Raw genomic sequence first — 142731 nt, 5'->3', positions numbered from 1 at the left:
TATGGTAATGGGTGAGCTGAAGAATTTTGGGGAAATCCATGTAAGCAACGAGAGAAGATGCAAAATCCGCCACAATTTAAACCCAAAACTTCATAACTCTTAGGCCTATGTTCCAAACACTAATGGGCTTCATCTTGGGTCCATGCGGCACAAACGTGAGCGTATTTAACTCCGTTGCCATGCTGTGCTGTTGGCCAACTTGGATGTATTCTCATAAAAATCCACATTTAGGCTGTTTTATCATCATCGAAATGTGGACAGCTCTTCCCATTCAAAATTTGAATGAAGACAAGACACCATATACTGTAGTTGTTCCATTCAGAATTGTCTAGTACAGTAGTGCCCCTCATAGGGAATTAGGCTCTCTATATCGAGGGGGAAAAAAAATCTGTGGTCACTAGTTTTGGGTTAAAAAAAGATCCACGTTTTGAAGGGAACTAACAAAATTGTGTGGTTGTCAAATCAAGGGTCAAAAGCTAACTTTTTTTTTTAATCAGCAATTTAACCACTGTATGATAAAACTCAAAAGCAATAAATTGTGTAGTATACACCTTTGATGACCTAAAATTCAGGATTTCCTGCATGTGACTCCACTGATGTGGTTCCTGATTGTGTGCACCTAATATTTTTATCAGTCACACAACGGTAAAAATAAGTTATTAAGGAAATAAAAACACACAAACAATGTGTCACCCATAGTTTGGATGCCCTGTAATCTAAGCAGCCAGAACAAAACCATTATACCAAGATGGCGCCAGCATTACTTCTATAATTTTTAATCATTTCATAAGATCGATGAGGCTTGCAGAATATATTTAAGATTATAAAATGAAATGTGGACACATCGGTACACTTGTATGTGGTCGTGATTATGAAAACAGTGAAGAAAGCTGAATTCTGGGTGGGATCGGCAGAAAAACAATCTCATGTTTGTCTTGAAATTGTCAGTGTTAAGTTTGCAGACAAGAGTGTGCTGATGTGTTCACAATGCCATGAAACTTGATGATCCATAAGATGCAAAACAATCTTATTCGAGTTGCCCCTGAGATGGGTTTGACAAATCTTTACAACATGGACATAATATGTGATGACAGTGTGACAGGAGGGAGTAACTGAGTAAAATGCCTGCTGGCCTCAGGCTTGTATTTATATCTCGGGATGAGCGCGCCAATTAGCTAGTACAAGGACATGAACACATGTCCAAACAGATACACGCCGATGTTCGGGGATACAACCAGACATCTCCCAGCAAGGATAAAGACTCGTCTGTTTACCAGACGTCACACTTACCATCTCACGTCTGCACTGTGTCTTTACTCTTTTTCACGTATTTGTCACGGTATGGCCTCGAACAGGCTTGGACATAGGCATCACGTGTGGCCTTGTGATGACGGAGCAGAGTTGTTATCTGTGCATTCATCATCGTGCCTGTGGGAATAAAGTGATGCTTTGTGCGAGAGGGAAAAAAAGCAATCCCGCTGATCACCATTGCCCTCCTGACAGCAAGTCTGAGATGGAGAAACTACAATATTGACATGGAAACTGGACACTAGTCCCTAAGCATTTGTCACAATCTCAACACCCTCCAGCCTTGCTGCAAATGTACATTGCCATGGCTTTATTACATTGGTGCCTTGAAGTGTTAGTGACCACACCTGAGTTGTTTTAGATGCCGTTGTTGGAAGAGCAAAATTTTTGGTGTGTAAGTTCTTTGCATTCTACTGAATTACTGCATGTTTCTATTACTTACAATGTAATAGAATGCTATTTTTCTTGTTAAAAATCCCCTTACAAAAAAATGTACTTTTCGTGGAGGCTGGAATCTATCAATGGCATTTCGATTCATTGTATTGCGGAAATATGATTTGAGATACATGTGTTTTGAGTTGCAAATATTGTTTGGAGGAAGAACCAATTGTACCTGATGGCATTTTATTGTTGAATTGGATTGAATTGAATTGAATACAACCTTATTGTCAAATGTGCTACAGCACAGATGACATTTCTTCTGTCTCAACATAAAAAAAGAGGAGCCGCTGCGGGAGTCCGCGCCGCCATCAAAAGAAACGTTAATAAAAAATGACAAAATAATACAAGACAACACATGAGACACAGACAATCGTATTGTCTGTATCATTCAATTGTCTGTTTACAAATGTTCGTTTCGGGGTTTTTCTTAGTTTTATGCACAGCCTACTAGGGGTTGTGCAAATTAAGGTGTTTTCTTCATTGTGATGTTTTTGGTTTGTTAAGATGAGTATAACTCTCTGGAGGTGCGTTACCTGATACGAATCCAAGTTACTGTTGATTGGTATTGTTGGAGATTAGTATGGGAAAATATTCAAAGGTTTCTTGCCGCTATGAACATTACATGAGGATAAAAATTCTGTAAAACCGTCTATGGATGCATTCCTCTTACAGTTTCGTCAAGTTTTGACCACACACCATTTCATGGCCATAACAACGGGTATTCCTGCACATTATAATGATATCCGATCCAAAAAAAGCTTCAAAAGAAAACGAAAGCTCCATTTTGATGGACACTGTCACCGTTGTATCATGTGCAACTCCAGCCACAATAATGAGCACATTGTATAATTAATACCAACATTAGTATCTTTGCAAAAGATGGATTCTGAATAGCTCTTTTTTAAATTGGAGTTTTCACATTTCACCGCACCCAAGTAAAATGCCAACTCATCGCTTTGAGAATGGACCCCGCTGTCGGCTTTGTCAAATCCTTGGCCAGCGATCTTTCACAATCAGCTGATGAAGACACAGTGTCCATGCCACGACAACATGACATACTGTTCAACTCCCTCAGGACCCTCCACATCTGCCGAACATCCAATTTGAAATTCAGAGCTGTTCTGGGCAATGAGTAGCACTCACCCAAATTTAGAATAAATGTGCTGCTTGAATGACATTTTCCACATTCTCCTGTGCATCTCACAATGTGCATTGAAAATGTGCGTACTGCTGGTGCACTATTTCAAGTACAACAAAAAAAAAAAAAGGATACTGTTGCATGTTGTGATTTTACAGCCTCATTACACTTTATATTAATATGCAGATTATGTGAGATAATACAGTGCACATATTCCTGTCCATACCACTGCACCATTAATTATTATTTTTTTCCCACGCTCAAAGCAGGGCTCTGAAATTAATACTAGCTCCACAAACCTTGTTGTAAACATGTTTACCGTTTTGTTACTGTATACAATTTTTGCTACTGTATGTAGTTTTACTTTCTGATATGCTGTAAACAAAAATATTGTTTTAACCACGACTGCTATACAGTATTCGAATCTACTTCATACTGTATTATAATGTTCTACAAGTTAGATGTACTGTACCAATATATATTTACCTCCAACAACTTTATCTTCTATTGGTTGCAAGCAGATCTAAAAGCGGTATTTCAAAATAAAATATAATAGAACTCAAGTTTGAGACTTGCTGTGATAAATTCTGCCTTTTGGTCATGGTGAAACTCAGCATGTATTTTGAACACATAGTGTAGCTGATTCGTCTGGAAATCTAAATGAGATGAAGGAAAGGGGAGGAAACCTATTGGAGACTGTCAGCATGATGAATGCATTGGACCATGGTAGTTTTCCTTCACTGTACAACTGAAAGCCTCAGCGGGCTAAGTGAGTCGAAGCTTATAGGAACTCTTCTCACAACTTTAGGATTCTATAGGTTCCAATTGATTTTTGTTTTCCCAGGGGCAATTCCCCGTTCTGATGAAGAAGGGAGAGAGAAACAAAACTCACTGGTGACAAAACGAGATAGTACAATCTCCTTAGATCCAATACAAGAGCTATGGTAAAAATATACCTTTATCCCTAAATAACCAGATATGGAATCGTATTCATACGAAAACTCGGAATGGCATATTGTCAAAGCTAAAGCTAAATAAGGTAACCCAAATCTGGGAAACAGCTCTCTGTGATGAATCCCACTAGATGTGCAGGTGTACCCAGCAGTTTCCATGCAGTACACCACTGCCTCATCCAATAATGGTTGCTAATACAAAAGCTTAGTATTAAACGTGTAGGCAAATAAAGACCCAGTGGAGAGCAGCACTGTTGTGTCTGTGCAAAGTGCCACTTAAAATTACATGACGGAGACATTTGCTGCTTCAGGACAATCACAGCATCCACCGGTGCAGCCCCGTAATTGTGAACTTGTCCCATCAGCTTTTTTCCTGAAATGAGAAGAATTACCGAATACATCCTCACCCTACTTGACTTCTCTGCTTTTATTTTAATATGCAGAGTGGCTCAGGTGCTCATCAAAGTAAAACTGAGTTCCAAAAACAAAACAGAAATAGAATGAAATGTTTGTTGAATCGAAAAGGAACTAAATCGCTTATCCATTGTCTATAACTCATCTTGTATATCTGTTATAGCTTTTGAAAGTGATGCTGAAATTCCCCTCAGACATTTATAGGTCTGCTTACCTCCTCGCTTGTTGGGAAGTCAAGAAATGTTTTGTTTTGTATTTGCTCTCCACTGGCTACCCTTGGGAGCTGTAGAAAAGGTGGGTGGAGGAACGATGTAACACTGCAGCAAACCTTCCAATGTCCACCTCCATGTTTTCTTTGGACTCTGGTCGCACAGTGTGTCATCAAGGGACGCTGAACGCAGAACTGTACGACAGACACACATAGATTCATGACTAACTCAATATAAATGCTAAATTTTGCTTACTTGGCAGAATTGGCACACACTGGGGAACGTTCATTTAATTTTCCCTGATGGGTGAGAAGCTCCAGGAGGAGACCATGCAGTCACACATTCTTAGCTCCTTCGCGCTGATGAATCACTGTTGCCACTTGAGGAAAAAAGTGTTACTACTCCACAAAACAGGACAGGCTGTTAGATTGTTTTTTCCTCTGCCATTAAAAGCCCTACATTTAAAAGTTAGTGAAAAGAATGTACCCACAATGAGTGATAGGTGGCCTTATTGCTTCATTATTAATTTCATTATTGACTTTTATGTTTTCTGTACTTTCTTAAAACTGCGGTTGTTGTTAAAGTGCTCTTGTTAAAGTGCTCTAGATGTAAAGTTGAGTTGAGTTGAGTAACATGCATGTTTATGAAATGTGGGAGGAGTGGCATACACAAGCGTGCAAAGAACATGCAACTTCCACTCAGAAAGGCTGAAACTAAAACCTCAACCCAGACCCCAAAACTGTGAAGTAGATGTTGCAAATAAAAGTCCAACATCTGAATAAATTAATTTGGGATGATGTGAAAAGCGCATTTTAGTGACATGAACATGGGTTCCTAATTTACACTGCACCAGAACCATTTTTCTGAACACAGTTTTTAGATTTATTAACCAGTTTAAATTCACATTAGGAATGCACAGGATTTTTTTTCTTTTTTACCTTTTACTCGATTTAACATTTTACTTCGAACCTCTGGAACAAATTACTTTCCTGAGACTCAGAGGATTGCGCTGACTTAATTGGCTTTGTCAAGCCAGATCTAAACGAATAAACCCCAATTTATTTTAATGTGACTAGGCAAGGGCTTTGTCCTAGCCTTCCATTGGAGAACTTCATGGGACTCATCACATCCTATTGGACCATTGAACCGTCCTGTCTCCCTGGTGTTCCGAGCATGACAAAGGATCGGTTCGACATGATGGCAAGGCTACGCTCGCTCAGCCGAGCAAAAGGAAATGCCTCACTCATTCTCCTGCTTAATTTCTCCGTGTAGATGCTTGTTCGTCCTCCTTTTCTTCTTTTCTCATCATTATTCAGTGGAGGAACTGCTCTCACTGCTGCGTTTTGAAGGATAGGTTCTCCTCTGTCTAGCCCACGTGTCCTCTGTACAGTGGCGGATGCTGGTCTGTCAAGGAGGGGAAGCTCAATTTCGGGCTACATCATAAAATGCGTCCTTTGATTTATACGTGAATTCTACTCTCAGTTCCTTTTCAAGAAAATGATCTGTGACCCTGTCATACCAACAAGGCGTCTTTTCCAGGGTCTTAACTGGGGTGATATAAGTCAGTCTGCGAACACAAGCAACTACAATAAAACACACCAGAAATAAAAGATTAATCTGTCGCTAGTCGTTTTTAACAAAGAGAGTGTCGCTAAGATGATTAAAAGAAGTCTCCAGTTCAACTCAGAACAGAATGAGATTTGAAAAATGCTCCCACGGATGCCTACACCAAAAGATCGGTGATTGGCTCATTTCGCTGTCAATCAAAAAGAGATTTAGCCTCAGACAGATCATACAATCATCATGCAGAAAAGCTGAGCGTCCGGGCCAGCCCATAAACTCCCACTGTCCATAGACTCCCAGAGACGCTGAGCGTCCGATGTGCGGGATAAAACCAGCATTTACCCAATGACTCGTCTCATTTCAATGCATTGGAACTACTCTCGAGACGCCCAGCGTCTGTGCTGTAGACGTAAAGCACAGTGAAGCTGCGGGAATGAATGAGAACAGAGTCGCGTCGTAACCAGTAGTAAGAAGCTGTGATTCGGGACAGAAGTTGAGCGCCTTGTAGCGCATATTTAGTCAATGACATGTACACACAATTGTATGTACAGTACACAAATATATGTGATCACTTATTTTTGGTCATTTTAGGGAAAGCTGAGCTTCCTTTGCAGTCTTAAAGCAATCACCTCTGCCTCTGAATCTCCTATAATCAGAAGGTTACGGTGTGCATTTATGGCCCGGGTGCATGTGCTGTTTACATCAGTGAAACAGCTTCCTGCTCAGCAGTTGCTGAACGATAGGACTTGCAAGTGGGCCCTTCTTGACGAATATTGATATATGTGTCAAAGCTCAAAGCAGAGATTAGTCAGTTATGTGGTTTAAGCAAATTCTAATTCAATACCAGTTCACTTTGATGGACACTGTGCTGTGTCAAAACAAATTTTGATATGCTGGAAGAATAAACAGCAATACATTAATTGAATTTAATGGTTACACCGTCAGGGCGGCACGGCGGTCGGCTGGTTAGCATGCCCACCTCATAGTCCAGATTCCGGCCTTCCTGTGTGGAGGTTGCATGTTCTCACAGTGCCTACATTGGTTTGCAAAAACACACCTTGTAAAATTTCAAAGTGGAAAAAAACCCATTTTTTTCTTCAAATAAATGTCACTCCAATTTTTTAGCATCACACCAGTACTATTCGTCAGCGATTTGAATTGATAGAGACAGTGGAGGTAACCAGCCAAACAAGACAAGTGTGTCACTCATGCTTTACATTTTGCTTTGATTTTTGCAAACCAATGCATTCGATTAAAAAATGCAATCATTCCAGCCACCTATTATGTATTCCAATTAAGCACTCATGTCCTCTCCTTATAAAAGAGACTCATGTAACATCAAAAGAAGAGTTTGCATGCAGGTTGTAATTTTCTACAATGCTCTAAATTCTTCCCAGTCATACAACTCTAAACTGCATAGTTGATCACCTTCTTCCTTTAAGTGTCCAAGAGACAATTTCTTGGAAGTGATACACCCACTTACACTTTTGAAAGCTATAGTCAGTACTTTCATAGCCATCTGATCTGCAACTTGAGGTCACCATTGATTTTATCAGGCCTCGACGCACACATAAATTGTTGTTTCAGTCGACACCAATTGAGGTGCTGTAAATGCAAATCAAGCTGTAAAACTAGAGATGTACAAGTACCTTCCAAATGTATTGGAGCAGCAAGGCGTGTTTTTGTTGGATGCTGAATACATTTGCATTTCAGATCAAAAGAGGAAAATGAGACAAAAATGTAAGAATTTCAGCTTTTATTTCATGGTATTTACAGTGCACCTAGATATGTCAAACAACGACACAGTAACTTTTATTGAAGCCAGCCACCATTCAAGTGAGCAAAAGCAATGGACTCGCTGGTGTTTATTTATGATATAACTCACAATTGTAGCAGCAGCATTAAGTCACACCCAAACTTAGTGGGAGAACCTTCATCATGCAATGAGACAATGACCCAAAACGTGTATTGGAACTCAATCAGGCGCCGTTGTTCCCACTTAATCTAACATCTGCATCACATCTTGTGTGTAAATTTGACACGTTTGCTCACTGCCCTTGAATATTTTCTGTTATTAATGATCATGTACAACTTGTAGCGTTGAGCTTTCAGGAAAAAAAAAAAAAAACAACAACTTTGAAACTGCTTATTGAATTACTTACCGCTCCCGCCGGTGTCCCCCCTGCCTTGGCTAAAAGGGTGGTCTGCGCTCACACCTCCTTGCAACAAAGCAGTCGAGTAAAACGACGATTGGTGGCTACCGTTCTTCTAGCGGAGAGATAGTAACGTCGAGTAAGCTCGCCATTTGCGCGCCAGCGTGCAGTCTGCAGCTCCTGTCTTACATGAGACCGTGTGAACGATTTTTTTTTTGGGCAAAGGAGACGCAGAGGAAAGCTCGACTATATTCATCCTAAGTTGATTTGATTGTTTAACTCGTTTGTTGAATTTGGGCAACCATTGCGTGCGGGGATCAAGCATGACACAATGCGCCGGTGTCTTTTCACCTTAACTCTTGCTCCTCGTCGGGTCCGTGCAAAGTGGTGGATTTCCCCCAAAGCTCTGTGATGCTTACTTCACCATGGGACGGGGTGCAGTGATTCTCAAAGGAGAGGCATCCCGAGAAAGTGAAGTGACGGCGGTGCAGTGAGCGCCCACCCGCTGCTTTTGATGCCTCCTCCGACGTGGAGCTTGTCGCTGTCCGACGCGCGTCCGGTGCTGAAATTTGGATGATGCCTGGCCAGCGTCTGCAAGGCTGCCGCTCCCTGCACTTGAACGAGGACAACGGCCGCTTCGTGCTGCTCGCGCTCCTCATCATCCTTTACCTGCTGTGCGGCGCTGCGGTCTTCTCGGCCATCGAGCGGCCCTCCGAGCTGCGGGTTCACGGCCGCTGGAACGGGACGCTCCGCAACTTCAGCGAGACCTTCAACATCAGCCTGGGGGAGCTTAACTCTTTCCTGCGGCAGTACGAAGCGGCCATCGCCGTTGGGATCAGAGCTGATGCTCTCAGACCACGATGGGATTTTACAGGGGCTTTTTACTTTGTTGGAACTGTGGTGTCAACAATAGGTGGGTGTTTTATGGTCTATGATTTATAATGTAGCAGCATGAAGTCATTTCCTTGACCCTTGCACCCCTAACGGTATCCTCGACATATTAATTTTTGAACTTCCTTACAAACAGACTTCGGTAACAAACCCGTGTTTATTATTGAGCACTTCAAGCCAATGTTTCCCAAACGACATTTAGCCAATGCACATATAGTTTACATTAAAAAAATAAATTAAAAATCTCATGGCATGCCACCAAACAAAAATGTTACGAAAAGTTACAAGCAGGTTAAATCCACAATTTGATTTGTGCCCTCTAGCGGAAGAGCATGTAATCCTTCTGCCATTGCTGGCCTAGATACATTTGTAGTAAATAAATACTTTTGCCACCGAAGTGAAATGGACAATTTCCCATAGATGATTTCTCTTTTACTTTAAAACGAATCAGTGTGAACCGGCCTCCATGATAGCACCACAGTGCATGTATGTAAATTTATAACTATAACATATCACCATTCACCGCTAGTTGTCAGGCATACAGTTGTGCTCATGTTTACAAGTGTACATTTATGAGCACAACTCTATGTATTTTGTAAGACCTACATCTCTCTCTCTCTCTCTCTCTCTCTCTCTCTCTCCATGCTGCAGTCAAGTGGGTCCTATTGGACAGCGTTGTGATTTTCTCATGAACACATGAATGATGAAAATACAAGTATGAAGTCTGTCAACTACAATTTCAGCAACTTCTCCTAACTGAACCTGCATTTTGCAAACGAAATCCCTCATGGCATAAATTAATATATTCAATGTATCAAGACAATAACAATAATTTGACAGTTCTGTGCTTCTGTCCCATAGGCTCCTTTCCACTGGCGTATATGCAGAATGTTGCATCTGTTGCAAGCATTGCTGTCGCCCCCCCCCCCCCAAGTCATGTGATACATTTTGGCTGCGAGGGGCTTTTGGCAAGGGGTTGACATCTGACTCTGCCTGCCATTTGGAACAGCACACTCATTTCTAGCTATAGGACAGCACCCATGGGTGCAGCCACATTTCCATTCAAACCAACTGGAATGCCATCTAGTGCCCCCTTCTGCATCCCCTCCCAAACCACCCCCTGTAACATTTACTCACGCAATAGGTCAGAAAAGAGCAAGTGTCCCTCCCAGGATATCCCGCAGGCCAATGCTGCGGTGATGGCCTGCATATATGATGGCCATTACTCTGCCACCCGGAGCATAAAGTTAAATGATGGAGGAGGTGAGATCAGGTGATGATGTTAGGAAGACAGTCAGTGTCCGACCTTGCCCTCTACACTAGGGGTTGACACAGGATTTTCTCTCCATCCCATCCGACTCTGTCCCAGTCCAGGACCATCGTTAAAAAAAAAAAAAAAAAAAAAAAGAAAGGAAAAAAATCCTGTCCAGCTCTCTCCCAGTGAAAGTAACTCCCGCCCCTTCCCCTCCTCCAATTCAGAATGGCTCGCACTCCCATACTGCTCACAGTTTGGAGGTTGGCTCCATAAAAAAAAATGGCTGCGCCCCTGTCCGAGGTTATTTTTGTTTCCTAGTGGATGATCCCACTCTTGACTTGTGAACTTTTTTTTTCCTGTAACACCGCAATCCCATGATTAAAAGTAAAGATGACTTCCAACACAAGGGAATCCCGTGGGATTCATTTGACCTAAAAATGTCACCTTCTAGTCTACATACATCCATACTGTATAGAGAGTATATACGCAACGATGTTCTTTAGACGAGGATCCTGTCCACATAAAATAAGGTAACTTGTAAGACGTATTTACTTTGAACTGATCTCCTTGTGCGCCTTCCACTTTTCTTACATAAAACCCACCAACAGAAAGCTCCAGGGCAGTACGTGCACTCAGCTCACTCGCTGAGAAGGAAGCTGTAGTTGTGTGTTTGTCTGCCTCAAATCCTTTGTGCTTCATTTGTCGCACACTCTTCCCCCCTGAAAAACACAACCCATAAACTGAGTCAGTCGTCTCTGTCTGGTTGGGGGAAGGGGTGATTCGGAGGTTCTCTCCAAAGTGTTTCATGCGCTTGCATGGGTTTCTGTTTGGATTTCCATCTCGCTTTGATCTGCATACCACCCCCTCCCCTTTGGCTCGTGTGCGGCATGAGATGCTGATATGAAAGAGATATGGGGCCTCCCCACACAAGGTGTTATCACAGTGGCATTCCCCTGTAGCTCTAGACAATCCTCCCAAGCACTTACCGCTCCCACTGTGGTCGGTCCCAGAGTGATTCTCACCTCCATGTGGCACCACAGTATGGCTGTAAAGGATGAAAAGGTTGCCTACATTTGGTCAGCCTACACTCGAGCTGCACTCGGTGTGTTTGCCAAGTTGGGGGAATACTGCAGAGCGCAATCATAGAAGAAAGGCCATTCCTGCTAAAGCTGTCACAAATGGGCAAAAACATTGTGGGGACTATTTTTCAGTAAGCAAAAATTTAAAAAAAATCCCACTTTCGTTCATGAAATAAAACAAAAACTAAAAACTATCTGAAATTGCATGTTACTTTTATAAAACTATCCCAAAAAAACCCATCACTAATGAAAATGGCCATCATTTTCATCTTGGTCAAATTAATATCATACATGAGCTTTGGGATTCATTTTAAACATTTATTTCGGTATTGCTGTACCCTCATACAGAAGACGAAGGGTCAAACAGTCATGAATTATAATTTAACCTTTTTTTTTATCTTGCACAAGGCAAACAAACAAACTAATACTAAATCTAACAACAACTAACAAACCTGCTCGAAAAACAAAATGACACAAACTGAATTTTAAAAAAAGTCACATCAAAGTCAAAATAAACTATAACGCAAAATCCAAAAGTATTATAACCCTATCTTGCCTGCATTCGCATTTGATTTGATGGCTAAAACACAAACACAAGTGACGCATACAACACACTCCAAAAATGGCCGACATGATGCCACAAACATCTGCAGTGAAAACACATGATATTCCTGTTCTGATGCACGTTGGTATTGCTTACTCTCACCAGACTATATTTTACGATGGTAATTATGAAAGAAATATCAATTTTTATATTCAGCTCTATTTTTGTATACATAAGACAACTGTTCCAATCAGGTTTTGTAGTGCATTGTAGTTTGCTACCAATATATCCACTATCACATAGTTCCAGCGTTGTGATATTGTGATCATTATTGGCAAACAATTAGGATAATATCATAACCATGGCCAGAGTGCACTTCTGCAATCATCGCCCCTAGAAAACACAGTATTTGTCCATAATTCTAAAGGAATATTTTGAAAATTCCATAAAAGAGGTTTTTAAAGTAACCCCACAGATTTAGTCGTATTTTTTGTACACTTGCAAAACAGACTTCAGAGCATCACTCCAAAGTAGATGTAAACTTATCACCAATCACTTCACTTTTGATATTGCTATTTTTTGGAGGGGGGGGGGCAATTTGAATTAAAATAAGAATTGGTTAAACTGAAATAGTTCATGATAGGTTTCCAGCAAACGATTCAATCTACTAGATACATTATAGAATTAAGGACATATTGATGGTAACCAGAGGAGTCAATATTCTGTGCAGAGTCAACTATTAGCTGTATCGGCAGTGAAGCTGGTTTTTTCCCCTTTGGATGTATTAAATAAAACATGGCATTCTCTCATTCTCTTGTGGCAAACACATATTTTCCATTTCAAAAAAAAAAATCAGCTAAGGCATCCACCAGGGTCCCAAACAGTAACTAATGTTCACACCTCGCATGTTCTGCAAAAATAATGATGATGGTGACATAGTGGGATTCGGCTTTGACAGAAAACCTATGAGAATTACCTGTTACATCATGAAGGTAATTCTATACAAACAAGTTCACCCATCCGTTTTTGTCTCTTGACAAAAATAGAGTTTTATTTGAATGACACTAGCGATATGATGAATTCAGCCGCAGCTCACAGTAAATTACAGATGATGCATGAGTAGCACACGGGAAAAAAGCATATACAGTGCATATATTACAATCAGACAAATACTTATTACTCTTATGTTCCTGTAGAAGTCCAAGAGACTTTTTATTCTCCATCCAACGCATTTGTGTCACCCCACCTTGAATGTGCTCAAAGAGAATTCACTGCTCATTAAAGGGGGCACTTGAACGTGTTTGGTAAACAGACATTTCTATGAATGCATCATCTGCTATTTATAACCTTTGAGACTGATTGATAGCTGATGGCTGCCAATTAGAACAGCTCTCCAAATCCATTTATGGGGCTCAAGATCTAATTTCGGCTAATTTTCATGCTTCAGCGGCATCCTAGAGATGTTCTTTGTTGTTCGGAAGTACTCATGGTAGGAATCAGGTGTGCTCGGTGATGAAGAGGGTCAAACCAATTAGAGTAGCTTTCCATGTCATATTCAGCTGCAGGTTTGTATACTGGGTTATTGCCCTTCCTCTTTTTGCCCTGGCAGGCTAACGCTCCAGGCTCCCTCACACTTGTAGACACCCACACATAGAATTTACAAGTGCAGACAAGGAACGGAATCTCAATTCAAAAATTCTAGAAAGACTCGCTGCTTTGATGTACACTTTCATACAAAAGTAGAAACAAACTTCTCCCTTTTGACTGACACTGTCAGAAAGATATTACAAAGTCTCTCACTATTGCATTGCTAAAGGAACAAAATTAACAGTGGCCAAAGAATTTTGCCGAGTCCTGCGTTGTAACTGCTGTGGTTGTAGTTTGCAATCTAATAGAATCATACGAAAAGGTCTTTCTAGCAACATCAATGCTACGGTAACGGCGTCGGCAACAAGCAGCATTATTCACTGGTCTCAAAACAGCAGTTCAGACACACTCTCTCAGTCTCATACCACAACAAACTACAACCCCGATCATCGGTTCATGTTAAAGCAATACCTCTTCGACAGGGAACATTAAAACTCCAAATCCTTTCAGTGGAAGGTAAGATCCTGTAAAACAAGCACTTGTTTGGGGATGTGATGCAGCATCATAACGGAGCCTTTCTACCATCCAGGTGCGCGGCATGTCAGTCAGCTGAATCCAGGTGGATCCTATTATAAAGTAATTAAGGTGGTCTCATCGGGCTAATGACGCTCACCTCAACGTGCCCTTTATGTTCATGCGGCGTGTGCAGGGTGCTATAAGTGCAATATATCGCATTTTGTATAATGATGTATAAGTGTATGGAGCGTTTTAATGACACCGACATTGGAAGGCGAAATCATGGAAGTATCTATTTAACTGGGGCATACGATGACAGACAGATAAATCTAGCTTTTCATTTCTCGTGTTTCTTGGGCTACAATGAGTCGCGTGTATAGCATCTATACATTTAAAGAGGGATATTAAACCAACTTGATACAGTTTAACGAAATGAGTTTCTGTCATCGTTTGACAGTGCAATATATAGTGCATATATTGTGCATATACAGTGCAGATATTAGAATAAATTCACAGTACCAATAAAAAAATAACTGGCGAAATAAAATGTGATATCGTCCTGGACATAATATATTGAGTGACACTATAAATACACTATTATGCCAAAATCCCCATAAAAGTTGAGGAATAGTGCCAAAATAAAATGGTTACTCAGCAATATTTATATTCTATCATACTTTATTTAGTAGCAACATCACAGTGAGCTAATACTATGTAAATTACCTAAGCAATGTAATACACATTCATTCAAAAGCAATGAATTGGCTTACTCAGGCATGGGGTGATTATGACACACTTGCATGAACCAGGTCCCCCCCCAAAAAAATAATAATAAGAAGAAGAATTTTTTAGAAACGTGAAGAGGTTCTATGTTGTGTGCTCTGAGGTCAAAAGACAATGTGACCTCAGACTAACAAAATGGGCATTTTGGCATGCAAGCAATTTAATAGGTCAAATGACTCGGGTTCTTATGACCATTTAATGGTTCGGTGCTTCCTCGCTGACATTAAACCAACTGTGCGGTTATTACTGTTGGTGCTTGTGATCAATGAGGTAATGTCATATAATGTGGTTTGTGAAGGGTAAAAACAGTCATCTGCAATCCCAAACGCCATTTCCAGAACTAGAATTGGTCCTGATGCAAGTACATCTGCTCCTTCCTGAGTCTTGCTGAACAACTGTTCTCACAAAAGACATCACTACTTCTTTGTTTAAAATCAATCCATGATCATCGATTTTCTATTGCACTTTTCCATAATAGGGTTGCGGATTGGCCAGAGCCGACCCAAGCTAATTTGGGGCAAGAGGTGTTGTATATACTGTACATGCTGGACTTGTCACTAGCAGACAAACAATCAGTCACATTCTCTGAATAATTTAATCTTCAAAGAGCCTAATATGCATGTTTTTTGGAATAAGAAATGAAGCCAAAGTAACCGGAGAAAACACACACAAGCACACAGGGAGAACATGCAAACTCCATACAGGAAGGCCCAGAACCTTAGAATAGTGAGGGGAAAGTGGTAATCACTCAAAAACTGTGCTGCCTGTTAACAATCCTAACAGTAACAGGGGCAACACAAAGTTCAAGCACAAACCATCTGGGATGCTGGGAAACTTGCAATTTTGGGAGGATTTGGGAATGTTTTTTTTCCATTCGTAAAAATGAAAACAGATATAATCAATTCCAAGGTCAACTTCTCGGCACCATAAAACTAATTAATGAGGGTAACTGTACAGGTAATGTTGTAAGAGAAGTCTTAAAAAATAAGTACAATAGCATTCCGCCACACTCAGTCTTGTCAATGACAAAGCCATAATGTGAAGGAGATTCATATCTTACTTTTTAAATCGTCACCTTGTTTTTAAGGAAAGTTAATATTTTAAAACGTATGCATCGTTCCCTAACAAATCAAGAAAAGACGCTGGGGGAAGCAAGAAAAAAGTACCAGTAACTTAAAAAAATGGTCTGTTGAATTTACTCAGTTGTCAAATGTACACACACAATCGAATTATTTGGATTTAGATCCATTTATAGGTGGATTTACAGTCTACTTTAAAACATTTATCTCGATACAGGTGATTTTATTTCATGCAACCACTTGATGAAATTAAATTGACTAAATTCAACACACCATTTTGTCAGTCTATGGGGAGGCCACTGGAATATTACTGCTTTCTTCAAGGGGAAGTCAAGTCAAAAATGTTCTTTACAATAATAGGCTGTATCTGGCCCCACTAGTCTAAACATGATATTCCGATGAATATTGCGTTTGTGGAATATGAATTAAGCAGCAAAATCCACCCGTTTTTCGCCATCTAAGGTGGCGGCCATTTTGCCACTTTCTCGTCGACTGAAAATGACATCACAGTTGCTCAGCGCTCATGGAATGACAATTACAGCTCACCTGTTTTTGGAGTTTGGTCAAGTGACGTTCAATATTTCATACATAATAACAATACACAACAGAACACATAACATAAAATATTGACAATAATCCAATCGTAACAACTATTCCTACTGTACATACGCTTGATAACTTCATAGTGGTCCATAAAGTGCTATAATAATCCAGAGGCAAAAGACATGACTTGAGTTAACCCATTCTCTGAACAACTGGCACCTTACATGACTACAAAATTCCAAGTTTTATACATCCCTATATGAGGTATTTTTTTCCACCAGAAAATTCTGAATGGTTGGGCTGTAGCTACATTTGACTGTAGAAAAATTACTGCAATTCAAATAGAAATAAATCATGCCTTTATTTTAACCTAAATCATTCATGTTTGTGGAACACAGTTGCAATTCAACCAAATACACCCCATCGCACAATACAGTGGCTTTTACAGTTCCTTTTAACAAGCTTCAATATGACCTACCTTTTTTGGGGCCGGGGGGTCTCGCATCATTCTGTCCTCCGGTTTCTTTAGATGTGCCATGCTGCTCTGTGAAATGACCGACTCAGACGAAATGTCACTGTTAAAAATGGACAACAGAGGACCTGCAGTGGCGGCAACAACAGTGGGGTCTCTTCGGATAGTGTGTAGCCCTGAGCTCTGCATAAAATAGTTTGGGCGTAGAGCATGCAATGAAGAAGAACAGCAATTAAGTTCAAGGGGAACTAACTCATCAGAGTTCAGTATAATCCATGTTGGCTTTAAAGCAGACTTATCTGAATTGAATTTCAAAACAAGATAGAGAAATGGAGAACACATTTATTATGCGCTCTTTCAAGAATGTCCTATTTCCTACAAAAAGCAACAAGATGTAACTATCCAAGATGATCATTTGTTTGGTTAACTGAAAATACGGCAGCTTTGTAATATTATGAAATGTTACCTTCCTGTCTATAATAAGGCCATTCAGATATCCATTTGATCCAACAAATAAATGTCTGTTACTTTGTATAGTGGATCTCGTTTTGTTTGACTAACAAGTCGGACGACCCATGAGTCAGCTACAAAGCAAGGGATGCACATGGGAGGTTGAAGGGAAGATATCTGCTGAAATTAACAAAACATTTATTAGATTAAAATCCCGGGCGCCACCTTAAAGGCCCTAATGATGCCTGTGTGTTTTCGACATTAAAGCCCTATAAGTATCTGTGCACACCTTTGCAGGATCACTGCGGGACATAAATCTATGCTGACTAGCGAAGGCGTCCACCCACCCACATACTGTAAGTCATAGACTCAAATCACGGCAGTGAAGTGATCCCAAGAACAGTTTCGAGGACACAGCAGATTTTTCTGAACTTCTTCCTCTTCAAAATGATTAGCGTTTCACTGATTCTGCTGTCAGCATCAGCAGAACGAAGAGACCATTTTCTCCGCGTGTCCTTTGCAACCTGCGGTCACATGACCTTTTTCCTCATCCATTCTAATCTGGACAGCAGGGTAAATTGTTTTTCTGCTGTTTAAGCTGAATCTATCCTGGGAATTACAAACAATGTAGATGGCACAGTCCACATAATAAAGCTGAGTTACACACATCATCTTTTGTCTGCAAAGCAAAAATTTAAAAAAAAATTCTCTCTATACTTGAGGACAATTTGGGAGGTTGAGATGCAAGCCGATTTCTGTGTTAACAGCTTATCTGCACTCACATGGCAGAATACAAAAAATACCTTTGTCTGACACTTTCTTCAATTGAAATATATATTTTTTAAATGCCTTTACAAAAAACAGCCATGCCCAGTGAGTACGACTGCCTCCTCGGGTAACCCGTAATTGGTATCAGTAGTAAGCCGGCAGCACTATTTGGCAGTCATCCATTTGCACTAAAATGAGAAAGACTGAGTCCCTGTGTCAATGATTCTAAAAGCTACCAGTTGATGAAAACAATGGTGACAGTGTAGTTTAACAGAAAATAGCTGAGGAAATGATCTGAAATGAACCAAATAATTACATAGACAAGTAATTTCCTCCTGGCAAGAAGAGTAAAGAGAGCAATCATTGCAATGTAACTGCAGTTCAATGCAATACAGTGCTCAAATACATCTGCTGGTGATACTTCACATGTCATCATTGATAAATCTGTGGTCAAAATGTGTATCGGGTCCATTTTCTTGTCATACACCTTTGCCTGAGTGATCTGGGGTGATCAGTTCCCAGCTTGTGTAAAGTGGCACGTAGCTTCACGGACTTCCCCACTATGGATTCACAACCACCATGAGACCCCTTCTGTGGCCTCCAACAGTTCAGTCCGATGAAGTGATGCCTTATCTTTCAGTGAGCTCCCAACCGGTCGCTGCTCTTTGCTTGGCCATGACTATCTTGCTGTTGTGTTCTTCCACCTCTTCTGCTCGGATCTCATCCTCAATAGTTGACACCTCTCTTTTTCCTGAGCGTACTGACGGTACAGATCTTTACAGGAATGTTGTATTTTGACAAGACAGTTATGGCCAGCTTGTGGGTCACAGATCCATTGGCGTTTGTTATGTTGACCCAGAGAGCTGCCGGTTCACCTTTGCTCTCTTGCCTCCCAGCTCAGTTGGAAGCACAACTTTCATGTGTTCCAGACAACCAAGTATACTTGGAACTCGTAACTATGGACAGCGGCATCAGCTTACTATTTTTTCAGATCTTGAAAAAGAAAAGAACTTGCTCTCCAGTCATCTTTTGAATCCGTGATTGCATTAAACAGCTGCAGTAGCAGCACATTTAAAGCATCCTCCCAACACAACAAACCCAATTAATGAAACTCTTTAACACTCTGCATTTGACCATAAATGGCTTCACGGTGAAGGCATTTTAATTTTTGTAATGAAGTCACCCGGCTCCCGTGAGAAATTTCCCTCATGTCAGGTGACACGTTATTAGGACGCCTTGAAGAAGCTTTCATGTTGTATTGATGGATATTATAAACTAATTGCTTTTATAGAATGATGAATAATAGCATTGACAGTGGAACGTCTTTGTCTATAGTGTGTTCCTGCTGTTCTTTCTGGAAGAACATACACATGGGAGGTGCAGTGACGCTCATGTTAAGACTTCTTCAGAGTCGCGGATGAACTGGCGTTCTCTCAACTCACTTTGGGTGAGAGGCAAGGTCCTCCCAGGATTATGCAACCATTCACACTCACATATGCCCTTAGTGACAATTTAAAGACATCAGTGAACCTAACATGCATGTTTTTAGAATGGGAATATCGGGGAAAGCATGGGGGTATGCTGGAGTTTATCCCAGCTGTTTTCGGGCAGTAGACGGGGTACACCCTGAACTGGTTGCCAGCCAATAGCAGGGCACAGATAGACATCATTACAGAATTGTCAAAAAGAAAAACATGGAATGAAAGAAACGGTCTCTAAAACCCTCAATAAATAAATGGATGAAAACAAATATATAGATTACTAAAGCACAAGACTCTACACAATACATATCAGAATACTTTAGACAAATTGGATCACATAAAACGCAAAGACAATTTTTGACTTGACTTCCTGCAGTTTAAATAAACAAACAGCCCTGAAATAGCTCATAAAAAAATTGGCATTTTTGATACAGTTTTTTTGTATTGGTTCTTCTTAGATTGTGTCATTGAATGTAATGTTGTGGCCAGGAAATCTGTTTTTGGAGCAGTTCTGCCTTGTGGACTGCGAATAAAACAAAGTGAGTGATGAGAGCGTGAAAAATCAATTTACTGGTGATTGAGCATTGTCTTATCATTTAACCGAGCCAGCTTGTTGTGTTTCACTGTTACAGCACAAAGTCACTTTTAATGGTGTTTTGAAGTTCCTTTGCAGTCGTCTATTATTTACATGAGCGAGATTTAATAGTCCTATTTTTCATATCGTTCAAGAGAGTACTGTGACTCTTTACATTCTACGTAGCATCACTGAGATCCTGTGTGAGCAACTTTTCTGCTGAATATGGTCTCCGAGCACCAGTGTTTCAAAAGCTCCATCAGGACAGGTGTGTTTACTCTATGGGGATAATAGCAGATGGCTTTATGACACTCCGCTTATATTCAAACATGGAGGGCACCTACAGTGTCATGAAAAAGCCAAGGACAAGGCCATCGGATCTATCAGAGGGAAGCTATTAATCTGAAGGCGGAATGGCTGGCTCTTCAGTGCCATAAAAGGACACAATCATGTCACAGTTTGCAGTCGGGCATATCTTCATTGTCGAATTCTTGAATAATCATTTTATGCAAAAAGTTACAGCTCTTTTTTTCCCATCTTTTAAGATTAGTTTAGAAATGAATTTCAAAATAATGAAATGGTTTCAGCGACCAGTCTGTGGTCCAATGGACAGGTTTGTAGTTGATACTACATATTTTAATATTACAAATACATTGCATGCTAGTGACCATTAAATAGTTCCAAATGCATGTGATTTGTATTTAAGGAAATAATAGAAATGCACTTGACATGGATGTGAAGTTTATTGTCTGGCATAAAAGAAATTTGGTCATGTTTGTTTGTTTGTTTGTGTCATGATTCGGTTTGGGACCAGCAGGTGGCACTGTAGGGCTCTCCCTGCAGCTGCACACCTGTTGGTCGTTATGTAATTATTCGTGCTTTAAAAGGACTCCCAGCCCAAATACTCAGTGTCGGGTCATTGTTTGCTCTTGGCTTCTGTCATGTTTGTTTCAGTCATGTTTAGTTCATTGTTATGTTTTAGCTTCAGTCATGATTTTTGTTTGATACTTTGGACTTTGTTTGTTTAGGATTTAGTTTTCTCTGTTTTAATACAATTCGTCAAGTACACCCTGCTCCTCTCTCCTGCCTGCTTTTTGGGGTCCACCACCACCACCACCATGCAACGTGACCGTTTGGAGATGGGCATTGGGTGCTGTAATGAAAAAGTCAGCCACCTTTACCTTTGTAAATATATTTTATATTCTATCAAGCAAAGGGTTTCAACATAAAAATTAACCGTTATAGTTTAAGCTGGTTTGTTTGACTGCAATTTTGAGGGTTATTCATATGTGTGTTTGTCTGATTGTGACCGGGTGTACTCTTGTTATTAATGGTAGATAGCACAAAGAATTTCACCAAACAAGAAGTGGCTGCTTTAACTTGTGGCGTAACCAGAATATGAACAATACAATATGAACAATGTGCTGTGACTTCCAGAAATCTTTAGGAAAAATTGAATGTTTTTTTTGTTCAATCTTGTATGGATTTACAAAAATATAGAAGAGATACACTGGTGTACAACACTAAAATCACAAGCACAAACTCGTCGGACAATGGATTAGTGGATAAGTGGTTAGATCACTCCCAGTTAAAGTGGAATAGTAACCAAACCTTTCTTGGAAAATATGAATGCGATAATAACCGAAGTACTGTACCAGAAATAGAGCTTACTCTGACATTGGAAAGGATCTGGCTGTTATTATTTTGTTTCATGATACAGTGTGTTTGAAATAATCCAGCATCATGGAACTCATCGTGATTGATTTTGGCAGTTTCCTTGTATTTTCATTTTTTTAAAAAATACCACATCGCCCTATATGTGACCTATTGCACAATATGCTTGCATAGTGTGAATGTTCCTCTTATTAAATAGAGTGGCCTACAGTGCCAGGAATCTTGGCAGCTCCTCAGCAGATGGCCTGGTAATAATGTCTCTTGTCATCTCTTCCTCGGCCACTCTGTCCTGCCCCCCCCCCCCAATGGACCCCCACCATGCTGCCCCATGACTAATGATTTCCTGTTTGTCATCGAAACACAATCATCAGAGCAGCGGGCACGCCTGCCGTATTCTGCTCCTTCTTTCTTCGGAACAATTTAGGACCATTCCCACCGGTGGGAGCAGCCAGGACTGAGCGCTTGTTGATAAAACACTTTAATTAAAGACACAGGGCGCCAATGGAAGGCACAGTTTGGACTGTTAGTTGCATAACCTTTGGATGAAGACTCTTTGGGTTCTCAGTTTGGAGATGGACCTTAAGATTCAATACTAGCTCAAATGATGTGAATGTCTCGTTATGAAAGATGTTCGTATAGCTTTATGTTTGATTTTTTTTTTTTTTTTGGTCATGTCTGAAACACAGTCAGCTCAATGCTCGGCTCAGTTGCCCTAGAGAGGCTATTTTTCATCCAGTCGAATCAATGCAGGATTTTTTTAGCTCACATTACCCCTGTTTGTTGTTTGTAAAAGTGATCTTAGACCCAATTTTCAACACGTTATTAGCATTGATTAAAAGGGGAAGTCAACACCAAATTTGTTCTATGAGAATATGTTCCCTGCAGCCCCAATCGACTAAACACGGATTAATATTGCGAATGAGGAATATGATGTAAAATCCACCCGTTTTTGTCCATCTCATTTTGCCACTGATTGCCAATTGGAAATGACATCATAGGTGCTCAGGGCTCAGGAAATGACCAGTCACGGTTCAGCTTCAGAAAACAGGTGGCGTAAAATTCCAAGTTAATGATTATTTGCTTAATCAGTAAAGTTTACCAGTTTGATCATTAAACATCTTATATTTGTAGTGCAATGAATTATACAAAGCTTGATCAAGATTTTCAAGCATTGTATTCTGATTTTATTTATTTATTTATTTGTATGCGTTTAAGACACTTGTTGTCGTTTTACAGACATTTTTGTCCTGACTAAATTTAAACTACAATGTTGACAGTTCTTGTTGTAAAGATGGCCAAAGAGATCATAGATCTGTGAAGTGGGCACCTGGGGCCTTCTACTCGTATCACGCGTGTCCGTCTGTGTCCGTCAGTCATGGGCCCTTGGAATCAGTTGTTTTTCCTCCAGTTCCCCCTGTCATTGTAATGCAATAATTTGGGATAAAGCTAGCATGTTTTTATTTCAAGGATGATGCGTGATGACCACAAGGAATATGGGATGTAAAATACAGTATGCCAACCAAAATAATTTTAACTGGGAATAGACCTTAGCTAATTTATAGTTTTCATGCTTTTAATAGCCAATTCCCTTTCTACAAAAAAAAAAAAACATGCTCAGATGACTTTCCTATAAATACTGTATAATGTAAAAATGTTTTTATTCTTCAGGGAATGAACACCATATTCTGGTATACACGAGGGGGGAAAAATTCAGAATTTTTTTACCTTCTAAGTACTCCACCACCAGTTGTTTTGCACTTTGTTTCTCTATTTGGTGCATTAAGACACAGCAGGTTCTGCGGCAGCATTTTTCCACTAAAGAGCTCCCTGCTGGTTCTGAGAGTAAACATAAATGAAAGAAAAGGGGAACTAAGACACTTAAGTAGCAGGCTCAAAACATCCAAATGAGAAATTAGTTACATTATCAATTATTTCCTTGCTTGACAGAGCTCGATGTGGAACGGTTCTTCTCATCAGACTTGGGCACAAATACACGTCACGGTTGTCATAGCCTTGCCAGTCCATTAGTTCCCTTCATTCATCAAAATGCACACCCGGTATGAACATACCGTAGGTGCTTCTATTGCAGCCAATTGAAAAAAAAAAAAAAAAAAAAAAACATCTTTATTCACGTCACATAATTATACTTTCCTACTGGTACGACATTGTACAATCATACTAAAATCCCCAATGCTACAGATAATTGTTATGGATATTGAAAAACTTAATTCAATATGTGTGTATCAACCAGGGCATTTGTTTTGGACTAAGAGTTATTGTTTGTGTTGTCCCACTAATTGCTGCTGGGCATGTATGATGACCAAATGACTACAGTCCAGAAACATGCTTTATTTTTCCACACCACATTTTCACCACCCCGTGCCTGATAACCAATTCAGCATCTTCTTTCGCTCTTGAATCTGTCAAGCGGTTAATTATTTGATAAAAGTACCGGTAATCCAGTCTGTCTTGCTTGAATCTCTGGTCTGTAATGACATTTGCAATAACCATTAGCTATTAGCATTCTCATGTGGAGATGAGCATAGTTAATGGTGATGAATAAATATGCTTCTGTGGGCACTGGTGGAATTAGCACACACGTGTTTTTCTTATCGGGGTCTGCTGAGTTAGATGGTTCCTCTTGGCTGGCGCAGAGAGTATGTTATCACCGAGGTCGGCAGGATCATTAGTCTCCGCTGTTGACTTCCACATCTAATCAGGAATCTTTGTGAATAAAGTCATCCTCAAGCATCCAGGTGTAGTTGCAGTGCGCCTGTCCTTTGCGTTCTGTTCTTGTTCTGTCGTGACTAATCTGTTTTGACACTGCTCGAGAGTAACAGCCCTGTAATGCTACGCTCAATCGATGCCTGGTGACTTTGCCTCTCTTAGGTCATTTGCTTGGTAATGAGAGACGGTGCGCAAAATGGTCTCTGCTCGCTCAGAAGACGTTAAGTTTTCACTTGGGCTGCAAGAGAATTGGGCTGGTAATTAATTAAATATGAAACTCAAAGATTTTCATCTCAGAGGTTAATATGGGGAATAGCAAGCAAGCCATCACCTTAACTTTGATGTCAGTTATTGCACTTTCCCACGAACATAATGCTGACCGGTGCACAGCTGCTGCTTTTGTGCAAAACCTGTGTATTCTGTCATGTGTGAGGTTTTATTCTCTGTTGTATCTTTGAAGCAATCTGTGTCAATCAGTGCGTGATCTACAATAAATGGCCCAGCATGTCAACAGCCCGCATGAGAGTGCTTGTCAGTGAGCAAGATAAGGTCGATTAAACCATTTTGGGTACAATAAAGGAAGTGCTGTCTCGATATTGATGACATTTATGACTGGCCAGGGGTAGTTATAAAGGTGCTCAATACCAAAAGGAAAAAATGACTTCCTGAGAGGAGACTCAAATCAGGGATGAACATTATGAAATAAAAAAAAATACTTGACTTTGGCCCGGAAATGATAAAGACCAAGATAATGTATATACATATTTATATATTTGTATGTATTTTATGTATCCAATCCTAATGTGTCTCTCGTCAACACCTAATTCGGCCGAGAACTGGGCTCAGTGATTGTGACATGAACTTCAGCAATAGCCAATCAAGTAGCACCTTGTATCGTGCTTAACACAGGGTGTTTGGTTGCGTGGAGTGTCTGCATAACATGTCTCACAAGTTATTTGCCAAAATAAAAATGACAAGGAATAAAGTCGGCAGCCGCAATGTAGTTACTCGATAAGCACACCTTGTCCTATTTTTTTCTTCTGCGACTACTCTTTCTTCTTTGCAGTCTCGTTACCCTACAGCACCGTTCTGCCTCTCAGCGGTGTACTACATCTTACACCGGTAACTACAATAAGCGCAGTAACGTATGAAAAATCGTTTTCTATGAATACCCCTTAACATGTAGACAAATTAGCAATGTACTGGATTTTTAGATGACAAGGACCATTTCTGCATTCAAACATCTGTCACATAGAGGTTAACCTGAGAGCCGGACCTGTGACACTTGGGAATGACAAGCACACCTCTGCTTGAACACTTAAAGTAATTGACTAGGAAATCAGACGATAGTAGGGAGCCATACTTTAAAACTGGGGGAAAATAAGCTTAGCTAAGACATTTAACAGGCGTTATTGTCTCCTCATTTTGACCCTCTGTCCTTGAATTTTGCCTTTCCACCAACAGTAAAAGCATGCATTAGGTAGCCTAAGCATTACGTACCGAGTCATTTGTCATAAATTGAAGAAGAGCTGAAAAGGACTAAGAAGTGACATCGGATGAACAGGAAAAACATGAATATAAATCTAAATTTGGGGGGGACTCAGAAATTGAATGTCGAATAAATTAGCACATGAATGTATAGTGTATATACATGCCAAATGAACCATGAAAATAATGCAGATTTGAACATGAATTGTCTTCGAAAAACCTGTGCACTTACCCCAATACCAAAAAGCCAAATATTGTTTACAATTTGTACAGAACAACAACCTTGGTGACAACATAGTCCGACATACTAACTTCTCCTTGTACAAACGGGGCCATGTCCTACATAGGTGCCTCATTACAATCCTATGTCTCATAATGTGGATTTTTCTCTTCTGTCTCAACAGGTTTTGGAATGACAACACCTGTGACAGTTGCAGGCAAAGTGTTCTTGATCTTCTATGGGCTCCTGGGCTGCGCTGCCACCATCCTCTTCTTTAATCTCTTTTTGGAGCGTATCATCACACTGCTCGCCGTTGTCATGAAAGCTGTGAGGGAAAGACGAATCAGAAACAGCGGCCTCCTCCCACCGGGGGTTCAGCGGGACTTCTCGGCTTTCTGTCTCCCCGGGTGGAAACCCTCGGTTTACCATGTCATGCTGATTCTAGGCCTATCAGCTATCACCATCTCCTGCTGTGCTTCGGCAATGTATACCCCCGTGGAGGGCTGGACCTACTTAGATTCACTGTACTTCTGCTTCGTGACCTTCAGCACCATCGGCTTTGGGGACTTTGTTAGCAGTCAAACAGTAGCTTATGAATACCAAGGCCTCTACCGGGTGGCCAACTTCCTCTTCATGTTAACAGGAGTGTGCTGCATCTACTCGCTCTTCAATGTCATCTCCATTGTTATCAAGCAGGTGCTCAACTGGATGCTGGAGAAGATGAGCTGCTTGTTTTGCCAGCGTTGCAATAAGGCCAACACCTTCCTGGGCAGACGTAATGCCATCCGGCCGGGTTCCAAGGGTCGCTATCCGCCATACATGGAAGGACCGTGTGACAGTGACACTGAGGGGCGTAGAATGTCTGGGGAGATGATATCGATGAAAGACTTGGCTGCTTCCAACAAGGTATCGCTGGCCATCATGCAGAAGCAGCTTTCTGAGTCAGCCAACGGGTATCCCAGGACGGTGTGCGGCACCTCACGCCACAACGGTTTCTCTGGGGGAGTGGGTGCCTTGGGCATCATGAACAACAGACTGGCAGAAACCAGTAACTCCAGGTAGAGGATTACCAAGACACTGTGAGAGCACATGCGGTTGAAGAAACCCTAATTGGAAGTCAACAGGTTAAAACCCAAACCCACTGGACTGTTTGGATTAATGTGGTTTGAATTTCCACTGTGACGACAGGGATCCTTGACTAGTAAATGTTGACGCCATAAAGCAAGCAAGCAGCAGGGTAAATTACTCCGGACAAGTGATAACCACCAAACACGCAAAATGGGATCTGCACGCTCTGTCCATGGGAATGACACATAATAGGGCCAAGGGAAGCATATGGAGCAATGTCAGATGTCTGTTTGTATGTATATACGAATGCCCATAATCAGCGATGACGCTAACATTTAAGACACAGTATAATAACTGGATGTTACGGCCCATACCAATCTATGCATTATACATCTCATGCATAATTTTTTGCACCATGTCTATACTTTCTCTTGACTTTACGTGTTATCTTGATGTAAGAGTGGCAGAAAAGGAATTTATAAGCATGATGTAGCAGATTTGTTGGAGCTGCACTGGGAGGAGTTTCCACCAAAAGGCATCAAATAGACATCGAGCTTTTCTCTCTTGCTCGCAGTGGAGAAAAGACCGCGGTTTACAGAACGAAAGTCCATTTCTCGAGAGAGTCACCGGCCTTCTTATCAGCTCTAAACACGCTTCTGTGGCCAAAGACTTTGACTTCAAGGGTAAGAGAGGTACCTTCCAACGTTCCCTCTCTTCGCTAACAGCTGTGTGTGGAAAGGAAAACAAATGTTCAAGACTTGCAATGTATGAAACACTCTTGTACCGAGGAAATGTACAGTACACGTGAAAAAAACAAAACAAAAAAATAACCCAATAAATGAGATGTAAGTTTTTGTTTGTCGGAAGGCAATGTGAAGGAGGCAAGTGGGTTTCGACTGCAGGCACATTATATGCTGAATGATGCACATTGAAGGATGCTAGGCCAGTCTAAAGTGGGAAACAAAACCCTGAAGGATTCACTCAGTCGCATTGATTTCTCCTTTTCTGGGTATTTGCTGCTTTCGTCAAGGGAGGTATCATTGCAGATTCATGTATCTCTATCGCTCTCTCTCTCTCTCTCTCTGTCTCTCTTTCTGTCTCTCTCTCTCTCTCTCTCTCTCTCTCTCTCTCTCTCTCTCTCTCTCTCTCTCTCTCTCCTCGAAAACAAATGTGACCCAAAAGCCTGAAGAGCTTGATCTTCTGGCTGCTTTCAGTCTTAATGTGCTGGCAAGGATTAATGGCTCAGGATGTTTGGAGAGTATATTGTGCCACCTTGTCAGACTTCCCGATCAATGTCCTTATTGCCGGCGAGTGTCTTCTCCAAGGCATCTGTGATTTAAAGCTGCACGATTATGTTTGATGTCCGCATACAGACACAAAGGAGGTTTACAGAAAAGGGGTGGCGGGCAGTGGCAGCAGGGGCAATAAAAGATTCCTGTCAGGTCCAGATTCATGCCACTGCAAATCAATAGCCACAGGCTCGGTCTTTCCTGGCAGATTTGAGTTCTGTAAAATCCCGAGCCACATGGATCACACATAGCACCATAGCTTCATGTTTCCTTGGCTTACCTTTCCGCTCATGATCATCTGCCTGATTGTCAACACAAGAGAAAATAAGCGCATTGCACAACCTCATCAGATTAACATAGATATCAGCGTCTGAATATATATATTTTTTTACATTTGTGCCGGATGTACAGTCTCACACTATGATATTACAGCATAAACACAGGTAGAAAATTGGGTCCAAATTTATGTTTTGACAGAAATATGCAACGTGGAACCGAAATATTTCAAATTGAATTGAATTGAACGTGATCAAAGTTCAAACTGTCACCATTAAAAGAAACAAAACAAAACAAAACATATAATATCATTTACATCTTGTAACATGGGCTTCCACAGAGGTGCAGGGTTTCATTCCAATTCCGGCCTTCCTGTGTTGAGTTTGCATGTCCCCGTGCCTGTCTGGGTTTTCTCCATCTCTTCCGGTTTCCTCCCACATTCCCAACATGCATGGCAGGTTGATTGGGCACTCCAAATTGTTGAATGATTGTTCGTCTATGTGTGCCCTGCGATCGGCTGGCAACCGGTTCAGAGTGTACCCCGCCTCGTGCCCAGAGATAGCTGGGATAGGCTCCAGCACACCCGTGCCCCTTGTGAGGCTAAGCGGATTTGAAAATGGATGGATGGATGGATAGGGTAACATGCCATATTTCTCGGGAAGCTTTTCGCATTCTTATAGTTCAAGTATAAGCCAGCTACTATGAACAAAACAAGCGCAAAATAAATAACTCTTTCACGCTTTACTTTGTTGATGAGTGACAGATGTGGTCATGAAGTGCATATGGAGCATATGGAAAGGTGGTGAGTCTCTTCATATGAATTCTCAACACGCCTTCCTCTCCGGTCCATATAAAGATCCTCCTCTTATATTTTTGATTTCAACTTAATATTCGTCGTAACCAGGCCAGATATGAGTGTAGGCTGCTGCTTTCCCAATACATCTCATTTCTAGTTCATCGCGTTTTTTTCTCCTCTTTGCTATCGCTGGTTCCATATTTTGGTTATTTGAGAGGCTTCACTGTGCACAGACTTTGACTTTATTAGTCATTATTAAATGGAAGAATTTCAGCAAATGACTCAGGTGGTAAAATCTTCATGCTGTCATGATAAGGCCAAACAATACGTGCGGTATAAATGAGAAAGACTCTTTAGAGAGAGTATTTTTATACTTGTCCCATTTAACAAAAACAAAATGCCTTGCCATGGGGTGTTCTTTACATTCAGCGCACAGACAAGACGCAGCTTTATGAATACAGGATATACTACAACCTCTAGCCCTAAAAGCCTTTGTCATTTACATGGCAAACAAAAATAACTTTGCTTGAATTGTGATTTTTAGAATTGAATCACCCAAACTGAGGCTGAATGTAAGATAACTATCTACAGACACAAGTTTAGATTTGGTCATCATCCCCATAGAAAGCAAATTCTACAAAATGTTCGGATTTCCAAACAACCCTCATATGCTGTGGCATGCGCTGTATGTTTTGAGGATACGTGCTGTTGGGGATGCTGGCTGTCATATTTGTATTGATGCACCTCTGACAGCTGTGACCTTGCAGATAGAAAAATAGTGTACCCTGGAGGCATTTAAGCAGGAATATTGGCACCGTGTAGCTACCGTGTTCTCCTTCATAGTCCTGAAAGAGTCCCTGTTATATTCTGTAAGGCAACTTTGTTTCTCCCAATGAGGCTGAAGCCTGCAGGGCCATAGGTGTGGGGATTACAAGGTCTCTGCAGAGCTTCCGAATTCAGCCTGTCATTAACCTTCAGCAAGACGCATGAGTGCAAATATGGCTGGAAGGGAGAATTGAAGTACAGTGCTGTGAAACAATGGAATTCTTTCCCCAACCTCAGTCTCCAACATGTCATTTGATTCAATAAACCACATGACGCTTTTTAGACGCTTTTTCTACACTTTTTATGTCACAATAGTGATAATTTTTCAGCTCATATAAAGATGCATGCATGCATGTAGTGTAATCAACTGCCTTAGTCCATGCATAAAAAAAGGTATTCAGCTTACACATGTGTTGCAATATACACCATTTTGTATTTTGCAAAATGCATCCCGGGTTGATTTACAGGCCCAGTTGTCCTCTATCTGTGGGAGGAGACAGATCGAGCTAATTTGTGAGATGTTGCTAAAATGCAACTTTTTGTTTACTCGATGCGAACAATTACCCCTCACCTTGCCCAAAATTCACCTTAAAGGACGCAATGACAAGTTCCACTGTTTGCATTGCTGCACTGTTTGATTCCTCTGTCTCTTTTTACCATAAATTGTTCGGATCAAGCCCCTCTTTCTCTTCTACTCAAGATGTACGACAGAAGTCTTCTCACAAGGAAAACAGCACTTTAACATATTAGAAATAAAGCCAACCCCAAATCAGAAAGGAGTCGAATCTGCAGTAAAGTACTCGTCTTGAACGTGGTCTACATTTTGATTAATTCAATAAAAATGTCATTTCTTGATGATCACAGTATGATGCATGGCCTTGTGCAAAGACTCTTGCATGTTCTTGTTTCAGGATTCATTGAAGCACTTTGAAAGCAGCAGCCAGGGAAACATCTCAGTAACAGAATGACGTATTGCGTGCTTGCTTGGTTGCCTCTGACGTGTGACTGTGATTTCAGCATTAGCTTTTGACCCGGAATTTGATTTCCAGCTGAAAGCAAGAACTTCTCTATTTTGACTAATGGTACGAGGCCAATGAAAAAATCCTGTAGAGAATCTTCCGGTTAAATGTGTGTGTGGTCCATCGATTTGTTGACACCTCATCTCATGTCATTTGCAATGTGGCGCAACATCCAGTTTATGTATGAAAATGAAATATGTTTGTAAATTGCACATTTATACCAATGATTGTAATTTTATATTTATGCAATTAAAAGTAAGACCTATGCTCTTGGGTTTCATCAAGCATTGCTACCCAGTGAGGTTTCTTTGATTTTCCATTTACCGGTAATTGGGGATCTTGAGCAACACATCCGTAAAACAATTTATGGGATGCCCCAAAAAAAAAAAAGTAAAAATAAAATCTAACCTCTAAAAAGTACACATGAATGGCCAATCATCATTATTTTATATGAACAGAATGTCTTGCAAGGCACACAGTGAGCATTCATCATATTTTGGCTTAATAGCACCAAACAATGGAGTTTGGCTGCAGCTTCACAGTGCTTGCTCTTCTGCCAACTCTATTTGCATCATATACTTTGAAATTCAGTGATGTCATTATGCCAGGCGTGTAATTTATGGTTTAACGGTATCACACTGTGGTGCAATGTGCCTAAATTTGCTGTAGAGCAGTACAACAGCTACTCGCCATATGTTGTCTTATAGTTTTTAATTTACATTGAGAACAAAAAGTATGCTGGAGGTGAAACAGCTTTGGGTCGATTCTTCAGTAATGGGCCAGTTAGAATTTTAGTCATAAAGAAGAGATCTGTAGTTGCATTTATTAAGAAAATCAGTCGAATCTGAGCAAATAATGTGGACAAGCATACATTATCATAATGCTGGGGGGTGTTAAAAGGAGTCTGCATATGAAGCGTCCCACAATGTCACTGTGGTCATCCAAGCGGATATTTTCAAAGAATAAGCGAATTGTTGCTCCCTGACGTTTTCCTGTAATATCATATTCCAGAACCTGATTATGAAGATTTTTTTTTCTGCACTACCAACAATGGTTCTTGGTTAAAGAGATGAGCTACGAAGAAAAATTATATATATATATATATATATATATATATATAAATTATATATATATATATATATATATATATATATAGATAGATATAAGTAGTTTCTGTGATGATCTTATCCCAAAGCAGGCAAAAGTATTTCGTTTGTGCTCGCGCTCATGTAAGAGCAATATGACCTACACCATTACTCTTCGCACTGCGTTGCTCCATTGCCACTGCTGGTTTTGCTCCACTGCTCGTATTGCTTCTTGGATGCAGAGGAGTTAGTTTGCCAAATTGTCCTGAATTGTACCACACATTCATGGGTAGTCTGTAATACATCTTCATTTTAAGATTGTCGCAAGTGATTAGGACACCAAGCTGTTAAGAATCATCTTCTCTTAATAAAAGCTTGTCAAGCTGAACAGATCGGTCCAAGCATTACAGAACTTAAATTGGCTTTGGGGTCTCTGGAAGAGTCATTATGAAAACGCCTTTTGCAGAGCAATGTTGGCTCCATTTTTTACACATTAATTTGATGTCTGATTTGGACCAACAGAGAAGAGCGGACAAAGTAGCCTTTTCAATTTTCCTCCGACAGAAGTCCTAGCAGAGGAAGGGTGGTGGTGTCAGTGTTGTTGTAGCCCCTTTCATCCTGCTATACAATGTACAGTAATACAATACATATTTATATGGCACTTTCACAAAAGCTGCAACAGTAACAAAATGCTTTACAGAACATTTAATGTACAACATAATACACAACGCTACAGAACATGTTGACAATAATACAATTGTAACATCTATTCCTACATATGCCTGATGAGTTCATAGTGGTCTGTGGAAAGTGTTCTGTGGTCTGATGAATCCACAAATCGACCATGCATATTGCTATCAGTGCAACGCTCAAAATCCAGCATCTATGATGACATGGGGTTGTGTTAGTGCCCAGGACATGGGTAATTTGCACATCTGTGGAGGGCATCATTAATACGTAAAGGTACATTCAGGGTTTGGGGCAACATATGGTACCATCTAAGCAACATCTTTTCAGGGACACCCCTGCCTATTTTACCAAGCCACACTCTGCACATGTTCCGACAGCATGGCTTTGTCGTAAAAGCGTGTGAGTGCCTGACTGGCTTGCCAGCCGTCAAGACCTTTCGCCCATTGAAAATGTGTGCCACATTATGAAGCACAAAATTTGACAACTGAGACGCCAGACAGTTCAACAATTACAATTCTGCATCAAGCACGAATTGAAAAGAATTGCACCTACTAAAGCCAGTTCCTGTCCTCAGTTCCGCTTATTGAGTGTTGTTAGAAGGAAAGGTGATGGAACGTAGTGCTAATTATAACTCTGTCCCAGCATTTTTGGGGAATGTGTTGCAGACATCAAAATCTAAATGATTGAATGACGAATGATCAATCAACTTTATTCTGTTTTTTTTTATTATCACAACATCATAAATTCTTTGATATTGGAGATTGTACATTTGCACTTGTCTGACAGTTAAGAGTGTTAAAATCTTACTTCAAGCATTTAACTGCCTGTACAGTTAATAAAGGTTTTAGGGCGGTTACAGTTTGCTGGTGAAACAGTCGAATCCCGAGCACAATTGATGTCGATGGAAAAAAAAAATTGAAATTAGAGGAAATTGAGACTGAACCAGTGATACAGAACAGATTGCATTCACCGGTTCGACTGAAGCGTCGATGGGACCTGGTGAGAGTGCATACAGTACACAAGTTCAATTGAAAACGTGAAGTCGTGGAAACATTTACATGTAAACGGACTCAGCAGCCAGAGAGTAATGAGCCAATTACCTTATGACATCTGCTCTTTCAATTACCAAGGGGATAGATAGGGAGAAGAGAGGGGTTAATAGATAAGGGAAACTCACCAATTCAGCAAATGAAGTACATTATGATCTCTTCCTCCGATCAGCATACAGAGGTGTTTATTATTGCATAAATTCTTCAGTGACAGCCAGCTTCCAATGCAATAAAACCTCTGAGCAGTTTGCATCAGATAAAGTCAAATGAATACTGATCAGGCTGGAGAGGAAAAGCTTTCAGCTTTGGACACCTTCCTCACTCACGTGAAATGGAGAAATTGACAAAAATTCAATTGGCTTGTCGTTATCTCTGCCAAACAACCACTAAAGTCTTAACAAAGTGTGCATTAAAAGCATGCCTCTGGTAGATTGCTGTGGAAAATCTTCAATACATTGGTGCAATATGCTCGCATTTTCCTGCTTTGTATGTGGGGGTGGCAAATGTTTTTTGCCCAGCACTCTGCAGCAAAATGTATTTCCATATGTGTTAAATTGCCCATTCAGCACTGCGGAGAAGAAGACGGTATATAGCATTGCTTATTTCAATACGCCTCTTAGTCTTGATCTATATCTACTAAAAGGAGACGTTTTTCTGCTGATGTCTTGTCTGCTGACTATACTGTAGCCTCACCATTAGGAATTGTTTCCACCTTGGCATGAGATTGATGTGACTGAACCTTTGTCACATATGCTTCTGTCAAGTTTAGCTGGAAAATTGGAAAACGATTGGCGGCAAGAATGTCATGATGTCAGAAATAGCACGGGTTAACAGTGATCCCCAACAAATTGACCTTGATTGATCAATTTATTAATTTGCAGGTTTGCCCAAGTACATTTTAGGGGACTAAATTAATACAGCAGGACCACAGAATTACTCATACATAGATAGAGTAAATATTGCCCTTTTAGAAGAATGTTGCAGTCATTAAAGTCTGTGCTCTGGGCCACTGCTAATCCCACATAGCATTCTATTAAGATAAGAAACTATTATGTTGTTTTTATATATACCGATACTGCTTATAAACAGCTGAATTATCAGTGTTTTCAGTCTGTATAGCGGCATAAAATTAATTAGGAGTCCTTGTTTTATGTGACATATGGCAATCAATTAATGTTTACACATCCCTTGAAAGCAATGAGATAGTAAGACGTGCCTTCTCAAAGAGAAATGGTACCAAAGGCAGCTTCAAGAAACAACTTCCACATAAGGTTCCATAATCCTTTCTTAATTAGACACTTTTCATCACCCACACAAACCACATGCCAAAAATTCAGATGTGGGTGGACACTTGGGTATTTTGCCTTGTCAAATGTATGTCACTTTTTGCAAACATAGTGAGAATAATATCATATTCGATTCTTGGTGTCCGGGGCAAGCAAACTGGTGGTGTAAGAGTATCCAACTGTCCCTCCGGGAAATTCAGATGAAGGTGGTTTAGTACCAGAAGAAGGCCAAATATGCTGACCTGGTGGCTGAGTGTCAGAGGAAGGGATGGAAAAGTAGCTGCAAGCTCAGAAGTAGGTGGTGGGGACTTCACAGGCCAATGTCTACATCGGGTCTGAGAATCTTAAGACAGTTCGGGGCCAGCTGTATCACCTGCGTGAGAGTGTCTGATGTGAGACCCGAAAACAACCTGTGACCCAGTTAACATCAAAGATGTGCCCAGGTTCCACCACAAAGTGTATCTCTGTACCATTGCATACTTATGAGGATAACAGACAAGTCCTGAAAACAATCCGAAATTTATGGTTTAACAATGTAATTCGGAATGCGCAAGGAATTTTTTGCCTCGACTGGTTTTAAATCATACTGTAGTTGTGGTTACACTGATTCTGCAAAGGGAACTGCGAGACAGATTATGCGATTTGTTTAAACTCTATTTTTCTCAAACTGAAACAGATTTTTTTTGTGTACTGTATTATTATTATTATGCCGCCCTCTTCTGGATGTCTATTATAAGCACAGTTGCGGCACAGTTCCGGGCGTACGATCCTGAAAGTATGTCTTTATTTTATTGTCCTCGTTATTTAACGTTATTTATTTTTTACTGATTTTACACACGTTCAGTAACCCATGCAAGTACAGATGTCATAGTAAAGGGGTGTCCAGTGCTGCACCTCCTGAGTTGTGAAGACGTTACAATAACTTGCTCCGAGGCACGTCGACAGTAGTCAGGAAGCAAACCAGGACCTCTCCAACATCTAGGCTAGGGGCACTGTGTAACTCAAACGTTCAAATTCACGGTTCCAAAGCGCAAGTCCACATTAATGAGCTACTTTAAGTTGAAATTTCTGTATTGTGTTTTCGATTAATTTGAAGGAACCTTCCATTTTCATTTAGAAAAGATTAAATTACCTTAGTACAGCTTTATGAAAGAAACAAAAGAGAATCATCTGCCAACTGCGTGTAAATGACGACTGAAATGTTTCTCTGGTTAATATAATGCTTTTGTCGTGGTTTTGATATTTGTAGGTGGAAAAATATTTTGTTGACTTTCTTTTATGTGCGTCAAATGACAGACGCCATGCTTGCAATTTGCTTTGCGCTCTTCCTGGTTCCGAGTTTAAGCCACGTCATTTCTGGGTCACCGTGATGTTTGGACCACGTGACCTCACAGTTCCCCAGTTCTCGTTTGTCATTGGACGACAATGGTTGTAGCCGCGCCTTCCTCTTGACTCCGCGTGCTTTTCCCCGCGAACATAGGCAGCTCATGCTGCGTGTTTATGGCGTAGGGAGCTGAACTTAGCAACAGCTAAATTTGTAACTTGTCACAGTCGAGGTTCTTAATGGCGAAGCAAAGCTCACTTCTCAATTTCTTCTCAAAGTCTCCGCCGCCGGTGTCCAAACCGAAGCCCAGTGCACACCCGGTAGAGGCCGATTTGCCGTCCTCCATCGACAAGTCCAATTCGTCTCCAAAAGAAGAAGCTAAACTACCCCCGAGCAAGGCCACCAAAGTAAAATCAAAAAGTGTCGTTAAGAATGCGAAAGGAGGATTCAACAAACTATTCGGCGACAAGGCGTCAACACCAAAAGACGCGTGAGTTAATTTTGCTATTCTTTTTTGGCTCTGCCTAATTCCTGGATAATTTGTGCGTAAACTGTATTCCCCCCCCCCCCCCCCCCGCCGCTCCTTGCTATAGTTGCTAATGAATGTTGTAAGTGATGTAAAATATCGTTCCTTGACATTCAGGGAATAGATTAGAAACAAGTGCAAAGATTATGTATTTCTCTCGTTTGAATGCTAAATGACCAGAAGTCTTACCAATTTATCGTTGTAGAATAAAAAGTAGCATCAACCACAATGTTGATATGTCTTACATTGTATGAGAGATGCCAAATAACAGGTTGACGGCATGCCTAAGGGGTATGTTTTATAATCATTCCTGTGGTCATGGTTATTAATGTATTTTTCAGGAATAAACGTCTACAGTTAACCCCCTCCGAATGACACACAAACGTCAGATTTAGCATTATTGTTGCATTCCATTTCTGCTTTCAGGAGCTTCACATCCTCATTCAGTGCTGGCTCTCTTGTTTGGACAAAGTTGGAGGGGCATCCATGGTGGCCATGCATGGTGGTACCTCAACCGCTGACTGGACAGCAGATGCGAGGCCGCGGTCGAGCCCAACGTTTACATGTCCATTTTTTTGATGAACCACCCACACGGGGATGGGTCAGCACCAAATACGTCAGAGAGTACCAAGGTTAGACATTTTTTTAAATCTCCGTTTAAGTCCTCTAGCTAAACATGCCAGCTGTCATTGATGTGAGATGTGTTATCATTTGTGTTGCAGGCTCGGACAATAGTGACGCTAAAACCGGAGGGTTGTTTTTCAGTGGGAAGCCTGAAATCCACCGTGCAATGGAACTTGCGGACAAAGTCTTGTTCGATAGCCCAGAAAAACGATTAAAAATGCCTCTCTGCACAGATCCATCGGATGACGAAGAAGAAGAAATGGAGGTGACACAATCTAATTTAATTTGTTGTCGAATTGGATGTAAATAGGCTAACATTAATGTAACAATGCTCCCATGCTTTCAATTTAATAATGTGTACTTTTTTTATTTATGTTATCAGCTCGATAAACCGAGAGTGACTGATGATGAGGTCAGCGATGAAGATCAAGAGAAGAATGAGAAATTAAAATCATCCAGGGTTGGTCCACGTCCAACCCGGTCCAAGGGAAATAAAGCCAAGCGCCGCCGCATCGTCGTGGCCTCAGATAGTGAGGGATCTGATGATGAATTTAAACCTGAGCAAGCCTCGAGCAGCAGTGAGGATGAAGAGGAAGAGGCTACGGTGAGCAGTGAGGTCGAAGAAGCAGGGAGCACACAAGAGTCTGAAGCGGAAAGCCCAGTTAAGCCTGTAAAACGTAAACGGTCCATGGACAAGCCTGCAACAACAAAGCCAAAGATGATCAGTACCCCTTCCAGTGCACCGAAAAGACCTCTAGCGTCTCTATCTGTCAACACAAAGTCTCGTTTGTCCGCCTTTTCAGCCCCTGACAGCTTCGAAAGCCAGGCTACTGGGTCAGGCACAGGTGGAGGATCCACAATTTGGGACCACGAGAAGCTAGAGTGGTTGCAGGATCACCGGAGGAAAGATGCCCAAAGGCGCAAAGTGACGGATGACGGATATGATCCGACCACCCTGTATGTGCCGGAAGACTTCAACAACCGAAACACTCCTGGTATACGTCAGTGGTGGATGATCAAATCCCAGATGTTCGACGCTGTTATTTTCTATAAGGTTGGAAAGTTCTACGAACTCTACCACATGGATGCCGTGATCGGAGTCAATGAGCTTGGATTGACTTTTATGAAAGGGACATGGGCACACTCTGGCTTTCCAGAAATTGGGTTTGCGCGCTTCTCAGACGTACTGGTCCAGAAGGGCTACAAGGTGGCACGTGTGGAGCAGACCGAAACCCCAGAAATGATGGAAGCACGATGTAAGACTCTGCTCAAACCCACCAAGTTTGACCGTGTTGTGAAAAGAGAAGTGTGCAGGATCATAACGCGAGGCACCCAAACCTACAGCGTGTTGGACGGTACCCCGACTGAGAGTCAGAGCAAGTTTTTGCTCAGTTTAAAGGAGAAACCCGAAGATGAAGGAAAGGGGGGTTGTTGCCGCACTTACGGAGTCTGCTTTGTCGATACCTCTGTTGGCTGCTTCCATGTTGGTCAGTTTCCAGACGACCGGCACTGTTCACGTCTACGCACCCTGATAGCACACTTTGCGCCCGCTGAAGTGCTTTTCGAAAAGGGGAACCCATCCGTCGAAACGCGCAAAATACTTAAGGCTTCTCTCTCCTCGGCGCTGCAGGAGGGACTGAATGCAAGCACTCAATTCTGGGATGCTCAGAACACTCTGAAAAATCTTTCAGAGGAAGACTACTTTAGAGAGAGTGCGGGCAAGGACCAGGGGAGAGGGAGAGGTTTTCTCCCAGCTGTTCTTAAAAAAATGACCTCCGAGAGTGATTCGCTCGGTCTTACCCCCAAGGATGGCTACGAGCTGGCACTCTCCTCATTGGGTGGATGCATCTTCTACTTGAAGAAGTGTCTCGTGGACCAGGAGCTCCTCTCCATGGCCAATTTTGAAGAATACACCCCTGTCGACGTTGAAATGGACAAAGCTGCCGGACGGAAAAGTTTCTTCGCTCAGACTCGCCAGCGCATGGTCTTGGATGGAGTGACTCTGGCAAACCTTGAGATCTTTCAGAACGGTTCTGGAGGTACGGAAGGAACGCTGCTCGAGCGTCTGGACACCTGCTCCAGCCCCTTTGGAAAGCGGCTGCTCAAGCAGTGGCTCTGTGCTCCCCTGTGTAATCCAACATCCATCAGGGATAGACTGGATGCGCTGGAAGACCTGATGGCTGCTCAAGCGCAAGTGTCCGAAGTTTCTGACCTGCTGAAGAAACTCCCAGATTTGGAGCGCCTCCTGAGTAAAATTCACAGCATTGGCACACCACTGAAGGGTCAGAACCACCCGGACAGCAGGGCGGTCCTCTATGAGGACGTCACCTACAGCAAGAGGAAAATAGCAGACTTTCTGTCTGCGCTCGAAGGTTTCCAAACAATGCAGGAGATTGTCAATGTCTTTGCATCAGTTACTGGCGACTTTCAGTCCAAATTACTTTGCCAAGTGGTCAGTCTTCGAAGTGACAGTGGCGGTCTCTTTCCTGACCTCTCGGCTGAACTCAAGCGCTGGGAGACGGCTTTCGACCACCAGAAAGCTCGTAACACCGGTGTCATTACACCGAAGAAGGGCTTCGACCCAGAATATGACCAGGCCCTGGTCGGCATCCAGAATTGCAATCAAAAGCTACAGGATTATCTAGACCGACAGAAAAAGAGACTCGGTTGCAAGAACATGGTGTATTGGGGCACCGGGCGAAATCGCTTTCAAATGGAGGTGCCCGATAGCGTCTCTGAGAGGAATATTCCAGAGGAGTATGAGGTGAAGTCCACAAAGAAAGGCTGCAAACGTTACGTGACGACGGAGTCTGATCATCTGTTTTCCGAGTTACAAGGATTTGAGGAGAAGAGAGATGCTGCCCTGAAAGACTGCATGAGGAGGCTCTTCTACAACTTTGACAAGAACTACAGCAACTGGAAAACTGCGGTGGAGTGCATAGCTGTGCTTGGTATAAACATTTATTTGATTTCCACAGCATCGTTACAACACACTGCACACAAGCAAAACAAATTTTGCTTCAAGAGGAAGTTAAGTCAAACCTTTTCTTTACAATAATGTGTTCTATGCACCCCCCGCTAAGTCTAAACATGGCATTCTGATTAAATTTGCATTTGTGGAATATGAATTAAGCAGCAAAATCTACCAGTTTTGTCCATCTCAGGGGGCGGCCATTTTGCCATTGGCTGTCGACTGAAAATGACATCACGGTTGCTCAGGGCTCAGACAACGACCAATCATATCACCCATCACAAATTAAGCTCATGCATGAGGTTTGACTACAATGATGAACTGAGTTTTAATTTTTAAGTAATCTAAAAGTAATTTGTTTCCAGATGTTCTGCTGGCCTTATCACGCTACAGCCAGGGCGGAGATGGACCAATGACTAGGCCGCAGGTTGTTCTCCCAGGTGGCGATGAGCAAGTAGCACCCTTCCTCGAGCTCGCCGGTTCTCGTCACCCCTGTGTTACCAAGACATTTTTTGGCGATGACTTCATCCCTAATGACATCTACATCGGCTGCCCCGGTGGCAGTGAGGACGGCGAAGAGCAAAAAAGTCATGCCTCCTGTGTCCTCGTCACAGGGCCCAATATGGGCGGAAAGTCCACACTCATGAGACAGGTGGGCCACTCATGGCTGCACGGGGGGAAATCATGTGACACTACGCTGTCTGATATCGACTTGTTGCATATGCTCAATCCACTTTTTGTCTCTTGATATCCATATTTATGCCTCTCATTCAATTTGTAATCCCTTGTCAAATGTGACTGGAGAATATAATTTTCATCTTCATATTTCATACAAATTCAAGAAATAGATTAATGAATGTTTTGGTCTTATAGTTTATTATGCCAAAATAAAGGCAAATGCACCGCAAAGACATTTGAGAGACAATTTATGTATCTAGCGGTACTTAAGTTGTAGTTGTAAAATTGCAACTACTTTTTACTACGTTGCGTTGCCAAATTGAATTTGATTAATTTTTCAGCGCCAATGTTATCGTGTAATGCAGGTGTTTTTCTGTGAATGTTGTTGCCTGACAGAATGACAAAAAGTATGCATCTGTCCTTTGCCGCAGTGTGGCCTTGTGATTGTGCTCGCTCAGCTGGGTTGCTTTGTACCGGCCGAGAGTCTGCGCTTCACGCCAGTCGATCGAGTCTTCACTCGGCTCGGCGCTTCGGATCGTATCATGGCAGGTAAAGTTTCAAAACGGGAGACATTTCTACGCTTCCGCTATCTGAGCTTCTATTAATCCCCTTGTCCGCTATAGGAGAAAGCACCTTCTTTGTTGAGCTGAGCGAGACTGCGTGTATTCTGCACCATGCCACCAAAAACTCACTTGTGCTTCTGGATGAATTGGGTACACATTCACTCGTCGTGATGCTTTAGTTTTTGCATGCGTTCGTGGAAGCATTCAGTTGTGAACTGTGAACAGGAAGGGGCACGGCCACATATGACGGCACGGCCATCGCCTGTGCTGTTGTGAAGGAACTTGCTGAAAATATCTGCTGTCGCACACTCTTCTCTACACACTACCACTCCCTGGTGGAGGACTACGCCAACAATCCAGCGGTGCGCCTCGGCCACATGGTGAGCATGTCATTTGTGACATTCACTTGGAATCTGTAGAGGGTCTTCGTTGAATTTTTATGAATGAATTAGGCTATCACTAATCTACACTCAAAGAGTAATAAAGCTGCAAATACTATGTTTGTATAAAAAACAAGTTTAGGCCATAAATTTAAAACAAACGGTGTTACCATGTGGCATTTGTAAAGTTGAACTGCCATAAATTTAGAGCATCATAAACTGAGGACGGATAAGAATTATCCTTTGAATGTGTAGAATACTCTTATGTGTTGTTGAAGGCTATTGTTTCCTGGTTGCTGCCCAAATGGAGCATGTGGCATAGTGTACATTTTCAGCGACTTGCATATACAGTAAGAGCTCTGCAATGCATCTCATTCAGGCATGCATGGTGGAAAACGAGTGTGAGGATCCAAGCCAAGAAACCATCACATTCCTCTACAAGTTCATTTCTGGGGCGTGTCCCAAGAGCTATGGCTTCAACGCTGCTCGACTTGCCAGCCTGCCAGAAATGGTCATCCAGTCAGGGCACAGAAAGGCCAGAGAGTTTGAGAAGAGCACCATGAGCCGCAGACTCTTCAAGTATGTTCTTAGTGTGATGTTTTGGGGGGGTTTTCTTGAAGTTGTCGTTGCCCAGCTCACTGTGACAACTTCTCTACTCTTAACAGGAAGCTCTGCCAGTTTGCTGAAGACACCACGCAGGATAAGACCCATTTCAATGCACTTGTTCAGATGATCCAAGCCATGTAATTTGGAAACCTGTGTTAGGCATAGTTATGTCACACTACAATCCCGCACTCAATGTGCACCGTTATGCTTTGATCACATTTGCATCTGCAGTCATGTCACTTTTCTGACACAGTCCATTATTTTGACACATAGCGCTCACATATCAAACACACCACTTGACCCAGGTGCAGTGTGAAGGGCCTAGTTTTAGTGCATACTTTGTTTTGTACTGCAGGAGAAAATACTACTTACTGTGATATAATAAAGTTTATTAAAAAAAAAGACAATGTTCACCTAGGAAATTAAACCCTTTTAATTCAAGCTAGTGCCTACATAACGGTTATTGAATACTTCACAATATATTAAGTCTAGATGTTATGATACATGCATACATTTCAGTCTGAATTAGAACCCACAATCACCAGTACACATGAAGTGGGGGAGGGATAATGAAATTATAGAGTGCTGTATGAAGATACTGGTCTTCAATGGAGTAAAAAGCCTACTAAGTTTTCCTGCAACACTGATAAATGTGTGTGGGGGGGGGGGGGGGGCTGAAAGGGATTTCACAAGACCTGGGGCTCAATTAAATGGAAACAATGAAGCAGTTAAACTACAAGGTGGAATAGTTGGGATTTTTGGGCATGTAAATGCCAAGAGATTCATGGCAATAGCGGTCAACCAGCCATGTGTGGGTCAAGAGAAGAGAGCTGACTTGTTTGCTTTATGCATACGTTTATGCATTTTGAATACATTGGTGTGAAGAAATAGAAGTCTTATGAAAGTCCATTTCAGTCTGTGTTGCAAATGTGACAGCGTTGCAGGAGAAACTGCTTAGTGTTTCCCTCTCATTTCTCAGATCTCTTTCACAGAAAGAAGTTAGATACTGCGACATGAGTATAATTACAGCAATTCTGGGGTACAATAACAAACAAAAAAAAACATTTAATAAAATAAAGACATTCAAGTACAGTAAGATTTTTGCATGAAAATACAAAACTACACAAAAAGCATTAAAATCAAACAGTTGAGTTGGATGTTTGGGGGGGCGGAAGTGCTAGTTCATATATTCTCATACGGATGGTACGAGCAGCTCGGTCACCCAGCGATGGAAGCATTGTGGCCTTGAGGGTGATTTACGCCACCAAAACGTCTCTTTGCCAAGTTTCTACATGACTGCCCTTTTTTTCTTCTCCAATGTGGTGATCCACTCCCCCAGTTGTCATAGTCCCTCATTTGGGCAACCCGACATGCCCACAAACTCCCTCTGCATCATTTTCAATTGATGTCACTTTTTTTTTTTAATTATAAAATAAAGAATCAGAAAAGATAGGCATATTTTATGTCCAAGTCTCTTTTTTTTTCCATTGTAAATGCTCTGCGAGAGTCTATTTAAATTTGAGTTTCCTCCTCCTCCACTGCGGTCCCGAGCATCCATTACTGCTGAGGCGCGACTGGACTCGTGATCTGGGGCTCAGTTGTGCTGCAGCGTATTGGACTCTATAGGAGGCGCAGAGTCGTAGAGGGTGTCTGTGTCGTGTGTCGGCTCTCCGGCTAATGTGCAAGGATTTGACAGTGTCCCTGCCCCACAGTCACAGAAAAACCTATGAGTGACGAGATGGGGAAAAGGATGAAAATCACACTGACTGAATAGAGGGAAGCATTGTTTAGCTATTCAACCTGAAAGCTACTGTTTTAATACAAAGGGGTGCGTCTCAGAGTATTTCAGGGTCCAAAATGTGTTGGGCACACTGACCGATCGTGTCTGATGAACTCCACATCGTGTCCCTGGTGGCACTTTTTGATGCAGTTCACACAGATGGCGTTGCGGTCTGTTGTGTTACAGGTGTGGCACCTGTGGCGAGCCAAATGGGAGCCGTGAAAAGTCAAAACAAAAACAGCAGGTGACATTGTTATCTGGTTCTCTTGATGAAATTACCTGTAAAAATCGTGCATTGGATAGCTGGTGTAACTTGAAATCTTGTACAGGCACTGACCTCTGCTCACAGCTTTTTCAATGGCATCTTGATTGTTCATTATTTTGTTATCTGCAGGACAACAAAAATTACAATTGTCATTTGATAACAGTTGGTCGAGAGTTTGTCAAGCTAGTACCTTTCATCGTAACATTGACACCAGATGCAAGAAAAAGCCCTCCGAAGCGATTATTGAAGATCTGATTGCCCTCTAAAGTCGCCGTGGCATGATTGGTGATCTCGATACCTGGTGAAAACATACGGGACTCAGCTGTACGTTGCCTTTTTTTAACGTTCTGTAATTACACTCAATCCTGGATTTCAGGTGAACTGACCTGCGGCAAAGCCGTCAAATATTCTATTTTTCCTCAAGACGGGGTGACTGTTGGTGCTGATGAGGACGCCTGCCTGGGCATTTCTGAAGATGTCATTTTCTTCAAGCAAACCTGAAGGAAGACATGAATGGCAATTTACATCCATTTTAAAATACCAATGAAACCTACTGTTATTCCACAATTGTCTTTGTAAATGGAAAATAAATTCCAGTAAGTACATTAAAAAAATAATTTACATCGAACCACAGCAACTTTGTGTCAAAAAATATTTTTATACTGTAATTATAATAATACATAAATAAAACGAGAGTAGAATGAAACAGCAGCAGACTAAAACACATAAGTTATCTCATAACTGCAGCCTCCTAATTGTTTTCAGTGAAATATGATCCGGTCAAAAAATGAGAGCACCTGAAATGACGCCTCACAAGATTTGAAAGCCAACTTAACCAGCCTGGCAAATACGACTATGTCTGAGTTGTTTGTCTTCATGTAAACGTTCTGCTCTCCTTACTAAGAATATACCTCCGTTGTGCCACAAAATACTGAGCGCATAACTAAACTAATACGAATGTTCCGTCCCCTGAATGAACACCATTACAATTTCACTCTTTTCATGCATCTTTTCCTGTACAATAAATTCACGGTGTGTGCGGGGGAGAGAGACTAAATATGTGAATTTGTGAGTGGGCAGGGGTTTATCGTATTCAATAGTCCAACAACAACGATTCATGTCAACATAGTTACCTCTTCCGCCATTAAATATGCAGATTCCGCCGTCTCGCCCATCATGGATCTTATTCCTTCGCAGGGTTGGGTTGCTGTCTGTCTTAATCCACACTCCTGCCATTGCATTGTCAAAGATCTCATTGTCCTCGATAAAGCCCAGGCCTGCAAAACAAACCGTTTCAATTTCAAGAAAATTTGGGTCTTCATACCATTAAAAAAAAATAAAATAAAATAATAATAATTTAAAAGATTATGTCCACTACTCGCCTGAGTTGTAAACCAAAATGCCACCGTTCTGACCACCCCATATTTTGTTCCGCCGGATTTTGGGATTGCTGCCAGTTCTAGTTATGGGAGAGAGGGCATAATTGGGACACAAGCTCACTTCTAGAACAAATTTCAGGTCTGCATGGACCAAAGTAATGTGAAACCATGATCCTCATACAAACCTTATTTGAACTCCAGAATACATGTGATTGTAAATGTCATTGTCTTCCAAAACACCATGGCCATTGTCATAAAAGTAGACCCCGACCTGTCACAATGAAAGATGGTGATGAATCTGAATATTCTGATCAGACCATTTCATGTTGACTTACATTTTAACGGCTGAATAACTAAAAACAAAAAAGAAACCCTCTGTATGAAGGTGGCAAATCCAGCACAAGCTTGTCCCTTTAAAACAAGTCATGCCATTTACTTTGCAGTTGTGTTCATAATAATAACAGCAGAGTTTATTCTATCAGCTGGTTTAGGTTTCTCACTTTGCCCTTGCTACGTGATGTCGGTATTCCCTGGACACTTAACAGGCACTCGCTAATATTGTGACGGCTAATTGGTTGCTTTGTTGGGTTCTTTGCTTGTATAGCTGGAAAATATTCAAATATGATGTGGGAGAGTTTTATTTCAGACATGCTATATGAATGCAATTTAAGACCAAATAAAAATGATTCAAGACAAAATTCTGTGAGTTTGAAACTTTAAAGCCTTAATTTTTTTTCTCCAAATCAAAGACTTTGACCCAGTGGAAACCCAATGTAACACGGGTTGTAATCATACCTGCTTGCCGCTGTGTATCCTGTTCCTCCGCAGTACTGGCGTGCTGCCTGTTGTGACCCACACTCCAGCCAGCGTGTTGCTGTACACTTCATTCTCCTCGATGACACCTTGTCCTTTCTCATGCTGTGTGACGGGGAAAAAAAAAAAGCCAGGTGCCTCATTAAAAATTGCACATACATTTAAAAGATAAGAAATGTTCAAACTTAATGGATTTCATCTAAATTGCAATCTCACCACATAAATGCCACCATGCTGACCGTCGTGGATCTTATTGTGTCTGACAATAGGGCAGCTATTTGTCCTGATCTGTATCCCAGCCAAGGCATTTCCATAGATGTCGTTTCCTTCAATGAGACCTCGGCCATCACCAAAAATATACACTCCACCTTGGTTGCCATTGAATATAGCATTTCCCCTGCATTGAGAAATCACATTTCAGCATAAAGGGCACAAGTAGATGCATACGTAAACATTTTGACGCTGGGGTGACCATGCTGACCGTATTGTTGGGTCGCTGTTAGAGGTGATCCACACTCCGGCAAAGTTATTGGCATAGATTTTATTTTCAATGAACTGTCCGCGGCCCTTTTCATGCACGTAGATGCCCCCCGTCTGGCCATGATGGATCTCACAGCGCACCACTGTCGGATTGGCGTATGCCTTCACCTCAAACCCGGCGATGCGGTTCCTGTGGATGTTGCAGCTCTCAAAGTAACCCTGGAAACAGACCAGAAAAGGGACTTTGACAACCACGGTGCCGTAATGGCAGGAAAATACTACTTACTGGGATTTGTTGTTTGAAAACTTACCATGCCGTGGTCAAATGTAAAAACGCCGACATCTCTGCCATGGTGAATGTGATTCCTTCTGATGATTGGGTTGCCATGGTTTTTCACCCAGATACCAGCCAGAGCATTGTTTGAGATCTCGTTGTCCTCATATATTCCCTGGAAAAACATTAAATACTTTTCTGAAATGTTCATTCTCAGACTTGTGTGAATGAAGGGGCGTAGTACCTGGGCATGGTCGGTGATGTAAAGCCCAACATTTTCACAGTCACTGATGTTACAGTGCTTGATTGTGGGACAAGCACCCTGGCCACTAACGCACACCGCTGACCCCACTGGGGGAGAAAAAAAAATACAGGATGAACATTTACGTAACGTAGAGACACACTCTTGAAGCAGAGCAAAGTATTAGAAGCCTTAAATACCTGTGCATGTGCTGCGTATAATGCAGTGGTCAATAATTGGGCTGCAGTTGACAGTAATCTCCAAGCAATGGTGGGCATTATGGTGCTGGGCGGATTTATCGTCAGGATTAAACTACAGTGGACACAAGAGTCCAGATGATCACCATCTCGTGAGATCAGGCAACACAACAATAATAATCATGTAAACTCACCCTTATGGTCATGTAACCGACGTACGCGTCTTCTGAACCTTCCATGAACACAAATGTGGAGTCTCTGGTATTCTCAATGATGACTTTCTCTGCCACTTTGCCAGGAGCTACAAACAGAGGAGAAGGGTCAAACTAGAGTGCAGAATCGCTCAAAAGAAACAAAATGTAAAAAGTAAGACACGCATACCAGCACCAATCATTGTGATCGGCGACTCAATGTAGATCCATTCATCTGTGTAAATACCAGTGTGAACAAATATGAGGCCGTCAAAGTGCGGCTCCTGACCTCCTCCAAGAGCATCTTCTATGGTGTCATAGTACTTGGATGGGGGGAAAAAACAGAGGCGTCAGATCATCTTTGCGGTATTGAAAAGGACCAACAAATGTTTGCGTGAAGTCACTTACAAACATGTTATCTCTCCCTTTGTACCTCGCAGGATTGCTGTAGAAGTGTTCTGCAAAACCCGGTTTCACGTGCGCGCCTTTATACTGCAAACAAATGGTCACCCAATTAGCCATTCTTCTCAATACGAACTTTGACAAAGACATTTGGGGTGGGAGGAATGACGGTATTAAGATGAGTGGGGGTGAAGCCATCATGAAAATATTGCAGAAATGTACTGGCTCAAGGAAACCTTCAAGGTTAATGTAGCCCAAAGGAAGACAAATTAAACACAGTGTGCCTTTCACACCCTGCAAATGGAAGGTCACAGTTATGGCCTGTGGTGTTGTCCTTTTACATTAGCCATCCAAACCCAGCACAAAAGAAAGACAAAATGTCTCAAAATAGATGTAAAAAAATTTTTTTACATTTAACAATGTGTTCTGTGTTGTGTCATGGGGTGAAACTCCCTAACAGTGTCAGTCAAGACTATTGCAGCTGACAATGTTCACATTGTGTGGTTGTATTTAATGTGGCCATCGATGCCATGAAGAAGACATAAGGACAGCATTTGCAAAATCACATTGTTTTACTCTGCTGAAATTAAAATACTTTAAATAAAGCACACAAAAAAATAGAAAAGACAACCACAGGGGTCTGAAAGCTCATGAATTAATATCGTACCAGCTGTTGAAAACTTTCCTTCCAGGGATTTGGCTGCTCATATTCTTCTGGATTTATTTGGAAGAACTTCCCTGCCTCTGGATGCATCATGGGTCGCGTGTACTCAAAAACCTCCATGTACAGTCTTTTCCTGAAACAAGATCCATATTGTATTGTTATTGGCATGGCATAGGACTGCAAAGTCTACAGTTACTAAAATAGCGTCGAAAAACCTCGCTGCACAAAATGCAACAAAAACATATTTTACCCTTCCCAAACGTGCTGTGTGCTGTGCAGATCGCAAATAGCAAAGAAAAATCTTGAAATAAAAATGGCAAAACATGCTTGTTTTCAGCTGTTAGTCATTCCTAGTCCAAGTCCTCCAAAATCATCACTTTTTAGAACCGTGCTCTATAAAAGGCATACATAGGAATAGTTGTTCCGATTGCATTATTGTTGATGTTTTATGTGATATGTTCTGTTGTATTCTTGTTTTTTTGGGTTGAATGCTCGGTAAACAAAAAAAATCCCCCTGATTCCTAAGTACGCTTTGTTGTTTGAACCGCCTATAAAGTACGTCAGAACTTTGGTATCGTGACAGTGTGTGGCAAACAGAACAATTCATGACAGAAATAAGTGTGTGAACGTTAAACACATCCTTGTAAGCAGATTTCCTAAAGATGCAATGTTTAATAAAAAATCTTCGTAAATAGTGCTTTAAATGATGGAACACACTACCAGAGACTCACCAGAGGATGGGGTCATTTGCCAACTCGCTGAAGCGCTTGCACACGCATGCCGAGCGGCACAAATCCTGCTCTAGTAGGTATGAGAAGATCTTTAGCACCACCTCGTCTGGAAGCTTCTCCTGCAAATACTGCTCAGCTGGAGCTGCTGAAAGGATATATTTGGGGCTATGAGTGAACAACAGGCATATATACTTAATTACAAGAAGTCACACTGCATGTCAGGTTGTCTCATTTCAGAAAATATAACACCACTCCTTCCATCAAAACACGTGAGTCCGTAATGTAATTCCGCCTGATTGAATGCAATTTTACTTTCAGGTGGTTTGATTTAGAATGTTCTGTTTTTTATGGTTGGAAATTTGGACTAAGTCTGACTGAGTGCGAGTGAAGGGGAAGGAAAATGGTTCAAGACAATGTCCTTATGCTAGAAAACATCTACCCAATAAACCCAACATGGTAGATTCTATTTCTCACTTTATCCACCAATTTTCTTTTCATTCAAGACTACAATGATTTTACACTTGTGTTGTTGAATTATCTGTATTACAATATCAAATCTTTCAAAATCAGTTTCATTTTTTTCACGTTTAAACAAGTTAATGTGGGAAAAACTAATCAGTATAATCAGTTGCTCAAAGTGCATTTTCGTCTGATTCGAGTGTCAATACAAACACTACAGTACACTCAAAAAGTGTGCATAGTTACATGGAATATCTTGACATTTGCCTGAAACCCTGGGTCGCTTTGGTCGGTGACCAAAGTTTTCTGTGGTTGAAGTGGAAGCACCCTATGAGAGGAACAAATCAAAGGAAACATTTGTACACAAAGTTGTGTTTATGAGGCATGCACAGTCATCTTGTTTCTTGTACCTCCATGTTTGTCTTTGTCGGACACACTGTTCTCTTGGGCAGAGACTTTCTTCTAAGTTGGTATGGACTGTTCTGAGCTCCTGGACCAGATTCTTCTGCAACCATATCTGCAGGAATGTCCTCATCTGGTAATTGTAAAGATAGAGATTATTCAAACGATTGAACAAAACACATATGTAAGATATTGACTAGTGGTGCTCCGGCCGATGGGACAGCAATCGGCCAGTTTCTGTGGGAAAGTACATGACCGGCATATATCAATCAGTGCCTGATCACAAAAAAATATATAATAATTCAGCCCGCAGCCAACTACATACCAGCCTGTGTGCAATGTAGCATCCCCTCCCTCTTTCCTTAACACTGCACCAGAGAGGGTTAAACTAAAACTATCATACTGTCGTGTGGAACTTTCATGTAATTTGATAGTGTGGAGCTAATAATCTAAGCAGTCGTCTGAATCTGTATCGGACGATCGATCACACTTATAGATAATTGGGATCAGAACCGGCAGCATAAAACCCTGGTCGGAACATCCCTTGTATTGACAGACATGAATGAGGTAAAGGTGACACAACATTTATATGCATATTACATGTAGGTAGAGCATACAGATACATTACATAAGTGCCGTCTCAAAGACCGTCAAGTACATGATGCAACAACATTTGTCAGCAACAGCACAAAAGACACACTAGAACACAGGTACAAAAAGTTGTAATTACCTACTTTGTACGCTCCAGAAACCAATACAGATCCCATCAAGAAGGGGATTCAATCAAGCCTAAATAGAGCATTCACCCAGTGCTATATGCTAAGCAATGGTGGGTTGTTAGGTACCCCTGAAGGGAGATGCAAAGCCTTGTCTGCTTGTTGCTCTGGTTGCAAAGATGACACTCCCAGGCTAATGAGCCAGCCCCCACCAAAAACAGTGCAACAATTAGATTCAGATAAATCAGGTAGGAATAGTAAAGACCAACCTGCACACACCTTGTAAAATTTTCTAATGGACAATAAATATCCGTCAGTATATTTTATGAGATCACTTAATGACTCCAGCCAAACAGAGGTGGCGTGAATGGTTTCCACTAGCACCTAATTACTCCTGCATATCACTAGCGAAATTGTATGTTGTTCTTTCTCTATCAAACGCATTTCAGCTATAACAACAGCATAACCAGCTATTTGTTTACGTTTTGCAACCGCTGCACGTACTCTACTCCATTACAGTAAATGTGCGTTTCGATGAATTTAAGTCAAACCATAGTTGTTAAAACATCAAATCCCAAAGTTGTATTCCTTCATTGACCAGGAAGGGTCTGATACGAAAGACCTGGGTTCAACTAGTTAGCCAAACATGCTAATAATAGCATCGGGGACGGCTGGGTTCATTGAGTATGCTACGACAACCACTTTGTGTCCCATTTCCTACGTTTGCCAGTCGTGAAACAAGCAACCCCCGTATCAAGCTCGTCATTTTACCGTCACAACAAACGTTGGTTGGTGGGAAAGCACACTTCCAACATCGGTAATACAAGTCAACTCAAATCAATGCCCACGAAGAGCAAAAAAATAAATTAGAGCAAAACAAAGAACGGCCTGAATGCTAGGTCAGAACACAAAAGCCTCGGCGTTGCCTGACAACACAAGCCGACGTATACGCCTGGTATATGGTACCTATCGTTTCAACAACAACCGACATTCTGCAGATCTGAAACAACGGTGACGATCACACACCTTCACTTCAATAAATATGCAGACAAATAAGTATTGACCGAGTGACAAAGCAACATGAACGCTTCCCAGACCAATATCGAGGTTACCTCTTTCCTGGTGGTTCCTCTCCGGCTGCACCGGGCGCGGCCTCGACACTCGCCTTGGTCTTCTGCTAACGTTACTTGCTCTGACGGAGTTCATTTGGGGTGTTGTTAATCGGAAGAAATGTCGAAGCCTTCACAGCAGAAGAGGCGACGTCGTGCGCATCGTCTAGGCCTCTTCCAGGAGCATTGCGAGATCTGTCATCTTCTGCGGTGGGTTTAGGAAAATTGCACGGCGGTCGGGTTATTCCTGGTCCCCTACACTGGCGCTATATCTCGGCCTAACCACTGTAGCAGGAGGAGCCATAACAGACTTGCACAGTCCGCCTGGAATCAGTCGCATCACATGGGACAACCTCTCCCCGTCACATGGCCCTCTTACATCCAGCCCAAACAATCAATTACGATTGCACCAACTACACCCAAATTGTAGCCAACGTGGGGCTCCTGGTTGGAGGTAAGGTGACTTGATAAACGGCATTGTGATTGTTTTAAAGTAAACCTTCACAATTCAAAGATATACTAATACAAAAGTCGAATCAAGTAGCGAGCCTTTACAAAGCTGTTGTAGCCTTGTGTAGAACTGTACTACGCTGTACTCATGCAGCCAAATATAATTTATCAGTGTAGTTGATCAAATTATGATCACTGTAAAGGTTTATGCTACTTGTGAGATTATTAAGGTGTACCAAATGTTATTGGGTGGTTTTGCACCAATAGACTTGACAAGGCTATGTAGAATTTTGTCACGAAACAGACACAAGGTTCTACATTAACAGTGGCCCGATGGCCTGAGGCCACTACTGTTACGGGCCACCCCAATTTCACTGTCTCTGGCCTGAACGGGCCAATACAAATTTCATAAGTATGTGTGATGAAATTAACACATTCTCATTGTTTTAATAGTTAATAATCATTATTTGTATTTTTATCCACTTAAAAGGAAATCAACTCAAAAAATGTTATTTAAAATCATATGTTCTGTGTGCCTCCACTAGTCTAAACACGGTATTCTGATTCATATTGTTTGTGGAAGATGAATGAAGCAGCAAAATCCACCTGCTTTTATCCATCTCGGGTGTTGACCATTGTGCCACTTGCTGTCGACTCAAAATGACATCACAGTTGCTCATTGCTCACAAGGGCTGAACGTTTTATTGTTTTGGGACCGAAATCGCAATCTCAGACAATGCGATTTTGAGATCGTCAAAGCTGTGTGTTTTTATTTATTTATTTTTTAAATGGCTGTGTGTGTGAGGCGGCCCGGTAGTCCAGTGGTTAGCACGTCGACTTCACAGTGCAGAGGTACCGGGTTCAATTCCAGCTCCGGCCTCCCTGTGTGGAGTTTGCATGTTCTCCCCGGGCCTGCGTGGGTTTTCTCCGGGTACTCCGGTTTCCTCCCACATTCCAAAAACATGCATGGCAGGCTGATTGAACGCTCTAAATTGTCCCTAGGTGTGAATGTGAGCGTGGATGGTTGTTCGTCTCTGTGTGCCTTGTGATTGGCTGGCAACTGATTCAGGGTGTCCCCCGCCTACTGCCCGAAGACAGCTGGGATAGGCTCCGGCACCCCCCGCGACCCTAGTGAGGATCAAGCGGTTCGGAAAATGGATGGATGGATTGATCAATTGTTCAGACTGCTGAGCCTTCAGCAATTGCAATGTAATTTTCAGTCGACAATTAAGTGGCAAAATGGCCAACCCCTACGATAGATAAAATGGGTGGATTTTGCTACCAATTCATGTTCCACATATGCAATATTAATCAGAATAATACGATTAGATGAGTGGGTATAGAACATATATATTGTAAAGAAAAAAAATTACTTGACTTCCCCTCAAAGTTGATCAATCAGCATTGATGTTTTTACCCCGCTGTGCACAATTTTTTGAATTACAATTTCAGACACAACCCTACATGATTAGAGTAAGTTTCACTTCCATTTTATTTTTGGGCAGCGCATTGGACTGATGTTCTGGGTTTGAAATTCGGCTCAAGCATGTGCCCATTCTTTAAAAAAAAAAAAAATTAAAAAAACAGCAACATTAGTTTAAATCTCTATATTGTCCATAGGCATTCATGTAAGTGTTAATTCTTGTCTGTGACCAGTCCAGGGTGTACCCCACTTCTCACCCAAAGTCAGGTGGAATATTTTTTTGTTTTGCTTAATATAGTCTTTGTCATATTGTATGTGAGTGACACTTTCAGGAATTGGCTGAAAGATTTATCGATTTGATCATGTCAAGTTGAAATCTCGTGTTTTTTAGTGAAAGGTATCGGCTAGTGAATTGGGAAAACATCTGTCTGCTTGTATTGAAACAGGTGGCGGGTTGTCCTACTGGTGGTGCTCTTGAGCTGGAGTGGATGGCATATAAATAAGAGCTATTTACACCACATAGTGTACGTTTCTTATTCACTCTGTGTTATTCAACTTTGTGCTATTAAATTTCAAATTGATAACTTATTTAAATTGTGTTGTTCTTCTTTAACATATCGTCTTCCAAAACATGAATTAATTAAGCTGTTCAAATGAGTGTGACCACATCAAATTTGACTTTGTAATGCAATTTCCATCCATTCATTTTTTTGAACTGCTTTTTCCTCACAAGGGTCTCGGGGCGTGGTGGAGCCTATCCCAGCTGTCTTTGGGCAGTCGGCGGGGGACACCCTGAACCGGTTGCCAGACAATCGCAGGGCAGACAGAGGCGAACAACCATCCGCTCACACTCACACCTAGGGACAATTTAGAGTGTTCAATCAGCCTGCCATGCAGGTTTTTGGAATGTGGGAGGAAACCGAAGTACCCGGAGAAAATCCACGCAGGCCTAGGGAGAAGATGCAAACTCCACACAGGAAGTCCGGAGCTGGAATCAAACCCGGTACCTCTGCACTGTGAGGTCGATGCGCTAACCACTGGCCCACCGGGCCGCCATGTAACGCAATTTATTTCTTAAAAATCTGTAAGGCACTCAGGTTATTGTATGATGACAATATAAGCACTGAAACGGTATTTATTAATACCAACAAACACCGCTGGCTCCAATTCGCTAGTTGCCCTCTAGATGTCTCCTCTCACTTCTCTCCAATGAATGAGTGTCACATGGTTTCTGTGGTCCATATCAACAATCGCCAGCTCTCCATGCAATAGAGACAGAGTCTATTGTTTGGAAGATGCTTCACATCATTCAGTTTTTGTCTTTCCATTGCATTCCATATTGGTGTTCGATTAAAAAAAAAAAGATGTGGATTCGCTAATAGTATTAGAACTGTTGCATATGATGAAGGAGTATTCTTTATGACAGATTAATTTGAATTTGCAGCATTATACTATTTCAGTGTGACCACTATAAAAACACTTTCCAGACTGGTCTAAAATTAATTTACTTGTTTGAGTTACAGTTTTATACACCTGATGACTCACACCACTGGGTCAAAACTAACCAACAATTTCCTAAACATGACATCCTGATTGCAACCATTTTTTTTTCATTCTTTTAATGGTGATTGACCTTGCAAAGGCAGGAATCAATAGTTAGCTGAGGATATTATGTTTAATGCTGGTACTGTACAAAACTCCTTTCTCTATCTAATCCCTCTCCTCACAAAGCGTTTCTTGTAAAATCGATAGTTGAGAACTAATGAAGCATGAATGATGTTGTGGTTTTGTGTGTGACAAAGCTATCCCCGTAAAATAAAATGTTAGGAATCATTGCAATGACCAGGAGGACCAGGAAATAATATTTATTTAGCCATGTAAACATCACACTGGATCACCAGTCTTCTTGCAGAAACACATGTCTTCTTCTCGACTAATCCACTTGAGTTATGACAGTGCAGCACATGTGTTGGCTTGGTAACCAATCCAGTATCCAGTAGCAACAGAAGTCTATTGAACGCTCTGTATTGGCTGATGTGACCAACGCTATCATGTCACCAAGTCACAGGGACAAATCCATACAGCAGCAGAGGATAATGAGTTTGCTGTGCATTATTCGACCCAGTAGTCAAAACTGTGTGTGCAAGATTGGGGAGGGGTCATTGTTGAGCTGATATTACAAATAAATACCCTGCACAACTTCATGTCTACCGATGTGGTGGTGTGGTCACTGGAACACAATCAGATGCACACAGAAATCATTTGGTTCAGTTCTTCCATTCAAATAAGCCTCCTTGATGCTTTGTCCACAACATATATTTTTGATGGATCATCATTTAACCATGTCAATATCTGAAGGCATCCACTGGGGCAGAGGCAGACACAACAGGATAAGCGTCTTTGTCTCAGACGCTTGTCCGTCAGAGACCCCTCCCTTCGTCCCCTCCTCTATTTGGGCGGCTGTTACAGAGAGGGCAGATGGCTCATTACCATAAATAGGACAAGGAGAGAGTGAGTGAGGGGGCCGTGCACACCGACCAAGAGGACCATTCCACCTAAAATCGAGGGAATGGCAGGCCGTTGCTAGGAGAGAGGAGAGACAGCTTTATGGTAACACAAAGCTGATTCCCCCCCCCCCCCCCACCCACCCACCCGCCATCTAAACTCATCTCATACCCGCCCCCATTTTACTCTGAGCCCTGAATCTGCTGCTTGGGGACAGATGGTCCTTGGGCCCCATCGTTTCTACAGCTGGACACGGGCTACAACAACACAGTGGGACCTGGCAGGCGTGAATCTCACCTCCTCCTGTCCAACCTAGGAGGAATGGGCTGAAGCACAGGCCAGCAGCTAAGAATAGATCCACACTTGTTGCCCACAGGAAACGTATGACATCACAATAGGCTGTCTTTTGAGGTAGTTTAATACACTCTGTAGGAATCCCGAACTCAATGTGATACACTTTCCCTCTTACACACTGATGCTGGTGTCTGGAGAGTTGTTGTTTTTTAGTCAGCCAGTGCTGTTATTTTTAATCCTCCACTTGAGTCACTGACCTTGTTTTAAAAAGCTGAAAAGCTCGGTAAATGTATTCATCCGTATGCAAATGAAAAGCTTGTCAAAATATGGGACGGACTCTGAGGTGAGGTGAGGAATCGCATCCTCCCATGTCGAGTCCGTCAGTCAAAACTCAGTCGTACATCTGTCCTCAGTGGACCTTTGATTGCAGCCAAATGCCTCATGGAAAAAGCGAGAGGAGAGTATCAAAAAGATAAACGTTAGACATGAATACTTCAGCAGGGGCAATTATTGAGCTGTTAATTTAATATGATTAGAAACGACACACCAACGTCAAATGATAATATGTCATTTCCAATGAAAACAAATTAGATGTGATAGGTTGCATGGCAGGATCACATTTATATTTTGGGGGCACAAAATGGGAAAGGGGAGAGCATGGAGACAGCATAGAGGTGGTTTTGCATGACCTAGCCCTCCGCCTTGGTTGCGTAGGAACACGAGAGTCATGCCTAGCCTGCAGACGCACTCCTTTCCTCTCTTTTCTGCCATGCTTCATTACACCGTGCTCAGCCAGGCACGGAGGCACTGCACCACTTTCTCCAGTCCACAGCCGTGTGCCCTCTTACAGCCATGTAGCCAGGCTTTCGATAGTGGCAGGCCGGATAGACACTTGCCCTCAGGCATTGGGTCACTCGCGCTTTTTATGCACTGAGCAGAGACAAAACTGGTAGTGGACTTGTAGGCATTTTTCAGGCAAGGCACCATATTAATAACTCTAGAGCAGGGCACCATTTTTGCTGACTCAAACTTGAAGCTAAAGGGACAACCACGATAGCGTTCATCTTGACTTCTTTTTGAAGTAAGAGGTTTTAGATTTATTTTGTTCAGCCAATCATTTTTTTCCCTAGTAAAGAGACAGTCTCTTACCTTGTTGACGGTTTCGGCTGTCACTCCAGCCTTCGTCTGAGCTGTCGCCACTTCCTGGTGTGGTGTCTCATCGGAAACTAATGAATTCAAAGGATGGAAGAAGAAGGCCTTGGAGGTAAAAAGGACGTGGGGCTTACATGCTCCCACACATCTGTGATATCATCATTTAACATCATTCAACATCAGTTCCTGGAGCATGTTTTAGGTCTGCCCCAAGACCTCTTTTTGGTTGAACATATCCAGAATAGCCCACGAGGAGCACATCGGGAGACATGGAAGGAGATGCCCAACCTACTTAAACAGAATCCCCTGGAACCACCACCACCCGCAGATGGCTAAGTAGGGGTCTGGCACAATGTGTGCTAGGTGCCAGTCAATGGCACCTAGCACACATTGTGCCCCCCCCCCCCCCCCCCCAGCGCTTCGATTACCAAATCTGGTTCTTCTAGGATTGATTATTTCAATTAATGCCCTATAAAAGTTTACAAAAGAGTTTAAAATGAATGCTGAGTGCTTCACTTGCAAGTAGAGCATTCGCCTAGCAGTTAGTGAGTGGGCTTGGACCAAACTCCTCACGAAGAAAAAAATATTTCAATTTTTGTACCACTTATCCCTTGTAGAGTCACTGGATGGCTGATTTTGGCTGAGAGGTACGGCACATCATAGACACCTCACCACAATTCAAATTGAATGAAATTATAGGGCAGCATAGTGCACTTGGGGATGAAACTGTTGCTTTGCAAGAAGAAGATTTTAGGATTACATCATCATTGGCTTGGGCATTTCTGTTGGCACATTCTGCCTGTGCTTGCTTGGGTTTTACTATGTGCCCTACTCCTATTTGTTAACATTGATTGACAAGTGAATAGTCTAGGGTAAGGCTATGTGCTATCGACAGCATTTATTATCCTGATGTAGGTTATTTTATATCCAGATAATGCGATAGTGTTGTTTTTTTCTTAGAACTACACCAAGTTAATGGCAATTTTCTCCTAGCGTAAAATAAATATCCTGTGGCTAATAAGTACCATTCAAAATATCTAATACTGGTACTAGACCCAGTTCTCATGCCTACCATTTAACCCAGGGGTGCACAAGTTCGGTCCTGGAGACCTCCGATCTCACCTCTTTTAGATGTCCTCCTCCAACACACCTGATCGAAATGATCAGCATCATTATCAGGCTTCTGCAAAGCTTGCTAAAATTTAAAATCAAGATACAATAGGGGGTTTATATTGTCCGGTAGATGGATTTATAATGCATTATGGTATATATTGTTACATTGCACAACTCTGGTTTAGGGTATATATCAATACAATCTGTCGATCCAAGTCAGCTTTAATAGGAAATGAATATCAGCTAATGACTTAATTCATTGAAACCATTACAGTATAATGTTTTGAAAAAGTAATGAATTGTACCATGCAATAAGTGTCTCGGGTCTGAAAGTACTGCAAAAAGTGTCCCGCAAAGGGTTAACAACAACAAATGGTTGTGGTTGCATCTGTGGTGTATACCGCTGCACCTGTTACAACTGTAAATGCATGAGTGGTCTGTTCAGACTTCTCTTGGTTATCATCAATTGAGGCTTTACATAAAAGTTAAGATACATTTTTTTCCCCCCAAATAAGTAGTTTCCACAAGCAGTTGTAACTTTTGCCCTGCATGTATGAATACTGACAATGATGCAGGAGCATGAGCAATGCATAACACTGGTAGTGCCAGCTAACAGTGGTGGGCATAAGACCACAATTGTTCAAGAAGATACTGTGTGTTTGTGACCGAGGGATGGCGGGGCGGACCAAAAGGTCTGCAAATCTATGCGGGTGTCAAAGAACAAAGCTTTTGGTGTTGTGTTGTGACAACGAAGCCATCAGCCAGATAGATGTCTCACAGAAGTCACAACTTCACATAGCTGATGGTTCATTTTAAACTCAGGGATGTACGTGAGATTTGGATTGTCTTTCCTTCATGCTGCTGTTTCCTCACTGTTAATTGACTACAAGTGTTCATTTGCCTGTAAGGAGCAGTCATTAAGGGTGAATATCCAAATCTGGTTTGGCAATAGCGTGGCCAGGGATCAATGGATTTATTCAATTACCCCTGCATGTGGTGTATTGTCTAACTTGATTCTTCGAAAGCCTTTGTACGGGAGCCTGGGCGTTTTATTGTGCTTAAAAGAGATAGCAGTGGTAAATAAAGAGAAAAGACAGACACGCTCAAAGTGATGCAATAAAAAGATGACAGTTCAGTGTGTTTCTTTTGCTGAGAACACAGTGATTGAGTCAACAGAAACCTCTGCATGCTATAATCAAGTTGCAGAAATCACTGTCTTTGTAAAGAGGACAATCACTTACAGTGTATTGATTGACTCCCTGAGCCTATAATTAGTGATGTAAACAGGACGAGGTGGAAAGGTAAATTTGAAGAACATAGTCTATGTCAGACTCGACTTTTGCAGTATTTTTTTTTTGTGTAGCAATATTGGCCAGATTACATATATGACTAGTTTAATGTACTCTATGGTTAGCAAGAAGAATACCGAAGTAAAATACTCTTGGAAATGTGCATAATTTGTTTTATGAACCGTTCTGGCGCACCAGTCTAGATACACCATCTTTCACCTTGCAGAAAAATCGGTCGGTCATGTTGTCGGCTTCTTACATAAGATTGTGATTGATGTCTCTATTTCATGTGCTTTCCTATGAGCTAATTATCAGTTAAACAGTAAAATTGTAAAAAGGGACATCAAATCAGACTCTACGCAACTAATTAAAGGTCATTTAACTTGCGTTTGTTTTTAATTAACCCCCTCTTAAATTTAATTTACCCTCCCTAATGATGGCATGCTCAATTCTCCATAGGAAGAACATTGACACTTGGACCTGATAATCCAGCATGTTCCCGCTGTAGTCTGAATAAATGTAATCAATACGGAATTACAGGCTATTTGTTTGACTATTGAAAAGACCATTCCTCTGCTCTCCACATTGAGCATTTTATTGCCGGTGCCTGAAAGGAGGCACTTAACTGCTGACAGATAACAATCAGCAACTGCTGACACAATTCATAAAACTGGGTTAACAGAAAGTATTGTCAAACAAAGGCTTCTGTAGGCAAACATACTCTTCAATCGAGGACGACTGCAGGCAAAAGCTGAGGACCTCCAGGGAAAGAAACCTGCAGAACAAAGCAAGTGTTGCAATTGAAACAAGTTGGCCGCGCCTGGTTTACTTTCCTAACATTAGTGGTCAGGTAGGGTAACATTTATGCTACGTTCACAGCAAAGATCAAGCTCCTTAGCCTGTGAGTAGAGAATTACCTGTAGTATGGATTTTTTTACGGAAATAAAATGACCTTTGACCCACTTTTAGCAACATCTACACTCCAGCAAGTGGCTTCTGGCAGCTTTACACTTATTGGATCTAAAGTCTCATCTTGAATTGAATGCAAATACTATTACTTGTACAGCCACTGTGACTATACTGATCGAGCAACGATGTCATTATGCAAAAGTGAATGTGTTTTTATTTATTTTTTTGCCTTTGCATAAATACCTGTGCATGCTCGACACAATTCTCGAGACCACTCCTCCAATTTACATATACAAAGAGATAATTTACCCAGTATTGTAGTCATTTAGTCTTGTTTCTATTACAACAGTGGGACATACTGAACATCTGAATTCACTGTCTTTACAGTTTCCACAGTTATGTAAGGCACACCGACAATATAACAACATATCTGTCCATATGATGCTGCACCAAGGTCTCGAGTCTCAGATTAGAACGAGCTTTGTTGGTTTTAATAAGATCTTTTTACATCAGGGTGTGTTGCGACCACAGGGCTCCATTCAGGGGTTCTGGGAAGGAGTGTCTATCGGGCAGTTGTATCTCAGCTTCAGGAGAAGCAGTTTGGTTTTTGTTCTGGCTGTGGAACAGTGAACCAGCGCTACACCCTCAGCAGGGCCCTTGAGGGTGCTTGGGAGTTCGCCCAACCAGTCTACATGTGCTTTGCGGACTTGCCGAAGGTATGCCTTGGGGAGCTCTGTGGAGGGTGTTCCGGTAGTATGGGGTACTGGATTCCTTGATATGGGCCGTTCGGTTGCTGTATGACCAGTGTCAGAATTTGGTCCGCATTGCCGGCAGTATATGTCAGATTCATTTCCAGTGAGGGTTGGACTACGCCAAGGCTGCCCTTTGTCAGCCTTTCTATTCATAAACTTTATCGACAGAATTTCCAAGCACAGCTGAGGTGTTGATGGTGTCCGGTTTAGTGACCTCAATATCACATCTCTGTTTTCTGCAGACAATGTGGTTCTGTTGGCTTCATCAAACCACGAAGTTCAACTCAAGCTGTTCGCGGACAAGTGTGAAGCAGATAATATGAGATTTAGCACCTCCAATCTGAAGCCATGGTACTCAGTCGGAAAAGGGTGGAGTGCCCTCTTCGGGACGAGGAAGAGATCCTCCCACAGGTCTCTTGGACTATCCTCTTCACAAATGAGGGGAAAATGGAGGCGGATTGGCGCAGCGTCTGCAGTGATGTGGACTTTGTGTCTGTCAGACTCTGTCTGTCGTGATGAAGAAGGGCCTGAGATGAAAAGTGAAACTATCAATTTACCTGTCGATTTATGTTCCAACCCTCACCTGTGGTCACAAGCTGTGGGTCGTGACTGAAAGAACAAGATGCTGGATACAAGCAGCTGGAATGAGTTTCCTCCGCAGGCTGTCCGAGCTTTCCCTTACAGATAGGTTGAGGAGCCCAGTCATCTGAAAGGGGCACGGAGTCGAGCCGTTCCTCCACCTCATCGATAGGAGCCAGAAGAGAGGTTGGGATGCCTCCTGATACCTCCCTGATGAAATGTTTTGTGCAAGTTGTGACCACAGGAGTTCACTATAATTCAGGTAGTGACTGTAGAATCATCTCTGTTCGCCCTGTGGAATCGCGATAGCACCTCTAGTCATTTATCAACGAGGAAGTAGCATCCTAAGACACTAAGAGATGAACAAACAAACAAGTGGATATCTGTGCTCCACTCAGGCACGATAGTTATTCGTTCCAATAATGCTAAACAAAAATCGGTGTCGGTAACTACATAAACGCTTCAAAGACCCAAGGAAATTGGCACCAAGGCGAAACAGAGTCATCATATTTTGTGTATTAATTCAGTGGGTGTGCATTCTAAAGACACCCCTTTGGTAAAGTAATCAGGTGTTCTTGAGTATACCCTTTTCTCCTAAATAGAACCGTTTTCCCGTACATAACATATGTAAATGCTGCTTGTGCTATGCCTTGAATTTTATTAATTATTATTATTATTATTTTTTTTATTTTTTTTGTATTGCTTGTATATGCCAGCCGCCAGCCATTGCACCTTCATGTTCGGCCAAGGGTCTGCAGTATAGCAAATGAGCTTGGGCTGACTGGGCGCCAACGTGTCAACAACTGCGTTCCCAGTCCAAAGCTAGCTGAAAGGAGAGGAAAAAAAGAAAATAGAGAGTGTTCAACAAAAGCAAGAGGAAAGAGGGAATATAGTGCAGTATACAAACAAGGTTTGTCACTGGTAGACAGTTTTATGAGCTCCAGACCTGCTGAAATTGAGTAGCGCGTGTGTGCAGCGCCTCTTATCGCCTCGCTGGCAGTAAGGGAGGGCAAGAGGCTCAACACTTGGCGCTTCGTAAAAATGCTCTGATTCATTTTCCGCCTGAGAGGGTCTCACTGGGGCAGCATCAGAGCAGCCAGCCCACACAGATTTATGGACCATTAAAGCAGCGGGGCTCCTGACCACTCTACCACCATAGGCCGGCTTGCAAAGTGCGCACCGCGCCCTCATTCATGCTCAGTCACTACTCTACAGGATGGCATGGATTCCTCTTTCTTTGTTCATCCCCTCACTTTTACTGCCTCACATGAACTCCACTCAAAGTCTGTAATCCTGCCCTACTTCACTAGACTATCTGACACATATGTTTTTTCTTAATTGTGTTCAACCGCTGTCAGGTTAAGATAAAATTCTAAAATGTTTCACTTCAATGTTTCTTCCCCCAACAGCGCCTTGAGTGCAGTGTGTGTTTTTCAGCCCTGAATGTGTTCCACTCCTACGTTCTACATTTCTGATGTTAGTCAGTGGGGCATGTTGTTTTAGCCTCACCATTTAATAATCAGATTAGCACCATTTTAGACAAATTTGTTAATGGTCCTGTCTTTTCAAGGCATCCTCTATCAACAGTTTCCCTGGTGATTAATGCTCCTCGCCTCTCTCCCTCGCTAGCTTTGCAACTTCAACCCTGACAGTGACGCTGGGAGGGAAAATGGGACACAGTCTACGCAGCTTGCAGTCCCTAAGAATAGCTTTGTTGCGCAAGAAAATGATGTCAGCATAGGCCTTAAAAACATGAATGAATATAACCTGACAATGAAAACGCTCACCTCAACCACCTTGTCCTTTCTCACATGATTTCTGTTATGTACCTGTTTCAAATACCTTCCTTTGAACACGTGATTATGCTAAACTGTCCTAAATGATCATAAATGATTTTAATGACATGTCTAAAGCCGGTGATGAAAGACAAATATTTGAAGTCAAGTTTTTGTCGTGGCTTACAACAATCACTGTGAAACCTGTTTGTCAGGTTAAAACAAGGCCAGAGCAAATGTGTGCATCAACAACAGACAGTGCGTACTCCATAAATGCATGACAGGTATGTGGGCTTATGCACAATAAAGGCGCACAGGGAACCTATTAGATCAGACCACAGAGAGGCACTTATGTTCGCTTATGAAATAGGTTGAGCACTGTATCACCAGTATGTGAAAGTTACAGTTTGGTGTGAAGTTGCTTCCAGCCAGTTACACTGCACTCCACAGAGAGACAAGTAGAGATAAAAAAACAGCTCTTTTCTGCCTCTTGTTTGGGGTAACATTTCAATATTATAGTGTAAAGGTCTTTGCAGATTTGATGGGCAGTGAAAATATAATTGTCATATCAAGTTAACTGAGAGGTGCCACCTGCCAAAATTTTGAAATTTTGGGGCTCATGAACAGGCGTTTGTTTGGGCAGATTAAGATGGATTTGAGTGAGGAATTTTATGTCAATTTGACAGGCAAGGGGTAGGGGACATTTAAATTGTGTAACTTTGGTACTTTAGAATTGAGCCACCATAGCACAAACTTGGATTGTCCAACAGACTTCTCTGTCAAATACAAGGTGGACCTGTGTGGGAAGTGTCAAATCTAAGTCAAGTTTAAAGTACATTTTCAAGTACTCTTAAGGAACTGAGGAGGGCCATGATAACAATATGAATAAAAATGAAGAAAGCAAAGTTAAACACGAACGTTGGACAAAATAAAAATGAAGAAAGCAAAGTTAAACACGAACGTTGGACAAAATAAGGCCACAAAATTAAATATTTCATGAACATCCCAGAAAGTGTCCACAACACAACCAACTGAGAATCACTGCATTTACAACACAATGTCAGTCAAGTATTAATTATGACTCATATTTATAATTCACACATAAAAATCAGACGATAAATATGAGACGAACCTTGCCGTGACTGCTACTCAAAGATTATTATTATTATTATAATTAATATTTTTTAGGAATCAATCAGCATGTTATCAGTGAGTGTGTTTGCTGATCTGGTTAGCTTCTGAGTATCACGGTTTACTTTAGGTGGGGCCCTGTTGAGGGTCCACGGTGGTGGGTGTGGTGACACATCCTCTCCCCGCCCCGAGGTGTTTGTTTCGCCGAAACAACATTCACTTTAAACGCCCTCTACGAGCCACCCGGCGTCTCCGTCACTGTTAGTAGTGCAGTGCTAAAATAATACCTCTATCTCTATGTTTAAATCTATTTTACCAAGATAGAAGGAGATTACAAAAAAGTGAAAGCCCATTTGGCGATGCAAAATAGGATAGCGTGCGCGCTGGTGGAGCCCCTTCGCTGCGGCAGTTGCCAGGGGAGATAGGAGGGGAGGGGCTGTGATTGGCTGGAGTGACTGTGTTGCCATGACTACGGCTAGGGGTTTGGTAGCGTTGCTGTGCGCTGTGCGATCCGCGCGCTGCGTGCATGGAGGAAGCAGCTGCTGATCTGATCTCTGACATTGTGCGAGGCAGATATCCGAATAAACTGAGTACTGTCGCGTCTTTAAACACACCGCACCGAGACACGACGTACATGATTGTGAGTATCCCGCTCTCCTCCGCCTTCCTCCCTGGATTTTTAAGTCCGTGTGCGCTTGGATCATGTTTGCGAGGCTTGCGTTTCGGAACAAGCTAAAAGTAAACGTGGTCAAGTGACTTTGCTCAGAGCGGCGAGCATGGCACCATAAGCGACGGCATGTGGCAGGCAGCTAGCTAACGTTACTTCCCTTCTGCTTTCTCAGCTGGAATGTTCAAGTGGCCACCCTTTCATTCTGTGCGCTTGCCGCTGATTATTCTTGGCTGTGTCACGTTTATCGACATAAAATCGATAGAGTGCTTCAAGTTGTACAATGCTAGCGCTAGCGGTGGATTTACCCTCACTGACCTACGGCGCGACTGCTAAGGCTACTTCGCTTCGTGGCTGCTGTACTGGGTGAGCTAACGCATGGAACGTAGCGCATTCAGTCATGGTAAAGTTGACCAAATAGTTGTTAAGCGGTGATAAGTTACTCGGTAACGAGTCCGGTTTGTCGGGAAGTATTGTGCAACAGTGCACGTCACTGCGCGTAACTTCATATTCCACGTTGTGTGTGACTGTGGTTGGTGGTGATTCATCTCCCCTTTTCTCCAAGTATTGGCCATCAACCGTATTTGTTTTATGTGGTAGCGGTTAGTTTTCGCAACAACCGTGAAACATACAGCGATTCAAGTTGATACAAGTGATACTTAATTATAATGATAACATGTCACTTAATTTCGTTGGGATCAAACAACGCGAGGTTACATCAACCGAGCACGTTGTAATGGGTTGTCACCATGTCCCATATACTGAGTTTTCTATAGCCAATATCTGAATGCAAAAATTGTTCTTATTGCCACTCAAGAGAGACTGGTGTTATTGGAAATGCCATTAAATGTTGCAGTTACAAAATAGTCCACTTAGCATTATGTAATGCTTCTGTAGTTTATCCACCATACGAACTGGAACCATCACTAATTTTCTTGCTGCAGCAAATGAGGTTTTCTTGGGGAAAAATATGTTGTAATGTTCAGACTGACTTAAACCTATTTTGACATTTGCTAGAGACCTTGTGATAAATAGAATGTAAAACAAAGAGAGATAAAGCTAAATGAACATAAAAAAGCAGATGTTATCAATCTGCCATTGCTTTATAGCCAGCGTTTCTATGGCCACAACCATCTGTTGTCTTCATTGTTGTTTGTAGTCCTTGCATGTATTCCACGTCTGTATGTACAGAGGCCAATGCCGGGTTATTACGCTTGCCCCCCAGAATAGCCGAGAGCCTGCTAACTTTACTGACATTCATTACTATAAATAGAACTCTGCAATGTTGTTTTTGCTGATGCTCAATGGCTTTAATATCAGTGAAGCCCTGTAACATTTACATTTTAATTCATTCCTTAAATGGAGGCCACAGCAGTTGGAATGATTACTATGAGTTAAAAATTCATAGAAACAGAAATAAAAGCCTGCACTAAAAATTAGGTTGCATTAGTTGTTGAGAGAACATTGATGTTCTCCAATCATGTACGAATGATAATCATCAACTGTTAAATTACTAAATGTTGATGTTTGTTTTAAGACTTATAGGACAGAAATGTAAACCCGCTAATATTTAATAAGGTAGAAACATGATTACTAAAAGTAAGAACGTTCATTTTGTTGTCTTGTGCTTTATTGATGGATACTTAAATGTAAAATGAGATTTGATAAGGTAACACAATAGCAAGCAGCTTTTCAAAAATGAAAAGCCAATTGGAGGATTTAGTGTACTTCACATTGTGCTGTATTTTCTTCAATATTTACTTTTGAAGTTTTGTATCCTTGCATTACGTTTTAATGAGCTCACCGGGGAACACATTTTATGAATGAGCACAGCAATGACAACACGAATACATCTTCTGAAATTAATAAAATGGGGGGTTGAAGTTGTTTTATTAGTATAGTGCAAGTCAAGTACAGTGAAATTAGTCACTTTAAGAAAAATATCTCTGTATCTGTAATAAATGTCATACTTGAAATGGGAGCAAACTGCTAATGTAACCAAACCATTTGAATGACTCCTTGTGTGTCACTGTTAGTGAGGGCTATGATTGGCTCTTTATGACCTACGGCAGGAACTTCCATGCAGTTTTAGTGTCACGATTGAGAATTTCAATTAAGGGCTTCATCGCAGTTCACCTTCCATAAAGTAATGTGAAATGATTTAACATTTTCCTGATTCAGATCAAGTGGCTGTCACCAGTCCACAACCGTTTTTTTGATTGTCAGACTGCACACATTGTAGCTGCCCTGAGTCCTTCATTTCATTGAACAGTGCTGTCTGTCAATCAGTACATTTCAGCCTGTGGTGACATAATGGCGATGTTGTCAGTAAGCTTATTAAGTGCCTTTGAAATAAAATGACACCAAATGAAAAAGTCGAGTTGGCTACCATTGTCATGACCAAGTCATTCAAGCAAGAAGTTGTCGAGATATTTAAATCTTGACCAAAATGGAGGACCCGACTGAACCATTTCGCTCGTGTGGCTTAATGGTCTAAATTGGAGTGTGGGCCCACTAGCTGAACGCAGTTCATTAGATTAGGAAAAGAGTCCAGACGTACTGATTCTGAATTGAATTGGATTGGATTGTGGACAGTCACGTTTTGTATTTCTGCTTAGCCTGTGCCTTGACAGAGCACTCATTGTTTGGAATATTTTACTCTATCAGAACACTGTACTCAATTCAGCGGTAACAAACATATCTCCTCTGGATCCCTTGTAGGAACAGCACTTAATTTTTACAACTTTGAATACTTATTGGTTTCAGTCTTCCAAGCAGTTGCACTATTTTACTTTATTAGTGATGCAGATGTGCCTCAGGGAATGTATGCAAACAGTGTGGAAATGTGACCAACTTAGACTCTATTTTCAAAATGCATGTACTACTATACGGCTGAGATCACTTTCTGCTCAATCAGCTCACCATGTTCAGTGTATCAAATATAGCAAATGGGGAAACGACCGCTAAATCTAAACTCTTTGTTTGTTGTTCCTATTGAGGCTAAAGTGGCACACGAACTGCAATTCAAAATGGTGGCGTGGCCATGTAATCAGTCTTATCACAGTATTGTGTACTCTGACCCCAAGTGAATGGAAGGTTGCGTCTAAAATCCACCATGTGCTTTGTAGGCGTGTGACTAACCAGAGTTTTAGATTTGTTAGAAAAGCAGATATTTCTCATTCTGATTCCCGAACCCAGTCTATCATGTGTAGTGTATGAAAATTATATATAGTATAGATTTCTAATACATTTCCTCAAAAGTAAAATGACTATTCTAGTTTTTAAAATCTGTTTTTGTGAATACGTACACCATAATTTGTAACAAGGATTTGAGCGCTTGAAATTAAATGATTAGATAAACCATTCTGGGTTTAAAAGGAGTACTTGAAATAATTATAAACATTTCAGACACTAAAAGGTATGTTCATTTTGTGTATTTGATTATTTGATTTTAGATTTTTTTTTTTTGCAGCTTTTAATCACAACTAGTTTCTCAATAAGGCATCACGACCTTGTCTGTCATAGAATGGGAGTGGAATCTCTGAATTTGAAAACTCCCTAGATTTTTAACATCTTGTCTCCATATAACAACTTTAAAAGTGTGTGTTTTCTTACTGCTCTTATATAGTGTGATGTCCACAAGATGCAGTCCACAACATACTCAACATTCTCTCAGTTGACAATCAAGAGTCTCGGTCCCCAAAGCAGAAGTCTGGTGTCGTGATTTGAGGTGCATGTTCAACTCTGAACTCAACCAGTTGCGACTCACTTTCTGAAGTCGGACACTAGCGCAAGTTTCCGTTCACTTCATGCCTATCGTTCCCTTCCACGTCCCAATAACAGAGTCCGTGGCTCGGCTGTCTTTGATGTTGATGTGATGTTTGTTTGTTTTTGGTTCATAAATTAATAAATTAATTAATCACTTTTAGAAAACAACACCCGAACCAGTAACTGAATACACTTCAAAAAGGGTGACAAGTTACAACATCAATCCCTCTCGTGTGATATTGCTTTTTGCATATTGCATTTTTGTTTCATAATGAAACAATGCCAAGTGAACAACAATTGTTTAATAAACTGTAATTAAGAACAACAAATGCTTCATTTCATGCAAACTAAAATTGTATCTGATCATTCCATTTATTGATGTAATAAATGGAATGATCAATTCTAAAAATATTAAACAATAGCCCTAATTTGAAGCAAATGTGTGATTATTCAATAGAATTTTCAGTCGAATACTAAAATACTCAGTGGTTGTAGCTCTGCAACTCGCCCGTTATGTCATATTCATTTTTTACACAAAACCCTTGCTTCAGGTCCCAGGGATTAATTTACAATAAATTGCTCGTTAAAATGACAAGATTGCTCCTCAAACGAAGCCATTGATTACCAAATAAGCTTCTGTATGAAAAAAAAAATAGATATATTTCTACCCTGTAATTATGTTTGACATTCCATTATAGAAGCGACATTCTAGCTAACTATGATGTGTCCTAATTAACAAAGGGATTACATTTAATGCTGTAATATTAAATTGACCAGTCACATCTTTCTTGGATCATTCAACATCCTCCTCTCTGTAAGACTCTTTGCGAGCTGACTTTCGTGTTAGACAAGAGCCAACCCGGAGAAAACTGTCAATTCATTAAATTCTTTACAAGTCATACTTAGACACATTGCTCACTTCAGTTATGCACATCGAACTTGATTGTGAGTAGCACCTCCACCCTCGCTTCTTCCTGACTGGTGGATGCAAGATGCTGCTGATTAGAACGCACGTCACTGACAGCAGCAATGTGGCCGCTTTCTTAACCGAGTAGTCGGGAAGACGGGAAACAATGGGTCTTTGTCTCATCACCCCTGATATAATTAACAGGGTTCATTTAATTGACAGCGCTTTGACTCTAACCAGGCAGCACCCGGTAGCTTTTGTGCAAGTATTTTGCTTCTTCAAGCACTTCTAGAGATGAATTGGATGTAACATATAAACCAAAAATGCAACTGGTAAAATGTTATCAATGTAAGAAAAAAAAATCATCATCTGTAAATATTTATGATGCATAATGGATTTAACAATGCATTGTTTTGATTTCCTTACAACTGGTTTTGACAGAGGTAAATGGCGCTCAAGACAAGATTATGCACTTCACTGCGGCATCAACAGTTTTTATTTTCATCGGACAAGCAACCCAATGCCAATTGTCTTAAAGTTGACAATTGCACAAAATTTTGAATCTAAAAAAAAATCTCTTTTTTTTGTGGAAAATTTCAGTGCGCGTGGTCAATAAAGTTTGCAATGATTCACATTGACTAACCTTTATGGTCGTTCTTCAATCCAAAACATGCAAACGTGCTGCAAACATAGATAGTAAACACGGATGTTATTTTTCGAAGGACATAGACCTCAGCTGTCAACAGCCCAAAAGAAAATAGTATGGCAAAGCCTGCTGTTTAGGGTATTTGGAAATATATGAGATTGTGGGTGGAGGAGGGTTTCTAGACCAGACGGGTGCATGACCCTCAAGATAAGGTTTCAATGTTTGCTGGGAGGCAGGTCTATACTTTGGAAAACTAACCTCTGATTAGAGTCAGAGTGCAGTTTGAGACTATAAAGTCAGTGCCTGGGCCCAATTCAATCTTTCCTGTGTTACTTTTATTTGCTTGTGTGTCATTTACGGGCTTGGGTGTTTGCTAGCATTGTGTAAACGTTTGGCCTCTTGTTGCGCTAGTTCACTCTTTTGGTGTAGAGCTGGCCCAACTGTGAGTGCTCTCTGAAAATGGGACTTCCTCAACAGGCAGGAGGTGTTTCCTTCCCTCCTGGTCGTCTGTTACTGCGAGGTGAATACTGAGAGATTAGAAACATGATGGGGGGGGGGGCGGTTGAAGACAAAACAACTGCTTCTTTGTGTGTGAGTTTGATTGCTACTGTGTGCAAGCTTTTTTTTTCACTCGTACGATCATCACTCAGTAATACACATGAAATAAATTCAATACTTTATAAAATGTGCTGCAAGAGTATCCCTGCTTTTAATTATTTTAATCCACATTGAGCAACTTATTTCCCCTTGTCTAATTTAGGTTTGATTCGTTGGACAGTCAGAAACATCACACAGGGTTTCAAATAACAGCCATTGGGGTTTTGCAACACACCTTTGTGTACCAAGAGGTGTAACTGGTTTGTGTCGACTGGTTTAGTTAATGGCTTTGAGCAGGGTGTGGTTCAACTGTGTCTAAACTCAACCCTCTGTTCCGAAATTATGTATTTCCCCCAAATCCTATGTTGCATATAATGAGCAACTTTAGGCCAAGTATGCACTCACTGCAACTTAGTCATAGAACCATGTGATACAGGTTGGCCGCCTCCTTTCCCGGCCCTCTTTGTCAGACAGGTTTTGTGGAGAACAGCACTAGACTGCTGGCCTCAGCAGTTTCCGCCTGTATTGATCTCCCCCACATCAGCTCTCTGTTCATGCACAGACATAAGTCCAACCGCTTCCCTCGCCACACAGGCTGCCGTGGCAACTGATTCCTGAAAGTCAGATTCGCTGCCTGAGATCATCGCTGACGCGGCCGCGGTCGCCTGATTGCATTCTGATGTACCTGTGTGACACATCAATGGCTTGATCTGCCACTTAAAGCCAGCTGTATGTCTTTGTGTCAATTTTGAATAGCCTAAGTGCTTAACAGGATAAAAGATCAGTTTGAAAAGGGGGAAAATTTGCCTTGGCACCTGCTGTTTGGCCCTGCCTGTTTGCACATGAATATGATGCTGCTCATGGCACGCAGGGCTATTTTAACTTGCAGATGAGCCATCAGGTCAGTACCATTCCAGCTTTGGTGTGTTTTCAACAATGAGCTGCAATCAACAGGCAGACCGAGCTCATTGGTTCCACTCTTCATACGATTAATCATTGGATTTTTTTCCCCCTTCCTCTGAAAGTGTTTTGATAAGAGTGAAGTGTAATCATTCCAAATGCAGGGGTAATTGACCAGATGCAACAGTGGTAAAATATTTCCCGTGTTTGGCTTGATGCAGACTACCATCCATTTACCTGGATTCTTTGCATATTCAAATGTCAGTCCTCATGGAGCCACCAGTCATTCTCAGGCAGCTGGGAGGTCAAAACTAATCGCGAGGTGGTGTAGCACTCTTGTGCTTTAGGTTTAATTCGTGTTCTGACTATTTTGCCAGGCCACGAATTATTTTCCTCTCCAAGAAACAAAAACTGGAATGTGTACAGAGCCTTGTTGTCTGTGGCACATTTTGAATAAAATGAAGACAAAATGACTTAAGGATTAAGTGAAACAAATGTTGACAGAATGTAGTCACAATTTGTGTGCCACACCCGTGCTATGTGGGTTGGCTGTCACCTTAATGTCTTGTCAGTGGAATGTTTTGGGTAACACAATCATGACATGATTAGACTGGAAGTAGCATTCTCAATCAGGATATAACTGTTGATGAGCAAGCAGAGTTACCAACTTTTTCTAGGTCCAGTTTCTTTCATTTTAGAGTCTATTCTGAGATTTCTACATGTATCCCCGGGCCGCAGCCTCATTACTTGAGTTAATAATGTGAGGGATATGTAGCCTAGAAACTCAGCTACTTTTAGTCAGAAGTGCTGTTTGGAAGAGTGGATGTTATTTTCCTCATAGTCTTTAAATGCTTGTCACAGCCTATCTTTGATAATTCATTCAGAGTAGAAACCTGTCAAGTCAAGATGTCTTTGCTTTCTTGTTTTGGAGTAGAGATTTTCTGATTTCCCAAATGGATAATTCTCATGGCCTCGTGACCTGCCTTGCTGTGTCACAGACTGTATCTTGTTCCTCAAGTTTTGTAAGAGTTGTGATTCACTCTGTGCTGAAGAAGAAAAAAAAATTGGGAAAAAATTCACATTGCATTAGACAGACATTCTGTGGAAATGTTTATTGATTAATCGAGGCTTCAAGATATTGGAGGGCGCGGGAACAAGTTTTTTAAACAACATCATATCAGCTCTGTCATGTTGAGGTACGTTCATGCAATGGCTCTGCTCTGAGCAGCTTTAATCTGCTCACTACAACCGGGAATAGGTTCTCCCCTCATTTGAAATCATATTTGGGGGGGAAAAAACAAGTTGATTTTGTTGTTAATGTTCCCTATTTTATTTTCCCTAACATTTTTTGTCGAATACCTTATACATCCATTTGCTAGATGCATACCTGTCCGTCATCTTCAATCCATCAGACCGTGTGATTTTATACATCCGAAGGTGGATTCTGGGCAATCACTCTGGTTTGTGACCCTTACCTAGAAGTATGTTAGTGTTTACTTTGTACCTACTGTATGCTATGCGCCGTTCGGTGTATCAAGTGCAATACACATTTTTCGACTATCTGTATGGTCTTGCTGTAACCAAATCTTCTGTACAAAAATGTTTCAAGGTGAAGACTTTGCACAGCGATTTGTGTGATTTCTTCTAAAAAAAAGAAAGTGACAATTTCACTTATTGCTGTATTCTGCAGTATTTATTTTAACCATACCTCCATAAAGATAAGGCAAAACTGGAACAGATTAATTGCATTTTCTATCATTTCAATGGGAAACAGTACCTCCATTTGTATACGTTTCAGATTGCAAACTGAGTGACTGAACGAATTGAATTCATAACCCAATGGTCTATAGTATAAGAATTGTTTTTTTTCCCATTCATTATTTTTAGTTCATACATCCCGCCGAAAATCAACAAATGATGGGATCATCAAGTGATGTATTGTCATCAAAACTAAATGAGAGCATCCTTGGCAGTGTACTACCTCCCCATCTTTATAAATAATACAGGTTGATGGATCATCAACCGTAAACAGCAATTTGCCCAGATTTAATCGATCAATCCCACGGTGGTGAAACAATAACCTCCTTGCCAGAGGTATCAAATCCACTGCAAGCACTCTGAAAACCGGAATAACCCGTGACTCACCCAAAAGAAAATTGGGGTTGTCTACTGTATCTTCCTCCACACCCACTGAGGGTTAAATGGTAATTTAGTAAATGTGCTAATGCCTCTCTCCTTTCACTCCTGTTCTCACTGGCCGATTTTGACAAAGTGATTTGTGTCTCAGTCTCTATGTTCATGCATGTGCGTGCATCCACTCCCTCTCGTTCTCCCGGGTAAGCACTCTTTAGTCTGACCCAATTCTTGTCTTGTCACATAAATGAAAAGATACGCCTATCTGACAGATTATATGTCCCCTTACATGGCCATGTTGGTCCACATTTAGTGCATCACCCATCACCACACTCCGAGGCATCTGGTGCCCACACTCAGGTGCTGCGGCATTTCCTGTACCGCTATGCGAGTATTAGTATGGAGACAACCAACATGGATTACTCATTTTCCTACTCTCGTTTGTGAGGTTTCTGCTCATAATTGAAACGATGGCGGAGTTGTCATGGTGACACCCAAGACTTAAAGCTTATTGTGAACTGAGCCAAAGAGTAATCTCTTTGTACACTTGGCCTCAACAGTGTACAATGTGCTTACTTGTATTTGTTGGGAGAATGCATTCAAACAAACAGTAGATGTTAATCATCATGTAGGGCACAGTAAGAAAGAAATGTTCAGGGCACACCAAATTTCAGATTATCATTCAAAGTCTTCCCTGTGTCGATGGGCAATTAAAAAAAAAAAAAAGAAAATAACGAAACACACAGATTGCTTCCTACTCAGCTGTTTTGACACATGCAGTGCACCGATCAAGCACTGACCGTACTTTCATAATCCTGCAAGTAATAAATTGGGACTGGATTGATGCAGCATGTGAATGCATAATGTCTGTAAAGAACCTTCCGCTGTAAGATGTAGGCAGTCGTTTGATTCCAGCAGTCATTGGCGGGTTTCGTTCTCATTTACACATAACGAGCAACCGGGTCTCGCCTGAAACGATGTGGGCGTCAACGAGTGGTGCCCTCAAGTCCGCTCAGTTGCTTGAGAGGATTTCATTGAGAGTCCTTGGCTAAAGTCAAGGGGTGGAGATCTAAGAGGCTCTCCGTCCTTGTAAGGCATAGAGGAGAGGGGCAAAGGCCTAGGAAGTCCAGTTGAGGTGGAAAAGAAAGACCACAGTATGCTTAGCTCGAAGGAAAGATTGAGAAAACAAAGGCAAGACCCCTGTGTGCCCAGTATTGCAAGTTGCAAACAATGCTGCCATAATGGCAACTTTAAAAACCATCTATCTGACTGATAACATATAACCTAATTGCTATGTCTCCTCTTTTTTCTACAGACCTCTTTGATTTAATGGGTCCAATTATTGGGATGTCACCAGACAAGAAAACGGAAATTCCGGGTATGCAAGAGGAGCGGACATGGCTTCGAGGTGTTTGTGGAGTTGGAACACTGCCCGAGGCGGAGTGCGCATCCAGTCCCCTTGCGACCAGCGTGGATCGGACTGGAGGTGCTGAAGATGAAGAACTCACCAACCTCAACTGGCTTCACGAGAACCTGCTTCAGAACTTTACGTTGGGAGGTCCCGAAGCTCAGCCCAGCGGCAGCCCGCTCTTTGACATTGAAGGAGACTACGGATCCAACCAAGGAACTTCATCCTCGTCCACAGCCTCAACTCACAGTAGGGGTCGAGAGCGGGACTCATTGAAGTCCAAGCCCCCTTTTTCGTTTTCACTCCTCATCTACATGGCCATTGAGCAATCGCCGAGTAAATCTCTACCCGTCAAAGAAATCTACGGCTGGATTCTAGAGCACTTCCCTTACTTCTCCAATGCTCCCACTGGATGGAAGAACTCGGTGCGTCACAATCTCTCCCTGAATAAATGCTTCCGCAAGGTCGAAAGGAGTTTAGGAAAGGTATGTCACCAAGTTGCTTTCGCATTTGACACACTTTCAGATCAGTACAATCCAATTTTATCGCATCATTCTACTGTACCATGCTTTTGTTACATCAAGTTGTATCAAGTTATTTTCAGCCGCCAAAATCATTTATTTAGCAAATCCCTAAATAGTTTGGCTCATGTGACAATCTGTAGGTCTGCCACATAATGGCGATACAGTATCCTCGACTTCGATACGACTGGAATTTCATCCAGTTCATAGCTACAAAGGAAATGCAAACAAAGCACAGTATGTTGTACGTGCAGGGTATGCAACTCAAGACCCAGAAATTGAGTTGATGAAGGTTGGAAAAGTCCTCCCCACGGTTTCATCCCAAGGCAAAGGGTTTATTAAGGAACCATTTATCAAAGAGCACTATGAAACAATGTTAATGAAGTTCAAGTAAATCAAAAAAACATTTTATCTCTGTATTTACTCATATTTAAAATGTCTTGAGCATCTAAATACACTTAAATATTGGTTTTTAAGACCGTTTGTAAAAAGCTCTCGAAAAACTGATTTTGTGGAGTCGGTGAACAAAAACACAAATGATCCAGTGATTTTTTTTTTGTGTGTTTTTTTTATACATTGATGTACAGTAATTCTCTGGCATAATGATCCTCTATAATGATTGAAATTGTAGTACAGACAATAACCTAAAAAGGTTATTATTTAAATGACTTTAAATTGCAAGATAGAATCTGATCGGTTTACCTTCCTGTTATCTTTAGCCAAAAAGAAAACACTTTGAAACCTGTGTGTTGTGAGTTTGTCGTTGTTCTATGTCATCTTGCTAATATAAAAAACAAGTAGCCTTGTTAAACCTGTACTTGGAACACAATTGGCCCAGTTTGTAATAGAAACGGTTTTCTGCCGATCCAAGTAAGGACACCATTTTTGCCATATTGAGCTTCAGTGTGAGTTCAGACTTGTGACCGGTAGAGCCCATGTTGCCAGCACTGTGCCTGGCTACGTGTTATTTTTTTCACCACCGGAGGAGATAGGCGTAGGTTCGCACTCTTCGAGTCGCAACATGGAGTAGCGCAAGTCGCTCAGCATGCAGGTGCACAGTGTGAGCACTTGGTCTGCTGACAGACCAGCGTCGGTTTCACATGACACTGGCTGGTGGTTTCCGTTGCCATGGTGACATTTCCTTCTTCCTGCATCAGGGACAGGCTGGTAATGTGAGTCAAGGTTATTCTCCGCCCTCCCTCGCTTGCTCCCTCAAACTGGGCAACAATACACCACCATCAGATAATGTGACACTCCCGCACACATCACCAACAGACAAATTCATCGCTTCCATTGGAGCAGTGGGTGCAGCATGTGAAAGAACTTTGTTCAATCGATTGTCTTCCACCAGGAGAAATGCTGTGAAAACATGGCAATCAATGCGTGTGGTCTTTTTTTTTAAATTCTATTTTCCATGAGGTAGTGTAACAAATACCAATTGAATAATAATGCTGCAATTTCTATAGGGAGACATTTGGCCTTAAAATAATTATTTTTATTTTATATGACTCATCCTACTATATAACATGGACCGCTTGAAGCCAGATAAATAAACCATGGGTAGCAAGGAAGTCTGTGTTGGTTTTAACGTCGTCACTTGACGTTGACACATTACACATTATGTTTACTGTCATACGTTGTGTTCTTAAACGTATACTTGGAGATCACTATGGCATGACCGATATGTTTCTCAGGAATAAGTTTTGTTGTCATTATCACGATTGAGGTTTCCGTTGACAAAGTATTTATTTCACCTTTACTTAGCCAGTTAAGGCAATTGAAGAAAGACTCGTTTGGCTGTAGACAGCGGGGTAAACCAAAGCAAAATAAAGGAAGGTTGGATGATAATTCTTGATCATCTCATTTTGTTTTACTATCATTGCAGGCCAATGGAAAAGGTTCTCTCTGGTGCGTCGACCCAGAATACCGCCCCAACTTGATCCAAGCCCTTAAGAAGCAGCACTTTCCTGCCGCACATGCCTTCTGTACACCACCCGCCTCCCCGCCCAGGTGACCCTTCATTGTTCCCTACAGTAAATTGTGACAGGATGTGACGGTGCAAGAAATTGTTCTCAAGCCATCAAGCCGGACCATATTTCTGAGTTAAATGGGTTTAGTTCGTTGAAATTGAAGATGCTTTTTATGGTCTCATTTTGATTGGTTCTCGTGGTGTCTAGTTCTATCAGCACTCTTTTGAAATTTAAGCCTGATGATGATTTTTATTTCTTTAATCTCTCCTGCAGTGCCTCCTCACCCCCTCGCCATCTCTTTCTGCAAGGTTGCTCATTTAAAGGTGAGGCAGAGCTTTTGGTCTTTGTATGCTCACATGCTTTAGCTTGGTGCTTTTGCTGTAGTGTGCTTGTGATTATATCGCAATTGTGGCGCTTTTGTGTATTTCAGTCACAGAACATCCAGCATTTCGCCCCACCCGCCGCAATTCTTAGTTTGATTTATTACTTTCACGTCATTGATGCCTCATGTGGTCCATTCGATGCCTCAGCTATAAGCTCCCCACTCTCTCTGCCTCTTAGATTTGTAACCTTGACAACAGGCAGAGGTTCCGCTGGTGCTGAGTGTGGAGCACTCAATCTTGCCGTAATCATTAATAATTTAGAGCCCCAGAAGTGAGCCGTGAGGCTTTTAGACACTTTGTCATGTCTGAGAAGATCGGATGCATTCTCCCGATCAGAAGCATGAATTTATCCTCTGCTTTGTTTTGATGAGTCTTTATTTTGTCCAATGCATTCCATAGGCATTTTTGGGTCAATTAGTCGTCAAGTGGTACACTTGAGCTCATCTTGCCAAAGTAGTGTTAGGAACTGTTAAACGTTGGCATGGCTTGCAATTCCACCACAGGGTGGGCAGGTGGGATGGCGATAGCTTCATCAGCCATGTAAATGGTATTCCTCACAGTGTAACCTGCAAATTAATCAAACAAGAAACTAAATGCACAAAACAGGATAAACGGTAGAGGACGTTCAGCATGTTGTGGTTTCCTTTGTGTCATACAGCTGTTAGAAGAAAGAAGACTTTAAAAATGACTGTCGTGTTGTCAGCAACTGACTGCAGGGGACTGTTTTACTTGGTACCGCAATAAAGGGTGCTAAATAGCAGCGCCATACAGATCAATTATCAATCAAGAACTTTGCAGCACTAATATCAAACTTTACTGCTTGGTGGAGGGCTTCAGCAATCTTAAAGGGACAGAAGCGCCCCGCTGCCATGCTCTCACGCCTTAGGACTGACTATCATGCATGTTCTCTCCTCTTCCAGAGTCTGATATTGATGCTGCCACTGCCATGATGCTCTTAAACTCTGCCCCAGGGCACCACGTTGACCCATGTAAGCGAATCCAACAAGCAACCATATGTTCATCTTCCTCACATACCCTCCACCCCATTGCTTAAGTGTTTTTTATTTGTCTGCTGATTCATTTGGACACCTCCATCATCTGTGTTCACGATATATTCGCTTTAACGTATTCATTGTTATCATTATTATTTACACTATTAGAATTTGGCCTGTGCATCGCAGTGAATTAATTGATCATGACGACTTTTGTAGTTTGCTGATGAATGAGGTCTTGAAGTAAGTGAGGCAAAATGGAGTGCACTACTTGCCAACAGCATATGTGCTGTTGATTTGATCTCAATTAATTTGCAGTCTAAAGGACATGAGATCAGCTACGGGAAGTTGAACAACAACCACAGTGACAACCCTCTCCAAAGCAGCATTATTCTGCTCAATACAACTGAAACATTGATAAAGTTCAAAACATTCCAATCCTCTGATCCTTTAACACTTACGCTAATTGTGCTTTTGCTCCTACAGCAGTGGCATTGTTCGCTTGTCGGTACGTCACATAGTTTGCATACAAATATGTATCTTACTGTTTTTTTGCTCTGACGTAACCCTCTTTCTGGGTTGTAAAACATTAAAAAAAAAAAAAAAAAAAAAAACGACCAAGTGATTATGCCCTTAGGAGGCCCGGTCACAGTTACGGCAGCAAGCGCTGAGCTCACGCTGCCTGTGTGCTGGGTACCGGACAGCCAGCCGCCCCTCCCCCTCCCCAGAAAGGAAAAATTATTTAGTTTCTCAAACAGTTTCTTGGAACAAATGAAGTTGTTCCACTGTAGATGGGGGGAAAAAAACCTAAACATTCATTATCTTTCCTCGTAGCTGATCAACTTAAATGCACGTTCCTAATTACAATGTATATTAGAAGGTATATTATTTCACTAATTTAGGAGTAACTGACTTGGAAGCTCTTGTTTTTTACTCCGTGCGGTACTCAAGACTCTTTGTTTCATCTGCTCTCGGCAGGCAATTCGGACAGTCCACTGGACCTCTCCAGACCCGACTCAGTCCTGGTGAGCAGCGATCCAAAGCAGGACCACAACTACAGCAGTGTCGCCCTGCAGCGCTGCTCCTCCCGGTCTTCTTCGTCCTCCCTGTCCTCCTTAGATGAAGGAGGCTGCGACCGCAGGCAGTCCCGCCGCGCCGGCAGCGAGGGCTTCCACAGCGACGAGGACTCCGACCTCTGGGATGAGAGAGGCGCCAACCAAACACGACGACGCCCGTCCGCCATCATGCGGCCTGCTGACAAAAGGCCGCGACGGGAGGTCAAGCCAGAGCTGGATGAGGAGCTTAAAGAAGCTGCCGGTTCCTTGCTGCACCTTGCTGGCATACGCAGCTGCACGGAGGGCTCCAAACGCAATGTCAAGAGCACAAAACTTAACAGGAAATAAAGAGATCCCATCATCAGACTCCGGACCCTGTGAACCTTCACCTCTGACCCCCCGCAGTCGTGTGTCCCGGTGTGCCTCCTCCTCCTTATCTCGTATTTTGGCCATTTTGAGCCTCTCAATCGTTTGTTTGCGATATTCTGTCCAACGAATCAAATGGCAATAGTATTGTTCACACAGGAGAGCAAAGCCATAAAGAGACTTTTACAACTGGGGGAGGTCACAGCAAATGGGCGGTGTCTGGGCTATGGAGAACTGGATCCAAAATAACCTGCCTGCTTCTGTCGAAATAGACGATGGTGACTCAAGATTTTTCTTTTTCCTGTAAAAATGGGAAAGGTTTTTCTAACTCAAAGCGTTGCATGCTTCCTCCTCAAACTTGTATCCTCTTCCAAGTGAATCTGTGTATGAAGCGAGCGAGTGCATGTTTGTAACAGACAAAATCTAACCTCCTGGTGTTACAAGTTTTCTCTCTTTTGTGCTAAAAGAAAAGGAAAAATATTGCACGGTTTTAAAACGTGTGCTCTACACCTCTGGTGAGAGATGCAATAATGAATCCACAACCTTAACTTTTTCCACGTCATTGAATATTGCGACTTTTCCACCCCAGAGATGCTAGTTAACCTGCAACTAAGCAAATGATTGAGCTAGCGTTTTTCTCTTGTTCTGCCATAAACATAAGGATTAGTAAAATGTGGGATTAGTATTTCCTCTGCCACTGCCAAATTTTATTTGCAAACTTTGCTGTGTTTTGGTCTGCCAGTCACTTGTATTTGACCTTTACGGCACAGGCGTGTGTTAAATGAACATCTGCCTCTTCGCTGTGTGTGCATAGGATTTCCTCGACAGCTTTTACTTGTTTTTCAGTGTCTTGTTTGCTTCAGTCCAAACCGAAGGTGAGACAAGTGGCTAAGTTACTCTTATACGAAGAAAAGTAGCCATGCTGCTCTACTTGTTGTGTTATTGAACCTTGTGGACGGAGTGGTAAATAACCCATGGTTCGTGCACCATTTTTGCAGTTTATTCCTTGTCAAAGTCGAGTAGAAGGCCTGATTTGGGAGAGAGTTGCCGTCGAGCTTGTTTAAAGCATGATGAACGTGACTGTACGGTCATGGTTGCCTATAACTGGAATCCTTATGAAGATGTGCGCGGCACTCATGATTGGTCCTCACTTCCGCTCTGCCACGTGTGTTCCTCTCGCTGCTCTTCCTCCTTGAAACAAAATAAGGAAGTACAAAACTCCCTCAAGCTGTGAATTGTGGTGTTTACTGTCAGCTGATGACATTCGGCTTACTGTGGGAGGTTGCTAGCCACATTTCTATTTGGGTTTTGAAATCAAAAGTACTTCACCGTATGAGGAACGCGTAGACATGCACAATAGCATCTCATCCCACACAATTAAAAAAAAGAAATGAATAAAAGTGCCACCTTGTGTTATTAGTGGCCACAAGTATAGCGGTGCCAAACATTTTACCGTGCCACTGATGCAAAACTGCAAGGGGCCATAGTCACTATGTTTCCCTGTTGCCACAATATAGTTATAGATGGATCGTCATGACTTGACGTCCCCGTTTTCAGAAACCCGTTGACAGGAAATGTGAGCGGACTCTGGACGGTGTAGTGACGCAACCAATCCTTTGTTGTTGTTTTTTTTGGTTTGTTTTTGACCACTATATGGTTGGATCTGTTCTCAGCAGAATAAGCTGCAGATGTACGGTAATTCTTGCATACACTGGTCTTATTTTGCTGTGAAAGAAGAACAAATGAATTGTTCATGAATCGTTACCTTATTTATAACATTAATTTATCAGGTGGGAACGCCATCAAACACTGGTCTTCTGAAAGGAATGACGAGGCACATTTAATTCCTTTGTTCACATGAGAAGTATTTTTGTCTTGCTCTGCTTTGATTTCACAGCAATGTGGCTTGTTTTCCCTCTTTGATTGTGTTGTATTGATTAAGTATTTTTGCCTGTGGTCCATAGAGCGGGTGTTTTATTTGTGTTTATTTTGGAAATTTAACTATGACTGCCAGATTTTCTTTGATTTTTGTTAGCCTGGATATAAAATGTTAATCAACTTTCATGCAGAACCCTTCTTTTGCTGCCAAAATGGATGTACAACCGGGGTGGTGCAAAATGTCACATTTCCCTCTTGTGCTGTAGAATTTCCGATTTAATCATTTTACGTTTTGTCTTCATGTGTACACACACACACACGTATATATATATATTTTTTTTTTAAACTTCAGCTAACTAAAACAAGACTACTGCCCCTCGTCGGTCATGCTTCCAAGAATTTTGAATTATTGTGATTGTCACTGAAGATTGGAGCAGACTGACCAATGCAGTCCCCAGGCTGCTCGTGTCGCCGCAGACTCCGGAGAGCAATTAAGGCCTCAGAGGAAGCCCATAATATTTAACAAACAAATTCTCATCATAGATAATATATTTTGTGGTATGTGTTAAGGTACATTTGTTCGATTTTAAGATCAGTTTTATTCACAAATTTGATATGGCCCTCAGTGAACACTGTAAAAAGAGAATTGGCCCCCAAAACACCAAAAGGTTTGCCACACCGATAAAGAGAATTATCACTCACTCTTTCTGTAGCACTTGTCAAAGGAAGGTTCTGTTGCTCTCAGTGAAACAACACAGCATGTAGGGCTACCACAAGACTAATGCCACACATGACACGGGTTGCTCTGTTGCTTGTCAGGTTTTATTGAATATTGGTCACGTGTTTTTCTGAGAATATTGCAGCTCCTGTATGGGTATGATTAAGTTGCATTGGTTTAAAAAAAAAAAAAAAAAGAATCAAACAACACAAAACAAAACAAAAAACTGCCAGCCCAGTATCAGTTTGTGTCTGCCATGGCTTTCGGAACGACACACATTTTTGGTTTTTGTATGCTAACCTCTGTTGATAAAATGTTTATAAGATTTATTTTCGCCAAAGATATGCAATTGCATTATATATGGTATTACAAAACTATTAATAAAAAAAAACTGTTCTTCTTAGCAGAGTGAGCACTTTTTTTTTGGTGTGGCACCAGTGTGTAAGTAGTCTACACTTGCTCCTGATCAATGTTGCCACCTGCTGTGAGTGCCAGAGCACTCGTATAAGCTAATCATAGCCCCTTTTTCAACTAAAACTAGCCATTCATGTGGCAGCCTTCTCAGTTTTCACATTAGCATGTCACAGCTGGCAAATATTTCCCACCAAGTCTGGCTGTTATAGTCGTGTTTTGACTGCACAATCTGTGATCAGTACCACGTGTGTGACTCCACCGCCACACACTGCCTCCTTCATTCTACTTGCCTATTTCACTCTTCCAACATGGCAGGCGGCCAGAATTGCATCTCAGATTAACCTGGATCATCCCAGGGATGGCTACATTATCATATGTCCTGAACACACGCTTTGCTCAAAGTTAATTTGTCATAGAGGACTGGCGGGTGAGCACAGTGGTGACCCTGATCAAGAGACTTGGGCCCATTAGTACTGCACTATTGTTCAATAGAGTCTTGTGTGTGAACTGGAAGTAGGAAGGTGGGGGCTTTTCCCTACTGACTGCCTCAATTCAACTGGAAATCAGAGCAGCATCCCCCCCCCCCCCACCCTAACACACACACACACATGGCCTTGGCAACCACGCCACGCCGACAGTTGCCAGGCAACCAGACAATGCTGGAGCCACTGGCTGCAGTGTCGGTTTTCTACGTACAAAAGTGGCAAAGGATGCTTCTTATGTTGCTGAAGAATATTCACTTATACATAAAAATATTTTGAAGCATTCACAAGATTTAAATTGTAGAACTGTTTAAATGTGTACCATGTGAAGAGATTACTGGATTAGAGGAAATGATTCGGCAAGGATTTCACCAGTGTTGGCTGCATTAGCAACATGCCATTTTACTTCAAGTCAAAATGATGTCATGCAATTATTAGATTATTATTTCGATGTCCAACAACACCTATCCAAAATTCTTTGTTGGAAAAGTTGATCAGTGACATGAAACAAATTCTATGAGGCTTTAGTGTGCGCCTGTGGAATAATATCACCTTCCTTTCAATTCAAATTCAATTTTGGATTATTGTGTTCCCTGATGGCATCTCGGACTTTGTGTTAACATAATAGAATATACTCATTCAGTCTGGGAGTATATAACAGGCCCAATTATAATCCTCACTGAACAAACCAAACGAGAAACACCGACCTTTTGAGGTTTGTTTTGTCTGATACCAATACTTTAATGCCATATACAACATTATCTTTTGCTCCCCCATTGCTATTTAATCTATCATCTGTCATCAAATACGGATAAATTTAGTTTGTTATAAACTAAAATCTGATGAAAATGTTCCTGGAAAAACAATTCAAAAACACATTCAAGAAATCAGCCCAAAAGTTAAATTCATTCTCCTGCAAAAGAACAAAATGGAATGATCCCACTCAAGTTCTCATTAGCTCATTTGTGTGCTAAACAGGTTGAGACCACAGGGGTCAACTTACTTTCGTTGCGGGCCAGAGGGCCGTGATAGGTGTGAAAACCTGATACAGTAAAGATACACGATGAATGTATAATCACCTTATTGTATTTCTACATTTACTATAAAAAATGCCCCTACAATTTTTATATATACAGTGTGTGTGTGTGTGTGTGTGTGTGTGTGTGTGTATATATATATATATATATATATATATAGGCGGCCCGGTAGTCCAGTGGTTAGCACGTTGACTTTACTTTATTGAACTGCAGCATGCACACACACACACACATATATATATATATATATATATATATATATATACACATATATATACATATATATATATATATATATTATCCTGAATGAATATATATATATATATATATATATGTAGATAGAGAGAGAGAGAGAGAGAGAGAGAGAGAGAGAGCATTACCTGTCTCTTGAAGAATTTTTGTTTTTTTGCCTTCACCGTATACCTCCAACCGCAAGAGGGCACGCTAAAAGAACTGCATAGAAGTTCCGTTTTCTTTGAACTCTGACCCTTGAGTTTGTGCCTAGTAGGATCGCCGAGGAGTAATAAAATGATAGTATATTTGCTGATGACTGGCTTGTCATGGCTTTGTTTGCCAATGTAACAACAGCTACCCCTCCTATTTGACAGTATTCGTGGAGAGTAGTGTGCCGGATAATTCCGCGACGGCTTTATTAGTGTGTTCTTCGGTGTCACCGGCTTGTGTTTTGCTACTTTGCTAACCAGTTAGCTGCTACGCGCTGTCGTGGCTGATAATGCTAACTCAAACACATCCCTTTTAAAGTCTGAAGAACATCCGCATTTACATTGCGTAAATCTGATAACCACGTTGTCCGAAAACTGTGGCTCTCACATTTTAGCGATGTGCGCACTGCAAATTATTTATTGTAGTGCAACAAGCAGTTCGCAAGAACGTCATATTTGGAGACTTGTTAACCTGAGCTAGCCGATGTTTTTTATCACTCTTTGCGTCCGTTAAGATCAGTGGAGAGTTTTGTTCAAGTTCATTGGGAAATCATTTCGTACGCAGAAGAAGGCAACATCGCACGCGGTTTTAGGACGCGGCAGAGTTTAGATTAATTATGGCTAATGTCACGGATCTGCAGACCAAATACAGCAGGTTGGCACAGGAGTACTCCAAGGTAAAGTAACCTTTTCATGTCAATTTTATTATTCCATATACGTAGACTGTCGCTAAAGAGATACTGAGATGTAATTTTTTTCCCCGCACCTATACCTACTAATGTTTTGCTTTTCACCATGTCTAGTCAGTGCGAAATTATTCAATGGATCATTTCAATTAGACAACTTCACTGTGACCATATCATAAAGCGTATTTACCAATAACCTTCAACATGCAAATGCATCTCCTTACAATATTGTAGGAATCAAGTGCACCACGTGTAGGTTTTATGACCAACCCACTGTTGCTTCTCAGTAAGTGTAGGAATCTGCTTTAACTGTTGGTTATTCGTGCTAATATTTACACTTTTAAATAACTGATAACTAATGATATAGAGTTTACATTTTGGTTACTTTATTGAACTGCAGCACATAAGATTGTCTTTGAAAATACATTTCTCTTTTCGCTCGTCTCATATTGTGTGATCCTCTAAACCGGGGAAAAAAATTGATAGGTCTCATCACATTACAGTGAATGTTCAAACTCTAATTTAAACAGCATACTTGATTATAATATTAAAATACTTAAGTTGACCAAACTGGTTTGCTTAAATTAGTGTGTTTGGTGTCTTGGCATGTTACATTTAGACATTAAAATCCACACAATATCATGTGGTTATTCCCTTTCAGGACTCCGCAATGGTTAAATTAGTTCTAAATGGCACTAATGGCTGTTTGTTCCTCTATGTGCCCTTTGTTTCCATGTCAGCTGACTGCATGGCCCTTGGTCAGTGTGTGCTGTTTCCTGTTTGTTGGATGAACCAGTTAGTGAACCGCTATATCACACTCAGGAAGTGCTGACGATGTAGTTGTCCCTCACAGACGGTTGTGCTCGTATTGTTCAGGGTTTTCAACAAGTGTGCCTTTTCCTGAAATAGCACCCACTAAAAAAGGAGTGAAGTTCATTTTATCCTGTTGTCTATACTTTCACAGCTGCGTGCCCAGAACCAGGTGCTGAAGAAGGCAGTTGTCGATGAGCAGGCCAACTCTGCATCGCTCAAAGTAAAAAAAAAAAGATAAATCACAAAGCCCTACTGTGCATCTCTGCATTAATTTTCTGCCTGCTCAAATATTTACCACGGTCCTGTCGCGCTTACTGCAGTGCCCAAAAAAGCGCCTTTTACACAGAGATCTAGCCAAAGTTTGGTGAAACTGGGTTGAGGAAGTACAAAGATGGGTCTGTGACACTCAAGACCTGCTTTTCCTTCTTGTCATACCAGATACCACTTTTTGTCACACATTTAATAATGAAGACCCTTATGCAGAAATATGGCATGAGCTCTGTGTTAAAGAGGCTAGTGATTATCAGGGTGTCCTAATGTTTGCAGCTCCGTTATTCAATTTTTAGTGTTCTCTGTTCTCTGGTTCTCTGTTATCAGGAGCAACTGAAACAGAGGGATCAGAGCCTTAGGAAGCAGGAGCAGGAGATGGACAGCCTCAGCTTTCGAAACCAGCAGCTGGCGAAGAGGGTGGAGCTTCTTCAAGAGGAGCTGGCTGCTAGTGAAGCAAAGGGCAAAAGGGGAAAGGTGATCATGGGGACGGAACTCAAATTGATATATTGTTCAGCTCCTGGAACAATCCTATTGCTTGCTATTGAATATTAAAATTAACTAAGATGCTCTGGAATGACACAAACCAAAATACCACCGAACTAAAATAAAAGACTAGATAGATATCAAAAGTAATCTGATTGGACGACTAATAAGTGCTTTGTTTCTTCAGAATACTGCACCTTATATAATTGCACCAGTATTGCCCTTGACTGCTTAAATATTAAGTGCTGGAAATCTAACTTGTCCTTTCTTTCTCGTTCTAGTTTGTTATTATGCATATCCTACTTTTCTGTATAGCATATAAAGAAAGAAAAGGCTCAGAAATACTGCTGCCCTTCAAAATCCTGTAAATGTGTTGAATGAGTAACATCACCAAATAACCATTCATACTCTCATTCAAACCAATTGACAATTTATTCTTCAGTTAATCAAGAATTCGTCTTTTTGGGATGTGTGCGTGTAACTGGAGAAAACCCACATAAGCAAGGGGAGAATATGCATAGAACACACAGAACGGCTCGAGCGGATATTTGGTCTCCCAATCTCAGAACTGTTTTGCCAGACGTGTTGTAATTATGTGCTCGGAGACCAAAATAGTATCCCTGTTTTTGTGATCAGTAGCTTGAGGGTAACTGTTTATCTCATAGAGATGCAAGTCCTCTGGATTTTCCCAGAATTCCGGATTTTCAAATTTTCATGAAATTTCTTCTGGAAAATTGAGGAAAAATTGCCTAAAATTAATCGGGATATTAGTTGACAACATTGAACGAACACGCGTTTGAGTTCGTTGTTTTGCTTTCACGAGTGTAGCCATGTTGAGGCACGAACACTAGTAACAGTAACACCCCTCCCGTCGCATTCTCATGGCCTCGCCATGTCTCAGAGATTTCAACATTTCGGCGAGAACGGAAGCCACAAAGGGTGCACGTGTGTACACAAAAGGCAGATTAATCATTGAATGTCGAGTATTTGAATAGCGTTTTGTGTAAACTAATTCATGCGTGATCAGCCAGGTACGGCCCCAGCGCAATGTTCAAACAGGTAGACAGGCAAGCTGACGTACGTGCAACAGACGCGAGTGTTAGGAACACGTTCAAGTGGTCATGGCTTGAGGAAGGGGACTTGAATGGAGATTTTTTGTCCGACTCCATTAGAAAGGTCAACAAATCTGGTGTGTGTGTGTGTGTGTGTGTGTGTGTGTGTAATATATATATTTTTTTTCAGGAAAGTCCACTTTCATCTCTAATCTCAGCAAACACTCAACAAATTGTGCTCCTGCATTTGGATAGTAATGATTAAATGCTTTTGTTGTTCCACTTTCAGAATAAAGGAGATTCTCCTTCACACCATGGTGTGCGGACACAAAGTGTTTTTGACGAGGACCTGCAGAAAAAGATTGAAGAAAATGAGAGGCTTCACATTCAGGTAATGTGCAATTAATAGAAATTTGTATTTTTTAGGTCCTAAATGCTGAGGAGTCTGCACAAATGAGCTTTTCTCCTGTGTTCTTTAGTTTTACGAGGCAGATGAGCAGCATAAGAGACAGGAGGCTGAGATGAAGACACGTCTCGAAGAGTTGGAGCGAGAATCTCAACACCACCAGACTGTCGTGGATGGACTCACTACAAAGTACACAGAAACCATTGAGAGGCTGCAGAGTGACAAGGCGCGATTGGAGGTGAGGATGAGCTTGAACAAAAAGCCAAGAGGATGAATCATCATGCGATTGTAAGTAGACATGAACGTATTTGTGTGTTCCTCCTAGGTTAAAACACAGACTCTGGAGAGGGAGGGAAAAGATTGCAGATTGAGAACAGAGGAGTGGTACGTCTCCTTGTTTATTTTTTGTTTTTTTTAAGTTCCATCAAGGATTTATGGCTCGGCCCTGGTTAAGTAACAAATTGTTCCGTTGTACTTTTTTGTGTGCAGTCAGCAGCAGTTAAGACGATGCCAGTCAGAACTGAACAGACAACTGAAACAAAGCAGCAGCGTCATTCAGGAGAAAGTGCCCTTCAACGACACCAGTGAGTGTTTTCCACTCAAAAATGAAGGTTTACCAAAATAATTTTTCTCACTAATGCAGGAGAAAGACAGTTTCTGTCAGTTAGTATGTACAATGGCTTCTCAATTTAGAATTTAAAAAACAAATTTGTAAGTTGGAACCTGCCGAAGCTGATTAATCCCCTATGCTAATGGTCTAGTAAAGTCACAATTACAGTAAATATTTGTCTCAAAAACAATTTGAGCCCATTGTGCAATGCAAAAATCTTATTTTGGCACATGACAATGTATTCTTTTTATGCGCCTGTGGTAGTTCATTGCCTGCCATAAGCTTGAAACGTCTTATGTCGGTGTTGTCGTAAACCGAGTACCTCTTGTCGTTGATCCTAATCCCCTCATAATTTAGGACCACTAAAGGGAAATATTTTGCTCATTGAACAATCTTCCTTGTCCCTCCAATTCTCCAGAATTTAGTGACTACAACAGTCTAAATGTGCCGGCACACAATCGAAGACATCAGGTGAGTGTTCAGGGGACGGACTCATCTGTAAAGTATTGTTTATTCTTTTTTGATTTGCATCTCAAACATCAAGAGTGTTGTTTTGAAAATTATCACATGCTGTAGTTTTAATTGAATCTTTTTTCCCCCCTCTCTCTCTCTAAATTCAGCTCAAAGCCCGGGATGTGGCAGGTCAAGCCTTGAGCTTCATTCAGGACCTGGTAGCTGGTCTGCTGAATTTCCATTCTTACACTGAGCAGAGAGTCCATATTTATCCGCTGGACTCTTCTATTGAGTCCATTTCCCCTTTGAATCAAAAGGTTAGTATAATAGCACGCATACACAACATACACAGCATCTCATGCCAAACAAACAAACTTTGTCTCTTGACAGTTTTCTCAGTATCTGCATGAGAATGCAGTGTATGTCCGCCCCCTGGAGGACAGTTTTCTGCAGTTACACCAAAGTATCACAGAGGACACGGTCACAGTTCTGGTGAGAGGTGCTTTTACAAAGACCTGTTGTGTCCTCTGTCTTTGTATCCAACCAAAATCTATTTTATCCTGTTGAATTGTAGGAGACTGTGGACAAGCTGAAGAACTTCAGTGACATTTTCTCCACATATACCCGCTTCTTACAAAAGCTTCTCCCTTATCAACTAAAAAGGTCACTGGTGTTCTTGCATGTGTGTGATAACCGCAGAGAGTGGAGGAGGATGTTATTTAACTGTCTTTCCCTCCCAGCCTAGAGGAGGAGTGCCAGACACCACTTTGCACTGCTACCCTTACAGAAAAGAACCGGGAACTACAGAATGATGTGAAGAGAGTGACTTTAGTGTTTGACAAGCTACAGAACTACATTAACCTGTTGACCTTTCCCAGTAGGTTAACATGAATTATTCAAACCTGTTTCATAATTTTGTCCTTTAAAAAAAAACAACATATAAATGTGCACTTTTTGTCTCAGGCGTTCGCCAGGATGGAATGCCACAAAGTAGCACCTCTGCCGTCTTCACCCAACTGGCGGCTTGCCTGCATAGTCTTCATGATGTTGTTAAAGGTAAGCAGCCGTTTCAACTCTATGTCCGTCTTGTTCACAACAGATTGAGTCACATAATTGCCTGAACCACTCACTGTTTGTTGAGCCTCATGAATCCTGAATATGCCGATAAAATCTGGAAATAAAATAAATGAATGGGAAAACATGGTCACTTGGTGAAGTTAAGTTGCCTCATTTTGGGCACGCGATCATCTCATTTGTACCTGAAATGGAATTTCTGATGGCAGGCGTTGGCATATAAAACTGAGGAGCGAGCGCCTTGTACATTGCAAATAGAGAAATGAGATGAGGCACTAGGTGCGAGATCATATTTACTTCAGTTAACACTGCGCCATGTGACATTTTTTGTGGACATGAATTGTCATTCAATGTCATGTATTGTTTACATGCATGTCATTTCACAGACAACATTCTGTTCATGTCAAAAGTCGCGTTTGTTTTTTGTAGTCTGAACAGCTTCATGAAAAGATGGGATCCAACAGAAAATACAAATTGGGTATTGTACCGTGCAGTGGAAACATAACCTTAGACCAGTGGTTCTTAACCTTGTTCGAGGTACCGAACCCTGCCGGTTCATATGCCTATTCACCGAACCCTTCATTATTGGGGGGATAAGATGTTTTTTTTTTTTTTTTTTTTTTTTTTTTTACAAATTCAAGACATAAAAATGCATTTATTAAAAAGACAAAAATGTAAACACAATTAGTATAATTATAAAGTATACGTTTTTTTAAATTGTGCACAAAATGAAACAGCCAGTGATGGCCAAGCGGGCGTGTCATAACTACCGGTAATTGACATGTTGAGTTGGGCGTGTCTTAACCTCCATGGCAGAGGCTCTGTCGAACCCCTGAGACCGATCCACCGAACCACTGCCTTTGATGTTGTCAATTGACACATATACCAGTTAAAAAAATTAAATGCGATTATGAACTTTGGGGAAAAATTTAGATCAAGATAAATAATTACCCCCAAAAAACATTAATTATACCTATAATCCGTACATCAAAAATAAACAATTAAGATAATGTGGTTGCACAAGTGTACACCCCCTTTTATAAATGGGGAGATGGCTGTGTTAAGAATAAACAATTACATCTTACCCCAGTGTGATTTGCTCATCAAAGCATCCTTCAGTTGTCATTCCTACATGAAACTAAAGCTTAATGTGCTGCCTTGAAATATATCCCTTTCATTATCCAACTTTAAAAAAAAGGGGGCAAAGACACACTGACCCTCTGTGATAACTAACCTTATCATAGGGATGGCTGTCACACACCGTGGAGTTTTCACATTGCTATTTTAATGGGAGAAATCCTTTTAAAATGCAAGACACGAGAATTTCATTTCAAAGTTGAATTGCATTGACAAGTTTGACAAGCAGAATACCGTACATAAGAAAACAATAAGATTGTCATGCTCATTTGGTATCAATTCAGCAACAAGAACAGTGATTGAGAAACTAGCTAGTTTTTGACATAACCAAATGGCTGAGATGGGAAGACTACTTCTCCAATAAAAGTGTCTTACAAGTGCTCTCTAATCTGCCGTTGGCAGTGCTCCGGATGGTTGTTGTTATTTAATTTCACTTCCCTTACTACCCTCATCATGACATCTGGTGAAGCCAGGCCCTTGTCTTCATTGTAAATTGTCTGCCCATGTTTCTTCATATAATCAGTTCAGGCTGTATCCTGCCTCTCACCCAAAGTAAGCGCATGTTTGCAATGTCTATATCGCTATTTTCTTTTCAAAAGGGGTACATTTGACAAAGTTGTACTTGACTTGACATTGTGAAAATCACTCCACTCATGTTATGGGAATTCACCCACTCGTCAGTAACCTGAGGCGTCAGAAGAGTCACTAAATATAGGAATCAAATCTCTAAGTTGGCAACACTGGCTCTACTTTTGTAAATGAACTCTCTGTTCATAGCCTTCCTGTTTATGTAAGCAGTGCAAGTCGTCTGGGCTACGCTGTTGGATAAAAAAGCTGATAAAAAGACCAAAAAAATTGAACATCGTGCAGCTGTAGTTTGGATTCAGCAGACCTCTTGACCTTTACTTTATTTTAGTGTCACCACATTTTCTTTGCGTGAATGTGAGCGTGGATGGTTGTTCGTCTCTGTGTGCCCTGCGATTGGCTGGCAACCGATTCAGGGTGTCCCCCGCCTACTGCCCGCAGACGGCTGGGATAGGCTCCAGCACCCCCCCGCGACCCTAGTGAGGATCAAGCGGTTTGGAAAATGGATGGATGGATGATACAAGCCAATAATAACACTTCCTCCCCTGAAAAAACAAAACTTTTTATGTAAAACTGTCATTGCTTAGTTAAATTCAGGCACTGACTCTATGGCTTGACAATTTTTATCAACACTTCCTACACGTATCCATTCTTCATCTGCATTGCATTCATTTCGAAATCTGATTCAAATTGGTCACAATACAGATACATCTCTTGCTCTTCTTACTCTTCCGCATGTGTGTGTTCATGCATGCACATAGAAATGTCCAAGCACTACAACCAGAAGGCCAGCTTAGAGCAGGAGCTCCCCACCACCACACAGAAACTCTTCACCACGACAGAATGTCTGCTAGGCTCCCTCGGCTCACTGACCAACAGCACAGGCAAGGTACGGCCAATAGGGGGCGATCAGCAACCTGGTTCAAGATTAATCTCTCGCGCTTGCAACACATTATGCCTTCTGATGCACAGTCGAGATTTGACAGCAGTTGGTGTCATGATGCTAAATTTCTACTGTAGGCAGAACTCAGGTGGCCAGCAGCTACATTTTCAAAGCTACTGTCAAAAATCACAGTTTTTGCAGCTGCTCCCCAGCTAGACTTACTGATAAACGATTTTTCTTTTTGAATAAAGACGTGTCTGATGAGAGGCCCAGGGCCGTGGCTTGCACACATGCTGGCACAGGATGTGTGAATCGAGCATTTTTAGATTGAGCATCTCTGCAGGAGAAATCTTAACTGCACAGACATTTATTTTACCAATCACTGTTGCCTTCTGTCTCAAGTGGCTGCTAAGGGTTGAATTTTACAAGGCATAATATGTTTGGCTTCTTGCAGCTTGCCACATTCTTCAGCAACAACTTGGATTTCTTCACGTCATCGGGCTACAGTCCCAGAGGAAACACAGGAGCCTTTAACCCTGTACAAACCGAGATTATGCTTTCCAACAAAAAGAAAGCAGCTGCTTACATTAATGCACTCAAAAAGGTAAGCATTCCCAGCCTCTTCTTATTAATTTGAAGAGCTTTCAACATACTACTGTATTAATTCAGTCCAGAGCTATATTTAGATTATGTCTATTTAACAATGTGTTTATTATACCATCAGTCGTTGATCGGTTGTGAGATACGGGAACACATTTAGTAATGAAATGTAATGTAAACTACTATTACATCATCATTTATTTGTTGTCACTACTTGAGTTTAGCCCCGGCCACAGTCCGTTCCATACAGGGAAGCGCTGTCCAATCGCCGGATACTCACAAGCTCCACTGAGAGTAGAGAAGGTCTCACTCAACAGGTATGAAGCTGCTTCTTCTAATTCTCACTAAAAATGTGTTTGCATACGGGTGCAGGTGTTATGTGACTGTCTTGAATGAGGTTGAGACGGGGAAAATTGCCACTTCAAGTTGAGTACACTGTTTTGCAGTTTTAGAAATTGCTGGGGAAAAAAAGCTCAGGCTAGATGGATTCATTTTTTTCCATCCGCTTCTTAATTTTTGTGCTTGGCTGGCTTCGTTTGCCTGTTCTTGTTTTTGCTCTGCTGGCCTCCTGCAGGTGCAGCAGGGTCAGGAAAAGATTGCACGTCTTGAGCAGGAAAAAGAACACTGGCTCCTGGAAGCTCAGCTTGGGAAAGTGCGGCTTGAAAAGGAGAATCAGCGTATTTCAGACCTGGAAGCACAGCTCGCTATGGCTCTTGGGGAAGGTCAGATCTCGCAGATGTCTGCAGTCAGCTCGGTGACACAGAACCACGAGGAAGTGGAGACGGCTCAGAAAACTGCTGCAAAAGAAACTATGTGCACCAGCCTGGTACAGTCACTTTTTAATTTTATCTTGCAGAGGAAATTTCCGATGCCTGGCCGGAGTTTCTGGAACAATTATTGTCTGTTCTTGTCGCTCCCATGCTTTTTTGGAGAGATAAAACTCAGACATCCAAGGTGCTGAGGCAGCACTTAGGAGAAAACGTTTGTAGAGGCTCACAGTGCTCCTACAATCCAGAACTGGTCAGGGCTCACTGATCAGGCAGGCTATGTACAGATTTTATTGTTGCAGTTTAGTCAACAGCTGTGGTTATGTCTCCTCTCTCCAGGTTGGCATGTTGTGCACCGTGCCCTTAGCTGAGCATGTGAGTGGCCATGCATTTATATGAAAAAGTTCAAAGCAGTGTCTTCTCCATGGATAAACCGAGTGTAACATTGCAGGATGTTGCGTGTGTTTTGCAGGTGGGAGACGAGGAGTCCAGGGAGCAGTTGATAAAGACTCACTACATGACCAGAGTGGGAGAACTCACCACTCAGCTCCAGGTGTCAGACAGCAAAGCAGTGCACTTCCACTCTGAGGTGAAGCCTTGACTTGAAATTCTATCTAAAAAATAATAATAATAAACGCAATTGCTTTTGAGTGAATAAGCCTTTTTGGAGTGTCAAACATCAATCATAACAACTTCTTATAATGCATGCGTTCCTTCCACATATTTGAAGGACAGGGAGCAGAGGACGACCAGTCGACGCTATGTGGCCCTCATCTTTTGTCTTAAATCAAAACATCCCATGAGTTACTGGCTTGTCCAGTTTCGTCTAATGCATGGGGATTTTAAAAACACATTTTCCTCAACTCTGGTGTCAAAATGTCTGCCTTCCCCCACCAATAGTATTAGTTCACACAATCAAATCTGCCATGGCTGTCTGTTGCATGCCAAAACAGGTGGTCACATAACTCATAACTTTAAATCCATCATCATCTGTATGGACCCCAAGGCTAGAAAAAATAGGCGAGTCGACCACAAAAATTTCATCCATCCAAAAATGTCTGACTCGAAATTATAGTTAATCTTTTTGAAACCATACTTGCAATTCCTGGAATCATGCTTGGCCACTGTCCGTGTTTACAGCACGGACATTTGTTGCAGACTTACACACGCACTTACTGGGGTAGTCATTGTTGCTCTCTGAATAATCTCGCGCCACCTTACCTCTCTGAGCTCATCCGCCCCTACACACCTGCCCGGCGCCTCAGGTCTGTGGACCAGACTTTATTAGAAGTACCAAGAACTAAACTGAGGCTCAGAGGGGATCGAGCCTTTTCTGTTGCTGGTCCCTCTCTCTGGAATGACCTCCCACTAAACATTCGGCAAGCCTCCTCGCTGCCCATCTTCAAAACCCTCCTCAAAACTCACTTGTATTCTTTGGCATTCGACTCAGCATGACTTAGATTTGTTCTTGGTTTTACTGTTTGGTGCTTTCTACCGCCTTTATTACCGATTTGTCTTACTGTTTATTGTGCATGTTAAATTGCTCCATGTACAGCACTTTGTATGCAGCGATGGCTGTTTGAAAGTGCTCTATAAATACTGTTGACTTGACTTGACTTGACTATGAAGGAATACCCAAAAAGGGGGCGATTACCCAAGTACAAGATTCATTAGTGTCATAACACCTCTAATGGACCCTAAAACCGGTTAGAATGTTAATGACATATCTGCAATTTGTATCCTAGCAGCAGGGAATGGACCCAATCCCTTTTGTGTATCAGAGATGATAAACTGTTCCTTAACCTGTTCACAGTGCGTGGCACGTCGTCTACATTTGCATTCAGAAAAAAAAAAAAACATTTTTCAACAACTTTATCGTTTTAGTGTCGCGCTTTGGCCAAAAGATTAGCCATTGCAGAGAAATCACGTGAAACTGTTGTCGAGGAGATGAAACATGCCAATCGAAACATCACGCACCTGCAGGTATGTTGATTGTCCAACAAAAGCACCAAGGTCTACACTCTCGAGTTCCCTCAGTTGAAATTGTGTCGTGTGCCACACAGGATGAATTGAGCACAACCAAGAGGAGCTATGAGGATCAGCTGAGCATGATGAGTGACCATTTGTGTAGTATGAACGAGACGTTAAGCAAACAGAGAGAGGAGATCGACACACTTAAACTGGGCAGCAAGGTACACTACGGACCATTCTTTCTCTTTTCGATTTTCTTCAATAATTGAAACTCTTAGAACATGGGTGCCATTCAGATCAGGCCCCATCCAATGTGGCCACCTGGGTAAGTTTTTGTCTGCCGCCACTCTCCATTGGTAATTTAAAGAGAAATTGAAGAGCATTTATTTTAGTTATCTTTATTTTATCAGATAACATCTCTTTGATTCATAATATACCAAATTAAATGTGAAATAATTTGTTATGATTTAAAAGAAAACTTAATAGAAACATATTGCCAACTATGCATGTATATTGTCCGGGGCACCAGACTGTCCCTAAATTGTCGCATTTCGCCCATAAAATTTGCGACAGTGAAAATACATTGTTAATCTGCTCACTATTGTGTGACCTGCAAATTTCCACCCTTTTAAATTAGTATCATTAAATAATTTTTGGTTGCTGATGAGCTATTTTGCCACTGTTAACACTCAATATGGTGGTGAACATGAGCAGAATGATTTCATGTTTACTTATGATAAGTAGCCCAATAATAAAGGAGTCAATCGCTCTAATCATTGTCAAAGTCGCCCATTGAGCAGTTATATAGCCACACACTGGCAATAATCTACTTTATTGGTGAGTAACAGGAGTGCTAAATATCCCTTTTAGGATTTTGTTGACATTTCCAGGGACAAAGGTTAATTTTCTTTGAAAGCAGTACCGACCATTCATTAAATGTTCGGTAAGATTTGAGTTGTTATAAATTAATCCCAAAGGGAATCTGTTTCATGTTGCGTTGAGCATTTGAAATGTTTTATTAAAAGCTAATAAGGGTTGTGTTTAAAGGGCCATTTCAGAGTTTTTAATATTTTTATTGTGATTGGAGGGGGAGGGGGGGTTGTATTGAAAGGGGTTGGGCAGATCAATCAATTTGTAGTAATATTAGTTGGCAATTGCTCTATGCTAACTTTTGTATTTTAAGAGTTAATAGTAAAAACTAGTTTTACTATATTTTACATTGAAGATTTTTTTTTGGGTAATCTGATCCAGCTCGGCTGATGATCCGGTGTAAAAGACAATTCAAAACTCCAAGGAGTGCGAAAACTCAAGCGTCTCTCGAGACATTAAGTTATGTTTTCAGCCTGTGGGACGTGACGTTGTAAAGATTCTGCCAGTTACATTATGGACACGGAGGTCAGTGGAAGCAGTGTGCTTACTGCACAGTTTGATGGGAAACACACCTGCTGGCACCATTTGAAAAAGGCATTAGGTCTGAGTTGAAGAGGTCCGCTATTGGGTGTGTGAGTGTGTGCATGCTCTGGCCTGCTTAAGAACAGGTTGCCAAATGGCAGGACAGAACATGTGCGTGATCTGTAGGTGGTGGTTTTCTCTTCAAGGACAGAAACCAGACCGGGCATGTTTCTAGATTCTTAAAGGAATGCAAAGTCAACCTGAGTCATTAGATTGTTATAATCATAAATCTGACCCAAATTGGTGTGTTTTCCTTTTTATTTCTCCTTTCAGCATTCTGAAATCAGCCTGAAGTGAGTTAAAAAAAAAAATCTACCTGTATATATCTTCTACAGGCAAACGCCAAGAAGAACAAAGGCCGCTAGCGGTTCCCTTCCCAAAAGTGATGGCATCATGAGAGCATTTTGAAGAGACTATGGAGCCTCCCAAAAAACAGCCCCCCTCAACACACACCCACACTGTGGCATCCTGGTACTAAGACCACCATGTACCCAATACCAGATCACAAGCAAAGCTTCAGAGGCCTTTTCTTTCCTCCAGACATAGCACCACATATTTTGTGCTGGAAGCTGTTTGACCTTTTTGGCCAGAGCAGAATAGGGCCTTCCAAGTGGCACGCAGGAAATGGATAAATTTGCTGACATGAAGACCAAACCCTGTTAATCAATCAGCCTTTCTGTTTTTCCTGGTTGTGTGTATGTGTGGGAAAACAATACTGTTTTTGCTGCGTATTGAACACAAAATGTGAGTACGGCTCTTTTTACCTGCACATATTGTTTCATGCCTTTATTATACAACCCTTCGAACACTGCATATGCTAAGAAGGGCTTCCAAAGATCAACCAACAAATTAACACTTGAATCCATACCTTATTCTGGAGAGTCCTTGCAGAAGTCTGTCAAGAACCTCTGACTGATAAACTGTTTACATTGAAGAAATGGACAACTTGTAGCTGGTAAAGCGTCCCGTATGAGGGTGTGATCTTACTTTACAACAGTAGTTAACTTTTTTTTTTTAAAGTGTGGATATAACCTCCTGTTGGGATGTTGCAGCCTCAAAATGTATTGTATCTTGCAATTATTGTAAGCATACATTTATTAAATGCATTGAAATAATAGTAATTGTATGTTTTAATCTTAAAAATGCACCTAAACGGAAAATAACATGTATTCATTACTGAACGTGCAAATGTTTCACAAAATATGAAGTCTCTACTTATTTTAGGTGTGTCTCAAAGTTTGTATTATGGGATGCGTCGTTGCCTGGACTCAAATTGTTGCTTAGACAAGCTGGTTCATGCAGCGTGCATTTGTGCAGCTGCACTTTCAGTTCTGGCTTGTTGTGACATGATGAGGTAAGGCACAGTAGCCTCTCAGTGGTTGCTTGCTGGTCTTCACTTGGGTCACATGGATTTGTCAACTGTTTTCACACGATGGAAAGTACTGTACTTGTATCCTAACAGTGTAATGTTCTCAAAAGCCTACAATGTGTGTGCGAATCAGAATAAAGAGGATTTTGTCATTAGAATGAGCTGGCTTTGTATAATCCTTCACATTTTTGTTTGTTTTGTTTATTTTGTTAAGCCAAAGACCCATCTACTGGGAAACAAGATGACACCATTTAACTTGTCATGGGGAACAGTTTCATTACTTATTTAATGGGGTCACTTCCTTTTGGCAAAAAAAAAAAAAGTCAATCTGTTGTAGTTTAAAGATGCCAATGCTGCTTCAAAATGCACATGTCAACTATTTGAAATGGGCAATTTAATGTATAAGTGTGACCATGCGGTTCACTTTACAGTTCTGTGTATGCTGTCCACTTCAACATAAAGTACAAGGAAAATGGAAAAATCTGGAATTAATTCCCCCCTTAGCCAATGTAGCATCTTTAACTTTTCTGTAAATTCACACAAAATTCTTTAATGTGCATACATTTTAGCTGTGTAGCAAGTACTGTCAAAAAAGAGGATCAGAGTTGAAGGGATTTGGCTCACAATTTCATTTGTAGTTTATTTGGAATAAACGGCAAATAAATCCAAACATTTGTACTTTACTTAGTTCAAGAAAATGGTCCGATCAAAGTGTTTCCCCAAAACTGGAACAGAGAGCAGTATGGTAACAAATGGTGAGCAGTTCTGTCTCACTTCTGTGCTTCTGATGTTGAATCTCAGCTCTGGCCTTACTGTGTGGAGTTTGCATGTTCTCCCTTTGCTTGTGGCCAATCCTTAATTAATCAGTAAGCATTTAAAGATATTTTTCCAAACTCTTTTGTTGTTGTTATTGTAATATATGCATCCATCCATTTTCTATTCCCCTGGCTTATCCCCTGTTCAGTGTTAGAGGGAGCTGGAGGTTATCCCAGCTGACTTTGGGGGAACTACACTGACATGGCGCGCACCAATGACAGGCGAATGTACTTCAGAAATTACCATCAGTGATTTAAGATGTTTGAATGTATTCTAGGTATGGAAACAAGGGTATAAAGTTCTCTTTCTATTTCTACCAATTCGCTTGAATCTTTTAGGTTCCTACATACATACCTGTCAACTCATACGGTTTAGCCATAGTTCATACGGATTTTGTGGTGAATCTTACTATATGACCGTATCGCACAAATCATACGGATTCTGACAATTTCCGTTTTCCCCCCTAACAGGTAGTTCAGTTTGCTTTTGCCCAGAATGGTGCTAGTCTACTCGAATGCTTTCATTTCCAAAGTAAATATGAATGGATGCTGTAACTTCCAGCCGATGGGTCAGCATTTGGAGTTGGTGAAAAAAGTAATGCAGGAATACAACTCTGAACACAGTAATGCCACTAAGTAGAATGATGATTAGACATTAACCAGACATTGTATTATGGAGATCTACAATAAATATCATTGAAAATTTCGTGGGGGGGTTGCCGTTATTTTCACATATAAAATGCTTTGGAATGTTATAAGGATTTTTTGCTCTTTATAAGGATTTTTTTTGGTAGTTTATACAGGTTGGCGCTCCGAAAAGTTGACAGGTATGTACATATAGCACTTGTGTCAAACTAAAGGCTGCCAATGTACAGTATGTGGCCTGCTAAAGCAAATACATTTACATGTTTTACAAATACGCTCTACTTCATGTTTCGTGAGAAAATATTTTCTAAAAAAACAGTGTCTTCACTATTTGAAAATCTGGTGCTATTAATCAATTTGTTGCGTATATGTAATAATATCATGAGGGACATGCTATGAAGAGTTAAATCATTTTCAACTCAGTTCGATTTCCGTCGTAACGGTTCAAATATGATGAAGAGAAATTGAGGTGTGTCCTTTCCCATATTCCTGAACGCAGCGCGGCTGTTCCTTCCTGCAGTGTCCTGTCGGAGGACCGTCAAGTGTTAACACTCCCGGGATTCACTCTCTGCCATTTTGAAGAGAATCAACCGTCCTGCCGACATCAGCGTTCATCAAACTTAAGTGATGACCTCAACGGGTGAACTACGTTTGTGAGTTTGTAAGTTTGTCTCGCCTTCAGACACATTCGTGGCTGTTTTCATTGGAGTTTTGATAGTTGGTGCGACGTTGCAGTGCACGGAAAAGTCCGTTTTTTGTAAAAGTTGGGCTAATGTTTTTGCGATGATAGTTGTCAGTCGTAGCTACGTAGTGTTTTGAGTCGGTGTTGTCTGATGTTGAAACGTGTGTGACTGAAAACATTGTATAGTTGACTAAGTTCAAACAAAGGCACTTATGCAGCGAACCCGGAGAGCGGCCTGCGTGTTCGGGACACGGAGCCCTGGCGTCGGAGTCGTGGGTCTCAGCGGCTTGGATTTACCGGGAAGGGGAAGTCTGTACATTGTCCTGTATTTTCATGTCTGTCCCGACATTTAATGTTGCTCTATCCAATCTAAAGAGCACGACATTGCGGACCCTCAGCTCGTTTGTCAAACTTCAAAACGTAAACACATTATGTGGTCACAACAATAGGTACACCTGCACAATGGAATTACAGTGGTCATTGTTAATTCTTTAGTTTAACATGCCAAGTCAACTTAATTAACATAGTGGTTGGCCAATGCACTATATGGCTGATGTAGTTCTCTGACTGCGGCATTCATAAAGGCATGACTATAGTGCAGGGACGATTCTAGAAGCAGAGGTTTAGGGGTGCTTTGGCCCGAAAGCACATCCGACAAGGGGGGCATCAACGTTTTAGCACACACACACACACACACACACACACACACACACACACACACACACACACACACACACACACACACACACGCACACCCACACCCACACCCACACCCACACACATTAGGAGTTTCAATATAAGGGGCATCCAGTCAGTTCATCATTCAAAAGTGTGCTTCACTCATTGGAATTCAGTAAAGACAGCGGTACTGTTTGACTACCTGTAATGTTTCCTAGCTAGAAAGAATGTCATCTAGCTTCTATCGAACAACATAAACAGTCGTTTATGATTAATTCTGCAAAAAATAGGTCTGGTAATCTTAATAACATGTTGATTTTGAGTGGTAGAAATTAAGAAATGTGTTACGTACTGTATCCATATTTAAGGCGGGTAATCCTACTCACTCACACTACTTCATATGACTGGAAGACTCCATACCTGCCTGGAGCTCATTGGTGAAGAGGTGAGAGTGAAGGGGTGGACCAAACAATTTTTGAGACTGTATTTTTGTTGTTAAAGTATTGATTTTCTACTAAGTACTGCACGTTGAAGACATCTCTAGCTTGTTAAAAAAGGACATATATAAAATTTGGTGCTTTGATTTATTTAGGTGTGCTTCAGCACCACCAAATTTGGGCCTGACACACCTATGCGGTTGCATTGCAAAGGCAGAATTGTTTTTATACCGCTCTTCTAAACTTTTAACGTTTAAATGACTGCCATCCTCGAGGTGTTATTTTTCCACTGTTTGTTTTATTAAGCGGGTGGGAAAGAGATGTGGACCACAGGAATGAAAGTGCCTTAGTAACGGCTAACTAGTGATGCTTGTTGCATGTTGTGTCTTCTGTGTGTGCTGAGCAGCAGTTTCTCTTCTGCTCGCTGACTGATGAGTCGACACTTTGCTTCTGGAAATGGGTCATCATCACGTTCTCCGCTGTGCACTTGATAACAGTGACTGTGGTTACATCAACATCCATCAAATGCAAGTCTAATTTGGTTGTTCTTTCCCAAGCTTTTTTTTTGGTTGTTTTTATCATTGAATTACTGTTCCACTTATTTGAACTCATCATATTTTCAAAGGCTTAGTTTAACTTGCCACATGATTGAGCATGTTGGAATTGTTCAGCCATCAGCACATGATGCTCTTAGTTTTTACAAACCACCTTTGATGACTGTGATATCAAAAATGGGGTGGCTTCATTTAAAAAACAGAGTGGTGCCATTTACAACCTGCTTGACTCGCTTGGGTATGTCTGGCTATCTGTCTGTTATGTGTTTTAGCTTGTTGGTATGGCTGATATGACTCAGAAATACTTTGCGTTTTATCTGTAACGTTGTTTGTCATAGGTTCATCACATTGTGGGTGTGTTTTTCCAAGCCGATCTTGCTTTTAGGCAGTACTTGTTGTATGTCCAGACAAATGTGAGCACATTGCCATTTCCTGTGTGCATGGCTGTTTGTCCCAAAGGAATGTATGGAATTTTTTTCTTTTGTTCTCAAAAAAATTTGCAGCTTCTCACTTCTTATTCTGATTCGTGAGCAAAAATTCTGCCTAGAGAAACATTGAGGTATACAGGAAGGGATGCACTCATAGAAAAACCCGTGTTTTTTTGTTGACTGCCTGGTTTGTTTATAGCTAAATTCATTTGCATTCTGTCCATCCATCCATCCATCCATCCATCCATGCATGCATTTTCTTCCGCTTATCCAGGTTGGGTCACGGGGGCAGCTTTACACACTGGTTTCCTTCAAATGGAATTGAGGCATTTGTGGTTTCCAGGGGCAGAAGACACTGGGATGTAATCTGGAAGAAACAGTTGTTTATTGTCCATGTTGTTCATTCCTATGTCGTTTTCCCAAGTTTGATAACGGCAAAGTGCATATCTTCTTGCACATCTACATTCAAACCGAAAGACCACAATGGACTCATCTTAATGCAAAGCTCTTACTTTGCCTTGCTTTATTTTAATAGCAAGGTTAGAGTGCACCAAGGCAACCTGACATGCATCACTTGTCACCTCACTGCCAAAATATCACTGTACGCTACTGAGAGTACCCCAGACTTGACTTGGTTCATGTCACAAAATCCCTTTGATGTCATTTGATGCTTCCACGTGTGCAAATACAGTACATTCAGATTTGTATCCTGCATGTCATTTCAATACATGTACTTGAATTTGCGCTTGCTTGTAAATCTGTTCAAGATACTTCATGATATCCATTCAATCTCGTATGTGATTTTCTAATTCTTTCCTTTAATTTCCTTTCTTGCAGATAAGAATTTCTCTGCCCAGCAAAATAAAGCCAGAGCTTTTGCTTTGAAGGGCCATCCGCGATGTGTTCCACCAATCACTCAAACTGGGTTACATTTGAAGATGACAACGCAGTACTTTCCTCCCCACAGAAACCCAGACAGTCACCAGGGTGTATCAAAGCGGCACTACCACGCCCCAATGGTCTCAAATTAGTGCATCCTCCTATCAGAGACACTTCCTGGAGCTTCAACAGCTCACTGGAATCTCCTCAAAGCCAATCAAGTGTCAGTGGAGGTTCATGTGTTTCGAGTCACACGCCGCTTCTCACCCCCATGAGTGGCGTTTCAAGAGTAACGTCTCCATTTCGCTCGAACTCCAGGGAGGAAAGCAACTTCTTCCAGAGCTTCACCAGCTCATCTCCTACTTCTCTTCCATCTCCTGCACCAGAACCCCTGAGACTAAATTCAAATGGACAGAACCCCTTCACCACTTTCCAGGGGAACTCTGGACACTTGAACCCTTTCTGGGACAGCTCTGGACACAGCATTGATGCAGGCAGTTCCTCCTCAGACTCTGAACCCGACCACAGTCTACCACGTTTCTTTATACGGACCAAAGATGGCAGCGAGCCTCCACCTGATCACCTCCAGAACACCTTGTTCATTTGCAACAAAATTGAAGGCCTTCGAGCAGAATCGGACAACAGCGGAAAGACAGAAAGACACGAGAGGCGACTCAGTTCGAAAGGTGAAGTTGTAAGCGAGGGACCCTCTCAGTTTGGCCCGCGGGGGTTGTTTCGTAGCCACAGAAGAGATGGTTGGCCTGTGATGCTCAGGATTCCCGAAAAAAAGAATCGCATGTCCTCAAGACAATGGGGACCGATCTACCTCCGCTTGTTGCCCGGAGGTGTGCTGCAAATGTACTATGAGAAAGGGCTTGAGAAGCCATTCAAAGAGTTCCAGCTACTGCCTCAGTGTCGGCTCTCGGACCTCAAGGTAGAAAATTATAGTGAACCCCGCAAAGTCCTCACAGTGAAAGTTGAACATTTCACATATACTGAAAAGAAACGCTACCACCCCAAGCTGGAGGTGAATCATGAAGCAGAAGTCGAACAACTGCTCAAGTTTGGCTCCACTGTACACAAAGACATGGAAGACCTGGTGGTCTCCATGGAAGAGGAAATCTTTAAGCTGCCTATGCTCCATCAGCCCAGGCGTAATTACGAGGAGCAGGAGCTGTCGCTGCAGATCACCGACCACATCTGGGTACAACAAGATACATTTGGAGGAGTCATGGAGCGGACTGCCTTCACTCAGATTCATTGTCTCGCTTTCCTGAATGGAGTCGGCGATTGCTTTCTTGCCCTAAACGACTTAGGCCTGTCTCGTTCAAATGCAAGCTATGGATCTGAAGATGGCAATGAGCTCTGGATGGAGATCACAGACTGTTCCTTCCACAAGTGTGTAAATGAGACAGAGTTTCAGATGTCTAGACTGATAAAGTTCTGCCCCCCTGATGCTTGTAGGGTGGAGCTGATGCGGTACAAGACGATGTTTTTGGGTTGCACAGAAATGCCTTTCTCGATAAAATCTGTGGTCACAGTTCAAGGGGCTTATGTTGAGCTACAGGCCTTTCTTAATATGTCGGGAACATTCCTCTCCACCATGGGGGTATCGGACACGAATCCACTGTGTGAGAATGTAGAAGTGCGAGTGCCGGTGCCAGGTAACTGGATCAAAGTGACACAAACAGCGGCCTTGCTACGCCAGAGATCATTGAAGGCCCGTATGAACAGAAATGCCTGTTTGGGATCCTTCAGCACTGCACAGTCTCAGCCTGTTATGCAGGTGTCAGTTGGCAGCGTCAAGTATGAGAATGTCTATTCTGCTGTCGTGTGGAAGATTGACAGGCTCCCAGCAAAGAACACAGGTAACACACGTACCACAGACAATTTTCACTAAGCCATGCATCCACCAAGTGAAATAATTAATTTCAACACACTACAGTCAAATTGTTGATTGGAAACACTAATATGGGTTGTGCGTCCACAATGGCCCATAAATGCGATGGCAATACAGTAACTAGTACTTCTATTTCTCTGGAGGTCTGTTCTAATTGAGGTGGGTGGGTGGCTCTAGTTTTTCCAGGCGGCCTCAAACAACACAAAAAACCCCACAAATTGTCAAATTGCAAATAATAATCATTATTATTCACAGTAGACCGTGGTTCAGGACCTGTGGATTCACGTACAGTATTAACAGATAGAAATACGTTAAACTATTTATATTGTATGTTTTATCAGTGCTTTTTGATTTTTTTTTTTAAACAACATATTTCAGTTAAATGCGAAGGTTCTCTTTTTGTAGGGTATATGGACAAGGCCATCCCGCGAATAGCAAAAATCCCAGAGTAACTGACCACATGGTCTACTCCACTGTATACTCTATTAACTTTTCATTCTAAATTATACACATACACTTACTTTTTTCGGAAGTTTGGATGAAACATTTGATGTGTAGAAAAAAATAAATAAAATCCTCGTCTCACCCCTCTCGGGTGGTGTCCGTCCCTCATTCAGCTCGGGTCCTCTACCAGAGGCCAGGAAGCTTGAGGGTTCTGCGCAGTATCCTTGCTGTTCCCAGCACTGCACATTTCTGGACTGAGATGTCCGATGTTGTTCCCGGGATCTGTTGCAACCACTCATCTAGTTTGCGGGTCACTGCCCCGAGTGCTCCGACCACCACAGGCACGACTGTCACCTTTACCTTCCAGGCTCTCTCCAGCTCCTTTCTGAGCCCTTGGTATTTCTCGAGTTTCTCACGAGAAACTCGAGAAATATATACAGTATATATACTGTATATTTGTCTCATTTTGGATGAAAACAGAAAACTCCAAATTTTGAGTTACAGTGCATGTTTTCATTTGAAAGCGACAATATATTTGCCGTTTTATAGAAGGAGTGGATCCCTGACCTTGTTTGTTTCCCTGCAGCAATCGACCACCCTCATTCATTCTCTTGCAAACTCGAGCTGGGATCTGATCAGGAAATCCCAAGCGACTGGTATCCTTTTATCACAATGGAATGTGAGATTATGGGCGCCGTCGTGTCACAGACTACAGTCAAGTCACTGGGCACGGTCAATGACATCCAGCCACTGAAACATGTGACCAGCTGGACACGCTATCATTGTCAGGTAAGATGCTTCAATAGCAGCAGCGTGAATCATATGGACAAATGTTTGCACCTCTCAATTAATAAACCAAGGTCACACCCATTTGTTTTTGCTGAATCTTTATTTTGCTTCCAATATTTTAACCTTTTCCCTTAATGAAGCTCCACGAAATTATTTTTCATTTGTGGTTGCTGTGGGTGTAATTGCTAGGCGTACCAATATTTAAGTCCATATAGCCTAGATCAGTGGTCCCCAACCTTTTATTATGTCATGGACTAGTTCGTACATTGCCTTTTGGATGGTAATAGATGGGTGGGAGAAAAAACTTTTCAAAGACGTTTTTTTATGCGGTAACCTATCACGTGACCGAGAAGCGTGCATTCAACTGTGTCAAGAGTGACATACTGTATACTGATATAACAGAGAGTCTGGTAATTTTTCAAAATAAAACATCTTTCAGATTCCGAAATGAATAAAACGTAAGGAATGTAAGTTATTTATTCTTTCTGTGTGGCCCGGCACCAAATGACCCGCGGACCAGTGCGGTCCGCGGCCCGGCAGTTGGGGACCCCTGATTTAGAGCACATTGAGTTAGCTTGTGTATGAAAGCACTCTTAAAAAAGGCTGCCTTGCCTTGCCTTTAGAACATTAATTGCTCAGAGGGTCTAATTACGTTTTTTTTTTCAGGTGGAAGTGGAGAAGAAATGGATTGAAACAGAGTCGAAGAAGGAATCCAGTTGTATGACACAGTGATGTTCACAGAAACTCCAAAAAAAAAAAAAAAACTGAAATGGGTGACAAGGGACTTTCTGCATACTATTTTGTCATAGTCGTCTAAATTTCGCATTGCTTGGTATTACCAGTATTGCCCATGAAGGTTCAGTCCTTTAAGACTGTATGCATAATTATCCTAACACGTGCACTTTATATGTAATGGTTAAAAGTAAAATAACAAATGTATGAGAACGAAATGTAGGCCTGCGTATGTGTCATCTGCACTGCCCTTCAGATTCATTTGCAGCCTAAATAAATGAGCAGGCTTAGATTAGTATTAATGAGCAGTGTTCGCTGTTTGGGATAAGTAGATTTCCATCGGGTTTGCAATTAGGCCTCGTGTCGCACACTTGAATTCATTCTGGTTCGTGTTAATAATGGTATTTAAAGACATGGTCCCTCCTCAAAGCATCTCATTCATTCCACGTTGTTCAGCTGACAAGTAAGCAAATTAACTTGCACTAAAATATGGCAAATGCTTGACATCGCACTGAACAATCAAAATGTATGTCAATTTAAACCCCTTGTGGAAGAGTGACATAACCACAATAACACAACCACCTACTTTTTGTAATTTGGACTACTGTAGTTCGATTGAACTCAAATGCATTTTAGCGGCATTGATGAATAAAATGTTGGACATTTCTTTAGATTGGTCTTAAAATCTGTCAAATGATTACACAGTGAACGTGTGTTGACACAAGCAATTGGCAAATAGTGTTTTCAATTATACACCATATGTCTTTGCGTTCAACTGCTGCTGCTGCTGCAAAAACCCAAGACTTCCACTCATGGGCTTAAATTGTGCATAGCTATTTAACTTACTGTCAAGAGTTATTTTTTTGTTTTTTGTTTTTTCCAATAATGTACAGATTTTTTTCTGCATTAAACCCATCTCATCCCTTGTGCTGCTTACCTTCTGCATCCTCAGCCTTTAAGTCTTTATCAAGTTTCAATTCTGGAGGAATGTGTTTTCATCGAATCAAATCATTTGCTTATTATTTGACTATTCAGCCTGGTCACAGTGAACTCAAAGGGCTTCAATGAAGACTGATAACCAATATGTGGTACCAAAATCCTATCCTACCAAAGTAAAATGAGAAATAAACCTTCACGATGAGTGGTTCTTTTGTGTCTTTATACCTGTCTATTCATTCATGTGCACACGTTTTATTATCTGCGATTGACTGGCAACCAGTTCAGGCTGTCCCCTGCCTACTGCCCGAAGACAGCTGGGATAGGCTCCAGCACGCCCCCGCGACCCTTGTGAGGATAAAGCGGATCGGAAAATGGATGGACGTTTCATTATTGTCAACAAAATGTTGCCTTCTACTCTTTGGACCTGTGAAGCAAAACGGAGAGCTCCACATTCTATATTGCTTTTGCCCAACCTTAGTTTCACAAAGAACTTGGTTGTGTGCTCTGCAAGTGATACATCTTGTGCACACACTCTGCGTGATAATAATATCTTAAGGACACAGTGTTTCCTGGTTTTGGTGTTTGTGACAAGCGGCACCACGCCGCCTTTCAGTGACCTACTGGCAAAGCCTTGAATGGCTCCCTGAGATAAGAAAATCCCTCAGTGGGAGTCTCACAAAGTTCCAGTTGACACAAAACAAAAGTTGAAACACAAAATAAGCTTCAAAATGAACCATGTGTGCTGTAACAAGTTGTTGAATAAGTCATTATTTTGTGGGGTTTGACACCTCATAGAGAAGCTGTCTTTGACACAAATGAAATACAGTAATGCATTAGAAAGCACAGTGCATTAATAGTACTGAAATGTTGATTCCGTAAAATCTACCCCATCCATCTATTTTCGATATTGTTATATTGCTTGACCTTAATAGGGTATTCTACCTGAATTTTAGCAAGCAGAGACGGTCGATCCTGGTCTGGCCGCCAGCCAATTGCAGTGCAAAGCCATATAAAAAAACAACCATTCACAATCCACAGATTAACCTAGCGTACATCTTGGAACGTGGGAAAACACTTGAATACTTGGCGGAAACCCACACAGGCACGGTGAGAACATGCAAACTGCACATAGTGGCCTAAATTAAGATTTGAACCCTCACAATTAAGTGAGGCGCGCTAATTTAAACCCAGGAGGGATACAATACAATACATGCTGATTTATATAGCGCTTTCACAACAGCGGCAGCTGTAACAAAGCACTTAACAAAACAGTTAACATAAAGTAAAATAAATAAACACAACACATAACATCTGCGGGATCAGATGAATGGATGATTTTTATTAGGGGAAGGGGCAAATTTTATACAGCCTAGTCAATTTCTACGGTGGTATATGAAGTGAAAGCAAAAAATAGAGGACGGGATCTTCAAGCCAACTCAGTTCCAATCACCGCTCGTCTTTTCGGGCTGATTACGATCACCTGGGAGCGAGCGTCTGCGCAGTGCATTAATTCTGATGGAAGTGCGCTGCGGCTACTATTTATTTGCCTTCAAGCATGCTGACCAACTCAGGTCCAGTGGTGGTAAGAGCTGCATTCTCCAGCAAAATTTTCAGTATGACCAAAAGCAGTTGTAAAAATGGAGTTGTCATGTAAATTTAGTATCTAAAGCATGCTTTCCACAGGCATTCATTTAATTTTCTTTTCGGTGGTTTTCTGCCAAAATAAGAGAAAATTTAAAGTACTTTAGCCTGTAATGTATTATGGCCTCGAAGAATGAGTAACGGGCATACTTAATCTTAATTGCAAGGGGGGTCTTTTAAATCCTCTGCTGCAAACAAATCAACCTTGAAGCATAACACGTAATACCACTAACGCAGCCAATGTGGACTCATCATATTAATCTGAAGTTCAGGTTTATGATGAGTCCAAACTAGCTTTGTTACTTTTGAGACTCAGACCTATGAATTGATTTTAAAACGACGAATTACACATTCTCACTAGTGACAATTAGGCCTGTCTTATTTCTTCGATTTTTCTGGTAAATGATTGCAGGCCAAGCTCTATTTGTCAATAATTGACGATGTGATTGAGAATATGAGGGAGCTGTTCTTGGACGAGGGCCTTGAAGACTGCGTCCTGGATGATTTACGACATGTATGTTTTCAATGCAGTCAGATTTGACCTGTCTTTGACAAATCAGTGAATCTCTGCGTCTTCTACTGTGCAGCTTTGGGAGACAAAGATGATGGAGTCCAAAGCTATGGACGACTTCAGGAAGAACAACAGCGACTCTCCAAACTTTGTGCTGCAGCTTCCGCCCAACTACAGCCACAATGATGCAGAACACGCAGGTAGCATACAGATGTTGAGTCTTTGTTTCTTAGTTATCATTAAAATATACCAGATGAAGTCAAAACTTTGATGCGGAGATGTGAATTCTGTTGTATTGGCTATTTTCTTATGACGTATAGCTCCTGTCGTGATCCCCGCAAGTCAGAATATTCACAGTTTCCCTGTCCAGGCAAGTATATAATTTTTAATAGAGAACTCAACATTATATGGGTACCATAATTCCAGAATTGATGGACAATGAATATTACGAGCTAGAGCAAATCTGTTATATTGTGCTGCCTGTGATTCCAGTTGCCTAAATTGTGATTAGCACAACCATTCATTTCTACACTGTATTGCTCATAAGACTTTGAGTGTATATTTATTGACTGCAAAAAGTTCTGGCCGAACAGCCAATGAATGTACTATAATGATCTCCTTTTCTGTGTATTTACAATAAACTGGAATGAACATTTAATTGCAGAACAACTCTGAGACGCTTGCTACCTTTTCACTTCCTGCTGGCTTATCTTACCCTGTGCAGATACCTGCTGGAGTCACTCTACAAACAGCTACTGGTATGTGATGTTTCTCTATAATATCCTACGCTTCAAATGTACAGATGAATATCCCCAAAGTTCACCCAAAATTTACACTAGGTTTTTAATACAGGAGCTGGCAAACTATATACATTACACATGGAATCACACACTTCCAGATATAAGACAAAAATGCCATTTTAAATATGAACATGAATATGTGCAAAATGTTGTCTTAAGTTTCATTTTGATACGTTTTTTTTACTGACAATCAAGCTAAATAGGTCGTAGCTAAACAACTTCCCAAACCGTGTCTATTTATTTTTATGAATTGTTTCTTACATACTGTAACTTTAGTATACAGCGATTGAACTTTTTTTTTTAACACTTGTATGTTTAAAATTCTACCTAAAACGTTAGTTTGCAAAGGTGTAATGATTGGATTGGACAGATTTATGCCAGTGTTATGAAAAAAAAAAGTAAAATCGAAACAAATGGGGCAGCCAGCAACCTGGAACAGATTGTGTTCATTTCTGATGAGCTGTTTGGTCTGACTTGTCTCTTTTTGTTACTCAAAGGTCAACTTTACAAGGTCAACGTTCCTGTTGTAGTCACCCAGACTCCAGCAGTTCAACAAACATTATCACAACCTCCGCATACGGTCACTGAGAGAATAGAGCCTCCTGTTCCTCCACCGGCTTCATCACAACCTACTGAAAGACTTCCTCGCGAAACATCGCCAGTTCCTGTGCCGACCCCAGTCGACTCGTTGCCGCCGCTTGATTCTTTTTCACTCCTCAGTCAGGAGAGCAGCCTTCCCCAGCAAGACCCAATACCTGAGTACCCACAATTTGAGGTATCTGTGTCTCCAGAGCCAGAATCTGTGCGGAGTAGTCAAGAGAGAGCGTTGAATCCAGAGCCTCTGGACTTCAGTGTCAAATGCGCTTCCGTCTGTCACCTGTTTTATTTCCAGATTGGCAGTGAGGAGGTTTTGACGGACACCCCTCAGTTTAAGAGCAGCGACATTGACGACATCCTCAAAGTGGTCATTGAAAAAGAGCGAGAAAAAGCGGCAAGAGCGAGAAACTTGGCTCACGCCAAATGTTACGACCAGCCTCAATCTGTTCTTGGGGTAATTTCAATCGAGCAGATTAGATTAGGGTTACGGTCGAGAGTCGGAACACATTTTATTGAACAAGAAGCAGGCACACACTTTTTGAGTAACAGATTCATTCATCTTCATTAGTTTGGAATTCATAGTTTGTTATATATGACGGTGTTTCCCAACCTTTGTTGAGCAAAGACAAGTTTTACATTCGAAAAATCACATGTCGGCTCCAAACGTGACAGAATGTAAATGTCCTTCAACATGGACACAGAGGTTGACCCTTCTGCCACCTAGTGAAGGAGCAGTTAATTGTTCTGCCTGTCACAAAACATTGCCAGCCTCCATAGATGAACATCTATTATCCAAGCCGCTTATCCTCACGAGGGTCAAAGGTACATTATTAGTACTGTAGTAGTAGATCATTTTTGGACACATGGAGTGAAATTGGATAAAATCTCTCATGGCACAGTGATTGGGAATTCCTGGTATACTGTATTGTAATGTCATACTGATCCACTATTTTAGTAAGTTTGGGGGCCCGATATTTTTTAGGATCTACAGATAAACAAGGTTAACATCATTGGAACACTTGTCACTTAGCAATATCCTTTTTCCTCAACATCGCCAACTTTATTTTTTGGTTAATGTTCCATCTGAATTTTCCCTAAATCTTTTCTTATTGACCATCATATCTGTTTTCTGCAAGCTGGACCTGGACTACAACTACAATGCGCTGTCAGACATTGTCCAGCTAGATGGTGCGGCAGACAATTCGGATTTGGAAGAGGACGACGTGCCACTGGAGGAGAATGATTTCCTGGGTATGATCAATGCAGAGGCCCTCAAGGCTCTGCAGGAAGGAGGGGTGAGCAGTGATGGGAACAGCAGCTCCTCCGGTAGTGACAGTGAAGAGGCTGAGGAGCTTGATCAAGTGGAAGATGAGGTATGGATTCTATTTTCGAAGCATTATCCTCCTGCCAGCTGTAGTTTGCAGGGGATGCACTGTAGCTTCCTAATTCGCCTGCTACCATACCTCATGAAACAAATGCTGTATATCGCTGAATAGTTTTTTTCCCCATTTTGTATCATGATAAACTGGTGCAGAAAAAAAATACACTTGAGCTAGTAAACAAGATAATGCTAAAAGTACACAACCAATGTCCACAATTTTTTTTTTGTCAAAAGGTGGTACGTGTACTGAGGAGAAAAAACATGATATTTAATATAATTTTCCTGATGAAGTTGCAGATGTATTTTCCCACTTTCAATCACTAAACCAATGCAAATTAAATCTTACAAACGTACTGCTCCAATTCTTAAATCTCCATCAAAACAAAGCATATTATCTTGATACATGGTATTTTTGACCAAATTTTTATTTGGGAATTTATTAGTGTGCAGGTGTATCTAATCCTGTGGTCAGTGAATGAATTAAAAAATAATAAACGAGATGGTTCATGAAATTGTTCATTTGAAAGTCACACTTTGTGTTCAACAGGATCCATTGAATTCCGGTGACGATGTGTTTGAGCAAGACATCCCAGATCTCTTTGACTCGGAGAACGTCATTGTTTGCCAGTATGACAAAGTACGTACACGTCTTTCAGCAAATGAAAATTCTGAGCTTTGATTCTGAACATTGCAATGTTTTGGTTCTCCATCGGTTTGTAGATTCACCGTAGTAAGAACCGCTGGAAGTTCCATTTGAAAGATGGAGTCATGTCTTATGGTGGCAGGGATTACGTGTTCTCTAAAGCTATTGGGGAAGCAGAATGGTAATGCACTGTTTCTTATCCAACCGCCTTCTGTTCTACTTGTCCTCATTCGGTTTGTGGCAGGTCAGGGCAGCTTATCCCTGTTGATTTTGGGAGCGAGACACAAGGACTGCTAATTTATGATGGAGGGGGCGAAAAAATGGAAATTGATACCCAGGAAATGATGCTAAAATAGATACTTCTATTTTATAGACTCAACACATAAAATGACTTGTTTGGTTGTAAATGCAATTTGATTTCACAATGTGTGAATTTATGTTATGTATTTTGTGTGAAGAAAAAGTTATATTGAAGCAAAACATGCTTTGGTTTAAAGTGTACACCTGTTTTGGATTACCAATGTGTATTCCTTGTTTTGTTTTTCCCTCAAATGCATTTACCATGTTAATGAATAAACCTTAACAATGGGACTTTTAGTTATCATGATGTCATGATGGCTTTCTCTTAAAAAATGAGCTGGGATTGGATGGCTTCATCCTTCTAGTGTGTTGGTCCTGATCTTGTGCATCTTGTCTTTTGAAGATTTACTTTGAGAAAAGTATTTCCAATATGTTCATACATATGGCACGTTGACGGTACATCTTGCATACAATACGCCTCACTTTTTATCACAGTCTGTGGCAAGTGTTGGACAATGCAACAAACTGCAGGCTGTTTAGTAAAGGTCGATGCAGTCAGTGTAGTACATTCCCTGCACATTTATTGATGCTGTTCAGTTTGCAAAAAGAGCAGCTTGAGGCTGCCTGACTTTGACAGTCTCCACTGAGGAATGATTACCCGCTCCCCTCCCCCCGCTGTTTTCTTTTTTTTAAATCAAAAACATTTTCTTTTATATATGTATTGCATTCTAAACCGTCTACAAACCCCTAAGGGCTGCATGAATGTGAATTGAATAAACTATGAATGGATATGAGAATATATTAAGCTTGGACAATTCCATTATAAAATAAACATCTATCACATTACGATGCCGTTTAACGGTGAAAGCAAGCACAAAAATGTTACCAGAAAGAAATGGTGAAATGCAGTATACATGTTACACAATACAGTATGTACATTTTAGAGTAGAACACTCCAAAAGCGTTTTGGGATTCAATTTGTGATGTCCCTCAAAATATTCAATTGAAATTGTCAAACTATCATTCAATCTAGCAAGGATAGAACCATAAAACCAGGAATAGATGTTTTTCGCGACATAAGTTCAGCCATGCAGTAGTCCTCCAATATCAGCACTACAAAGAATTATTTTATTACTTTTTCTTTCCTATTTCATGACCAAGAATGTTGCGGATTAATTACTGTAGATTGTACATGTTAAGGCCACTAGGCACAAGATGCATTTTTACGTTGCTGCTCACAGAAATGTACAATTCTAACAACTAAGAAGTCAACCAGCTCTCAAAGAAAGGATTGCATTTGGCTTTAGGGGTTCGACCATTCTATAGTTTACATATAATACATTGTACATATTACGGTATACAATAGTACAATATAGTACACATGCACAAATACTGTACACACTGAAACATCTGTCCACTCAAACCTCCATCTCTAGAGTGAGAGCTTGGCTAACTTGGAGTGAGAGACAGGGTACACCCAAAGCTGGTAACCAGCCAATTGCGGGACATTCTCAGTCTGTTTGTAAAAAATAAAAAACGTGCAAGCAATCGTGTGCAATGCAGGGCCTCACTCCATCCCGAGCCAAGCTTTGAAGAAATGTACACTTCAGGTCGATGATGGATTCTTCGAGTTCATGACGGATGATGTGTTTCCTTCGATCACAAACAACCCATCACTCAAGCGATGAGTCGAGAAGCTAAAGCGTGGTTTCCCGCTGGGCATTATTTGGATGCAGATAAGTTGGGAGTCGTGGGGCTTTTGCTTTAAATGCTATAAACGTACTCCTACAACGTTGGAGCAGCAGGCGCACTTCTTTCCTAAAGCCCCGAGTAAAGATGGTGTACAGGAAAGGGTTGCAGAGAGAGTTGATGGGATAAAATATGATGAGGAGGAACTTGGAGTGAGACACGGTGATGAGGGGCATGTGCAGGGTAGCGGAAATTGCAAAGAAGGAGATTGGCGCCATGCAAAGGAAGTCGGTGAAAATCAGCACCGCCATGCGCTTGGCAAGCTTTGCGTCATTGTGATTGGCGGGCGCCGGCTTGCGGACACTCTGGTAAATGCACACGTAGCAGAAACACACCCCCAGAAATGCCACAACGTTAAGCGAGAGCACAATCAACACGTATGCCTGAGAAACCCGCGTGTCGATATCCATTGGCAGACAGACGCTCACTTTGCTGTAGCTGCTGACTCCCACTAGGGGCAGCAGAGCAACTACTAGGGAGAAGACCCAACCTGCAACCATGATGGCCAGCACATGGTGCATGCCCAGCCTCTTGTTTAGATCCATGGCATTGATGATGGTGTACCAGCGTTCAAAGCTGATCACAGTGAGCGTATAAACTGACAGCTCACTTGAGAACATTGTCAGGAAGCCCGACATGTCGCAACCTGGGCCCGTCTGCCATTCCGTGGCGTGGTTGTAGTACTCGTGGCGAGAGTGGTAGTCCATGCGTGCAATGAGCATCAGGTAAAACCCCATGCACAGGTCTGCTAGGGCGAGGTTACATATGAGAAACCGGGAGATAGTTAACTTGCGACTGGTAAAAAGTAGGATGACCAGCACAGTGAGGTTAGCAACAATGGTAAAAAAGGAAATTATCCAGGTGACGTTGCCCAGGATGGGACCCAGGAGGTCCTCACAAGGGTTAAAAGGATCTGGCTCTGGCGTGCACTGGATGCCGGCGTGGCTGGGACAAATATGTTCCAGTTGTGGGTGATTGTTGTAGAGGTCAGTGCCTCGACCAAAATTTCTGGAGAACCAAAAAAAAAAAAAGTATTTTAACAAGTTGAATGACTTCCCAAATGGATGATGCCCATTACTCTGTATGATGCATTTTAATGTGTCATATTATGGACATCAGGGCGTAATGCTACTTGGTACTTTTCCCCTTAAAAAGCAAACAGTACATTGGCAAATAGTGTTTCAATTGGCTTGAAGGCTCTTTGTTGACACTCTTATGTGGGAGTACAAAAACGCTGCAAAATCATCAGTCATAAAAAAAACCTGAAAAACAAAAAGGTGGATAAAATGTGTTTGGTAGGCTATTTGCCTCTTGTATGAATCCCTCTTACGTCTTACCAATTCTATAATTTTGGAAAGCTTGTTTAACTCCCTTTTAAATGATGACAAATATGGTGGTTGTGCTCTTATAAAATGTGGCAAATCTTCAGTGGCTTTGGCAAACGGCATGTCTGTGTAGATTCTCAACCATCCAGGTGAAGGTCATCTACCAACGTGTGAACAAACAACTGTATTTGTCTTGCTTATTGGAGATGTTTCTCCTTTCATCCAAAAGGCGTCTTCAGTACTAAGCTTTCGGTGTGGAGCCTCCCGATTTATGTGTGGGAGGGCGTGTCCTCTGGCTGTGGCTGTGTGTTGTTTCCCTGCGTGGCTCGTGAACGACTGTCCTTGCATACTAGTTGGTGACAAAGCGGTTTAACTGTTAGGGCCTTTCCTCATTAAAACAATCACAGGGGGAGGGATTCCAGGATGTTGTTATATGCAGACGATAGGTAATGCTTCAAAACCTCATCCGCAATTTTAGAGATGCATTTCCGGGTTTAACGTGGATGGCTTATTTTACACTGCTTTTAAACCAGTGATTCTCGTTATCCAGAATTTGGATATTGTTAAAGAAATGTCGCTTCTTCTTGAGATGCGAATGAATGGCTGACTCTGGACCTGAAAAAGATGCTTGCTGACGTTGTGCCATGTGCCTGTTCTAAGGCTGCTTGGTTTCTCCAACGTAACAATTGATATGCGGAACAGGCATGCTGGCAACACCACCGTATCATGACGCACCCTCTGAGGCATAAATATAAATATTCCGCCTGCGATAGAGTAACTTTTTTGGTGATGGCGGTGTGATGATGATGTGTGTGTGTGTGTGTGTGTGTGTGTGTGTGTGTGTGTGTGTGGCTAGGATATTGACATTAGATCCCGTAACCAGTGACAACAACTCTTCAATTATTCAAAGATACATATTTTGTGAACGTAGGAGGAAGTTTAAGGACGCTGAGAAAACTCAAGCAAATACGGGTTCAACATGCAAAATTCCACATAGGCCAATAAGTACCCGGATTCAAACCCCCAACCTCAGAACTGTAAGGCAGGTGTGTCTACAACTGGCGCTACCCTCACATCTCAGAGTTGATCAAATACTACCTCCGGAATTTGGTGTTAGAAAGAATGGCGTGACCTGCCAACAGTCTTGACCCAGACCAGACTGAACATGGTTTGCGCTAGCATGACCATCACAGTGCGATTGGCTGAAAAACCATGCTGAGGAGTAGAACACCCTCCTGCAGCAGTGTGTGACCAACATGAGGAGTAGGTGTCAGCAGTAATGGATGTTTGCCAACACAATCAGTAAAGCAACTGGCTGTTTGTTAAAAGACCAAATTGTAGAAATGCCATCTTTTTGTCTTGTTACTGAGAGGTGGGGTGTTACTTGTACCGACTGAAATTAGAATTTTGTGTCTTTTTTATTTTTATTTTTTACCCCTTATTTTAAACCATTGTTGGTAATAATGCTTGGTTGAAGTTTTTCCATGTTGCTGTTTTTTTTCCACCTTGACTCAACATGTCAATTTCTCAACCGATTTGTCGTTTTTACATTGTGACATCATCCGTGGAGGTTGAAAAGTGTAACAATTTTTATAAAATGTAGATACTTTTTGCATCAGTGGCGTACCATCATGGCCATCAAGTTTTCTTTACTGAAACCAACGCCATCTAAAGCTCTGAGCTACATTTACAACTTGAACGGACGACGTACTGTATGGTTTATGAAAGTTTACCGTTTATGTATCCCGAGTTAATGGAAACCCTCCACCCTTCATCAAAAAAAAAAAAGTTATTCCCTGGCACATCCACATGACAGAAGCAGGGCATCCAGCCTAACAAACAGCGGTCAGATATCAAAAGTAATTCTCGAATCATCCATCTAATCGGGTAACTTAAGTCTCCACTGAAGGCCTGTGTCCCAAATGCAAGGCACTCACTTGTTGTCATATCCAGGGGGTACAAAAACAAGTTATCAAAAAATAAATAAATACTCAAGCACCGATAGCTGAAAAATGGACTAAAGTTCAGTAACGAAGTATTTGGATTGCATTACTTCCCCACCACTGCTCTTAAAATCCATATCCATCCTAATTTACTAATTTTTGTAGGATTTTTAGTAAATTTGTTGTATTCTAATAACTTACGTGTAGATTGATTCACAAAATGGTGACGGATTCTTGAGAGCTTCTTGTCTGCAAATATAAAATCGGGTGTTAAGTGTCGTTCTATTTGGCTTAATATCAAACTTTTGATGTTTGAATGAATATTTCCAGTATTAATTCATGTTGGATCTGTTAGAGCGTATTGTTTACCTGTGTTTGCTGTACCACAAGTGGAAAGCACAGCACTGACTCGCATATGTCAGCTCAGCCACCCCCAGCTCAGTCAGACTGTCTAATGGAGGAAGGCGCTTCAGAGCAAAAGCAGATTTGGCTTTCAGGCGCTTTACCTGCTCCAACCCTTTTCGGGGGAGGGAGGTCAAAGCTGTGGAGGACACATCCCTGAATCACACACAGACGCGTACACATTGAGAACAGGTTACCCTAACTATAGCCCTGATTACACAAGGGCAGGCAGAAACGCTGTCTGCAATTGAGGATACACACTCCTGGTCATATTTAGAAGAATATTTTATTCCTTAATTATTATATTTGTGTTTTTATGTGGGCAGCACGGTGGGCGACTGGTTAGTACGTAGGCCTCACAGTGCAGAGGTGCAGGGTTCAATTCTGGCTCCGGCCTTTCAGTGTGGATGTTTTCCCCGTGCCTGTGCAGGGTTTCTCCGGGTACTCCCGTTTTCTCCCACTTTCCAAAAACACGCGTGGCAGGTTAATGGAACACTCGAAATTGTCCCTGGGTGTGATTGTGAGCGCCCATGGTCGTTTGTCAATGTGTGCCCGGCGATTGGCTGGCAACCAGTTCCCCCGCCTATTGCCCATAGACAGCTGGGATGGGCTCCAGCACGCCCATGATCTTCGTGAGATGGCTGGATGTTTTTATGTATAAATGTGAGAATTGGTGGCAAACATTGAACAATGTTGCTTATAAGTGATCAGGTAGTACTAATGTCTGTTGCTTCATATTAGCTGATAAATAGTAGCACTGGATGCTAACAGTGAAATGATAGCTGTTAAATACTGTAGTAGCTTTTGTGTTTCCAACTTAACAAGCTATTAGTGGCAGCTGCAGAATTGTGGCTCGGCATATGGTGTGTGTTTGAATTTTTGTCTCTTACAACTTACTGTGACTGGAGGTTATGCTAAGCAAACACTTTGAAAGCTGTATGAATGAAATGTCATGCATGTCATTGGCTAGGGAACCAAAACAATGGGCTGAGATGATACGTTCTCTGGGGCTTTATGATAGCCATCCTTATCATATTTGAGCAGTTGTGTGTTCAATGCTAAATTCAAAAGGTGATTGGCCCACTGTTAGTGACCCCCTCCAAAAAACCCAGACAGAATTTCAAAACATTTTATTGGATATTTTAAAAATATTTTTAAATGAATGTGTTTTTTAAAACTCACAGATAAAGTGGGCCCCAGGCTCCCTCAAAAGCGTCCTCTGGAATCTTGCACAGATGCCTGTTGTGTCTTAAATCGCTGCAAATGAAACAAATGAGCTACACTTAAAGTGGATATTTGAAAGTTAAAATGAATTGTACCGATCAGACAGCTCGTTTACTCTGGAACAATAAGTTCAGTTACTGATTCTAGATTGGAATGACACCATTTTGTTTCATGACATCAAAAAACAACCAACGAAAAAACAAAATGCGCGAGTTGTTGAGTTACTTATTTTGCCCATTGAGCTGAATTCTGATTCTACTTTTGTGTGTACAGAAAGCATTCTGAGTTGACTGAAGCATTAACTGTATCAACCCATCAACATCGATCAGTGTGTGGAAGGGTAAGAAAACAGAGGGACATCCAGTCTTTGTTTAGTCTTGCATACCATTTGTTTGCTCTGTTATGTGATTTGAAAAAGAGAGCTATTAAAATCATACTGATATACTACCAGGAAAATATTACATGAGCCTTTTTATTAGTTTTAAGACCCGTGTTTCAAAAAAAAAAAAAAAAAAAAGGATCACCAAGGTAAAAACGTACAGTGTTCTGATGAAGGTTCCATTGAACGCGTGTGGGTAGATTTCCTTGAAACCGCTACCGATCAGGCTTCTGTGAAGGTCAAAATTTACTGTCAACAGATTCACTGGTCAAGGTCAAGGGAATGAACAGCCACTTGCATTAGCACATTGGAGAGGCAAAATGAATAACGATGACAAAAACGGAAAGCATTCTTAAACAATTGCTGCACCATGTTTTGGGAACATAAAAGACAAAGTTGAGCTTTTACTCACATGTCACTGGCCGTCTTTGTCATACCGTTGAAGGAATTGGCAGGGATATCTTCTATGGCCATGTTTGCTTGCATTTTTCTGCAAAATGACATCAATCCAGAAGCTTCTGCTAATTAGTCAGATAAAATGGTGGTAATACAGTTTAAGGAACTGCGAATCAACTGTTGGCTTTTTGCTGATGTTATCGGCACTGCGACATTCAGCGCTATAGAAAAGTAGACCTCAAGAAAACCACTGACAACCACTATTATTTTTTAATCGGATTACTTACAGGCTGAATGGGAAGGCCAAGGAGGATATGGTGGATAGGTCTGGGAAGTGCATCACCCCAGTGCCAAAGATGCATCTGTGAAAAAATGGAATTACATTATGACATTATGGCGTTACCCTTAGATGACCTACTTTGGCTGTGCAGTAAAATAAAGACATATTTGTGTTTATGTAACTGTGGCCATCACCATCACCCATTATCTGACAGGAAGCCACTTGAATGCTTTAATTTCCATGTTGTTGTGCAACACGAATATCTTTAAATGTACATTAGTACTCTGACCTTAAAGTTTTGTTGTGGTCTATGTAGGGTATCTCAGAGGTCCTTAATATTAAATTGTCAATCTGAATTTAGACTGCACCGACTTGATGCACATGTAAATACTGAAGAAATACTTGAGCTGCATGCACGGTGAAGAGAATCATCGGAAGTCAAATAAAATCATCCTCAAATGGAAATACTTACAAATAATTCAGATTAGGCAGGTCAGTGAAGGCACCCTTTTCAATTGTCCTCAGATTTTTCAGGTTTTTAATCGTGCTGCAGGAAGGCGATACAGATGGAGAGAGACAGAAAAAATATACAGTATTTGAATCAGATTTATTCTTTGAGCAATTTCACAAGGGCCATACTGTATGTAACTAAAATTCAGTTTTGTTGACAAAAGCAACAAAAAATGTTTCATAGTACATTTGTTTGTTAGCAGGCTACATTTTGCGACAAAGCTGTCGTGAGCTACCTGTTACAAAACGAATTCATGCAGCAACAGGCCATTTCCTAAAAGGCGCTCCTTGCACAAATTTGCAAACTGTAGCTGTCATTTTCATGTATAAATTTCAGTTTTACAGCAGCGCTAGTTATCATGTTTGGACACACTTTCTCGTTCAATAGCACGAGAATATGTTTTCACATTTTTGACTGCTGTTGTCTGTCAAATGCCTTAAGGTAATAAAAGAAACAAAGCACGCACATTCTTTGGGGAGAACTTTTGCATACTAATACAACTGAAGCGTGATCAGTTATGTACCCTCTCCTCCAAAATAATTGGAACAGTATGGCCAATTCCTTTTTTTGGGAGGTGTTGACTTGAATGAGACAAACGATCATCATTTCACTTTTATTCAAAGCTGCAACAGGGACACCTGCCTCCAGTCAGGTGTCTCTGTGACCCCGCCCCCATCTCACAGGTTCAACTAGTTGCCGATTGTCCTCTCCCCTATTAAGCCTGATGCTCACCTCTCGCTCTCTCACTATGCACTGGCTTGTCTGAGGAAGGCACCCTCTTCTCTGCCTCACTGTGAAGGAATTAGAGCCAAACCACCTCCCCTGCAACCCGTTTTGTATCACCTGCTGCTATGCTCTCCCATCGTCCACAACAGTTGAGGTGAAAAAAATCTTTTTAATCATGTATTTTTAATGGTCATATTATTATTATTATTACAATTTTATTTGATAGGTGAATAGTCTCAGTGCGGCCTTTGCCCCTTTTTGTTTTAGAATTATTTTATTAAACCAACTGCTTTTATATATTTTGCCTCTCACTCAACAGCTGGAAGCATCTAGTTACTCTGTGGGGAAGATCTTCTGGAGGGGTCTCCCCCCCCCCCCATTAAATTGATAGGATGCTTAGGATGCAATGTACACTAACACGCACACAGACACACAATTTTTTTATTTTATTATTCCCTTTTACACTCCCTGTGATCGATGTAGGACCAGTTTGCCGGCTACCTTTCGATTGCGATTGACTGGTTGGGCATCCCTGCTATAGATTTCAGAGTTAATTTTGCTGCTGCCATAGAGGACTAATTGACTCACCCCAGGAAAAAGCCTTACGATATTTTAACCTTTGAAGGATGTGGCTCATGTCACTCATTTGTTCTGGGGCTTCTTTAGAGCACTCTTTTTTTTTTCCGTTGCTGTTTTCATTGATCTATCCATTTAAAGTACATTACGCCACTTAGTACACAATTGTTTTCTGTCATCTTCAGCACATTCTAGATGGTCTTATTGGCCCTGGCCAATGTTTGTGCAATGGTTCTGATTGATTTGATCTTTCTCATTGAAAAATTACGTATTTTACACCAATAAAAAAAAAAAAAGCCAAGTTCAACCAAAAGATTCCATCTTTTAATTTTGTGCTAGATTCAGAGGTATATATCTGCATATAAAAGCTGAAATGGTGATCATTTGTCTCATATCAACATTTTGATATCAAGCCAAAATGTTTTCTGTTTATAATGTCGGAATTGGCCTCACTATGCCAGTACATTTGGAGGGAACTGTAATTAAGGAATTAACATTTGTGAAACTGAAACGGCAAATGCAGGAATTGGTGAAATAAATCTGTTTTAATCATTTGAGTGAATACATACATTTCTCTCAAGCCATGGATGGATAGGAAGGCGTGTGTCTGTATCCTGGTCACAGTGCTGTAGTAAATCAAACTGGCGCACACACGCATATTGACTTTAGGTTGAGACAAAGATGGTGACAGACTAAATAAATAACAGTGAAGCATTAAAAGTTTAAAGTATTAAAAACAAGAATGTCCATCAACAAAGCATATAAACTATATTTTTGAAAATAACTAGAAATGCATCAACGTACCCCATGTGTGCTTTGCCAGAACTTACTGGCACAAAATGATTTTTGAAACAAATTTCAAATGACAGTATTATTCTTCTGCTCCACAAACACTTTTCCCCTTGTGTGTTGAATCACTCTTAATGTACAGTATGGATACATTTAGGCCAGGGGTCACCAGCAAGTATTCTTCAAGGACCACATTCAGAGCTCGCAGACCCGTTCTAAAACTAGCTCAACAGTCATAGAGCATTTCATTTTTCTTGGTATGCTACCCTGCCCCAGCTGTGGAAGAAGATCGAGGGATGGATTGATGGAAAAATGTACTTGAGGCAAATTTATTAATTCTCAGGTGTCTCGTAGCCTGTCACATTAATTGGTAACCAAGAGGTAGTTTTCAAGAAGGTTGGTGACACTGATCTAGGCCAAGAAGACCAAATGTAAGTGTTTAAGAGTGACGTCTAAACAAAGACACTAAAAGGTAAACACAGGCTTCTAGATTTGGCCCTGAGTGTTTTGTTTTCTGATAGACTCATAACTGACCTCTTTTCTCTTGTTACTTCCTGTGCTTTTTTTTTTTTCCTGGGTTCCTCTGCTTCAACTGCAAAGTGACCATGAAATCTCATTATTTTCAAACTTAACTTCCTTGCATGATTGCACCAAATTCCACACAAACATTTGCTACTGTCAAAGTAAGCTTTTCCAGCCATGATCGAACCCTTCTTGTTTCATCTCAGAGGAGCTGAGAAATATCAATTCATCATTCATTTGTAGCATGTAAATTACTTTAAAATAATTATTAGTTATTTTTGATATATTTTGATTTTAAGGTGGCTTTAAAGAGAATCGATTGTCATGCTGATCACCACACCAGCATGGACATTTCGCATGCTAATGTTACTCTTAAGTTGTGTGCAGTGTTTGTACAAGGTACACTCGAATAAAAAATGAACAATGTTTTTCTGCCAGGATGTGATTTTACAGCACCGGGAAGCTACTGCCAGATATTTTACACAAGATTCCATTTTCTCTGATTTGAATAGGGTGAACCCATTATTGACCAACTAAGTAGTTTAATTATACCAGGCTGACAAATCTGATCCCTGAGTAGAGCAAAGTTTTCACCGCAACCAAACATTACATCTGCTCCTCTAACTGGAAGAGAAAGGCTGACTTAAAAAGTGATGTCAACACTGGAAAGCACAAAGCGATGTTGATTATAGATATCGCTGTAAACATACTATACATTCATTTTGTGACAGATGCATCATTTGTCACTAGCTCTATAGGTTAGATTTCATAATTGGACAAACACTCAACTGATTTGTACATAATATTTGAATCAATTTTAAATAAACCCTACGATTGGCTGTCTACCAGCTCAGAGTGCAGCCCACCTCTCACCCAAAGTCAGCTGTGATATATACCAGCACACCTGCAACCGTCACGAGGATGTGATACTGCAAATGGATGGATGTCAGATGCACTGGCTACAGTATATAAAACGGTACATTTGGACTCCACGAGGTTGGGGGGGGGCATGCATTTTGCGTAGTGCTTTAGATGCTCCTCTACAAAGCACCATCACATCATGCCAGTTCATTTGATGTTCGGCATTTGGTGGCTGACAACAATCACCCATTAGCAGGCATAATCTGGTAACTTAAATTTGTGTTCAAAATGAACCCTTCATTTCCCACTATGAGGGAGCAGAACATAATTTTTTTTCCAGTTGAAACAAAAATAGTTTTATCGACACTGTCAAAGAGCTGTGAATGGAGCGTGCTAATTTTTGTGGGTATGGCTGGCAGTGATTTAGAATAGTAGTTTAATACCATTTAAGCAGTGTTATTAACTTTGTCGCAGAAGACAAATAAAGTTAGAATTATTTGATGTGTTGTGTAGATTTATCTGAGGTTGTTACCAAAAACTGCATTATCACAAACAAAGCAGTATGGTTTTGCCTATCATCTAATTGAATAGCGAGCCCAATATTAATGAAACTCCTGATTAATACATTGTCAAATGTATTTATTTTTGATCGGAGTAAAACAAAAACTTTTAATGTGTACAAGCAGCCAAACTCTAGAGCAACTGCATTCACAAACAAAATAATTGCCCTGTACACTAGCAATAACAAACTAATGTTAATGTTAAGAGGAAAAAAAACATCTTATTTTTGGAACATTTTTTCCCGTGTCTGAAGCAACTTTTGTTCCTACCACATTCATTCATTTTGATACAAATGTCAGTACTTGCCCTCCTCTGCTTGACTCAACCGAAGAAGTTCTATTTCAATATTTGGTTTGCAAGAACTTACATTGCTTTAATGTTGATGAGTTCTTTAAAGGCATGGGTTGGAAGTTCTTCAAGATCCAGGTGTTTGAGAACTCTGTTAAATATATAAGAATGGAAATTGTTTACTCCAGAGATTCTCACTTGTATGGTCCATTGGAAATATTGCAACTGAATGTGCCAGAAGTGACAGTTAAAAAAAAAAAAAAAGATCAAGAAGAGCCATAAAGGAGGAGAATGTATACACAGAGGTACTTACATGGATGTGGTCTCATTCTCGGAAGCCATTTGTGTGTCCTTGCTGCACTGAAATTTGGAGGCCGTGCAGTGGCAGATTTGCGGACACTTGAACGCCTCATCGGAGGTCACATAGTGGATGCCGGACAATGCAACCACAAACAAGAGCACTTGCGGGGTCATTTGTGAAATCAAGAGTTGAAGCAAACGTGTTTACAAATTACAACAAAAAAAATAAAAAAATAAACGACTACTACTACTTTGAACTAACTGTAATTCTGCAGGCCTAAGCTAAACACCTCAAAAAAAAAAGCAGCCGTTATTCCTCATAGGTGTCAGCAGTGGTCTTGCCTTCATGTACTCACGTGAATGTGACTTGCCTGCCTGGAGGAGTTGCCTAAAATGTGAAGTACTTGTGACGCTGAGTGGGTGGGGATCATGATAGCTCTTACACCGTTTCTTCATTTCATTTCAATGAAATGCAAGCAAATGGAGATTAAAAGCTTTTAATATTGCATTTGGTTTGCCTGCATGAACAAAGTGTCCTTTCAAAAGATAAGATCACCATTGCTAGTACTACTGCAATACATGGTGATCAGACAAGCTTTGAATGATCAAGAAAAGGTTAATACACTTAACCGTTAAAGATACACACATGCTCATTTAGATACGTGAACAATTAAAAAAAACTCATTGAAAAGGTTAAGTTCAAGATGACTTTTGCGTGACCTAGTCGGCAGGGGTGAAAAGATGACACCCAAGCAGGGTGCTTTAGTTGTCTCTTCCACTTGAAAACCTCTTAAGAGGATGGCAAGTTGACCTGGGCATAATGGATAGAGACGTAAGAAATTCAACAAAGCCTGTGTGGCATATAATGACTGTACTTTGACAATATTGCATATCGGAAAGAAAATGACAAGAAAATTGAAAATTACATGACAAGTACCGGTATATGTTAGAGGAATAACGTTGGCGGCACGGTGGGTGACCGGTTAGCACATCCGCATCACAGTGCCGAGGTGCAGGGTGAGGATAAGCTCATGAGAAAATGAATGGCTGGAATAAAGTTGTAACATTAAGGTAAAATTTATAAATAACAATGAATGACTTTATAAAACGACCAGTAAATTGTTTTAAAGTTATGAGAATAAAACCTTAAGTCATAATATGATGAAAAAGGTGTAAAGGGATGACAATAATTTCATAATATTCTGCGTAAATAACATATTGCAAGTTCACAGTTATGGGATTGAGGTTGGAATGTTATGAGAAGAAAGTTGTAACATGGCAATGACAAAAATGAAATCTCACACTGCCCATGCACAAGTCAGGCGAGTGCACCACTACACACACCATCAGTGACCCTGAGGGGAAAATAACAGCAAAAAACTCAATGTGTAGCCTTCTAGGCATAAAGTTGTATGAGGAAAAAAAATGAATACCTCAATTCAACTCCGTTTCATTTTTACTGAAGAGGATGTTACAAACAACTTGGAGACATTTGAGGGAAGACTGGCTGGCTCCAAGATACGCGATGGTGTGAATTATGTTCCAAAATGCTGCTGTTTTAGAAAAGAAGGAATCCTAATTGAAATTAGTAAATGTCAAACCTTGCCCTGGGATATAATGGCGACCAGTTCAAAGTCTACCCTGCGTCTATTCCAAACGTAGTTGGGGGCGGGGGCAATAACTGCCGCGAATTTGTCTCATTATTTTTTCCTCTTTTCAGCGTGGCCTTTCACCCAGAACTGTGACCAATAGAGGCCTATCAAGAAACCCCGTCATGTCCTGTCACTTCACAGAGATGACGGTGAATTGTTTTCGTCTCAAATAATAGTCGGTAGGTGTGATCTTTTCTCACCATACACACTCACCATCACCGCTTTATGGATGGATACTGTTAGAAGTTCTATTTTTTGGTGGTACAGGGTTTTCTCTTCTCTCTGAATGAGGGTTATTGACCTGGTGACAGCTTGCTGACTTGATAAGATCTGACTGTTTTTAAATGTGCAAAGGAAGAGAAGGAAGAGGAAAAACACAATGTACCTGTAATGACACGACCCAGCCTTGCAGAAAACCAGAGAATATAAACCAACACAAACATCCCTGAAAAGTATTCGACTTGATATAGCCTGCAGTCATTACTGAAAGTGGTGGAAGAAGCAATTTGCTGTCACGTCCTGTTTTCTTACCATTTCCACTGAAAGGGTCGCTTTCAGGCGGCGGGGAGCTTGAGAGCAAACGAACATCAGTAAGGCATTTGCAGTAACTGGCAATAGGGCCACTGCGTGTGTTTTTGAGTTTTGGTGTTTTATTGCTCAGTGAATTGGACCTCAGCATCAAATCACAATCAGAATGTGAACCCGTGCTGGACCTTGAAAACTCTTAAGAGCCTTACTTGAGATGTGGCAGTATACTGTATGTATATAAAAAAATCTAAAACAAAGCGGCAGTTGATGCAGTAGTGTCTAGTGGTAGTTCTTCTGCTGCATATGGGGGGAGGGGGCATGGATTCTTATCACATTTAGGTCATTCTAGTGAAGGTGTGATGCTAAAAAGTGACAGTCCTGTATAGTGCAGTTTTTCCACAACAAAACTCATGCATGCGTGTGTTTATGGACCTTGTTTTGTGTACAGGGTCTAAATTGCAATCCCGGAATTAAATATGAGCAAGGGCTTTTGCTAATCTTTCTCAACTTGTGAAGCCATTTGACACGCTTTAGTGCTTAAGAGCACTTCAAATAAACTCGACTTGAATTCATACACAGTACCGTGATGAATATCTAGTCTGGTGTTGGCTCAAATTGATTTGTATGGAACCACTTTTCCTCATATAAAGCACAATTATCATTAAAAATCGTAATTTGATTTCCAAGCTGGAACTGCATCGTGGCTCAACACTCAAGGGCAGCATCGGAATGTCCTTTCATGAGCTAGGAAGTGTCGATCAAGACTGAACCGCAGCCAAGATGGTTGGAGCAGAGATAGCCACATGGATGCACCACATGTCAAACATGAACTCCGTCCAGATAATCCCTCTTCACTATGAGTGTGATTAACCGGGATACTATATGCTGACAACTGTATTTTCAATCAATCGTCTGTATTTTTTTGAGGGAATTCATGCCGTTTTAACATCGAGTGTGCCTTCTGTCTTGGCTTCCACTCAGCAATAACTCTTGATAGCTTATCAGATCAGGAATTCAAGAGTCCTTGGACATTGTTTGGCGCATTAACGCGTTCACCACCACACACAAATGATTGTTGAATAATTTGAGGCAAACGCACATTGACAGTTGACATTGTATCTATTTTAGAATTTTGACATTATATCATTTCTTTTACAAGTTAACGTGTTAGCTGTCGTGGCTACGTTGTAAAATCAGCAGAGATAATTTTGTTCAGTATGCCATTCTGTCTGAAGCGTGAGGCTTCAACTTCCCAGTACGCTGCATGTCTGCAAGTGTTTTTTTGTTGTTCTTGTTTTGGTTGTCTGCTCTCAGTCTTTCAACCCTCACATCTGGAGACTGCAAGCACGGCTTCCCCCGGTTTCCACTCTTAAAGTAAAAAACTTTCTCTCGTCCTCAACATCAAACCATCAATTCCCCAGCCAGTTGGGTTTTGCCTTGGCATATCAGTGTGGCAAATGCACCGTTGTCCAGATGCTAAAGTGTGGTGGTCCGCTGAGGAAACAAACTGTGACAGACGTCTGAAGACACCATTACATCATCCATACATGCTGGGTACAATATGAGCTTTGTTGGCGTTTAGCACCTTGGATCGTCAGACGGGAACGTTCATCTTATGACTAACTCTTCTTATACGGCGGTTTACTTTTAATTTTAATACAGGTGGTCTTTTCCATTCATCCTCTTTTCCACAGTTTTATACATGTATATCATGGCGCAACAGGAGGGCAGTCTGTGAGGACTTGGCTATGCAAGCAAAGGTTGAAATCATGCCTCAGACAGGAACACTTGGAAATTGAACCAGCTTGTTGGGAAATGATAGTCCTGATAACTGTTGAGGTCCCTTGAGGGGTGCAGACACTGCGATGTTGTCTGGGAAGCATTCAAGGCCGGTGGTACTGCATGCATGTTACATTAACTGTCCGTCGCACCACAATCCAAATGTCAATCAAAAGAAAGATGGGAATGACAAATTACCAAGATGAACTTGTTTTCACAACAGGATATTGGCAGTGCGTTGTGAGAAACACCAAATCCAAATACCTCCGCTCCACAATGTATGATGAAACATGTATTTGAGAAGACAGGAAATCACACCAAGTTAGTGTTGTCACACAAAAGTTCTTTCAGCACATTCAAATTGATGCAAGCCACTCTACATTGGTGGAGATTTTTTTTTTTGTCTCATGTGATGGGCGAGTGCCATTGCTATACAAAGGTGTAGTTAGCATTGCTAAAATGTTAAATGGTAAACCAGAGTAGATTGATGCACAAATAAGGATAGATTACACCTCTTCTGCTGCAGTCATCCATCAAGTTGATGCTCTAATTAAGTTGCAAAAGGGTAAGAGAGTCGTAAAGTACTCATTATTTAGCAAAGAGCAACTAGAAAACTACAATAGGATTCTGCACACCAGGTCAGAGGCTTTAAGGGGTTTGGGTAAATATGATGAATGATGGTTGTAGTCTTTCTTTTAATTTTATTTTTTCAACACCACTGAAAAGACCAAACATGCGCCAACTTGAAAATTTGCAGTAACACAAAATGACATGAAAATAATCATGTAACATCAGCAGGAATACCATCCACATCTCCACTTTTCTCAGATAACTAAAATATTGCCCAAAGACATTTGGTATAGGCTCCAGAACGCCCGCGACCCTCGCGAGGATAACGTAGTTCAGACAATGGATAATTTTTGTTTCATGAAAAATTGACTCTTATTATATACGAGTAAATTGGGACCAAATATATGCTTTTTTTTGGAGTAAAACATATTCTACAAAACCTGCGATTGGCTGACAACCGATTCAGGGTGTCCCCCGCCTACTGCCCGAAGACTGCTGGGATAGGCTCCAGCACCCCCCGCGACCCTAGTGAGGATGAAGCTGTTCGGAAGATGAATGAATGAATATTCTACAAAACTTGCTGTGTAATTTTGAATGATGTTGAAAGCTTGTTTTGGGATTGCCGGAAAAGCAGGACTAGTTTCATTGTTTTTCCACATTTTTCTTTTCTTCTCCTGACTCTGTTTGTGTGCTTGCGTCCCTTCGCCCTTTTTGCAGTGTCAGAGATGTAGATGGCAGCATTCTGTTGAATGTTACAGATGCTGGAGCACTGATACTTCCCCGAAGTTTGGTTCTGATTCGGTGGTAGAGATAGATTCTCTGCGATAGGCCGTGAGGAAGAATTCTAACTCGTTGACAGTCTTTTTCTTCCATGTGAGCTGCTCGTATGGCCTCTAGAGAGTGCAATTGCATTCACTTGGAGATACATTTAAATCTCTGCTGCGTAAAAAAAGAGTGCCGTTGTAGGTTACTATCATCTCAGGAACACCATAAATTCCAAAAGAGGGACTCAAACATTTTATTATGTTTACAAAAGTGGGACATCAACACTCACCCATCTGGAGTTTTACTCAGTCAGCACGAGTAGGTGTCCTGAGGGGAATGCTCCACACATGTTAATTGCTGTTTTCTGCCATGTTTTAGGTGGGAGTTCCCTTCTTTTGATTGCAACCTGCTGTTAGGTAGAGCTGTTAGGCTGACATGCGTGCTGCTTCTCAATCGATACAGGGCTGCCACATTTTTGTTCTCGGGCTCTGTTTTGTTTTGACTATTCCCTGATGTCCTTCATGTGCTAGCATCAGCATGCTGTGTCGTCCTGCGAAGAGGAATAACAATCCGGGTCCCTCGGAACACCATTATTCACGTAGTGGAGAGTTCATTTTTAACAGCCTGATAAGCAGTCTCACATTTACTCCAGTCACCTGGTTTGATACAGCTCATTAAAGTGGTTAAAGTGAGCTGTTCTGCTGACAGAGCTCTCATTTGGGATGCAATGTTCAGGGTACTGCATTCAGCTACAAAGTACCCAGACATGGTCCTCCATGGTACGTTTCTGTACTGGCCAGTTGGCTATACAGCGCCACAGTGAATCAGCTGCGTTTTGTGATTGTGGCACTTGTAAACAGCCTTAAAGCGATACGCCTGCAGATCTAAAAGGCATCTTTCGATTCTTGCTGCTGGTTCAGATTTTAGTCAGTACATGGTTTCAAGTGGCTCATTGTCTGTTACCATCACAAAATATTTTCCTTTTTTTTTCCTCCATAGCCCACAAAATGGCGAGAGCTTTTTTCACTTTGAGAATAACGACATTCCACATCAGACGAGGCTCTATTGGCATAATAGACTGGGTTGTGTTTTGCATCATTCGGATTTGATTTCAACATTGCTCCTGGTTCCACTGGTCTTACATCTGCAACCACGAGTGCATCTGCATCCGGGTTGAACTATGCCCACCACAGATAAAGTTATATTTGGTTCATCCAGTTATTAATTTGCTCGAGACATTGACACGATGCATTAAATAAACCGATATCATTCAGGGACATTGTGTCATCGGCATAACTGTGATAGCCAAACATTGGTGTTCTGAACTATTGGACCAAATGGCGACACATATAGACCTAACAGAAGGGGATCAAAGACTGACTCTTGAGGGACCCCACATGTCACGGCCAATTGATCAGATTCAAAACTTCAGATGGTCACAAAGTAACAACCCCTTTCCTCTATTTGAGTTGAAGACTTTGTTGGCTTCATTAAAAACACTTTCTCAGCAATCTTCATGATACTGATGTTAGATGTGTATATACTGTACCTCTCAGCCTAAAATACACATAAAATCTATTGGGCACATTTTAACTCTTTATTATTGAATGTATGAATTTTTTGGTCTTAAGTTTTTTCAGGACGAGCTTGCATTCTTTAACATTTACGGTACACATGGAAAGTACATTTTTTAAGTAAAAAGGCAAGAGCTTGCTTGAATGTGAACTTATTTGACATTTCATGCTTCCATATCCTGACCTAACATGAGTTATGTATTTTTAATGCCTACAATGAGGATTCACCTCAGCATCAAAAATAGATATTTCCAAAAAGTCTCACATCAGTTTTAAAGCGGGTAACTCGCAGCACTCCCTAGTTCACGCGGGAGTGTGAAAGTGCTGCAATCAATCTGGATTTGCCAAGATGTGGAGATGAGTGATGTCTGCGCTTATGATATTTAGTCTCGTGGTGAAAGAGCATTGATTGTAGGCTTTCTCCAAGACACTGACCTGTCACGGATAAGATTAAGCTGCTACAGTGGGACCAGCATACCCCCTCACTCGCTCTGCAGCATCTGCTCTGTAAATAACCTCACCACCACTTTACTTTGTGCATCCTTTGTAGCAAGTCCAATGTGTTAACTGGGAACCAGATGGTTGAGATGAATGAAAGATGATGATGTCACACGAGAGTGTGTTTTAATGTCAGTGTCGGTACCTGGACCAAGCAGTCCATAACTCACAGTTAAGATCCTGTAGTTTTATGACAGTGAGACCTCTCATCTTGGAAACAAAACATTTACTGATTAAATCTGCATAAACACTTGTGTTTCCTCTGACGGCAACCTCTGTGAGGAGAAGTGTAGACAAAACACAGCAAGCTGTTGGAAACAAATAGTGACATCAAGTCAACACCTGCTTGTCTGCTCATAAAATATGTAAGGATAGTCTCTATCCACAATGATTGATACAAGCTATAAATGAACAAATACATAAATAAATAAACAAACAGACACATTTGGCGCAAAGCATTGAAAAATACTCATTAACCCTCTTAGGGATTACTCCAATGGACAGTTTATGTTATCAGGTGACAGGTTATCATTATTGGTACATGAAAGGATTTATATGGAGGAATACACAGATTTTGCCAATTATGATTTACAATCCATATTTTTCTGTATAAATGAAGGCTAATGAATAATTATAGAAACTTCTCTCTGACGCGAATTTGATCAGAACTACGACTATGAAGAAACATTTTTATTTGCCACATTACCACTCTGAAAAAAAATATGACTGTCGTGGTTTTGTTGGCTGGAATTAAATTGCAATATTACTATATTTTTAACACCATACTGCTACCGTTAATTTTTTTTTCTTCACCAGACTGAGTGAATGTACATTGTGTGAGATCCTCCGGTTATGGTTTCAGTCCAGTAGTTCACATTATGACCATCAGGTGTCAGAAGAGTTTCTCATAAACTGCAGTCCTTATCATGTGTACACTGGACATATTTCAAGTGATATGATTAAATATAATCCCGAAAACACAAGCTTTACTGATACATGAAGTTAATGAAGTTTATGTTGAAAGAAAAGTGGTTCTGAAAGGCAATCGGAGACAACACGTGAAGTGTGAAGCCGTCACTCTCACAGGCAAACAGAAAAGCAGCCGCATGGACAGACCAATAAGAGTGACAGTCAAGCACCATCTTCCAAATAAACAGGAGTACCTGTGCTATATGCATATTGACACAAAGATGAAAGTGGAAACAAAGCAAATAGCCTCCTGCACTCAGTTATCACCATGACAACCAACCACAAGAAAGTCCTATTTGAGGGACCACCGTCCATGCCCTGCGTTGCTCTATCATTGTATTTCATCAGACAGGAATCATTTATAAACTGAATTTTTAAAAAAAAAAACATTCTTTTAACGGCTTACTTTAATGTGTTTCCACTTACGATTGTGTTTTTACTTGTTTACCTTTTTCTTTTGCTTGGTTGTTGGGCACAGCTGTTAGTCCAGCAAAATACACAACAGCTTTAATTGATCAAATTAGTCATTCTTTAGAACAGCGGTTCACAAACTTTCCGTACCCAGACAGGACATTTTGGTCTATATCTTCCTAATCTGTTGCACAAACAGGAAATTGCCTCGATGCCAATTAATTTCCACGCTGCAGCCACATTTTAATTGTGTACTTATTTCTAAGATTTCATGGTGAGATCTAACAGACATAAAATATTAGAGGCTTTTGTGTACAAAGTATCTGCAGGGAGCAATGGGCGGAGCGGCGTGGTTTATGGCAGGTCTAATGGTGAGGGTGAATGTGTTTTTGTTGACAATAAGACCATAATTAGCTGTGGAAGTGTAGTCAAGTGCAACATACGCCAAAGTCATTAACTTGCAGTCCACCTCAGAGTCTAAATGACTTGAGCTGGGGCTTAGGGGGACGGCTATCAATGTCCTCTGTTATTCTGAGGAACGCAAATTCCAACGATCACATTAAAATTGGTAAGTGAGTTCAGGGTTGCTGGTCTGACATTCAGCTGTCGAGGAAAAAAAACAGGGGTCAGGGGGATATTGCTGGAAGAGGGACATGAAATTTAATTAGCATCTGCTTCTGCGCCCCTCACATGAAAGATAATTCTTGTATTACCTCCTATAAAGCGTGCGCGTGGAAGACCCGTGGTAGGCAAAATGATGGCATTTTCCCCATCATGGAAAATGTGAAGTTAATTCACAGGTGGCAGCAATGACGTTGTAGTTTGCATGTCAAGTTCTTACCATGTGGAGATTCTACAGGGAATCTGTCTTTCTCCCATATTACAGAAGCACACGTTTGCTTTGGAAGACAATTTTGAATGTCTGTTTGGCCTCTCGCCCAAACTCAGATGGGATAAATTCCAGCTCACCCACGACCTTAATGAGGGCAATCGCAACAGGAAAAAAAAAATAGATGAATTAATAAGCTCCAGGCTCAGACTGTTGCCATTTTAGATCATTCTTAACCAAACTCCTAAAAAACAATTGCATGGCAAAAGTAAACAAAACCGAAATAATGCAAAAATTGCGACAACTTTCTTTAAAACACCTGACACTCAGATGAAAGAGGTTGTTCGCAGAGTGATACTCTTACCTTGTGGCATTCCGTAATTATTTCTGGAACCGACGGCATAAGAGCACCTCTTGTGCGTTGATTGCTTTGTCAGTACGTACAGTATTTGATGAGTCAATTATGGTAAGGAAAAACATTTCTGCGCAGTAAATCTATGCCGATGGTTAGCAAGCTTCTTTGGCGTTTTTCATGTAAGTCGTTAGATGTTAATAAGTCAGATACTTGTGAAATGAATTCTTTAGTTGCTCAGTGATTGCAAGGCAACCCAGTTTTGTTGTTACCTCACAATGACGTCATGCTTTATTTGGACTTTTGAGGCATACCTTTCTTAAAATCCAAATTGTCCCACTTTTGGGGCAATGGACTTTAAAAGTTGTACTTTAAAATCATGAGGTAGTGTAACTTTGTCCACATGGTTTTACAAGTATTAAATCCACAATAGATAAATGGTTAAATGAAAAATGGTGGATGTGATACTTTTATATTCTCCATGAAGCAGTATTCTTCTCTGCTGGAATGAAAACATGGATTTTACAGTATTCATGCTCAATATTTTAGAATAACGGATGAATATTTCATCTACCGATGGAGTGGGATCTCGCCCCAGATGCTGCTGGTGGTGGATACCATGGCTACACTCACACACTTGATAAGTTTTCTTCCTCTGAAATGATCTGAGCCGAGTTTTCTTGGAAGGAAAAAAAAAATGCAACAACGAGAAGATGAATGATTATCCTACCTACAGTGCTCACACACACTTTATCTGGTGAATCTATGAGATGTCCAGGGCAGTTGTGGCGTGATGTGACTTATCTCATGTCACAATTGTTGGCTAGGCTGTCTCTCGTGTCCGTATCTTTGCAAGTATCCCGCGGGAGCAGTCCTGCTCTACCCACTGAGATGGAGCAGCAGAAAATGTGAAGTTGGTCTCTCCTTGGCATACAGCTTCCTTGCCGTGATGTGTGTGTGTGTGTGTGGGTGTGCTGCGATTTTCTTCCATTCACTCACAATCATCTGTGAGGTCAGAGATTATTTCTCTTGGGACTGGAGAGACATTTTGTCTCCTATATTGTGCCTGGTGAGGTTGAGGTCTGGGCTCACAAGTTCTTCAAGTTCTTTCCACTATTGTATCGAAACCAGAGGCATGTGTAATATGTACTGCATCGACAAACCAATGACACATGGCATTTTCTGCCTTTTTTGGCATGGGGAAAATAGCGGGACTTTGTGATCAGGGCTGGCCATGGCAAAATGTCCCTAAATGTGACATGGAAAAATCGAACTCCATTTCGCGATCACGCCAGCATTAACTGGATGCAAATGGAAGTGAATTTTTTTCACATCAAGTCAAGTCAAGTCAAGTCAACAGTATTTATAGAGCACTTTCAAACAGCCATCGCTGCATACAAAGTGCTGTACATGGAGCAATTTAACATGCACAATAAACAGT

At 41.3% G+C, this 142731-nt stretch overlaps 8 protein-coding genes across 18 annotated transcripts; 6 read left to right on the top strand and 2 right to left on the bottom strand.

Annotated features, from left to right (window-relative positions):
• Positions 1–8752: 8752 nt before the first annotated feature.
• On the top strand, positions 8753–31658 carry kcnk12 (potassium channel, subfamily K, member 12). Its single transcript, XM_086122116.1, has 2 exons — positions 8753–9092; positions 26495–31658. Exons 1-2 carry the CDS (start codon positions 8753–8755, stop codon positions 27370–27372), a joined length of 1218 nt encoding a protein of 405 aa, XP_085978242.1. The 3' UTR covers positions 27373–31658.
• Positions 31659–37116: 5458 nt separating this feature from the next.
• On the top strand, positions 37117–45344 carry msh6 (mutS homolog 6 (E. coli)). The gene is made up of 10 exons (XM_086121811.1): positions 37117–37507; positions 37970–38175; positions 38266–38432; positions 38550–41118; positions 41504–41790; positions 42248–42365; positions 42440–42529; positions 42605–42759; positions 43139–43338; positions 43425–45344. The coding sequence occupies exons 1-10, from the start codon at positions 37257–37259 to the stop codon at positions 43504–43506; spliced, it is 4125 nt and encodes a 1374-aa protein (XP_085977937.1). The 5' UTR covers positions 37117–37256; the 3' UTR covers positions 43507–45344.
• On the bottom strand, positions 44406–53760 carry fbxo11a (F-box protein 11a). 2 transcript variants are annotated; one of them, XR_015102017.1, is made up of 22 exons: positions 53472–53760; positions 51652–51776; positions 51488–51569; positions 50783–50927; positions 50055–50184; positions 49394–49477; positions 49176–49308; positions 48989–49095; positions 48798–48909; positions 48601–48707; positions 48394–48531; positions 48084–48301; positions 47819–47999; positions 47585–47707; positions 46975–47060; positions 46793–46869; positions 46544–46687; positions 45797–45907; positions 45601–45708; positions 45483–45533; positions 45242–45340; positions 44406–45089 (listed from the first exon to the last, which is right to left on the bottom strand). XR_015102017.1 is itself a non-coding variant. In XM_086121812.1 (22 exons), the coding sequence occupies exons 1-22, from the start codon at positions 53563–53565 to the stop codon at positions 44960–44962; spliced, it is 2643 nt and encodes an 880-aa protein (XP_085977938.1). In that variant the 5' UTR covers positions 53566–53757; the 3' UTR covers positions 44406–44959. The 2 variants fall into 2 exon arrangements, 1 of the variants encoding a protein (XP_085977938.1); XM_086121812.1 differs by having other exon boundaries at positions 45425–45533; positions 53472–53757.
• Positions 53761–67292: 13532 nt separating this feature from the next.
• Positions 67293–86152, top strand: foxn2a (forkhead box N2a). Its single transcript, XM_086122510.1, has 6 exons — positions 67293–67480; positions 77774–78351; positions 80273–80397; positions 80631–80680; positions 81661–81729; positions 82711–86152. Exons 2-6 carry the CDS (start codon positions 77788–77790, stop codon positions 83133–83135), a joined length of 1233 nt encoding a protein of 410 aa, XP_085978636.1. The 5' UTR covers positions 67293–67480; positions 77774–77787; the 3' UTR covers positions 83136–86152.
• A 2017-nt stretch (positions 86153–88169) lies between these two features.
• On the top strand, positions 88170–102894 carry ppp1r21 (protein phosphatase 1, regulatory subunit 21). Of its 4 annotated transcripts, none has more exons than XM_086122363.1 (22): positions 88170–88802; positions 89776–89844; positions 90222–90368; positions 91719–91820; positions 91909–92073; positions 92161–92219; positions 92325–92419; positions 92864–92916; positions 93066–93215; positions 93289–93390; positions 93473–93561; positions 93639–93775; positions 93862–93954; positions 96456–96583; positions 97032–97181; positions 97402–97494; positions 97752–98003; positions 98284–98319; positions 98417–98533; positions 99829–99927; positions 100008–100136; positions 101703–102894. In XM_086122363.1, the coding sequence occupies exons 1-22, from the start codon at positions 88743–88745 to the stop codon at positions 101730–101732; spliced, it is 2355 nt and encodes a 784-aa protein (XP_085978489.1). In that variant the 5' UTR covers positions 88170–88742; the 3' UTR covers positions 101733–102894. The 4 variants fall into 4 exon arrangements, with proteins under 4 accessions (XP_085978489.1, XP_085978490.1, XP_085978488.1 ...); XM_086122364.1 differs by having other exon boundaries at positions 101641–102894; XM_086122362.1 differs by having other exon boundaries at positions 100008–102894.
• Positions 102895–104698: 1804 nt separating this feature from the next.
• ston1 (stonin 1) lies at positions 104699–112866 on the top strand. 5 transcript variants are annotated; one of them, XM_086121593.1, is made up of 6 exons: positions 104699–104857; positions 106400–106520; positions 107813–109722; positions 110372–110539; positions 110785–110987; positions 111654–112866. In XM_086121593.1, the coding sequence occupies exons 3-6, from the start codon at positions 107874–107876 to the stop codon at positions 111717–111719; spliced, it is 2286 nt and encodes a 761-aa protein (XP_085977719.1). In that variant the 5' UTR covers positions 104699–104857; positions 106400–106520; positions 107813–107873; the 3' UTR covers positions 111720–112866. The 5 variants fall into 5 exon arrangements, with proteins under 5 accessions (XP_085977719.1, XP_085977718.1, XP_085977722.1 ...); XM_086121594.1 differs by having other exon boundaries at positions 104709–104849; XM_086121592.1 differs by lacking the exon at positions 106400–106520 and having other exon boundaries at positions 104702–104857.
• A 1282-nt stretch (positions 112867–114148) lies between these two features.
• gtf2a1l (general transcription factor IIA, 1-like) lies at positions 114149–119116 on the top strand. Of its 3 annotated transcripts, XM_086121600.1 has the most exons (10): positions 114149–114240; positions 114712–114813; positions 114887–115010; positions 115131–115180; positions 115475–115568; positions 116108–116385; positions 116503–116661; positions 117344–117580; positions 118136–118225; positions 118309–119116. In XM_086121600.1, the coding sequence occupies exons 1-10, from the start codon at positions 114214–114216 to the stop codon at positions 118414–118416; spliced, it is 1269 nt and encodes a 422-aa protein (XP_085977726.1). In that variant the 5' UTR covers positions 114149–114213; the 3' UTR covers positions 118417–119116. The 3 variants fall into 3 exon arrangements, with proteins under 3 accessions (XP_085977726.1, XP_085977724.1, XP_085977725.1); XM_086121598.1 differs by having other exon boundaries at positions 116108–116661; XM_086121599.1 differs by lacking the exon at positions 114712–114813 and having other exon boundaries at positions 114177–114240; positions 116108–116661.
• Positions 119117–120228: 1112 nt separating this feature from the next.
• lhcgr (luteinizing hormone/choriogonadotropin receptor) lies at positions 120229–131537 on the bottom strand. The gene is made up of 11 exons (XM_086121597.1): positions 131377–131537; positions 131143–131214; positions 128612–128683; positions 126702–126776; positions 126237–126311; positions 125966–126043; positions 125715–125783; positions 125133–125207; positions 123918–124106; positions 123750–123797; positions 120229–121288 (listed from the first exon to the last, which is right to left on the bottom strand). Exons 1-11 carry the CDS (start codon positions 131535–131537, stop codon positions 120229–120231), a joined length of 1974 nt encoding a protein of 657 aa, XP_085977723.1.
• Positions 131538–142731: the final 11194 nt, after the last annotated feature.

This window comes from Hippocampus guttulatus, chromosome 10, assembly GCF_054856545.1.
Source record: "Hippocampus guttulatus isolate MCC_2025c chromosome 10, RoL_Hgut_1.0, whole genome shotgun sequence".
Taxonomy (NCBI): Eukaryota; Metazoa; Chordata; class Actinopteri; order Syngnathiformes; family Syngnathidae; genus Hippocampus; species Hippocampus guttulatus.
Note: the sequence above shows the minus strand (reverse complement) of the source record. Positions and strands in the feature narration are given on the sequence as shown.

Excerpts from the sequence above, each read along its gene's own strand:
- kcnk12 (XM_086122116.1), top strand. The coding sequence starts at position 8,753 with ATGATGCCTGGCCAGCGTCTGCAAGGCTGCCGCTCCCTGCACTTGAAC. Across the intron at positions 9,093-26,494 it reads AACTGTGGTGTCAACAATAG|GTTTTGGAATGACAACACCT; the intron begins GTGGGTGTTTTA and ends CTGTCTCAACAG.
- msh6 (XM_086121811.1), top strand. The coding sequence starts at position 37,257 with ATGGCGAAGCAAAGCTCACTTCTCAATTTCTTCTCAAAGTCTCCGCCG. Across the intron at positions 38,176-38,265 it reads ATACGTCAGAGAGTACCAAG|GCTCGGACAATAGTGACGCT; the intron begins GTTAGACATTTT and ends TTTGTGTTGCAG. Across the intron at positions 42,530-42,604 it reads TGTGCTTCTGGATGAATTGG|GAAGGGGCACGGCCACATAT; the intron begins GTACACATTCAC and ends AACTGTGAACAG.
- fbxo11a (XM_086121812.1), bottom strand. The coding sequence starts at position 53,565 with ATGAACTCCGTCAGAGCAAGTAACGTTAGCAGAAGACCAAGGCGAGTG. Across the intron at positions 48,708-48,797 it reads TATACGCAGCACATGCACAG|TGGGGTCAGCGGTGTGCGTT; the intron begins GTATTTAAGGCT and ends TTTCTCCCCCAG. Across the intron at positions 47,708-47,818 it reads AGCATGGTGGCATTTATGTG|CATGAGAAAGGACAAGGTGT; the intron begins GTGAGATTGCAA and ends CCCGTCACACAG.
- foxn2a (XM_086122510.1), top strand. The coding sequence starts at position 77,788 with ATGGGTCCAATTATTGGGATGTCACCAGACAAGAAAACGGAAATTCCG. Across the intron at positions 80,398-80,630 it reads CCACCCGCCTCCCCGCCCAG|TGCCTCCTCACCCCCTCGCC; the intron begins GTGACCCTTCAT and ends TCTCTCCTGCAG. Across the intron at positions 80,681-81,660 it reads GCAAGGTTGCTCATTTAAAG|AGTCTGATATTGATGCTGCC; the intron begins GTGAGGCAGAGC and ends CTCCTCTTCCAG.
- ppp1r21 (XM_086122362.1), top strand. The coding sequence starts at position 88,743 with ATGGCTAATGTCACGGATCTGCAGACCAAATACAGCAGGTTGGCACAG. Across the intron at positions 90,369-91,718 it reads CAAAGGGCAAAAGGGGAAAG|AATAAAGGAGATTCTCCTTC; the intron begins GTGATCATGGGG and ends TTCCACTTTCAG. Across the intron at positions 92,220-92,324 it reads AGATTGAGAACAGAGGAGTG|TCAGCAGCAGTTAAGACGAT; the intron begins GTACGTCTCCTT and ends TTTTGTGTGCAG.
- ston1 (XM_086121593.1), top strand. The coding sequence starts at position 107,874 with ATGTGTTCCACCAATCACTCAAACTGGGTTACATTTGAAGATGACAAC. Across the intron at positions 110,540-110,784 it reads GAGTGCTCCGACCACCACAG|CAATCGACCACCCTCATTCA; the intron begins GCACGACTGTCA and ends GTTTCCCTGCAG. Across the intron at positions 110,988-111,653 it reads GGACACGCTATCATTGTCAG|GTGGAAGTGGAGAAGAAATG; the intron begins GTAAGATGCTTC and ends TTTTTTTTTCAG.
- gtf2a1l (XM_086121598.1), top strand. The coding sequence starts at position 114,214 with ATGCTGACCAACTCAGGTCCAGTGGTG. Across the intron at positions 114,814-114,886 it reads TCCTGGATGATTTACGACAT|CTTTGGGAGACAAAGATGAT; the intron begins GTATGTTTTCAA and ends TCTACTGTGCAG. Across the intron at positions 115,181-115,474 it reads TTCACAGTTTCCCTGTCCAG|AACAACTCTGAGACGCTTGC; the intron begins GCAAGTATATAA and ends ATTTAATTGCAG.
- lhcgr (XM_086121597.1), bottom strand. The coding sequence starts at position 131,537 with ATGACCCCGCAAGTGCTCTTGTTTGTGGTTGCATTGTCCGGCATCCAC. Across the intron at positions 126,777-128,611 it reads ATCCATGGCTTGAGAGAAAT|CACGATTAAAAACCTGAAAA; the intron begins GTATGTATTCAC and ends GCCTTCCTGCAG. Across the intron at positions 126,044-126,236 it reads TTGGCCTTCCCATTCAGCCT|AAAAATGCAAGCAAACATGG; the intron begins GTAAGTAATCCG and ends GTCATTTTGCAG.